The sequence below is a fragment of the Pecten maximus genome, chromosome 16, assembly GCF_902652985.1.
Source record: "Pecten maximus chromosome 16, xPecMax1.1, whole genome shotgun sequence".
In the NCBI taxonomy this organism is placed as follows: Eukaryota; Metazoa; Mollusca; class Bivalvia; order Pectinida; family Pectinidae; genus Pecten; species Pecten maximus.
This window is the reverse complement of record NC_047030.1, coordinates 35,821,757-35,965,935: the sequence shown is the minus strand read 5'-3', so window position 1 is coordinate 35,965,935 and position 144,179 is coordinate 35,821,757. Positions and strand designations below refer to the sequence as shown.

Below are 144,179 nucleotides of genomic sequence, written 5' to 3'. Positions count from 1 at the left end.
CGTTGATCTGTAAAGCATGAGCGCTTTCATCATCTATCATAATACGTGTATAATATCATTTTCATATATTACATCGGACACTAAACTTTTGATATAAAGTCTATATGTGTTATGTACAGCCATCACTAGGACATTGTTTACTTTTAATTATAGATATATACAGTTGTATATATAATTTGTCAAATAGTAATAACGACAATACATACAAGTAAACTGTCAAATTTTTCGAGGCAATCTGTGCCCTTTATCAAGATACAAGTAAATTATAAACGATCATATATAGACACAGAACATAAAACAGTTCCACAAACTTAGTAGATAAGCCACGAACAATATCGTAATGTTTATGAACATGATCCCCTCGGTCGATAAATAATTCGCAGAAGGCCTGATTGTGATTAATTAGAAAACGTCCTATATATAAATAAATATATAAACATTTCTGTCGGTAACTGGCTGTTTAATGTTCATTGTCAGGGATGCATTAATACATATATAAAACAATTACTTAGAAACACGAGTGGCGAAGGTATATTACATGTATATATATTTCTAATAAGAGAAACACTTTGTGCGCCATTTATATAAATCCCGGGGGCCTTTCCCCACCCCCAGGGACTTAGTTTCTTTGTTATAGTTTTGAAGCCTTTGAGATCCCCACCCCATAACCGTATATAGCACTGTTGGGCATAAAGAGATACACACAATCATGATGTAATAATAGGCTCTGGGGTCGTTCCTCACCCCAAGGGACTTAGTTTCATTAAACACAATATTATTAAAACAATCCCTGGCATCTTTTCACATCCCTAGGGAGTCAGGACTTTGTTGCTGGGCTTTATTATTCAATTGCCCTGCGTCCGTGGTCTGTCCGTTCCTCCATCCGTCCATAAACAATTCTTGTTCTCGCTATTTCTCAGAAAGTATTGAAGGAATCTTTCTCAAATTTCATATGTAGGTACCCTTGGTATGTAGTTATGCATATTGCATTTTGGGACCAATCAGAAAACATCATGGCCGACAGGCAGTCATCTTGGATTTTGACAATTGAAGTTTGTTATCGCTATTTTTGAGAAAGTACTGAAGAGATCCTTCTCAAATTTCATATGTAGGTTGCACTTGGTCCCTAGTTTTGCATATTGCATTTTGGGACCAATAAGAAAACAACATGGCTGACGGGCAGCCATCTTGAATTTTGACAATTGGAGTTTGTTATCACTATTTCTGATAAAGAACTAAAGGGATCCTTCTCAAATTTCATATGTAGGTTACCCTTTGTATTTAGTTATGCATATTGCATTTTGGGACCGATCAGAAAACAACTGACAGGCAGCCATCTTGGATTTTGACAATTGAAGTTTGTTATTGCTATTCCTCAGAAAGTGCTGAAGTGATCTCTGAAATTTCATATGTAGGTTGCCCTTGTTCCCTTGTTATGCATATTTTATTTTGGTACCAGTTGGATATCAGCATGGCCGACAGGCAGCCATCTTGGATTTTGACAACTGAAGTTTGTTATCGCTATTTCTCAGAAAAAAACTCAAGGGATTTTTTTTCAAATTTGATATATATATGTTACCCTTGGTCCCTAGTTATTCATATTGCTTTTCGGGACCAGTCGGATAACAACTTGGCCAACAGACAGCCATCTTGGATTTTGACAACTGTTATCACTATTTTACAGAAGGCACTGAAGGGATCTTAATCCAATTTCATATGTAAAGGTTCCCCATGGCCCGTCATAAACATTGTCGACAAACAGCCATTATAGCTAAATCTCAGATTTCATATATTAGTTTCCTTTGTTTGAAAAGTACTGGAGGGATGTTTCTCAATTTACATAGATTAGTAAGGTGAAGGGAAAAATAGAGAAAAGATCAATCTGACATGGAACCTATCAAAATCATTCAATGTTAGGCGCCAAGATCCCTCTGGGATATCTTGTTAGGTTACCTGAGACAAATGAAATTTTGCAGGAAGCTTCTATGGCCAAAAGTCAACCAAAATTGTGAATTATATGATCCCCACACCCCTGGGCAAATCTTCTCTACTCTCAGATATGGTTTGGAATCAAACACTCTTCATAGATGGAAGGGTCTTAAGGTGCTTTACCAAAATTGTGAATTTCATGACCCTTGGGTCTCATGTTTGCCCCTGGGGAGGAGGTAAACTTTACTGTAGTTTATATAGGGAAATCACATTTTTGTCTTTTATTTGTTGGATTTGTAATGGAATTCATTCTAATTTGGTTAACATTATCAGTATGAGATGACAGTTTGATAGCATGCACATGTTGGCCCTGAATGACCCCCAGGGGCTGATGGGTGGGGTTAAAAAGGGTCAAATTGACTGAAATTTCAAAAACCTTCTTCTCTACTCTCAGTTACGATGGAATCAAGTACTCTTCGTAGGTGGAAGGGTCTTAAGGTGCTTTACCAAAATTGTGAATTTGATGTTCCTGGGGTCTCGTGTTTGCCCCTGGGGAGGGGGTAAACTTTACAATAGTTTATATAGGGAAATCACAGTTTGACTATAATTTGTTTGATTTCTATTGAAGTTTTATTGAAGTTCATTTTAACTTGGTTAACATTATCAGCTTGTAATGGTAATTAAATTGAATTGAATAAATTAACTGAAATACATGTATTTAAAATCTCAGGTGACCATTATTACCGGCCCATGGGCCTCTTGTTAATTCGTACGTGAAGTGTCAAAAACTGTACAAATAATCTTTATGTATTTAACCGGTATTGTCAAACTTAGGGGCAGAATAGGAATGGTTGATTGGAAACGCGGAGGGGTGTGGGGATTGGGGGTAGAGATCAGGCAGTCATCCTGCAGACAGTTCTAGTTTACCAGATATTTAGAATCTAATTTGCTTTGGCTTCTATTTTCCAGAACCACTGTCACTATATCGCTGTAAACCAACTTTAGAATATGGCTGCCAAGTACCAGTCGACCAAGGAAACTGTTAACTTTGCCCGAATTTGTAGACTGATGATTGATGTCGTCCCAGATGTCTTCAGAGAATTACTCCACTCTCGTCTGCCACCCTCAGGACTTGGCCCTGTTCTTGGGAACCAGAAGGGACAGATCTTCTCTTTGTTGAATAACCAGCAGAAGAAGATCCTGTTCCCCCAAGGTGGAGTGTTTGCAGGGTCATTGCAAGATTTAGATATATCTCTTATCTATATCCTGCTTAGGAACCTTGGAAACATTCCACCTCACAAGAACGGTTGGGGGAGAGTTCCAGATTTGGCAGACAGATCACTTTCGGCCAACATTGACCGTCTGAGAATTCAGCGTAATGAAGCTTACGCTCATGCGAACACTGCCTCCATTTCTGATGGAGATTTCAAAATCAGATGGGCCGACATCAGGAAAAGTGTGGAAGACATAGAGAATACTGTATTGACAAGTATGGCATTTGTAGCAAAGGTGGACAGCATACTGTCCATGAGGATTGACCCACAGACAGAGCAAAATTTTATTGCTCTTGTGCAGAAACTTGAAGGTAAGCTGTGCATAGGGTTTACGATAACTGGGATAAGTATTGTGATTCAGAATCAACATATATTTAATAGGTATTAACTACAGAAGCCATTTGCTTATAATTAAACCCATTTTACAGAAGAACAAGAAGTGTAAAATCAGGGTTGAACGTCCTGATATGAAGAGTCGGGGTATATGACCAATAAAGGTAATCCAAAGAGGAATACTTGGACACTTATACAAAGTAATAAAGGACAAAATATCCAGAGGCCTTCTACGTGAAGATGTGTAATTTTATACCGTTGTTGATATGTTTATTTAAAGTTTAATACTGGATGACATCAGTGGTATTTTACCTGGTACATGTATGTACTTTATTACTCAGTCTGTGCAATCATTGTCTTTCCAGGGGAAATCGGTGACATCAAAGTCCAACAGGACACGATGAAGACGGATGTGGAGGGTGTAAAGGGTACGTACATATATACACAGTCGGAGATTTTTAGCCCACAGATGGTGGGCTATTCAAATCGCCCTGCATCCGCGGTCCGTCCGTCCGTCCGTCCGTCAGTAAACAATTCTTGTTATAGCTATTTCTGAGAAAGTACTGAAGGGATCTTTCTCAAATTTCATATATAGGTTTCCCTTGGTGCCTAGTTATGCATATCGCATTTTGAGACCTATCGGAAAACAACATGGCCGACAGGCAGCCATCTTGGATTTTGACAATTGAAGTTTGTTATCGCTATTTCACAGAAAGTACTGAAGGGATCTTTCTCAAATGTCATATGTAGGCTCCCCTTGGTGCCTAGTTATGCATATCGCATTTTGAAACCAATAGCAAAACAACATGGCCGACAGGCAGCCATCTTGGATTTTGACAATTGAAGTTTGTTATCGCTATTTCTGAGAAAGCAATGAAGGGATCTTTCTCAAATTTCATATGTAGGCTCCCCTTGGTGACTAGTTATGCATATCGCATTTTGAGACCTATCGGAAAACAACATGGCCGACAGGCAGCCATCTTGGATTTTGACAATTGAATTTTGTTATCGCTATTTCACAGAAAGTACTGAAGGGATCTTTCTCAAATTTCATATGTAGATTCCCTATGGTGCCTTGTTATGCATATCACATTTTGAGACCTTTCGGAAAACAACATGGCCGACAGGCAGCCATCTTGGATTTTGACAATTGAAGTTTATTATCGCTATTTCAAAGAAAGTACTGAAGGGATCTTTCTCAAATGTCATATGTAGGTTCCCCTCGATGCCTAGTTATGCATATTACATATTGAGACCAATAGCAAAACAACATGGCTGACAGGCAGCCATTTTGGATTTTGACAATTGTAGTTTGTTATCGCTATTTCTGAGAAAACAATAAAGGGATCTTTCTCAAATTTCATATGTTGGTTCCCTCGATGCCTAGTTATGCATATTACATATTGAGACCAATCGGAAAACAACATGGCCGACAGGCAGCCATCTTGGATTTTGACAATTGAAGTTTGTTATCGCTATTTCTCGGAAAGTACTGAAGGGATCTTTCTCAAACTTTTTTGTAAGTTCCCCTTGGTCTGTTGTTCTGTATGTTGCATCTTGGTACCAATATGAAAACAACATGGCCGACTGGCAGCCATCTTGGATTTTGACAATTGAAGTGTGTTATAGCGATTTCTAAGAAAGTGCTGAAGGGATCTTTCTGAAATTTCATTTGTAGGTTGCCCTCTGTGAGTAGTTATGCATATTGCATTTTGAGACCAGTCAGAAAACAACCTTGCTGACAGGCAGCCATCTTGGATTTTGACAATTGAAGTTTGTTATCGCTATTTTAAAGAAGGTACTGAAGGGATCTTTCTCAAATTTCATATGTAGGTTCCCCTTGGACCCTGGTGTTGCATTGTGGGACCAATCAGAAAACAATATGGCCGACAGACAGCCATTATCGCTAAATCTTAAATTTTATAAATACGTTTCCCTTGTTTGAAAAGTACTAAAAGGGCTGTTTCTGAATTTAAACAGATTAGTAAGACTTAGAGGAAGGGAAAAGTAGAGAAAAGATCAATCTGACATGGAACCTATAAAGATCATTCAATGGTGGGCGCCAAGATCCCTCTGGGATCTCTTGTTTATGTTTACATTGGAATCAGCAAAGCAAAATGGCCGACAGGTGGCCATTTTGGATTTTGAAATTGAAATTTGTTATCGCTATTTCTTGAAAAGTACTGGTGGAATATTTCTCGAACTTTACATGTAGGTTCCACTTCATGTTATCAGATTAGTAAGAGGTAAAAAAGAAAGAAAGGAAAAGTAGAGAAAAGATCAGTCTGATATAGATCCAATAAAGACCTTTCAATGGTGAGCACCAAGATCCCACTGTGATCTCTTATATTGAAAAATGTGTTGTGTAAACTACAGGAGGGCTGTGCTTAATAAAACCAGAAGAACGAGAAATGTAAAGTCAGGGTTGAAAGTCCTGATATAAAGAGTCATACTATTTGACCAGGAAAGGTAATCCAAGGAGGAATACTGAAGTTATTATGACTTGGACTCTATCCACAGATCTTCTATCAAATATGTGAAGATGAATAATTTTATACAGTTTTTTTAGACATGTAGTTATTTAAAGTTTAATACTGGATGACATCAATGGTATTTTACCTGATACATGTATGTACTTAATTACTCAGTCTATGCAATCATTGTCTTTCCAGGGGAAATCGGTGACATCAAAGTCCAACAGGACACGATGAAGACAGATGTGGAGGATGTGAAGGGTAAGAAATAAAAGGAGATCCATTACACAGTCAGAGATTTTTATGTTTTCAGTGGAATCAATAATTTCCAAGTTTTTACCTGAGAAGGTCCTTAGCTTACTCCCCTTAGGATAGGTAAGTTTATATTGTTGTGCTGCATCTATCCATCTTATTATTCAGTGTCAACATTTCATTTATAGGGTGTTGAGACTTTTGATCAGAAAAACAAAATGGCTCACAGGCAGCCATCTTGGATTTTGAGAATTGAAGATTGTTGTAGCTATTTCTCGAAAAGTACTTGAAGGGATATTCCTCAAGCTTCATGTGTAGGTTCCCCTTGGTCCCTTTTTGTGACATTTGAACTTAGATTTTTGATGTGACAAAATGGCCAGTTCTTTGACTCACCTGTCCCAATGTGTTACTATACAGTTCTTTGACTCACCTGTCCCAATGTGTTACCAGACAGTTTTTAGGTGCTGTGAAACAGCAACCTTATTTGGCTCACCTGTCCTACTGTGTTACCATTCAGTTCTTTGACTCACCCGTCCCAATGTGTTACCACTCAGTTCTTTGACTCACCTGTCCCAATGTTTTATCACTCAGTTCTTTGACTCACTTATCCCGATGTGTTCCTACTCAGTTCTCTGACTCACCTGTCCCAATGTGTTACCATACAGTTCTTTGACTCACCTGTTCCAATATGTTACCACTCAGTTCTTTGACTCGCCTGTCCCAATGTGTTACCATACAGTTCTTTGACTCACCTGTCCCAATGTGTTACCACTCAGTCTCGCCTGTTCCAATGTGTTACCAGTCAGTTCTTTGACTCACCTGTCACAATGTGTTACCACTCAGTTCTTTGACTCACCTGTCCCAATGAGTTACCACTCAGTTATTTGACTTACCTGTCCCAATGTGTTACCACTCAGTTCTTTGACTCACCCGTCCCAATGTGTTACCACTCAGTTCTTTGACTCACCTGTCCCAATGTGTTATCACTCAGTTCTTTGATTCACCTATCCCGATGTGTTACCATACAGTTCTTTGACTCACCTGTCCCGATGTGTTACCAGTCAGTTCTTTGACTCACCTGTCCCGATGTGTTACCACTCAGTTCTTTGACTCACCTGTCCCAATGTGTTACCACTCAGTCTCGCCTGTCCCAATGTGTTACCATGTATAGTTCTTTGACTCACCTGTCCCAATGTGATACCATACAGTTCTTTGACTCACATGTCCCAATGTGTTACTATGCAGTTCTTTGACTCACCTGTCCCAATGTATTACCATTCAGTTCGTTGACTCGCCTGTCCCAGTGTGTTACCATACAGTTCTTTGACTCACCTATCCCAATGTATTACCGGTCAGTTCGTTGACTCATCTGTCCCAATGTGTTACTATGCAGTTCTTTGACTCACCTGTCCCAATGTGTTACTATGCAGTTCGTTGACTCACCTGTCCCAATGTGTTACCACTCAGTTCTTTGACTCACCTGTCCCAATGTGTTACCATTCAGTTCTTTGACTCACCTGTCCCAATGTGTTACCATACAGTTCTTTGACTCACCTGTCCCAATGTGTTACCATTCAGTTCGTTGACTCACCTGTCCCAATGTGTTACTATGCAGTTCGTTGACTCACCTGTCCCAATGTGTTACCACTCAGTTCTTTGACTTACCTGTCCCAATGTGTTACCATTCAGTTCTTTGACTCGCCTGTCCCAATGTGTTACCATATAGTTCTTTGACTCTCCTGTCCCAATGTGTTACCACTCAGTTCTTTGACTCACCTGTCCCAATGTGTTACCATACAGTTCTTTGACTCACCTGTCCCAATGTGTTACCACTCAATTCTTTGACTCGCGTGTCCCAATGTGTTGGCCAAAATATTTATAAGACACCATTTCAAATAACCGAGAGGCCCTGAGATCTTGTATCTGGTCTCTGATACATTTGTTCTTAATTATGTTAATGTATGAAAAGGATCACTAGATAGTAAGTGAGCTATTCGGGCCCATTGGGCCTTGTTTGACTCACCTGCCCCAATGTGTTCCCACTCAGATCTTTTCCAACTGACTTGTCTGTCAATACAACGTCAATTTAGGGCGGAGTAAAGAAAATATCAAATTTGGAACTGAAAAATATTGTATTATAAAGGCACCCCGGATGTTGTGTATAGATATGAGTGTATCTATGATAGATATATGATGCTTCACATCATCAACTTCCATATTATCCGCAATGATATACAAGCATATTGTTTGTCTTTTCAGGGGCAGTCAGCGACGTCACAGCCCGACATAACACGACGGCAAGAGATGTGGATGAAATAAAAGGTATGATATAATTAAAAAAATAAAGGATCATGATATTTCCTTCCTCGCCCATCTGTAAATATGTCTATTTATAGCTCTTTCTTGAGAAGTATTCAAACGATATTTGGCATACTGTATGATAAGGTTCCTCTCAATAGCTTAAGTTCATTTAATTTTGAGTCTGACCCAGTGAGCAATATGGATAACATTCAGTCATTTTGGATTCTGACCATTGAAGTTTGTAGATTATCTTTATCTTTTGGGGTACCCGGGGGAAGACCCACATGTTGTTATTTTTCGGCCTCCTAAAAACTTTGACATGGCAGCCATGGAGGCCATTTTGTAACATGATTGTGCAATCATGGTTTTCCTGAACAATAACTATTTTAAACTTCTCAAATTCCTGTAGGATTCAGCTCTAACTTATAAGAAATGATCCTGAGATGGTCTTGATCAAGTGTTATTTTTCAGGTTGATCCAAATTCCAAGATGCCCACCATGGCCAACAGTGCTACTAAACCTACCACAGAGAATGCATACTACAATAGTATAAGGGTCTTTAATTTAGAGTCAGATGACCGTTAAGGCCCTTGGGCCTCTTGTAATAGATATATATGATGCTTTCACATCATCAACTTCCATATTATCTACAATGATATACATGTATATTGTTTGTCTTTGCAGGGGCAGTCAGTGATGTCACAGCCCGACATGACATGACAGCAAGAGATGTGGATGAAATAAAAGGTATGACATAATTAGTCATCATATTTCCTCCCTTATCCATCCGTAAATAACTCAATTGATAGCTCTTTCTTGAGAAGTATTAGAAAGTTATCTTATGCTTCTTAATAACGTTCCCCTAAATAGCTTATTTAATTTTGAGTCTGACCCAGGGAGCAAAATGGCTGACGTGCAGTCATTTTAGATTTTGACCTTTGAAGTGTATAGATTGTTATCACTATCTCTTGGAGTACCCTGGGAAAAACCCATTTGGTCAAGCAGCTTTATTCCAAGTACAGAATGGATATTTTTCAAACTTCATATACAGGTTCTGATTGGTCACTTGTTTTATGTCATTAAATTAAGAGTCTGAAATGGAAATGAAAATGCTGACAGGCGGCCATCTTGGGTTCTGAAGTTGAAAACTGTTATCGCCATTTCGTGAGAAGTACTTGAAGATAGTTCAAAATTTGATGTGTATAAGTTCCTGCCCATCCCAAGTTGTGCCTATTTAATTTCATGGGTGACCCGAAAATGAAATAGCTGATACAGGTGGCCACCATGGATTTTGAATTGAGTTGTAAATTTGTTATTTCTATTTCAAGAAGTTTTTAGGTCACCTGAAACAAAGTCTCAAGTGACCTATTGTGATCCCTTTTGTCCGTCGTGCGTCACAAACAATGTATATTTTTGACTTCTTCTCAAATAACCAAGAGACCCCGAGTCATGATAAAATGGGCCTGTAGTATGCTGGGATGAATGGCTACCAACTTTGTTCAAATGAATGACCTTGACATGCATTCAACGTCACAGTTGTCAAACAGGCTAAAATCTTTAAATGACATCTTCTCAATAACCAAAAGGCCCATGGAGTTGATATTGGGTCAGTAACATGTTGAGTTAAAGTGCTACCAAGATTGTTCAAAGGAATGACTTTGACCTTCAACGAAGGTCACAGGGGTCAAACAGACTGTAATCTTTAATTGACTTCTCAATAACCAAGAAGCCCATGGAGTTGATATTGGGTCAGTAGCATGCTGTGTTGAAAGGTTTCCAAGATTGTTCAAAGGAATGACCTTGACCTATATTGAAGGTCATAGGAGTCAAATAGGCTGAAATCTTGAAATGACTTCTTCTCAATAACCAAGAGGCCAATGGAATTGATATTGGGTCGGTGGCATGCTGGGTTGAAAGGCTCCCATGTTTGTTCAAAGGAATGACCTTGACTTCAAGGTCACATGGGTCAAATAGGCTAAAATCTTTAAACAACATCTTAATAATGAAGAAGCCATGGGTCGGATATCGGTCTGTAGCATGTTTGGGTGAAGGACTAGAAAATTTGTTTAAATGAATGACCTAGACCATGGTTTAATTTTGAAAAAGGTAAATTGGCCAAAATATTTATAAGACACCTTTTCAAATAACCGAGAGGCCTGAGATCTTATTACTGGTCTTTGATACACTTGTTTTAGTTTACATTAATGTATAAAGGGGATCACTGGACGGCAGGTGAGGGATTCGGGCCCATTGGGCCTTGTTTGACTCACCTGCCCCAATGTGTTCCCACTCAGATCTTTTCCAACTGACTTGTCTGTCAATACAACAGCATATTTAAGGCAGAGGACAGCAATGTCAAATTTTGAACTGTTGAAGATTGTATGATTGAAGGACCCCGGATGTTGTGTAAAGATATGAGTGTATTTATAATAGATCATCAACTTTCATGTTATCCACAATGATATACAAGCATATTGTTTGTCTTTTCAGGGGCAGTCAGTGATGTCACAGCCCGACATAACACGACGGCAAGAGATGTGGATGAAATAAAAGGTATGATATAATTAAGAAAATAAAGGATCATGATATTTCCTTCCTCGCCCATCTGTAAATATGTCTATTTATAGCTCTTTCTTGAGAAATATTTGAAGGTCATTTTTAGGCTTTATAATAAGGTTCCCCTCAATAGCTTATCTAAATTCACTCAGAATTTTTCCAATTGACTGGTCTGTCAATACAACAGCAATTTAGGGCAGAGGAAAGAAAATATCAAATTTGGAACTGATAAATATTGTATTATTGAAGGCACCCAGGATGTTGTGTATAGATATGAGTGTATATATAATAGATATATGATGCTTCACATCATCAACTTCCATATTATCCACAATGATATACATACATATTGTTTGTCTTTTCAGGGGCAGTCAGTGATGTCACAGCCCGACATGACACGACAGCAAGAGATGTGGATGAAATAAAAGGTATGATATAATTAAAAAAATAAAGGATCATGATATTTCCTTCCTCGCCCATCTGTAAATATGTCTATTTTTAGCTCTTTCTTGAGAAATATTCAAACGATATTTGGCATACTGTATGATAAGGTTCCCCTCAATAGCTTAAGTTCATTGAATTATGTTTGTATTTATAGCAGAAGTCAGTCTGTACAATGACATATGTTTGTATTTATAGCAGAAGTCAGTCTGTACAATGACATATGTTTGTATTTGTAGCAGAAGTCAGTCTGTACAATGACATATGTTTGTATTTATAGCGGAAGTCAGTCTGTACAATGACATATGTTTGTATTTATAGCGGAAGTCAGTCTGTACAATGACATATGTTTGTATTTATAGCAGAAGTCAGTCTGTACAATGACATGTTTGTATTTACAGCGGAAGTCAGTGATGTTAAGAACAGACAAGACACCATAGCAAAAGATGTGGATACCTTAAAGGGTAAGATATTTTTGATGTAGATAAAAAAATAATATAATTGGAGGGTCCAGCAAGTCCAGTAATTTGGAAAAGATATATTTGCTTGATGGTCATGAAAAGATAAATGCCAAAGATTATGTTTACTGGTAATTGGATCATCACATAGGAAATGGTAGAAATATGCTATATATAGATATAGTAAATAAATACACTGATAATTAAAATAGTAAGGCACCCACGAACACTAGCCCTGTAAAAATAAAGTCCAATAACTTTTTAGGCGGCCATCATGTGATATTGGGCTATTAAAATTGTCCTATATCTGTGGTACATCATCTATAAACAATCATCGTTATCACTATTTTTAGGTCCTCTGACCCAATGGCCTGGTCAGGATGACCTATAGTCATTGTAATATGTACATCATCCGCCATGCATAATCTTTTCACATTTCAAACTTCTTCTCAAGTTTCACCTTTGGGTCTGAGCTCTAACTTGCTTGAAATGATCCTGAGATGGTCTTTACCAAGTGTTGTTATTTTTCGGGTTGGTCCGAAATCCAAGATGCCGCCATAGCCGCCATTTCGAAAACACATTTTAAACTTCTTCTCACGTTCCACCAGTACTGTTGGGCTGAAACTTGCCTGAGATGATCCTGATATGATCCTGACCAAGTGTTGTTATTTTCTGGGTCGGTCCAAAATTCAAGATGGACACCATGGACAACAGTGCCACCATATTTCCTGAACAATACCTATTTCAAACTTCTACTCAAATTCCACCAGTGGGATTCAGCTCTAACTTGCCAGAAATGATCCTGAGATGGTCTTTACCAAGTGTTGTTATTTTCTTAGATCAGTCTAAAATCCAAAATGGCCGCACTGGCAGCCATCTTGAAAAAACACATTTTAAACTTCTACTCCAGTTACACTGGAACCATTGAACTGAAAATTATTTTTCGACCTCGTAAAATCTTTGACATGGCAGTCATTACGGTCATTTTGTTACATGATTGCGCAATCATCAATTTCTGAATAGCTATTTCAAACTTCTCAAGTTCCACCAGTGGGATTCAAATCAAACTTGGCTACAATGATCCTGAGATGATCCTGTACAAGTATTTGTTATTTTTCGGGTTGGTTTGAAATCTAATATGGCTGCTATGGCCAAGAGTGCAAGTGCAGTGCAATGGTCTTTAGAGTCATATGACCCATGGGCCTCTGGTTTGAAAAGTATATAGGAGGAATATGATGAAAGTCATATTAAACACAATATGATATTAATGAGTGTGATGTTTCGATGACTTAACTGTCACCTTTATCATACTAATGACCAATGTCCGAGACACTACATATGTCATTACCCACCTGGAGAAAATGTTCCAGAGTACATATATACAGGAAAGATATTTTTTCAAACTTCACAAAACAAAATGGCCTACAGATGGCCATCTTAGATTTTGTCAATTGAAGTTTGTTATCGTTATTTCTTAAAAGTACTGGATGGATATTTATCAAATTTTACAGGAAGTTCCCCTTGGTCCTTAGTTGTGCCCATTTTGATTTTGAGTCTGATTTTGGGGGAAATGGCCGCCATCTTGGATTTTGATGGTCTAAGTTTATTATTTCCGTATTTGTGAGAAAGTTCTTCATAGACCTTTCTTAGATTTCAGAGTAAAGTATTCGTTAACATCAGATTATTAAAAGGAAAACATGAAAAGAGGAAAAAGTTGAGAAAAGGTCTATCATACAACAAAGAAAATTTTAATGGACTAAATGTATTTGTTTCATCAATATTTCATTGCTCAATTCTAATTCATAGCCATTATTTGTGATATATTTAATCAGAGAGATCGTTTTATTTTACAGAAAGGAATTCTAAGCTGACGGCCATGATTGGTGAGTTTATTACATTTTTTTGGTCGAATGAAATAAAGTATTTCAAACTGCTGTATGATTTTAGTACCGATAACTTTTTAGCCCACTATCCTCGGATGATGGTGGGCTATTCAAATCACCCTACGCCTGTGGTCCTTGGTATGTGGTCCATCGTCTGTAAACAATCGTTGTAATCACTATTTCTTGAAAATGCTTGGTTGGATATTTCTCAAACTTAACATGTAGGTTTCACTCAGTCGCTTGTTGTACCAATTCAATTTTGAAACTGATCAGGGAAAAATGGCTAACAGGCCGCCATCTTGGAATTTGATGGCCAAAGTATTAAATTCATGAGTGATTCTGAAAAAGCTCTTAGATCTATATTTCAGAATTCATGTTAAGGTTATTGATGTCATTAGATCATAAAGAAGAAAAGAGAAAAGATGGGAAAAGTAGAGAAAAGATCTGTTTTACATAGAACCAATAGAGATCATTCAATTGTTGGTGTCAAGATCCTTCTAGGATTTCCTGTTTTATTAAGCAAATTTTTTCACAGACTACGTTTTTGTATTTCAAAAACATTTTCTAGTTCAGCTCTAATTAATATTCATTATTTGTGATATATTTAATCAAATATATCATCTTGTGTTACAGAAAGTAACTCTTATCTCAGTGCTTCGGATAGATTTCCTGTCACAAGGTTAAAGGTCAAGAACACTGTTACTACATGTAGAAAATCAGTTTGACTATGTTGAGTACTGTAATGCCATTTACAATGTTACACCCAGGTTAAGGTCGGGTTTAGAGGAACACATGTAGTGGGTATGAAAATGTCTACGAATGACAAAGTCGCTGGGTTTGTTCTTTAACATATTTTTGGATCGAAGAGATTAAAACATTCTGAACACGTACAATAAAAAATTTCTTAATAAAGTCTACATCTACATGTAAATCTCACACCACACACAACATGCTCTCCCTATAGACCCACCCTCATTTACACAAATGGATCAAACTGATCAAATCAAAATACCAAATGTAAACATGATATTTCCAGTAAAAATAAATATTGTGCATTAATGCAGGTATACTGTTACATCACCTTGAATAGAACAGAATATCAAAATTTATAACATATTCAACAAATTATTAAAACACAATAATCATAATTTGATCTTTAAATCATACTTACAAACCACACTGGGAAATTTTATTTTTGTAAATATTTGAATTAAATTAAAAATCAATCTAATTAAGAGGATGGACAAACGACAAGTTTTCTACAAAGGTCAATTAAAAATGGTCTGCCACACAAAGAAACATATTCTAAATACATACGAAAATAACTTTAACATCAAAGTCTGTTGTAAGAACTGTCACATGTCCAGTCTGTTGGTTACCACAACTTATACACACACATACATGTACATCACACAGACAAAGGAACATGCATGCTGATAAATTAATTGTTCGCACAGGTAAAAAGTAGTACAATAGTTTTACTCTATTATAATACCACGGACAGGTAAAACGTAGTACAATAGTTTTACTCTATTATAATACCACGGACAGGTAAAACGTAGTATGATAGTTTTACTCTATTGTAATATCACAGACAGGTACACTACCACGGACATTGATAGAAATGTTTAATCTTATTGTTCATTAATTTTTCCTTGTAGAAACAACAAAAATTAAGATAAAGAGAGATAGACTAAATTACCAGTTTATTGCCACCAAAAATTTCCATGAAGCTCAGAAAAAACTGAAGAACAGGATGGTTATAATCAAGGGAAACACAGGAGATGGGAAGTCGTCTATTGCCATTGAACTTCTCCGTTTCCTGTGCTGTGATGAGGAGGGCCAACAGAAACAGCCACTGGAACTACACGACATCAAGGACGTGGATTTGGTGGCACCAAAGTCTGGATTAGTTATCTATTTCGATGATATTTTTGGCAAGAATGTTGTGTGTAAAGGAGATGTAGATGAATGGGAGAAAAGAGAAGAATGTATTCTTTCAAAACTGTGTGAAAGTGAGAAATCTGAGGGCAATATCCTTGTCATGACCATCCGTAGTGAAATTTTAAATTCTTTAGATAGTTCTTTTTCGAAAAATATATTCACTGAAGAGAACATTGTTGATCTCAGTGAAAACAAAGATGAAGAAGAAAAACGGAAATTATTAAGGTTGTATATGCCATTAGTTAAATTTGATAAATGGACAGATGATGAAGAGAAAGAGATCTTCAAGTTATGTCCTGACATTGGGTTTCCCCAATGTTGTAGATTATTCAGGGACACACCTACTTTGCAAGCAGAAAGGATCAACTTCTTTAGAAGACCTTTTCATTTTGTGAAATCTTGTTTAGATAAATTAAAGGATGGAAAATTTTATGGGCTGCTGTATCTGTTCCTCAATGGAGGCAAAGTGATAGAAAATGATTTAGACCCTTCTAACGAAAATGTTGATAAAACATTGTTAGAAGCAGCATTTGCTGTTGATGTAGTCAAAGTTGATCCAACAAATGAACTTGTTTACAACAAGGGGAGGAAAGCTGAATTTGTGAAGGAGTCGTTAGAAAGTCTGTTGGGTTCTCTGGTAAAAAAAGAAGGCGGATTTTATCCTTGTTACAAATTCAACCACGACTCCATTGAGGAAACAGTGGCACTTCTGTATGGAGAGAAAACTCCCATTGGCTACATACAGAATTGTCCCAGCAAGTTATTCAGTTATATAACTACGACAAAAAACACCCCAAACAGGATAGTTATATCATCTGATGATCAAACCAATGCCATGTATAAACGTACCGTCAAAGAGATGAAAGAGTGTAAATCTGTTGATCCTAAAAGGTACAGGTGTTCTAGTGTGTGGAACTATTTAGTTAAATTAGATGTATGGACAGATTGCCAGTTTCTACAGGGATTTGTCACATACCTAAGTGATCAGAAAGTTGACAACAGTTTGTGCCACGAGATAAAACATGACTTGTTTAATCAGGCATGCTCTACTGGTTCAGCTGAATGTGCTTTGTTTCTCCTGTCTAAAGATGTTAAACCTGACAAGAAGACACCATTTCGTGTGGTGAAGGGTGGGAGTGTACAACTACTGACTGAACTACTTAAGTGTAAAGTCATCACTCCTACAGCGAGGGCAGACTGGTCACGATCATCAAATATACATTATAGTAGAGATATCAATGTCCTACACGAGGCGTGTTTGTTTGAGAGAGAAGATATGGTGCAAATATTGTGTGACACTTACCCAGACTTGGTACATGAGACTGATCAATATAGACAAAGCACGCTCCATTTTGTGGCACGGACAGGAAACTGTGGTATATTTCAGACAGTGGAGAGATTGATACTTAAATCATTGTATAGAGATAAAGTACAAGATAAGTGTGAGATAGAAGATGGTCATGTTGTACATAGGAGTTGTGTGTGTGGACAGTACATGTCACAGTTAGTGGACTGGGAAGGGTATACAATATTACATGTTAGTTGTAAGATGGGACACAGGGAGCTTAGTTTAGAGCTGTGTAAGTTATACCCAGCACTAACTACAGCTGTAGATAATTACGGGTATACAATATTACATCATAGTTGTGGTGAGGGACACAGGGAGCTTAGCTTAGAGCTGTGTAAGTTATACCCAGCACTAACTACAGCTGTAAATAACAACGGGTATACAATATTACATTATAGTTGTAGTGAGGGACGCAGGGAGCTTAGTTTAGAGCTGTGTAAGTTATACCCAGCACTAACTACAGCTGTAAATAACAACGGGTCTACAATATTACATCATAGTTGTAGTGAGGGACGCAGGGAGCTTAGTTTAGAGCTGTGTAAGTTATACCCAGCACTAACTACAGCTGTAAATAACAACGGGAGTACAATATTACATGTTAGTTGTATGATGGGATACAGGGAGCTTAGTTTAGAGCTGTGTAAGTTATACCCAGCACTAACTACAGCTGTAAATAAACGTGGGTATACAGTATTACATGATAGTTGTTATCATGGACACAGGGAGCTTAGTTTAGAGCTGTGTAAGTTATACCCAGCACTAACTACAGCTGTAAATAACTACGGGTCTACAATATTACATTTGAGTTGTCTGAAGGGACACAGGAAGCTTAGTTTAGAGCTGTGTAAGTTATACCCAGCACTAACTACAGCTGTAACTAACCAAGGGTGTACAATATTACATCATAGTTGTAGTGAGGGACACAGGGAGCTTAGTTTAGAGCTGTGTCGGTTATACCCAGCACTAACTACAGCTGTAGATAACGACGGGTATACAATATTACATTATAGTCGTATTGAGGCACACATAGAGCTTAGTTTAGAGCTGCGTAAGTTATACCCAGCACTAACTACAGCTGTAACTAACTACGGGTGTACAATATTACATCATGAGCTGTAGATAACCGTGGGTATAATTGTCTACATCACATAGCCATTGGGACATCAGATGTAGACATGTTCACTGAGTGTGAACGTCACGTAAAACAGTACGTAGAGACAACAGGAGGTAAGTATGACATCACGACCATACTTACTAATGACGGGAAATCTGTTTTAGACCTGGCAAAGGAACAGACAGAGAGGGAGAGAAAGTGGAGGAAGTTAGATAACAACCCTTTGTATGACCATCATAACATGATGTAGAACCAAACAAAGGGAAAGTTTAGGAAAACTTTGTATCCTCGTCGCTGTTAAAAAACAGTGTCACACTTTAGAAAATAGTGTCACAGTGACAGTTAAACAATGTCAGTTAGAATTATAATTGGATGAACACTTGAAATGTTGAACAAAAGCAAAGTGTTCTAAAGAAAATATAAACATATTATATCGATGTGATGATATGTGTTGGTAATGTCAAGGAATTGTCAGGTTGTAACTCGTACACAGAATGTATGAATGTTGTCAGAATGAATCTGTTTACAAAGGTCGGCAGTTATAGAAGTTTTCATCGTCATTGTTTACTGAATAAAGTACTAAATATTCACACTTCTGTACATTGACTTGTGTGGCATGATGTAGAGCCAAACAGAGATAAAATTGAGGAGACATTTTTACTCTCGTCACAATTTACAAAATGTAAAACAAAAGTCGGCAGTTGTAGAAAGTTTTCTTCGCCGATAGGGGGTGTCCTAGGAGAAATATTTCAGCAGTTATAAATAAGCTATCTCTTTTATTAGCCCACCATCATTAGATGGTGGGCTATTCAAATCGCCCTGCGTCCGTGGTCCGTCGTCCGTCCGTCCGTCCGTCCCTCCGTCCGTCCGTCCGTAAACAATTCTTGTTATCGCTATTTCTCAGAAAGCACTGAAGGGATCTTTCTCAAATTTCATATGTAGGTTCCCCTTGGTGCCTAGTTATGCATATTGCATTTTGAGACTAATTGGAAAACAACATGGCCGACAGGTAGCCATCTTGGATTTTGACAATTGAAGTTTGTTATCGCTAATTCTCATAATGCACTGAAGGGACCTTTCTCAAATTTCATATATAGGTTCCCCTTGGTGCCTAGTTATGCATATTGCATTTTGAGACCAATCGGAAAACAACATGGCCGACAGGCAGCCATCTTGGATTTTGACAATTGAAAATTGTTATCGCTATTTCCTAGAAAGCACTGAAGGGATCTTTCTCAAATTTCATATATAAGTTCCCCTTGGTGCCTAGTTATGCATATTGCATTTTGATATCAATTGGAAAACAACATGGCCGACAAGCAGCCATCTTGGATTTTGACAATTGAAGTTTATCGCTATTTATCAGAAATTGCTGAAAGGATCTTTCTGAAATTTCATTTGAAGGTTGCCCTCTGTGCCTAGTTATGCATATTGCATTTTGAGACCAATCGGAAAACAACATGGCCGACAGGAAGCCTTCTTGGATTTTGACTATTGAAGTTTGTTATCACTATTTCTCGGAAAGTAATGAAGGGATCTTTCTCAAATTTCATATTAAGGTTCCCCTTGGTGCCTAGTTATGCATATTGCATTTTGAGACCAATCGGAAAACAACATGGCCGACAGGAAGCCTTCTTGGATTTTGACAATTGAAGTTTGTTATCGCTATTTTACAGAAGGTACTGAAGGGATCTTTCTCAAATTTCATGTGTAGATTCCCTTGGGTCCGAAAACATCATGGCCAACAGACAGCCATTATCGCTAAATCTTAAATTTTATATATAGGTTCCCCTTGTTTGAAAATTACTAGAGGGCTCTTTCTGAATTTACACAGATTAGTAAGACTTAGAGGAAGGGAAAAGTAGAGAAAAGATCAATCTGACATGGAACCTATGAAGATCATTCAATGGTGGGCGCCAAGATCCCTCTGGGATCTCTTGTTTTTCATTTAAAATGCTGGACAATGGCTGATACCTGTATGACACGCCGTTTGGGTTTTTACCTATTTAATTCAGATATATGTCTTTGATTAGAGATCTCTTTTTTAATAGAAATACATTGTATCTTTATTTAAATACAGATATTATTTTTGTTTTAGATATCTTCATTTATTTAATAGATGTCTAATTAAATTCAGATATCTCCATCTCAAATACAAATGTCTTTGATTTAAATACAGATATCTTTATTTAATGGAGAATGGAGATAAATCTATTCAAAATACAGAAATCTCTCTCTATATATAGGATATATACCGGTACATGTACTGTAATTAGGATTTATAACATCAATACTGTGACCGGTACATGTTCTGTAATTAGGATATATAACATCAATACTGTGACCGGTACATGTACTGTAATTAGGATTTATATCATCAATACTGTGAACAGTGGAAGAGACAGAGTTTTTGCGGGAGTGTGATGATTGGCAGAAAACAGATATTTATTGATATATAAATACTGTGAACAGTGTTATCGATACAACATGTAAACAACTGTTTATGCTGTATGAGTACCAATGTACATACTTTGTATAAAACCATTATAATTAATGTGTTTGTAATGTGATGTACAGGGTCGTATAAAGCTGTGGTAAAAATGAATATTTACACCATGTTATGATCTATAGTATAAATATGTCATTATATAATTCATTTATATAAATCATGTATGTGGTTTAACTATGTTAAAGTCTGTGGTATAAGACATTTATTAACATGTATATGTACGTGGTATTACCATGTTAAAGTCTGTGGTATAAGACATTTATATACATGTATATGTACATTTGTAAGTGGTATTACCATGTTAAAGTCTGTGGTATAAGACATTTATATACATGTATATGTACGTAGTATTACCATGTTAAAGTCTGTGGTATAAGACATTTATATACATGTACGTGTACGTGGTATTACCATGTTAAAGTCTGTGGTATAAGACATTTATATACATGTACGTGTACGTGGTATTACCATGTTAAAGTCTGTGGTATAAGACATTTATATACATGTATATGTATGTGGTATTACCATGTTAAAGTCTGTGGTATAAGACATTTATATACATGTATATGTACGTGGTATTACCATGTTAAAGTCTGTGGTATAAGACATTTATATACATGTACATGTACGTGGTATTACCATGTTCAAGTCTGTGGTATAAGACATTTATATATATGTATATGTACGTAGTATTACCATGTTAAAGTCTGTGGTATAAGACATTTATATACATGTACGTGTACGTGGTATTATCATGTTAAAGTCTGTGGTATAAGACATTTATATACATGTACGTGGTATTACCATGTTAAAGTCTGTGGTATAAGACATTTATATACATGTATACATGTACGTGGTATTACCATGTTAAAGTCTGTGGTATAAGACATGTATATACATGTATATGTACGTGGTATTACTATGTTAAAGTCTGTGGTATAAGACATTTATATACATGTATATGTACGTGGTATTACCATGTTAAAGTCTGTGGTATAAGACATGTATATACATGTATATGTACGTGGTATTACCATGTAAAAGTCTGTGGTATAATACATTTATATACATGTATATGTACGTGGTATTACCATGTTAAAGTCTGTGGTATATGACATGTATATACATAAGGAGTTGATATTTAATACTCCACAGTGTTAACATAAGGAGTTGATATTTATTATTCCACAGTTTTAACATAATGAGTTGATATTTAATACTCCACAGTGTTAACATAAGGAGTTGATATTTAATCCTCCACAGTGTTAACATAAGGAGTTGATATTTAATACTCCACAGTGTTAACATAAGGAGTTGATATTTAATACTCCACAGTGTTAAAAGAAGGAGTTGATATTTAATACTTCAGTGTTAACACAAGGAGTTGATATTTAATACTCAACAGTGTTAACATAAGGAGTTGATATTTAACACTCCACAGTGTTAACATAAGGAGTTGATATTTAACACTCCACAGTGTTAACATAAGGAATGGATATTTAATATTCGACATTGTCAACAAATGGAGTTGATATTTAATACTCCACAGTGTTAACATAAGGAGTTGATATTTAATACTCCACGGTGTTAACATAAGGAGTTGATATTTGATACTCCACAGTGTTAACATAAGGAGTGGATATTAATACTCCACAGTGTTAACATAAGGAGTTGATATTTAATACTCCACAGTGTTAACATAAAGAGTTGATATTTAATATTCCACAGTGTTAACATAAGGAATTGATAGTCAATACTCCACAGTGTTAACATAAGGAGTGGATATTTAATACTCAACAGTGTTAACATAAGGAGTTGATATTGAATACTCCACAGTGTTAACATAAAGAGTTGATATTTAATATTCCACAGTGTTAACATAAGGAATTGATAGTCAATACTCCACAGTGTTAACATAAGGAGTTGATATTTAATACTCCACAGTGTTAACATAAGGAGTTGATATTTAATACTCCACAGTGTTACATAAGGAGTTGATATTTAATACTCCACAGTGTTAACATAAGGAGTTGATATTTAATACTCCACAGTGTTAACATAAGGAGTTGATATTAATACTCCACAGTGTTAACATAGGAGTTGATATTTAATACTCCACAGTGTTAACATAAGGAGTTGATATTTAATACTCCACAGTGTTAACATAAGGAGTTGATATTTAATACTCCACAGTGTTAACATAAGGAGTGGATATTTAATACTCCACAGTGTTAACATAAGGAGTTGATATTTAATACTCCACAGTGTTAACATAAGGAGTTGATATTAATACTCCACAGTGTTAACATAAGGAGTTGATATTTAATACTCCACAGTGTTAACATAAGGAGTTGATATTTAATACTCCACAGTGTTAACATAAGGAGTTGATATTTAATACTCAACAGTTTTAACATAAGGAGTTGATAAGTAATACTCCACAGTGTTAACATAAGGAGTTGATATTTAATACTCCACAGTGTTAACATAAAGAGTTGATGTTTAATACTCCACAGTGTTTACATAAGGAGTTGATATTTAATACTCCACAGTGTTAACATACGGAGTTGATATTTAATACTCAACAGTGTTAACATAAGGAGTTGATATTTAATACTCCACAGTGTTAACATAAGGAGTTGATGTTTAATACTCCACAGTGTTTACATAAGGAGTTGATATTTAATACTCCACAGTGTTAACATACGGAGTTGATATTTAATACTCAACAGTGTTAACATAAGGAGTTGATATTTAATACTCCACAGTGTTTACATAAGGAGTTGATATTTAATACTCCACAGTGTTAACATAAGGAGTTGATATTTAATACTCAACAGTGTTAACATAAGTAGTTGATATTTAATATTCCACAGTGTTAACATACAGAGTGGATATTAATACTCCACAGTGTTAACATAAGGAATTGGTATTTAATACTCCACAGTGTTAACATAAGGAGTTGATATTTAATACTCCACAGTGTTAACATAAGGAATTGATATTTAATACTCCACAGTGTTAACATAAGGAGTTGATATTTAATACTCCACAGTGTTAACATAAGGAGTTGATATTTAATACTCCACAGTGTTAACATAAGGAGTTGATATTTAATACTCCACAGTGTTAACATAAGGAGTTTATATATGAATTCAGTGAAGTTTAAAGTTCTGTTTTATTGCATGTCGACATTTCTTTTGTTCACATAAATTAACCATTCTTTATATTTAAAGAAGACTTGGCTTTATTATTTTGTAGGATCGACTGTTTACATCCCTTGTTTAGCTACGATCTGTGCATCCACAAACAAAAACAATGTTATTCCTTAACAAATACTGATAAGATATTTCTCACCAATAGTACCTTGGTCCTTAAAACAGCTTTCTCTAACCGCCTTTTGTCCGTCGTTGTGCATCGTCTGTTCGTAAACAATTTACATTTTTAGGTCATCTGACCCGAAGGGTCAGGATGACCTATAGTCATCATGTTTTGTCCGTCGTCGTGCGCCGTCCACCGTCCGCTGTGCGTAAACTTTTCACATTTCAAACTTATCAAGTTCCACCAGTGTGATTGAGCTGAAACTTGCCTGAAATGATGCTGGGTTGGTCCCAACCAAGTGTTGTTATTTGTTCGGGTCAATCTGAAATCAAAGATGGCCGCGACAGCCGCCATTTTGAAAACACATTTGAAACTTCTTCTCAAGTTCCACTGATGAGATTGAGCTGAAACTTGTCTGAAATGATCCTGAGATGGTCCTGACCAAGTGTTCGTTATTTTTCAGGTCTGTCAGATATTCAAGATGGCCGCCATGACAGCCATCTTGAAAAACACTTTTTAAACTTCTCCATTTCCATTGGTACCATTGAGTTGGAAGTTTGTGAGGATGTTAAGGAGGAGAGCCAACTAAGTGTATTTTTCGGCTTCGTAACAACTTTGACATGGCAGCCACGTCGGCCATTTTGTAACATGATTGCGCAATAATGGTTTTCCTGAACAACATCTATTTCAAACTTCTTCTCAAATTCCACCAGAAATGATCCTGAGATAGTCTTGATCAAGTGTTGTTATTTTTCGTGTTCATAATCTTCTTTAATTTGGAATCAGATGACCGTTAAGGCCCTTGGGCCTCTTGTTAGCTCACCTGGTCCAAAAGACCAAGGTGAACTTATGGACCAAGGTCAGCTTATTGACCAAGGTGAATTTATGGACCAAGGTGAGCTTATGGACCAAGGTGAGCTTATGGACCAAGGTGAGCTTATGGACCAAGGTGAACTTATGGACCAAGGTGAGCTTATGTTCAGCGTCTGGCGTCCATCTGTCCTTCAACAACTGACTTCTTCTTCATAACAGCTGATCGGAATTGGACAAAATTTGACTGGTAGCATCCATGGGTGGGGACTAGAAATGTACATATGGTGGGGCTGAAACCCCACCCCCACCCCTTTGGGCTGAGGGTTGGGGCCAAAAGGGGGCAATTTGACTTAGTTTATATCTTCTTCTCTGGAAATAAGCAATGGATATCACTCATATTTGTCTTGTAGCATCCTTATGGGGAAGGAATTCAAAATTGTTGAAAAATGATGGAGCTGACCCCCGGGGCCAGTGGGTGGGGCATTTTGGCTAAATTGATATAAAAATATACAAAGCAATGGATATCATTCATATTTGACTGGTAACATCCTTATTGGGTAGGGATACAAAATTGTACAAATGGTAGGGCTAACCCCCTGGGGCCAGAGGGTTGGGGCCAAAAGGAGTCGATTTTTGCTAAATTGATATTAACAACTTCTCTGAAACGCAGCAATGGATATCACTCATATTTGACTGGTAGCATCCTTATTGGGTAAAAATTCAAAATTGTACAAATGATGGAGCTGACCCCTGGGGGCTAGAGGGTGAGGCCAAACGGGGTCAATATTGCTTAATTGATATAAACAACTTCTTCTCTGGAACTAAGCAATGGGTATCTCTCATATTTGACTGGTAGCATCCTTATTTGGGTAGGGATATAAAATTGTACAAATGGTGGGGCTGACACCTTAGTTGGCTGAGGGGCGGGGCCAAAAGGGGTCAATTTGGTTAAATTGATATACACAACTTTTTCTCTGAAACTAAGGAATGTATATCACTCATTTGTATAGTAGCTTTGTTATGTGGTAGGGATTCAAAATTGTACATATGGTGAGGCTGATCCCACCGTAGGCTATCATTCATGTTTGACTGGCCTTGAGGGGGCTTAAGGGCAGGGTCAAAAAGCTGTCGATTAGGCTAAATTGCAAAAACAATATTTGACTGGAAGCATACCTAAGGAGTTGGGATTAAAAAAACTATAAATGGTCCAGCTGACATCTCTAAAACTAAGTTATGTACATCCCTCATAGGGGTACCCCCGGTCCATTTGGCAATATTGATGTTAATGATTTCTCTGGAACTAAACCATGTATGACATTGATATTTCAGTGGTAATATCCCTAGGAGGCTGGGATTCAAGTTTAAGCAAATAATAGGACTAATTTCAAGGTCACGGGAATCAAATCAAATCAAACCTCACGGGACTGTTATGGGCCTCTTTTTATTAGGTCACCTGAGACGAAGTCTCAAGTGACCTATTCTAATCGCCTTTTGTCCGTCGTCGTCCGTCGTGCGTCGTGCGTCCGTAAACTTTTTACATTTTCGACTTCTTCTCCAAAACCACTTATTAAAATTCAATGAAATTTGGCAGAAAGTTTCTATGGCTGAAGGTCAACCAAAATTGTGAATTAATGGTCCCCAACCCCCAGGGGCCTGAGCTGAAGGTCAATCAAAATTGTGAATTATATGGTCCCCAACCCCCAGGGGCCTGAGGGGTGGGGCCAAAAAGGGTCAAATTGACTAATATTTCAAAAATCTTCTCTACTCTAAGATATGGTAGAATCAAATACTCTTCATAGATGGAAGGGTCTTAAGATGCTTTACCAAAATTGTGAATTTCATGACCCTGGGGTCTCATGTTTGCCCCTGGGGAGGGGGTAAACTTTACTATAATTCATAAAGGGAAATCACATTTTTGACTATTATTTGTTGGATTTGTATTGGAATTCATTCTAACTTGTATCAAATTATCAGCATGGAGTGACACTTTGATGGTATGTACATGTTGGCCCTGGTTGACCCCCAGGGGTTAGTGGGCGGGGCCAAAAAGGGTCGAATTGAAATTTCAAAAATCTTCTTATCTACTATATGTTAGAATCAAATACTCTTCATAGACTGACCCTATTAGGACTGATGGGTGGGGCCAAAAAGGGTCAATTTAGTTGGCCGAAATATTTCAAATCTCAGGTGACCGTTAAGGCCCTTTGGGCCTCTTGTTTTCATGAATGACTACCAAGTTTGTTCAAATGAATTACCTTAAAAACCCAATACTCAACTTCTTAATATATAAGAGGCCCACTGTCATGATATTTAGCAAAAAGCATGCTTGGATGAAGGGCTACCAATTTTTAGATTACCCGAGACAAAGTCTCAGATGACCTATTGCGATTGCCTTTTGGCTGGAGTCGACCATTTTGAGTTACCGAATTTTTAAACAATAACCTTGACCTACATTCATGTCACGGGGTTAAGTGTTTTAAAATCTTAAAACAACTTTCTTTCAATTAAAAAGATAGGGCCCTGAAAAAGAAGCAGTAGCAAGCTTGGATGAAGGCTAATGACTTCTCAACAACCAACAGGCCCAGAATCATAATATTGGGCTAGATGCAGGCTTGGATGAAAGTTTACTGTTCGACTGAATGACTTCCCCCCCCCCCCCCCCCCCCCCCCCAAGATCTAACGGCTCAAGTGTTGAAACTTGAAACGACCTTGAAACGACCTCTCAATTACTAAGAAGCCTAGGGCAATTATGCTGGGCAAGTAGTATGCTGGGTTGTAGGGATAAAAAACTATTCAACTGAGTGACCTTGGCCTGCATTTAAGGTTACCTTAGGTTAAATATGTAAATATCTTAAAATAAATATTATATTTAAACATATTCTTCTCAATAAACAAGAAACCAGGAATCGTGAAACATGTATTGGGCCAGCACCATGCAGGGATGAAGGTCTACTGAAGGTTTTCAAATAAATTACTTTTACCTACATTCATAGTTACAGGAGTCAAATGTGTTAAAATCGTTAAACAACTACTCAATAACCGAGAAGTCTAGGGCCCCGATAATGAGGCAGTAGCATGCTTGGATGAAGGCTAGTAAAGTTGTTCAAATAAATGAGCTTTACCTACTTTCAAGGCCTCAGGGGTCAATTGGATCAAAATCTTTAAGCAGCTCCTCATTTACGAATTGGTCAAGGGGAATGACTTTGAGTAAGTAGCATGTTGGGATGAAAGGCTACTAAAGCTCTTTAAGTGGACGACCTTGACCTACTGTAAAGGCCATAGGGGTCAAATGTGTACATATCTTTAAATAAATTCTTAATTACCAAGAACCCTAGATCTAGAGTCATTTTATTGGGCGAATATATATATATATATATAGCATTCTGGGATAAAGGTCTACCAAAGTAATGACCTTGACATACATTCAAGGTCACAGGAGCCAAATGTGTTAAAAACTGTAAATCATCTCCGTTTTTGTTTGTAGATAAAAAAAATAGTTATCAAGAGAAACTATATAGTCTCCTGTGGGTTTATCTTCATTTAATTTCCTTCAATCAATTCTGCTCAGTTTAGGCAACAACTCATAAGTAAAATATGAAATAAACAGCCAAAAATAGAATGTGACCCAACCCTGGACACGCTGCGCTACATCCCCCGATGAGTTTGTTTATCAGAGAAGTTTCAATGCAAATTCATAGTGGCTTTTCACGTTTACTCGTCTTTTTGTCTAACAGACTCACGCCGTAAGTCGTGGGTGATGTTGTGATTTTTGCTTCTCTGTCTCCGCGGAAGCAACCACAGTCATGCAGTGATAGAGTTGACCAGGCTTGTTCAAATAAACGAATAAACTGACCTACTTTCAAGGTCATAAGGGTCAAATGTAATACAGCCTTTCAATGGTTTCTTCTTAATACAACGGTTTCTTCTTAATACCCAACTTCTTAATACAAAGGTTTCTTCTACATACCTAACTTCTTAATACAAAGGTTTCTTCTTAATACCTAACTTCTTAATACTCAAGAGGCCTAAGGTCATGAAATTGGGTCAGTAGCATACAGGAACGAGGGGATACCGTTTTTAAAAATGACTGACCTTATGAGTTCCTTCTTGTACTTAAAAACAAAACATGACTTTCTGTGTCGTTATCAGAACTCGGGTAACTTCAGGTCAATCGGCCTCTTGTTACATAAAGTATTGTGGAAGTTTTCGTGGTCCGTTGAGCTTGGTAATTTTGATAATGATTCGTTGAAGAAAATTGGCTATCAGATCAATTCTAGATTTTCCATAGAATACGTAGATTTCTGTAGATTATATCAGCATTGATATTTTCTCTGACTTTTAATATGATAATACAAAACGAAAAGAAAATCTGAAATTATGCAGAAATGTAATTTTGGGTTATGAGAGTAATATTTTGTTATAATTATTTCATAGGAAGTACTAATATGATCTTGATCACTGGTTATCTCCATTCTGCTAACCTCGATTTGATGTAGCTACGGAATCGGTCAAGATGTGACGAGTGTTGATATCCCATACCCCCTTCCCAATTGATATCGTTAGGGATTTCGTAATGGTGTCGTCCATCCGTCATTTTCTCCAATCAGACAGAAAATTCACATTAATTCCTTATCAAGAGTGCTTGTTTAGAATTCTTGTCTTCTTTAGTCAGAAGGTCAAAGGTCACTTACAATCAAGATAATATCTCATATTCAAGTGTACACATTAATTAACTTCAAACTCGCCCTCACATGGACCTTACTGTGGTGTCCCCTACACACTCGTCCTCACATGGACCTTACTGCGGTGTCCCCTACACACTCGTCCTCACATGGACCTTACTGTGGTGTCCCCTACACACTCGTCCTCACATGGACCTTACTGCGGTGTCCCCTACACACTCGTCCTCACATGGACCTTACTGTGGTGTCCCCTACACACTCGTCCTCACATGGACCTTACTGTGGTGTCCCCTACACACTCGTCCTCACATGGACCTTACTGTGGTGTCCCCTACACACTCGTCCTCACATGGACCTTACTGTGGTGTCCCCTACACACTCGTCCTCACATGGACCTAACTGTGGTGTCCCCTACACACTCGTCCTCACATGGACCTTACTGTGGTGTCCCCTACACACTCGTCCTCACATGGACCTACTGTGGTGTCCCCTACATACTCGTCCTCACAGGCACCTTACTGTGGTGTCTCCTACACACTCGTCCTCACATGAACCTTACTGTGGTGTCCCCTACACACTTGTCCTCACATGGACCTAACTGTGGTGTCCCCTACACACTCGTCCTCACATGTACCTTACTGTGGTGTCCCCTACACACTCGTCCTCACATGGACCTTACTGTGGTGTCCCCTACACACTCGTCCTCACATGGACCTTACTGTGGTGTCCCTTACACACTCGTCCTCACATGGACCTTACTGTGGTGTCCCATACACACTCGTTCCTCACATGGACCTTACTGTGGTGTCCCCTACACACTCGTCCTCACATGGACCTTACTGTGGTGTCCCCTACACACTCGTCCTCACATGGACCTTACTGTGGTGTCCCCTACACACTCGTCCTCACATGGACCTTACTGTGGTGTCCCCTACACACTCGTCCTCACATGGACCTTACTGTGGTGTCCCCTACACACTCGTCCTCACATGGACCTTACTGTGGTGTCCCCTACACACTCGTCCTCACATGGACCTTACTGTGGTGTCCCCTACACACTCGTCCTCACATGGACCTTACTGTGGTGTCCCCTACACACTCGTCCTCACATGGACCTTACTGTGGTGTCCCCTACACACTCGTCCTCACATGGACCTTACTGTGGTGTCCCCTACACACTCGTCCTCACATGGACCTTACTGTGGTGTCCCCTACACACTCGTCCTCACATGGACCTTACTGTGGTGTCCCCTACACACTCGTCCTCACATGGACCTTACTGTGGTGTCCCCTACACACTCGTCCTCACATGAACCTTACTGTGGTGTCCCCTACACACTCGTCCTCACATGGACCTAACTGTGGTGTCCCCTACACACTCGTCCTCACATGGACCTTACTGTGGTGTCCCCTACACACTCGTCCTCACATGGACCTAACTGTGGTGTCCCCTACATACTCGTCCTCACAGGCACCTTACTGTGGTGTCTCCTACACACTCGTCCTCACATGAACCTTACTGTGGTGTCCCCTACACACTCGTCCTCACATGGACCTTACAGCGGTGTCCCCTACACACTCGTCCTCACATGGACCTTACTGTGGTGTCCCCTACACACTCGTCCTCACATGGACCTTACTGTGGTGTCCCCTACACACTCGTCCTCACATGGACCTTACTGTGGTGTCCCCTACACACTCGTCCTCACATGGACTTCACTGTGGTGTCCCCTACACACTCGTCCTCACATGAACCTTACTGTGGTGTCCCCTACACACTCGTCCTCACATGGACCTTACTGTGGTGTCCCCTACACACTCGTCCTCACATGGACCTTACTGCGGTGTCCCCTACACACTCGTCCTCACATGGACCTTACTGTGGTGTCCCCTACACACTCGTCCTCACATGGACCTTACTGTGGTGTCCCCTACACACTCGTCCTCACATGGACCTTACTGTGGTGTCCCCTACACACTCGTCCTCACATGGACCTTACTGTGGTGTCCCCTACACACTCGTCCTCACATGGACCTTACTGTGGTGTCCCCTACACACTCGTCCTCACATGGACCTTACTGTGGTGTCCCCTACACACTCGTCCTCACATGAACCTTACTGTGGTGTCCCCTACACACTCGTCCTCACATGGACCTTACTGTGGTGTCCCCTACACACTCGTCCTCACATGGACCTTACTGTGGTGTCCCCTACACACTCGTCCTCACATGGACCTTACTGTGGTGTCCCCTACACACTCGTCCTCACATGGACCTTACTGTGGTGTCCCCTACACACTCGTCCTCACATGGACCTTACTGTGGTGTCCCCTACACACTCGTCCTCACATGGACCTTACTGTGGTGTCCCCTACACACTCGTCCTCACATGGACCTTACTGTGGTGTCCCCTACACACTCGTCCTCACATGGACCTTACTGTGGTGTCCCCTACACACTCGTCCTCACATGGACCTTACTGTGGTGTCCCCTACACACTCGTCCTCACATGGACCTTACTGTGGTGTCCCCTACACACTCGTCCTCACATGGACCTTACTGTGGTGTCCCCTACACACTCGTCCTCACATGGACCTTACTGTGGTGTCCCCTACACACTCGTCCTCACATGGACCTTACTGTGGTGTCCCCTACACACTCGTCCTCACATGGACCTTACTGTGGTGTCCCCTACACACTCGTCCTCACATGGACCTTACTGTGGTGTCCCCTACACACTCGTCCTCACATGGACCTTACTGTGGTGTCCCCTACACACTCGTCCTCACATGGACCTTACTGTGGTGTCCCCTACACACTCGTCTTCACATGGACCTTACTGTGGTGTCCCCTACACACTCGTCCTCACATGGACCTTACTGTGGTGTCCCCTACACACTCGTCCTCACATGGACCTTACTGTGGTGTCCCCTACACACTCGTCCTCACATGGACCTTACTGTGGTGTCCCCTACACACTCGTCCTCACATGGACCTTACTGTGGTGTCCCCTACACACTCGTCCTCACATGAACCTTACTGTGGTGTCCCCTACATACTCGTCCTCACATGGACCTTACTGTGTGTCCCCTACACACTCGTCCTCACATGGACCTTACTGTGGTGTCCCCTACACACTCGTCCTCACATGGACCTTACTGTGGTGTCCCCTACACACTCGTCCTCACATGGACCTTACTGTGGTGTCCCCTACACACTCGTCCTCACATGGACCTTACTGTGGTGTCCCCTACACACTCGTCCTCACATGGACCTTACTGTGGTGTCCTCTACACACTCGTCCTCACATGGACCTTACTGTGGTGTCCCCTACACACTCGTCCTCACATGACCTTACTGTGGTGTCCCCTTCACACTCGTCCTCACATGGACCTTACTGTGGTGTCCCCTACACACTCGTCCTCACATGGACCTTACTGTGGTGTCCCCTACACACTCGTCCTCACATGGACCTTCACTGTGGTGTCCCCTACACACTCGTCCTCACATGGACCTTACTGTGGTGTCCCCTACACACTCGTCCTCACATGGACCTTACTGTGGTGTCCCCTACACACTCGTTCTCACATGGACCATACTGTGGTGTCCCCTACACACTCGTCCTCACATGGACCTTACTGTGGTGTCCCCTGACACTTGTCCTCACATGGACCTAACTGTGGTGTCCCCTACACACTTGCCCTCACATGGACCTAACTGTGGTGTCCCCTACACACTCGTCCTCACATGGACCTTACTGTGGTGTCCCCTACACACTCGTCCTCACATGGACCTTACTGTGGTGTCCCCTACACACTCGTCCTCACATGGACCTTACTGTGGTGTCCCCTACACACTCGTCCTCACATGGACCTTACTGTGGTGTCCCCTACACACTCGTCCTCACATGGACCTAACTGTGGTGTCCCCTACACACTCGTCCTCACATGGACCTTACTGTGGTGTCCCCTACACACTCGTCCTCACATGGACCTTACTGTGGTTTCCCCTACACACTCGTCCTCACATGGACCTTACTGTGGTGTCCCCTACACACTCGTCCTCACATGGACCTTACTGCGGTGTCCCCTACACACTCGTCCTCACATGGACTTCACTGTGGTGTCCCCTACACACTCGTCCTCACATGGACCTTACTGTGGTGTCCCCTACACACTCGTCCTCACATGGACCTTACTGCTGGTGTCCCCTACACACTCATCCTCACATGGACTTCACTGTGGTGTCCCCTACACACTCGTCCCTCACATGGACCTTACTGTGGTGTCCCCTACACACTCGTCCTCACATGGACCTTACTGTGGTGTCCCCTACACACTCGTCCTCACATGGACCTTACTGTGGTGTCCCCTACACACTCGTCCTCACATGGACCTTACTGTGGTGTCCCCTACACACTCGTCCTCACATGGACCTTACTGTGGTGTCCCCTACACACTCGTCCTCACATGGACCTTACTGTGGGTGTCCCCTACACACTCGTCCTCACATGGACCTTACTGTGGTGTCCCCTACACACTCGTCCTCACATGGACCTTACTGCGGTGTCCCCTACACGCTCGTCCTCACATGGACTTCACTGTGGTGTCCCCTACACACTCGTCCTCACATGAACCTTACTGTGGTGTCCCCTACACACTCGTCCTCACATGGACCTTACATGTGGTGTCCCCTACACACTCGTCCTCACTATGGACCTTACTGTGGTGTCCCCTACACACTCGTCCTCACATGGACCTTACTGCGGTGTCCCCTACACACTCGTCCTCACATGGACCTTACTGTGGTGTCCCCTACACACTCGTCCTCACATGACCTTACTGTGGTGTCCCCTACACACTCGTCCTCACATGGACCTTACTGTGGTGTCCCCTACACACTCGTCCTCACATGGACCTTACTGTGGTGTCCCCTACACACTCGTCCTCACATGAACCTAACTGTGGTGTCCCCTACACACTCGTCCTCACATGGACCTTACTGTGGTGTCCCCTACACACTCGTCCTCACATGGACCTTACTGTGGTGTCCCCTACACACTCGTCCTCACATGGACCTTACTGTGGTGTCCCCTACACACTCGTCCTCACATGGACCTTACTGCTATGTCCCCTACACACTCGTCCTCACATGGACTTCACTGTGGTGTCCCCTACACACTCGTCCTCACATGGACCTTACTGTGGTGTCCCCTACACACTCGTCCTCACATGGACCTTACTGCGGTGTCCCCTACACACTCGTCCTCACATGGACCTTACTGTGGTGTCCCCTTCACACTCGTCCTCACATGGACCTTACTGCGGTGTCCCCTACACACTCGTCCTCACATGGACCTTACTGTTGTGTCCCTGGAGTACCGACACAGAGGTCAGCTGTGAGTGTGCGCAATCATAATCTCTACTAACTATATATACTCACGTGTAGGTACCTACTTTAAAACAGGGATAGGAATGATAATTTAACAAGAAATATCTTTAAAAACGATAAACAGCATTGAGTTTTAATGCTGGTGGTTTGCTGGTGAAATAAATTGACAAACTAATGCATTCTGGCTCGGATAATTATATCAGTTTGAATCATTTTTGGTGATAATAAGACTACATTTCAATCAGAAATATAATTCTATTAATGTGTCATTTGAAAAGATACATCCACATACTTCATCTTAACCCGTAACGCCACCTGTCGCGTCATATCCGAGGCCAAAAGAATATTATACGGCTTTGCCGAAAATTTTTATATTTAGGAGTCATATCACCCTGTTCAGATTTACCCTCTCATCAGCTTACTTATTCTTTAGACTATTAAAACGTGGGTCGGGCACCTACAAAATGTTTTTATTGCATAACAGCCAGGTATGGTAATTTGAAACTTTCAGAAAGGTGTCATCCTGTTTCTCCCAAAACTGAAAAATATATGTCCTGTTTCTCCCAAAAACTTATGTAAACAATATAGGGAAAGTGTTGTTTTAATAGTTAAGTCAGAGACATATATACAGAGAGATTAGTAACATCGCTATTTCCCCGTACACATAGTGGCTCCCTTTATTCGTGACCACTCAAGCATATCCCTTATCGAGAGCGGCCTGTCTCCTATCAAACACACGCGAGCGCAGGTAAATCGGGCTATGCGCATGTGTGTATCGTAGTATTGGAACTTATTCGACATGTTCTGGTTAATCCGCCATTACGTCAGACCAAAACATCGTCATTTTAAATACACACAGAAAGCACATCGTTTTATTTTGGCCACTACAAAAGTTACCACATTAACCAAAAACTATCAAACTTATGGGATATAGTCTTATTGATCATGCATATTATTGTCATTTATCCGTATTTTCAAAAATCCATTGGGTCCTATTCGACATGTCCAAGTTTGTAATTAAGCCGCCATTACGTCAGACCAAAACATCGTCAATTTTAAACGCACACAAAAAGCACATCGTTTTATTTAGGCCACTACAAAAGTTACCACATTAACCAAAAACTATCATACTTATGGAATGTGGTCTTGATTATCATGCACATTGTTGTCATTTATCCGTATTCTCGAAAACCACATAGGGACTTTTCAAAAATTGGAGATTCCCGCCGATCTTTCCTGCGTTGTGCTTGACTTTCATACTCAAAATACAAACACTTGGACAGCAAATTGTGATATATTTCATATTGATGACACTTCTGCACTTTGATATTAATAAAATTAAAGCACATAATTGGATCTTGGTGATGATTTCAAATAGAAATTATCGATAATTATGTGTCTGGTTTTCAAATTTTCTCCAATATGGCGTCTAGTGAAGACTGAACCGAGCGACCGCAAAGGATTGTGGGAAGGTCAGGGGCCACTATGTAAACACAAGGGCAAATAGAGAGCTGCCAATGTCTCTGGTTAAGTTAACTGCTACCTGTACAGGTAAACCAACGTTCCTGTTACCTGTACAGGTAAATTTAAAAATAAAACGTGTAATTTAATAAGAAATAGATAGATAAAAATAAAAAGTTATGCATGTATAATTTATGATAAATTTATAGAAGTGATTATAATTGTTTTATTTTTTTTTTAATTTTTCCATGTATTCATAAATGGAGAAACAGGATTAAACCATTTGAAAACAACATTGCCGTCCAATGTTTACATTGTGTAATGCCCGCGGGGATCTACCTGTGTTTTACCTTGAACTCGTATATATCTGTTAGATAATACAGACATCGCACACCTGTACAATCTGACATAATCGGCACACTTGAACACGTCCTTCCTAATATGACTCAGCGGGGAATTCCAGAGTTCTCGGTCATTATCTATATTCTCGTTAGCTATGCTGAGTACGAAGGTGTCCATGTCTGAATGAAAAGAGGGATTTCAACATCTAGCGCCTGTGATCCCCGGGACCAAAGATGTTTATGACCCCCGGGATATTAAGTACTATTGTTCTAGTACTAGGACTGTATGTAGGTAAGTATACTTGTTTACCTGTAAGCTATACAGGTGTGATATGCGAGTCCCTGATACACATACTGTATTGTTTACCTGTACATGTACAGGTGTGTAGAGGTGTGTTAAAACAAGGTGTCGCTCACTATATGTGTAATGCAAAATACGTATGCCAGAAATTTACATCTCGGTTTCCAGTGCAAAATTTTAATAAGGATATGTTCCAAACTCATCATACAAACCCTACAGAAACACTAAGTAATTATCATATATATACACACGAAATGTATGGGTGTACATGTCAATGTAGACAGATCGGTCTTACAGACAGGGGATTACATATACATCATTATCACCTTATGGCATCAAAGTTTATAACTTTTTATTCAGATTTTGGCTTTGGGTGAAAAGTGTATATTATAAATTAATATTGGGTCAGTAATATACTGACCAAGGTCCGGGGATGATATTGGGTCAGTAATATACTGACCAAGAGGTCCAGGATGATGATATTGGGTCAGTAATATACTGACCAAGAGGTCTGGGGTTATGATATTGGGTCAGTAACATACTGACCAAGAGGTCCGGGGTGATGATATTGGGTCAGTAATATACTGACCAAGAGGTCCGGGGTGATGATATTGGGTCAGTATACGTAGTGTACTGACCAAGAGGTCAGGGGTGATGATATTGGGCCAGTAGTATACTGACCAAGAGATCCGTGGTGATGATATTGGGTCAGTAATATACTGACCAAGAGGTCTGGGGTGATGATATTGGGTCAGTAATTATATATACTGACCAAGAGGTCCGGGGGGATGATAGTGGTCAGTAGTATACTGACCAAGAGGTCCGGGGTGATGATATTGGGTCAGTAATATACTGACCAAGAGGTCCGGGGTGATGATATTGGGTCAGTATACGTAGTGTACTGACCAAGAGGTCAGGGGTGATGATATTGGGCCAGTAGTATACTGACCAAGAGATCCGTGGTGATGATATTGGGTCAGTAATATACTGACCAAGAGGTCTGGGGTGATGATATTGGGTCAGTAATTATATATACTGACCAAGAGGTCCGGGGGGATGATAGTGGTCAGTAGTATACTGACCAAGAGGTCCGGGGTGATGATATTGGGTCAGTAATATACTGACCAAGAGGTCTGGGGGGATGATAGTGGTCAGTAATATACTGACCAAGAGGTCCGGGGTGATGATATTGGGTCAGTAGTATACTGACCAAGAGGTCCGGGGTGATGATATTGGGTCAGTAATATACTGACCAAGAGGTCTGGGTTGATGATATTGGGTCAGTAATATACTGACCAAGAGGTCCGGGGTGATGATATTGGGTCAGTAATATACTGACCAAGAGGTCCGGGGTGATGATATTGGGTCAGTAATATACTGACCAAGAGGTCCGGGGTGATGATAGTGTGGTCAGAGTATACTGACAAAGAGGTTCCGGGGTGATGAATATTGGGTCAGTAATATCCTGACCAAGAGGGTCCGGGTTGAGATATTGGGTCAGTATACGTAGTGTAACTGACCAAGAGGTCAGGGGTGCTGATATTGGGCCAGTAGTTACTGACCAAGAGATCCGTGGTGATGATATGGGTCAGTAATATACGGACCAAGAGGTTCGGGGTGTGATATTTGGTCAGTAATTTAATACTGACCAAGGGTCGGGGGGATGATATGTGTTCAGTAGTATACTGACCAAGAGGTCCGGGGTGATGATATTGGGTCAGTAATAACTGACCAAGAGGTCTGGGGGGATGATAGTGGTCAGTAATATACTGACCAAGAGGTCCGGGGTGATGAATTTGGGTCAGTTAGTGTTACTGACCAAGAGGTCCGGGGTGATGATATGGGTCAGTAATATAATGACCAAGAGGGGTCTGGGTTGATATTGGGTCAGTAATATACTGACCAAGAGGTCCGGGGTGATGATATTGGGTCAGTAATATACTGACCAAGACGTCCGGGGTGATGATATTGGGTCAGTAATATACTGACCAAGAGGTCCGGGGTGATGATATTGGGTCAGTAATATACTGACCAAGAGGTCAGGGGTGATGATATTGGGTCAGTAGTGTACTGACCAAGAGGTCTGGGTTGATGATATTGGGTCAGTAGTGTACTGACCAAGAGGTCCGGGGTGATGATATTGGGTCAGTAATATACTGACCAAGAGGTCCGGGGTGATGATATTGGGTCAGTAATATACTGACCAAGAGGTCCGGGTGATGATATTGGGTCAGTAATATACTGACCAAGAGGTCTGGGTGATGATATTGGGTCAGTAATATACTGACCAAGATGTCCGGGGTGATGATATTGGGTTAGTAGCATTATAGCCCCATTAGACCTGTCCTTAAGCATGCAGTAGTATATATGATAGGCTCATTCACTCTTCCTGTCGTCTGGATGTTGGTTGTTCAGCAACTGTCTTGCTAACCAGGATCAACTTTTCCATTTGAAAAACTTTTTCTCAATATTTGGCTTACAGATTTCTCGGATGAAAAAGTTTGTGAAAGAAATGACCTTGCCGTAATATTTTTCTGCTGCATCGAGATTGTGTGGGGTTGGACACTCCCCCTACATCTGTCTGTTTGTGGTTCTTGGGGAGCTTAGAAAGTGACCAGTCTGTGCTGTTGTGGTTGTGTCCTTTGATAAGACACTTTAACCCTAAATGCTCTGGATAGCATGTGAAGGGCCTCCTGTATGTTGTTCAGTGAGGTAGTCACCAACTACTACAAGGCGACCTCGCCTCAAAATGACCTTGGCTGTTCACCGGGAGACAAACCCAGCCAACAAACAAAAAGCATCCAGTTTTAAGATATCAAGTATCATACAAAATATATATTAAAAATAGGAACAAAAAAATCCAGTATCCAGTCATATTCCCAAACCTTTAATTCATCCTTCCATTTTGTAAGGCTTTAGAATTAATATCAATACTGTATTTTCAGTATTGTGATTATCAAATGACATGTTTTCTTAATATTTCAAAACCAAGCCCCTGTGGTCCAGGTAATCATTATCCAATTCAATGTTTGTAAAATTATTTACATTCTAGCTCGTTTGAAGTCATCTGAAGTATACCGATGTCCAGCTGGCTTGTCTGGTACAATGTACACACACAATAGCCATTGTTACCGGTATGTGGACACCACAGCAACCTGGGATGAGGCTAGTGCGGACTGTTCCTCTACCGATGGCGGCCATCTTGTGGTGATTTTGGATCAATCGACACAAAACTTCATTGCGTCATTACCTTTCTCTGCCAATACGTACCAGATCTGGATAGGGTTTTCAGATCGAAGTCAGGAGCAGCATTGGAAATGGGTCACAGGTAAAATAGTGGGAATATAATCTACTAATTAGGAAATTCAAATATTTAACCTTGGGATCAAAACACATCGTGTTGACGATTATAGATATATAACATGGTAACAAAATACACACATACAAAGAATGTATGACGAATGAAGACAATTGTATAATTCATACCATGATCAGGCCTCAAACTCATGTTCTACAACATCTTGCCAGAAATGCCTGCAGCTTACACCACTACACCAAGTCCATATGGTCTTGATATGTATAGACGATCAGTTTGCAAACATCTTTTGGCTAACTGTGGTAAAGAGAATCTTGAAATTGTTTCCATTTCATATAAAATTTATGAAACTCATCCCTACTTTTCAATCTAAACTCATTGTTTGGTGATACCAGGTATGTTGAATTACTAGACCGGCTTAAAAAAAATTGATATGAAATGAAAATAAGCATTAGATCCTGATCATTATTGTCTACGATCACATTAGTCGGACACTGTACATGTGTTTGGTGTGTTATGAAGGGGAAGAATGGAGTTATGACTTCTGGTATACTGGATATCCTAAATTATGTTACGGACCCAATGATGTCTGTCCAGAGGATTGTGCATACATGCGGAAATCGGACGGACGATGGCGAGAAGATCATTGTAATAATAATCACATCAGATATCAGTACATCTGTCAGTATGGTAAGTATACAATGTCTACTTTAACAATGATAACATCAGATATCAGTACATCTGTCAGTATGGTATACAATGTCTACTGTAACAATGATAACATCAGATATCAGTACATCTGTCAGTATGGTATACAATATCTACTGTAACAATGATAACATCAGATATCAGTACATCTGTCAGTATGGTATACAATGTCTACTGTAACAATGATAACATCAGATATCAGTACATCTGTCAGTATGGTAAGTATACAATGTCTACTGTAACAATGATAACATCAGATATCAGTACATCTGTCAGTACGGTATACAATGTCTACTGTAACAATGATAACATCAGATATCAGTACATCTGTCAGTACGGTATATAATGTCTACTGTAACAATGATAACATCAGATATCAGTACATCTGTCAGTATGGTATACAATGTCTACTGTAACAATGATAACATCAGATATCAGTACATCTGTCAGTATGGTATGTCTACTGTAACAATGATAACATCAGATATCAGTACATCTGTCGGTATGGTATACAATGTCTACTGTAACAATGATAACATCAGATATCAGTACATATGTCAGTATGGTATACAATGTCTACTGTAACAATGATAACATCAGATATCAGTACATCTGTCAGTATGGTATACAATGTCTACTGTAACAATGATAACATCAGATATCAGTACATCTGTCAGTATGGTATACAATGTCTACTGTAACAATGATAACATCAGATATCAGTACATCTGTCAGTATGGTAAGTATACAATGTCTACTGTAACAATGATAACATCAGGTATCAGTACATCTGTCAGTACGGTATACAATGTCTACTGTAACAATGATAACATCAGATATCAGTACATCTGTCAGTATGGTATACAATGTCTACTGTAACAATGATAACATCAGATATCAGTACATCTGTCAGTATGGTATACAATGTCTACTGTAACAATGATAACATCAGATATCAGTACATCTGTCAGTATGGTATACAATGTCTACTGTTACAATGATAACATCAGATATCAGTACATCTGTCAGTATGGTAAGTATACAATGTCTACTGTAACAATGATAACATCAGATATCAGTACATCTGTCAGTATGGTATACAATGTCTACTGTAACAATGATAACATCAGATATCAGTACATCTGTCAGTATGGTATACAATGTCTACTATAACAATGATAACATCAGATATCAGTACATCTGTCAGTATGGTATACAATGTCTACTGTAACAATGATAACATCAGATATCAGTACATCTGTCAGTATGGTATACAATGTCTACTGTTACAATGATAACATCAGATATCAGTACATCTGTCAGTATGGTATACAATATCTACTGTAACAATGTGTGTATATCAACATATTATGTGTGGTGATCAGTTCATGGTGAAACATGTGACGATTATTTCAGTCAATTCAAGGATTTCTCATGCTATCATATTGAAATAAAATTTGGGAAAGGGATTGATTTCAGAGCGAAAAGATGAAAAATGAAATTAATGATATAATTAAATGTCACTGTGGCTTTGCATGATTTTCCAAATACAGTCAAACCTGCTCTAAAGGCCACCTCTGTTAAGCGGTCAGTCTGTGGTCCGCCCGATGGAAAACACTATATAATAAACCTTAAATAAGCGGTCACCTGTCTAACGCGGCCAATGGCCACAAAAATCTGTCCCGAGTCATTGTATTGTCCTGTATTAAGCGGCCATTTTGTTCTGAAGTAGACATCCGCGAGGATCACATGGCCAGATATTTTTATCAAATTCATCAAAACTTTTATCTTTGTTGGTTTTCATTTCAAAATACCCTGTACATGGTACATTGTTATCAGTATCAATACATGCTTTATAATATGATCAATTCAATAAACTGTTGAAAAAAGAATTGGGCAACAGGCAGTTCCTGGCTAACCTGGTTTAAGCAGCCACCTGTCTTATGCAGCCGATATCTGTCGATCCCTGGGGTGGCCACTTAATACAGGTTTGACTGTAATATGGTCCATATATAAATATAGACCATCATTTAGAAAATTGTGCCAAGCCCCTGTGATTAAATGTGATGGATTTTGTTTCCTTTAATTAAAATCATTGTTATTGTCAGACATGGGACCACCGACTACAGCGACAACTAAACCAACGACAACTACTACCACAACAACCAAACCAACGACAACTACTACCATGACGACCAAACCAACGACAACTACTACAACATCTCATACAACAAGTAAAGATACAACAACAGTGTTACCGCTAACGACAGTTACCAGAACTACAACCAGTACGCCTGCCATAACTGTTACCATGACAACAGAACCATCTACAACTACTGAGCCAATGGTCGCTGGGATGGGTAAGGATAAGTTATACAACAGCTGAGTGCTTGGTTGTAGATGGTGGTGATTGTTGGGTGGGAGGGGGGTAAATTGTAGTGGATATCAAACTTGCCTTTTACCTAGGTCAAGTTAATGAACAATGCCCTGTTCTGCTGTGAAAAGGTATCCTGTGTTATCCTCAGCTGATATTAACTTGGATTTGTTTGTCCGTCTATCACGCTTCGTTTCCAATAGCTACAACAAATGTTTACTGATCTCCTTCAAACTTGGTTACACGATTTAGGCCCGATGGGCTCGTCTAAGTTTGATTGCCACATTTGCCAGACTTTTGATGAAGTAAGGGTCCCTTTATTAACTATATAATAATGTTTTTCTGTTGTTTCCGTGGAATAATTGGAACAGATTTTCTTCAAACCTGATAACAAATCGGTTCAGGGCTAGTAAGTGATGTTACATTAAAGTTCATTTTTTGGAATGTGTCTTATTTTGTTGGCTTGATTTCCAGGTGAGCGATACAGGCCCCATGGGCCTCTTGTTTGGAATGTGTCTTATTTTGTTGGCTTGATTTCCAGGTGAGAGGTCTAGGTAACACATTATCTCCTAGCACTAATAAACTGCTTTGTTATCTAATTCCCAGGTCAGTTACAAGATGGAGACAAATCTCTGTCGACTGGTAAGTAATGATCTTTTCATCATAAACATTGGATGGAAATTTTAATTCTTCCCCTTTTTTTCTCCATTATTTTGTGCCTGTCTGTCTGTAATTTCATTTTTACATGTATATCTGGTGTGGACAGGTAGGCATTTTTTGGGGTAATATTATTAATTTACATAATTTTATTACCAGATGTAATTTGTTACACTTGACATGTTTTTGTTGGACAGGGTCCATGTGGGGCAAGACTAAATCCCTGATGGTGTCGGGGGAGGGACTGTTTGGGGCAAGACTAAATCCCTGATAGTGTCAGGGGAGGGGGACTGTTTGGGGCAAGACTAAATCCCTGATGGTGTCAGGGAGGGACTGTTTGAGGCAAGACTAAATCCCTGATGGTGTCTTGGGAGGGACTGTTTGGGGCAAGACTAAATCCCTGATGGTGTCGGGGGAGGGACTGTTTGGGGCCAGACTAAATCCCTGATGGTGTCGGGGGAGGGACTGTTTGGGACAAGACTAAATCCCTGATGGTGTCGGGGGAGGGACTGTTTGGGGCAAGACTAAATCCCTGATGGTGTCAGCGGGGGAGGGACTGTTTGGGGCAAGACTAAATCCCTGATGGTGTCTTGGGAGGGACTGTTTGGGGCCAGACTAAATCCCTGATGGTGTCAGCGGGGGAGGGACTGTTTGGGACAAGACTAAATCCCTGATAGTGTCAGGGGAGGGACTGTTTGGGACAAGACTAAATCCCTGATGGTGTCGGGGGAGGGACTGTTTGGGGCAAGACTAAATCCCTGATAGTGTCAGGGGAGGGACTGTTTGGGGCAAGACTAAATCCCTGATGGTGTCGGGGGAGGGACTGTTTGGGGCAAGACTAAATCCCTAATGTTTGGGGGGAGGGACTGTTTGGGGCCAGACTAAATCCCTGATGGTTTCGGGGGAGGGACTGTTTTGGGCCAGACTTAATCCCTGATGGTGTCGGGGAGGGACTGATTGGGGCAAGACTAAATCCCTGGTGTGTCGGGGAGGGACTGTTTGGGGCAAGACTAAATCCCTGATGGTGTCGGGGGAGGGGGACGGTTTGGGGCAAGACTAAATACCTGATGGTGTCGGGGGAGAGACTGTTTGGGGCTAGACTAAATCCCTGATGGTGTCGGGGGAGAGACTGTTTGGGGCAAGACTAAATTCCTGAAGGGAAGGGACCATGTAGGGGTAGTCTGAATCCATGAAGGTGGGGCCAGATTAAATCCCTTTTGGTGTCAGTTAGGGACCATCTGATACAAGACTAAAGTCTTGGAAGGTGTCAGGAGGGACAGTGTGGGGCCACAAAAAATCCTTGGCAGTTTTAGTGAGGAGCTAGAGTAAATCCCTGACAGTGTAAGGAAACAATATGGGGCAAGTTAAGGAGAAACAATATGGGACCAGACAGTCTGGGAGAGACAATATGGGGCCAGACAGTCTGGGAGGGACAATATGGGGCCAGACAGTCAGGGAGGGACAATATGGGGCCAGACAGTCAGGGAGGGACAATATGGGGCCAGACAGTCAGGGAGAGACAATATGGGGCCAGACAGTAAAGGGAGAGACAATATGGGGCCAGACAGTCAAGGAGAGACAATATGGGGCCAGACAGTCAGGGAGAGACAATATGGGGCCAGACAGTCAGGGAGAGACAATATGGGGCCAGACAGTCAGGGAGAGACAATATGGGGCCAGACAGTCAGGGAGAGACAATATGGGGCCAGACAGTCAGGGAGAGACAATATGGGGCCAGACAGTCAGTGAGAGACAATATGGGGCCAGACAGTCAGGGAGGGACAATATGGAGCCAGACAGTCAGGGAGGGACAATATGGGGCCAGACAGTAAGGGAGAGACAATATGGGGCCAGACAGTCAGGGAGGGACAATATGGGGCCAGTCAAGGAGAGACAATATGGGGCCAGACAGTGAGGGAGGGACAATATGGGGCCAGACAGTCAGGGAGGGACAATGTGGGGCCAGATAGTCAGGGAGAGACAATATGGGGCCAGACAGTCAGGGAGGGACAATATGGGGCCAGACAGTCAGGGAGGGACAATATGGGGCCAGACAGTAAGGGAGAGACAATATGGGGCCAGACAGTCAGGGAGGGACAATATGGGGCCAGTCAAGGAGAGACAATATGGGGCCAGACAGTGAGGGAGGGACAATATGGGGCCAGACAGTCAGGGAGGGACAATGTGGGGCCAGATAGTCAGGGAGAGACAATATGGGGCCAGACAGTCAGGGAGGGACAATATGGGGCCAGACAGTAAGGGAGGGACAATATGGGGCCAGACAGTCAGGGAGAGACAATATGGGGCCAGACAGTCAGGGAGGGACAATATGGGGCCAGACAGTCAGAGAGAGACAATATGGGGCCAGACAGTCAGGGAGAGACAATATGGAGCCAGACAGTCAGAGAGAGACAATATGGGGCCAGACAGTCAGGGAGAGACAATATGGGGCCAGACAGTCAGGGAGGGACAATATGGGGCCAGTCAAGGAGAGACAATATGGAGCCAGACAGTCAGGGAGAGACAATATGGAGCCAGACAGTCAGAGAGAGACAATATGGGGCCAGACAGTCAGGGAGGGACAATATGGGGCCAGACAGTCAGGGAGAGACAATATGGGGCCAGACAGTCAGGGAAAGACAATATGGAGCCAGACAGTCAGAGAGAGACAATATGGGGCCAGACAGTCAGGGAGGGACAATATGGGGCCAGACAGTCAAGGAGGGACAATATGGGGCCAGTCAAGGAGAGACAATATGGAGCCAGACAGTCAGGGAGAGACAATATGGAGCCAGACAGTCAGAGAGAGACAATATGGGGCCAGACAGTCAGGGAGGGACAATATGGGGCCAGACAGTCAGGGAGAGACAATATGGGGCCAGACAGTCAGGGAGAGACAATATGGAGCCAGACAGTCAGAGAGAGACAATATGGGGCCAGACAGTCAGGGAGAGACAATATGGGGCCAGACAGTCAGGGAGGGACAATATGGGGCCAGTCAAGGAGAAACAATATAGGGCCAGACAGTCAGGGAGGGACAATATGGGGCCAGACAGTCAAGGAGGGACAATATGGGGCCAGTCAAGGAGAGACAATATGGAGCCAGACAGTCAGGGAGAGACAATATGGAGCCAGACAGTCAGAGAGAGACAATATGGGGCCAGACAGTCAGGGAGGGACAATATGGGGCCAGACAGTCAGGGAGAGACAATATGGGGCCAGACAGTCAGGGAGAGACAATATGGGGCCAGACAGTCAGGGAGGGACAATATGGGGCCAGACAGTAAAAGGAGGGACAATATGGGGCCAGACTAATTCCCTAAATTTTCTTACAGGTGGCCTTATTGGACTCCTTCTCATGTTGATCATCCTTATTCTGCTGATCCTGGTGGTCCTCCTGATAATAATCCGTCGGCGGTTAGTAATAAATACTCCATACCACAATTTACAGTAATTTCATGTCAAAATTTAAATCTTAATGTGAATTATACAGAATTTTATAGTAATACAGTATTATATAGAATATTATAGTAATACAATATTATATAGAATATTATAGTAATACAGTATTATATAGAATTTTATAGTAATACAGTATTATATAGAATTTTATAGTAATACAGTATTATATAGAATATTATAGTAATACAATATTATATGGAATATTATAGTAATACAGTATTATATAGAATTTTATAGTAATACAGTATTACATAGAATATTATAGTTATACAGTATTATATAGAATATTATAGTAATACAATATTATATAGAATATTATAGTAATACAGTATTATATAGAATATTATAGTAATACAGTATTATATAGAATTTTATAGTAATACAGTATTATATAGAATATTATAGTAATACAGTATTTTATAGAATATTATAGTAATACAGTATTATATAGAATATTATAGTAATACAGTATTATATAGAATATTATAGTAATACAGTATTATATAGAATTTTATAGTAATACAGTATTATATAGAATATTATAGTAATACAGTATTATATAGAATATTATAGTAATACAGTATTTTATAGAATTTTATAGTATTTAATAGACTAATATGGACTTATATAGAATTCTATTCAGAAGAATGAGGTCAATATTTTAGATTCTACCAGGTTGGTATAACACAATATTGACTGAACCAAAGATCCTTAATTTATAAATTTTGAAACTTGTTTCTAAAAGGGTGGTTAAGGGTTGTGCATTATAATTATCTTGACACTTTACACTGGGCTAATAAATGTGACGTCACAACAATTATGACGTCATAAACACAATACATTATATTTATCTTGAAACTTTACACTGGGCTAATAAATGTGATGTCACAACAATTATGACGTCATAAACACACTACATTATATTTATCTTGAAACTTTACACTGGGCTATATAAATGTGACGTTACAACAATTATGATGTCATAAACACAATACATTATATTTATCTTGATGAACTAAGTGTTGTGTCACAATGATTATAACGTCATAAACACAATACATTATATTTATCTAGATAACAGGAAAATGACACTGGGCTAAACTAAGTGTGACGTCACACCACGTCATAAACACAATACATCATATTGACTTGGTGTTTCCGGGTAAATATATGTATCGGACTTTTTGAATGTCATTATTGTTAAAAGAAAATATTGGAAATATAAAAATTAAGCTGTGATTTTGTTTTGAGTTGAGAAGTTTGTTCAGGTTTTGTGTTCATGCTATTTACCTCATGCTCCATTGGATTATCATTTAATAAAGTAAAGATAAAAATTTCATCGTCATCAATTATAGACAGATGGTCTTTATATACAGGCAGTCATTATATACAGGCAGTTGTTATTTAAGGTGGTCATTATACACAGGTGGTCGTTATATACAGATGGTTGTTATATACAGGTGGTTGTTATTTAAGGCAATCTTTATATACAGGCGGTCGTTATACATAGGTGGTCATTATATACAGGCAGTCGTTATATAGTTGCAGTCGTTATATACAGATGGTTGTTATATACAGGCAGTCGTTATATACAGGTGGTCGTTAGAGCAGGTTAGACTGTAAATGCAGTTTAATCACTATAATGGCAGAGAGTTTAAAATGAATAAATAGTTACTACTGTATTTTACCGGGATAGGCCCAGGGGGTTAGTGTACTGAAAATGGGCAAAAGTGGGGTGTGTAGGCTTATCCCTAGATAAGACCCTATGCAAGAGGGGTAAAAATTGGCCACCATCTTGGATTATTACACGAATCAATGGTGGGCTAATCCCCGGGCATGGCTTATACCAATAAAATACGGTATGCTAATCAATTGATGGAAATCTATTCTGAAGCTCTTATTTCAGAAACAGAAGGAAGCGATATGAAGCAGAGGACATTTCTGTGAGGTTCCAGAACCATACATATAACACAAATCAACCAAACAATTCATTTCTTGATGGACAGATCGGGACTAGTGTACATTCTGTTGGAAACATATACGAGACACCACAACTTAAACATTGTAACGAATCCCTCTACCACGACAAAAGTTACGAAACACCAGTCAACCGTGACACTTTATGTTGTAAGGGACAACACAGCCATTACGATTTAGTGAAGGAGTCTGACATGGTCGACCTACCCGAAGCCCTCTACCACGACAAAAGTTACGAAACACCAGTCAGCCGTGACACTTTATGTTATAAGGGGCAGGACAACCATTACGATTTAGTGAAGGAGTCTGACACGGTCGACTTACCCGACAAATATTCAAGCTATTCTGAGGTTGATTTTCAAAAACCTGGATGTGTTGATGTGCGGAGTTGTGGTGTGAGTAGCAGAGTTGATGATCCTACATATTCCAATGACCAGACAGAGGCCAGTGATCCAATCTTAGAAAATCGAAATAACGAGGAATTACTACGATACTTTGAGGAATACAACAAAGTTCCGACTGGATATGACAACAATTTATATGTTGATTATAAAAACAAGCCATTGTAATATGTTTACATTTCCGTCTGCCTTATCAGAGTTGTGAACACAGAGTTAAAAAACACGATGCCGTATTAGACCTTTTTAGACTACTTAATACACATTGTATGTTCCAGAAGCCATTTAATGGACAAGGATTTTTGATTCAATATATGTTGTAGTTTACATGGAATAAGCAATATATACTTGTATATCTAAATGTGATAAACCAGCATTGTTTCAATGCACTGTATTTTTGTACAATTAAAATCAACAAAAACAGAAAACTTGCTATCTAGTTAGGATATCAATTCATTAGAAAGACTATGATTCACCAATACCAGGACTTACGAACTTTGAATTCAAGAAAGTTTGTAGCCATTTAAATGCCGTAATACTGTAAATCACTTATATTTCGTGTGGGATTTATTTTCGCATTAATTTGCGAGGAGAGTCAAACGTGAATTCAAATCCCTCGCGAATATTTGTATAAAAATGACAAGAATACTAAGTGGCGTCCATTTTGAATCTACCTTAATCTTTAGTTTAGTTGGTGAGCAAACATCGCCGTTAAAATAATGATAGAATGATAGATGATATACTTATATCAGAGTGTGTTTTGATATCACAAAACACCAAAATTTCACACACACAAAAAAACCCACTGAACACTGATATTGTGGTTGAACTCGGACTTAATTAACTTCTAAACAATGTTTTAAATGTAGTGGTCACCCGGAATACGTCGTACTTTATTACCCACGCTGTTGTAAGTTACATTTATGTAAGGTTACATGTATACATAGCGCTTCCCATCGCTTGATTCTCGAAAAGATATTTACCATAACAAAGTTGAAATCAAACAAATTATTTATTTCATTCAAACATTCAGAGCAAATAATCCCCTGGAGTATAAATCATTCGCAATAGAGAACTGTTCATCGGTAAATACAATTCAGTATGGCCAGACACCGATATCACATGATTGAATCACATGACTTTTCTTGTACTGTCACATGACTCTCATAAAAAAAATGGTTACCAACATGGGAAAATCCCCGATCTGTTAGACAATCTAACGTCATTCGCAAATTTAAAGTCATTATGAGATCGGAATTCTCGAAATTATGTATTCGCGAAAAAGTCGAATTAGGTGAGTTCGTGAAATTAAGTACTCGCGAAATATAAGTGATTTACAGTAACCAGTGATCAGCTCATTCCAGTTCCACTACACCCCTCCCTCCGTGACCAGCCTATTCCATTTCCACTACACCCCTCCCTCCGCGACCAGCCTATTCCAGATACACTCCACACCTCCCTCCGCGACCAGCCTATTCCAGATACACTACACACCTCCCTCCATGACCAGCCTATTCCATTTCCACTACACCCCTCCCTCCACGACCAGCCTATTCCATTTCCACTACACACCTCCCTCCATGACCAGCCTATTCCATTTCCACTACACACCTCCCTCCGCGACCAGCCTATTCCAGATACACTCCACACCTCCCTCCACGACCAGCCTATTCCAGATACACTACACCCCTCCCTCCGCGACAAGCCTATTCCAGATACACTCCACACCTCCCTCCGCGACCAGCCTATTCCAGATACACTCCACACCTCCCTCCGCGACCAGCCTATTCCAGATACACTCCACCCCTCCCTCCACGACCAGCCTATTCCAGATACACTCCACCCCTCCCTCCACGACCAGCCTATTCCAGATACACTCCACACCTCCCTCCACGACCAGCCTATTCCAGATACACTACACCCCTCCCTCCACGACCAGCCTATTCCAGATACACTACACCCCTCCCTCCACGACCAGCCTATTCCAGATACACTACACACCCCTCCCTCCACGACCAGCCTATTCCAGATACACTACACCCCTCCCTCCACGACCAGCCTATTCCAGATACACTACACACACCTCCCTCCACGACCAGCCTATTCCAGATACACTACACACCCCTCCCTCCACGACCAGCCTATTCCAGATACACTACACCCCTCCCTCCACGACCACCCTATTCCAGATACACTACACCCCTCCCTCCACGACCAGCCTATTCCAGATACACTACACACACCTCCCTCCGCGACCAGCCTATTCCAGATACACTACACCCCTCCCTCCATGACCAGCCTATTCCAGATACACTACACACACCTCCCTCCGCGACCAGCCTATTCCAGATACACTACACCCCTCCCTCCACGACCAGCCTATTCCAGATACACTCCACACCTCCCTCCACGACCAGCCTATTCCAGATACACTACACCCCTCCCTCCACGACCAGCCTATTCCAGATACACTCCACACCTCCCTCCACGACCAGCCTATTCCAGATACACTCCACACCTCCCTCCGCGACCAGCCTATTCCAGATACACTACACACACCTCCCTCCGCGACCAGCCTATTCCAGATACACTACACCCCTCCCTCCACGACCAGCCTATTCCAGATACACTACACCCCTCCCTCCACGACCAGCCTATTCCAGATACACTCCACACCTCCCTCCGCGACAAGCCTATTCCAGATACACTACACACACCTCCCTCCGCGACCAGCCTATTCCAGATACACTACACCCCGACCTCCGCGACCAGCCTATTCCAGTTCCACTCCACCCCTCCCTCCGCGACCAGCCTTTTCCAGTTCCACTCCACACCTCCCTCCGCGTCCAGTCTATTCCTCCATTCTTCATCATCAAGCCTACCAGGGTAAGATGACAGAAGTAGTGTACCTGTTTTCATTATGACGAAACCATTAATCCAATGTGGTACCATCTTATCGAGAAATAATACTTGTATTTAGAACAAAACTTTCCACAGAACCAAGAGAAGTAGTTCGTCTCACCTGAAGGAAAAAGTTGGTACTTTTCCAGGATAGTTGATATAATATACTGGTAAGATTGTCGTCCCAACACCAATTTTGCTTTTTCAATCCATCTCAAAAGTGAAAAATACCAAGTGAAATCTATATAAGAAATTTGAGAAAGGGCTTAACAGTTCAAAATATTCTATAAATCTGACAAAATAACAACAAAAATGCAAAAAATCACACAATGTATATTTATTTCATTTAAGTAATGATCAACGTAAATGTTTTTACTTTTGTAAAGAAGCCATAATAATGGGAGTGTAACCCAAACGGAATGGTGAAGCGCTTTAATTTACAATACAGTTTTGGCGTTAACACTCTAAAACGTTAAAAAGTCTGATAAAATGTTGTTATAATTCATCTGTCAGCCATTAATAACACCCACAAATAAACCCCCCTTTTTCATGTTTTGCTCAATCATCAATCCTAATATATCACACTAAAAAAAACATTTACACTAGGGGTGAGGAGCTTATTTGAGGATAAATATGGTATGAAACTTTTACACAAGGACAAGGGGCTTATTTGAGTACATGTATAAAATATGATACAAAACTTTTACACAAGAGGAGGGGGCTTATTTGAGGATAAATATGGTATGAAACTTTTACACTTGGGGAAGGGGCTTATTTGAGGATAAATATGGTACGAAACTATTACACAAGAGGAGGGGGCTTATTTGAGGATAAGTATGGTACAAAACTTTTACACAAGAGGAGGGGGCTTATTTTAGGATAAATATGGTATAAAACTTTTACAAATATGGTATCAAATTTTTACACAAGGGAAGGGGCTTATTTGAGTATAAAATATGGTATGAAACTATTACACAAGGGGAGGGGGCTTACTTGAAGATAAATATGGTATCAAAGTTTTACACAAGGGGAGGGCCTTATTTAAGGATAAATATGGTATCAAAGTTTTACACAAGGAGAGGGGGCTTATTTGAGGATAAATATGGTGTATGGATATGACTGGAGATTTCGTACTTTTTTTAAGAACTCATCCTCTAAGACATTACTAAGTATCTTTAATGCCAATTAAGTTACAAACATTTTTTACTACATTATCGTTATGTTAAATGGTGATTTTCCTTTTGCCAACTGACATACTGGTTTCAAGCAAGATTGAAAAAATGTAGATACAAGAAATGTGTATTTCTTGAAATATGGTTTGATACATTATAACATAATGTCATTTTGGTTAAATGAAATAAAACAATATGAACTGCTTCAAGCAGGAATAAATTATGATGAATCAAGTATAAGTTAATATTATCCACATAGACAGATATACATCCCATTCTGTACAACTGAACAGCAATCTAATATCTCTCATAATGTAGTGTAATGAGAGATACGATTTTAATTAGATTTAACTCAACAGCTACATAGACTATGTTTTCTCAGCCACTGATCATAGTTTATGACTTTATGGTTAACCAGTTTTCTCAGCCACTGATCATAGTTGATGACTTTATGGTTAACCAGTTTTCTCAGCCACTGATCATAGTTGATGACTTTATGGTTAACCAGTTTTCTCCGCCACTGATCATAGTTGATGACTTTATGGTTAACCAGTTTTCTCAGCCACTGATCATAGTTTATGACTACTGGTTAACCAGTTTTCTCAGCCCCTGATCATAGTTTATGACTTTATGGTTAACCAGTTTTCTCAGCCCCTGATCATAGTTGATGACTTTATGGTTAACCAGTTTTTGAGCCACTGATCATAGTTTATGACTTTATGGTTAACCAGTTTTCTCAGCCCCTGATCATAGTTTATGACTACTGGTTAACCAGTTTTCTCAGCCCCTGATCATAGTTTATGACTACTGGTTAACCAGTTTTCTCAGCCCCTGATCATAGTTTATGACTTTATGGTTAACCAGTTTAACCAGCCACTGATCATAGTTTATGACTACTGGTTAACCAGTTTTCTCAGCCCCTGATCATAGTTTATGACTACTGGTTAACCAGTTTTCTCAGCCCCTGATCATAGTTTATGACTACTGGTTAACCAGTTTTCTCAGCCCCTGATCATAGTTTATGACTACTGGTTAACCAGTTTTCTCAGCCCCTGATCATAGTTTATGACTTTATGGTTAACCAGTTTAACCAGCCACTGATCATAGTTTATGACTACTGGTTAACCAGTTTTCTCAGCCACTGATCATAGTTGATGACTACTGGTTAACCAGTTTTCTCAGCCCCTGATCATAGTTTATGACTTGATGGTTAACCAGTTTTCTCAGCCCCTGATCATAGTTTATGACTACTGGTTAACCAGTTTTCTCAGCCCCTGATCATAGTTTATGACTACTGGTTAACCAGTTTTCTCAGCCCCTGATCATAGTTGATGACTACTGGTTAACCAGTTTTCTCAGCCACTGATCATAGTTGATGACTACTGGTTAACCAGTTTAACCAGCCACTGATCATAGTTGATGACTACTGGTTAACCAGTTTTCTCAGCCCCTGATCATAGTTTATGACTACTGGTTAACCAGTTTTCTCAGCCCCTGATCATAGTTTATGACTTTATGGTTAACCAGTTTTCTCAGCCCCTGATCATAGTTGATGACTACTGGTTAACCAGTTTTCTCAGCCCCTGATCATAGTTTATGACTACTGGTTAACCAGTTTTCTCAGCCCCTGATCATAGTTTATGACTACTGGTTAACCAGTTTTCTCAGCCCCTGATCATAGTTTATGACTACTGGTTAACCAGTTTTCTCAGCCCCTGATCATAGTTTATGACTACTGGTTAACCAGTTTTCTCAGCCCCTGATCATAGTTGATGACTACTGGTTAACCAGTTTTCTCAGCCCCTGATCATAGTTTATGACTACTGGTTAACCAGTTTTCTCAGCCCCTGATCATAGTTTATGACTACTGGTTAACCAGTTTTCTCAGCCCCTGATCATAGTTTATGAATTTATGGTTAACCAGTTTTCTCAGCCCCTGATCATAGTTTATGACTACTGGTTAACCAGTTTAACCAGCCACTGATCATAGTTTATGACTACTGGTTAACCAGTTTTCTCAGCCACTGATCATAGTTGATGACTACTGGTTAACCAGTTTTCTCAGCCCCTGATCATAGTTGATGACTACTGGTTAACCAGTTTAACCAGCCACTGATCATAGTTTATGACTACTGGTTAACCAGTTTTCTCAGCCCCTGATCATAGTTTATGACTTGATGGTTAACCAGTTTTCTCAGCCCCTGATCATAGTTTATGACTACTGGTTAACCAGTTTTCTCAGCCCCTGATCATAGTTTATGACTACTGGTTAACCAGTTTTCTCAGCCCCTGATCATAGTTGATGACTACTGGTTAACCAGTTTAACCAGCCCCTGATCATAGTTTATGACTACTGGTTAACCAGTTTTCTCAGCCCCTGATCATAGTTTATGACTACTGGTTAACCAGTTTAACCAGCCACTGATCATAGTTTATGACTACTGGTTAACCAGTTTTCTCAGCCCCTGATCATAGTTTATGACTTTATGGTTAACCAGTTTTCTCAGCCCCTGATCATAGTTTATGACTACTGGTTAACCAGTTTTCTCAGCCCCTGATCATAGTTTATGACTACTGGTTAACCAGTTTTCTCAGCCACTGATCATAGTTGATGACTACTGGTTAACCAGTTTTCTCAGCCCCTGATCATAGATTAAAATGGGAGACAACTCTGTACGGTATAGCTAAAATGGGAGACAACTCTGTGAATTGCGAGAACAAAATGATGGACATAAAATCACATGAAATAGAATAAAATAACTGCATTCCAGCCTTATGTACAAATAAACACAGCTTTACAGATCTTCAGAGATGATAAGACGTCTTAACTGGCTCATCTGAGTCGCCCACGATAGACTGTGTTTGATCGATTTGTCACCCTAGATAGACCTTTTTGATCAATTTGTCACCCTTGATAGACCTTTTTGATCAATTTGTCACCCTAGATAGACCTTTTTGATCAATTTGTCACCCTAGATAGACCTTTTTGATCAATTTGTCACCCTAGATAGACCTTTTTGATCAATTTGTCACCCTAGATAGACCTTTTTGATCAATTTGTCACCCTAGATAGACCTTTTTGATCAATTTCTCACCCTAGATAGACCTTTTTGATCAATTTCTCACCCTAGATAGACCTTTTTGATCAATTTCTCACCCTGGATAGACCTTTTTGATCAATTTGTCACCCTAGATAGACCTTGATTGATCAATTTGTCACCCTAGATAGACCTTTTTGATCAATTTCTCACCCTAGATAGACCTTTTTGATCAATTTGTCACCCTAGATAGACCTTTTTGATCAATTTGTCACCCTAGATAGACCTTTTTGATCAATTTGTCACCCTAGATAGACCTTTTTGAACAATTTGTCACCCTAGATAGACCTTGATTGGTCGATTTGTCACCCTAGATAGACCTTTTTGATCAATTTGTCACCCTAGATAGACCTTTTTGATCAATTTCTCACCCTAGATAGACCTTTTTGATCAATTTCTCACCCTAGATAGACCTTTTTGATCAATTTCTCACCCTAGATAGACCTTGATTGATCAATTTCTCACCCTAGATAGACCTTTTTGATCAATTTGTCACCCTAGATAGACCTTGTTTGATCAATTAGTCACCCTAGATAGACCTTTTTGATCAATTTCTCACCCTAGATAGACCTTTTTGATCAATTTCTCACCCTAGATAGACCTTGATTGATCAATTTCTCACCCTAGATAGACCTTTTTGATCAATTTGTCACCCTAGATAGACCTCGTTTGATCAATTAGTCACCCTAGATAGACCTTTTTGATCAATTTGTCACCCTAGATAGACCTTTTTGATCAATTTGTCACCCTAGATAGACCTTTTTGATCAATTTCTCACCCTAGATAGACCTTTTTGATCAATTTCTCACCCTAGATAGACCTTTTTGATCAATTTCTCACCCTAGATAGACCTTTTTGATCAATTTCTCACCCTGGATAGACCATTTTGATCAATTTGTCACCCTAGATAGACCTTGATTGATCAATTTGTCACCCTAGATAGACCTTTTTGATGAATTTGTCACCCTAGATAGACCTTTTTGATGAATTTGTCACCCTAGATAGACCTTTTTGATCAATTTGTCACCCTAGATAGACCTTTTTGATCAATTTGTCACCCTAGATAGACCTTTTTGAACAATTTGTCACCCTAGATAGACCTTGATTGGTCGATTTGTCACCCTAGATAGACCTTTTTGATCAATTTGTCACCCTAGATAGACCTTTTTGATCAATTTCTCACCCTAGATAGACCTTTTTGATCAATTTCTCACCCTAGATAGACCTTTTTGATCAATTTCTCACCCTAGATAGACCTTGATTGATCAATTTCTCACCCTAGATAGACCTTTTTGATCAATTTGTCACCCTAGATAGACCTTGTTTGATCAATAAGTCACCCTAGATAGACCTTTTTGATCAATTTCTCACCCTAGATAGACCTTTTTGATCAATTTCTCACCCTAGATAGACCTTGATTGATCAATTTCTCACCCTAGATAGACCTTTTTGATCAATTTGTCACCCTAGATAGACCTCGTTTGATCAATTAGTCACCCTAGATAGACCTTTTTGATCAATTTGTCACCCTAGATAGACCTTTTTGATCAATTTGTCACCCTAGATAGACCTTTTTGATCAATTTCTCACCCTAGATAGACCTTGATTGATCAATTTCTCACCCTAGACAGACCTTGATTGGTCGATTTGAATTAGAATATGTATGATTTCTTTGCTTTCATAATAACTGTTCAAAGTTACAATGGTCAAAAATTCACCGTATCTGCTCTGGGTTTTCCAGGGATTCAATAATCTTTGGTCATGTTTAAAGTAACACTGGTTGGAAAATTCTTTCTTCTTCGAATAATCTTTCATGGTCAAATCTACACAAGTCGGAAAATCATTGTGTCTCCCCTGAATTTTCTAAGGGATGAATAATCTTTGGTCATCGTCAAAGTTACACTGGTCAGGAAACTGCCGTCTGCTCTGAGTTTCCTGGGGATGAATGTTCATAGTCTCTGCTAAGTGTTACGTAGAGGGGTTGAAGAACCACTGTCTCGTTAGAGTATTAGAAGGTGCTGGCATCTGACCCTCTAAGGAGTTGGGGTCGTATTCCATGGAAACACGTCGGTTCACCTGACAAACAAAACAAAAGATACGTTAGTTAATGACGAGACTTTCCCAGGTTATATTAAACACTTATTTCCAAATTTAATTCACACAGTCCAAACTGTAGTGACAGATCTTTTGGAAATACCAATAAAGGGTCTCTTAACATAGGTGGTTGCTAAGTACAGAGTTCTAATTATACAGGTGTCATTTAACACAGGTGGTCTCTAAGTACAGTCTTGATTATACAGGTGTCATTTAACAAATATTGTCTCTAAGGACAGAGTTCTAATTAATTATACAGGTGTCATTTAACACAGGTGGTCTCTAAGTACAGAGTTTTAATTATACAGGTGTCATTCAACACAGGTGGTCTCTAAGTACAGAGTTCTAATTAATAATACAGGTGTCACTTAACACAGGTGGTCTCTAAGTACAGTCTTGATTATACAGCCTAACAGGTGTCATTTAACACAGGTGGTCTCTAAGTACAGAGTTCTAATAAATTATACAGGTGTCATTTAACACAGGTGGTCTCTAAGTACAGAGTTCTAATTAATTATACAGGTGTCATTTAACACAGGTAGTCTCTAAGTACAGAGTCTTAATTATACAGCCTAACAGGTGTCATTTAACACAGGTGGTCTCTAAGTACAGAGTTCTAATAAATTATACAGGTGTCATTCAACATAGGTGGTCTCTAAGTACAGAGTCTTAATTATAAAGGTGTCATTTAACACAGGTGGTCTCTAAGTACAGTCTTGATTATACAGGTGTCATTTAACAAAGGTTGTCTCTAAGGACAGAGTTCTAATTAATTATACAGGTGTCATTTAACACAGGTGGTCTCTAAGTACAGAGTTCAAATTATACAGGTGTCATTTAACACAGGTGGTCTCTAAGTACAGAGTTTTAATTATACAGGTGTCATTCAACACAGGTGGTCTCTAAGTACAGAGTTCTAATTAATAATACAGGTGTCATTTAACACAGGTGGTCTCTGAGTGCAGAATTCTAATTAATTCTATAGGTGTCATTTAACACAGGTGGTCTATAAATACAGAGTTCTAATTATACAGATGTCATTTAACACAGGTGGTCTCTAAGTACAGAGTTCAAATTAATAATACAGGTGTCATTTAACACAGGTGGTCTCTGAGTGCAGAATTCTAATTAATTCTATAGGTGTCATTTAACACAGGTGGTCTCTAAATACAGAGTTCTAATTAATTATACAGGTTTCATTTAACACAGGTGGTCTCTAAGTACAGTCTTAATTATACAGGTGTCATTCAACACAGGTGGTCTCTAAATACAGAGTTCTAATTAATTATACAGGTTTCATTTAACACAGGTGGTCTCTAAGTACAGAATTCTAATAAATTATACAGGTGTCATTTAACACAGGTGGTCTCTAAGTACAGTCTTGATTATACAGGTGTCATTTAACAAAGGTGGTCTCTAAGGACAGAGTTCTAATTAATTATACAGGTGTCATTTAACACAGGTGGTCTCTAAGTACAGTCTTGATTATACAGGTGTCATTTAACAAAGGTGGTCTCTAAGGACAGAGTTCTAATTAATTCTACAGGTGTCATTTAACACAGGTGGTCTCTAAGTACAGAGTTCTAATTAATTCTACAGGTGTCATTTAACAAAGGTGGTCTCTAAGGACAGAGTTCTAATTAATTATACAGGTGTCATTTAACACAGGTGGTCTCTAAGTACAGAGTTCTAATTAATAATACAGGTGTCATTTAACACAGGTGGTCTCTGAGTGCAGAATTCTAATTAATTCTACAGGTGTCATTTAACACAGGTGGTCTCTAAGGACAGAGTTCTAATTAATTATACAGGTTTCACTTAACACAGGTGGTCTCTAAGTACAGAGTTCTAATTAATTATACAGGTGTCATTTAACACAGGTGGTCTCTAAATACAGAGTTCTAATTAATTATACAGGTTTCACTTAACACAGGTGGTCTCTAAGTACAGAGTTCTTATTAATTCTACAGGTGTCATTTAACACAGGTGGTCTCTAAGTACAGAGTTCTAATTAATTATACAGGTGTCACTTAACACAGGTGGTCTCTTAGTACAGAGTCTTAATTATACAGGTGTCATTTAACACAGGTGGTCTCTAAGTACAGAGTTTTAATTATACAGGTGTCATTTAACACAGGTGGTATCTAAGTACAGTTCTAATTATACAGGTGTCATTTAACACAGGTGGTCTCTAAGTACAGAGTTCTAATTAATTCTACAGGTGTCATTTAACACAGGTGGTCTCTGAGTGCAGAATTCTAATTAATTCTACAGGTGTCATTTAACACAGGTGGTCTCTTAGTACAAAGTCTTAATTATACAGGTGTCATTTAACACAGGTGGTCTCTAAGTACAGAGTTTTAATTATACAGGTGTCATTTAACACAGGTGGTCTCTAAGTACAGAGTTCTAATTAATAATACAGGTGTCATTTAACACAGGTGGTCTCTGAGTGCAGAATTCTAATTAATTCTATAGGTGTCATTTAACACAGGTGGTCTCTAAGTGCAGTCTTAATTATACAGGTGTCATTTAACACAGGTGGTCTCTAAGTACAAAGTTCTAATTATACAGGTGTCATTTAACAAGGGTGGTCTCTAAGGACAGAGTTCTAATTAATTATACAGGTGACATTTAACACAGGTGGTCTTTTAGTGTTCTCTTAGATACAAGAATTCACTTAATACATATTGTCTCTATAGAATGGCAGCAAGTTTTTTAGGTCACCTGAGACGAAGTCTCAAGTGACATATTCTAATCGCCTTTTGTCCGTCATCGTGCGTCCGTAAACAATTTACATTTTCGACTTCTTCTCCAAAACCCCTAAACCAAATTTAATGAAATTTGGCTGAAAGTTACTATGGCCGAAGGTCAACCAAAATTGTGAATTATATGGTCCACACCCCCAGGGGCCTGAGTGGTGGGGCCAAAAAGGGTCAAATTGACTAAAACTTCAAAAATCGTCTTCTCTACTCTCAGATATGGTGGAGTCAAGCACTCTTCATAGATGGAAGGGTCTTGTGGTGCTTTACCAAAATTGTGAATTGCATGACCCTAGGGTCTCACGTTTGCCCCTGGGGAAGGGGTAAACTTTACTATAGTTTATATAGGGAAATCACATTTTTGACTATTATTTGTTGGATTTGTATTGGAATTCATTCTAACCTGGTTAACATTATCAGCATTGGATAACAGTTTGATGGTATGCATATGTTGGCCCTGACTGACCCCCAGGGGCTGATGGGCGGGGCTAAAAAGGGTCAAATTGACTGAAATTTCAAAAATCTTCTTCTCTACTCTCATATTTGGTAGAATCAAAAACGCTCCATAGATGGAAGGGTCTTACGGTGCTTTACCAAAATTGTGAATTTCATGACCCTGGGGTCTTATGTTTGCCCCTGGGAAGGGGGTAAACTTTAGTAAAGTTTATATAGGGAAATCACATTTATGGCTTTAATTTGGATTTGTATTGGAACTCATTCTAACCTGGTGCACATTATCAGCGTTGGATAACAGTTTGATGAAATGCACATGTTGGCCCTGACTGACCCCCAGGGGCTGAGGGGCGGGGCTAAAAAGGGTTAATACCTATATAAGATAGAATTAAATACTTTTCATAGAAGGAAGGGTTTCATGGTGTTTTAATCAAATTGTGAATTTTATTACCCTGGGATCTCACGTTTGCCCCTTGGGAGAGGGCAAACTTTGTTATAGCTTATATAGAGAAATCACATTTTTGACAATCATTTGTTTTATTTCTATTGGAATTCATTCTGACTTTCTTAAAATTATCAGCATTGGATGACAGCTTAATGATATGCACATGGTGGCCCTGACTGACCCCAAGGACTGATGGGTGGAGCCAAAATAGGTCAATTAAATTAACTGAAATATTTCAAATCTCAGGTGACCGTTAAGGCCCGTTGGGCCTCTTGTTTTTGTTTTCTTTAAATCTTCAAGATTCTGCAAGATTAAAATGGCTAAAACACAAACCTCTCTCATCATGATGTCGATTTCATTAATTGCTGCTTCTTCCTTGAACACTTCTACAAGTTTTTGAATAAACCAACTGCCATCCTGAGTATCTCGGTAGGAAACGTGTCCTGAAAAAAATACAAAGAAAAACGTCTTGATAAGTAAACGCGAAGACAGTTACATAACATGCAGGTGTAAAATGGACCCTTCTGGACTCTTCCATTATCTACATTAAACCACAAAAATATAAAAACAATGGTAACCTACCATATAAGCCCCAAAATGTTTAATCTCTAAGATACAAAAATGTTTGTAAAAATATTAAATTCATTATTAATTGATGGCATTCTTTGTGAAATATTATTGCAAAATAGGTAGCCATACTAATGCTTAGTCTGGTGTGAATTTTACTCTAGCCAAGTCATAGGATGACAGATTAGACCATTATGAATTTCACTTTAGCCAAGTCATGGGGTCACAGCTTAGACTATTGTGAATTTCCCTTTAGCCAAGTCATGGGGTCACAGCTTAGACCATTGTGACTTTCCCTTTAGTCAAGTCACAGGATGACAGCTTAGACCATTGTGAATTATTGAGGTACTATAAGGTACATTAATGAATCAAATCTGTTGAGGTGCCCAATAAATACATGGGTAACAGAAAAGGAGTAGTTTGCCTCCACCAGGGATCAAACCCGCGACCCACGGTCCGCCACTCTAAATATGTACCATCAGTTTGAAGTTAGAAGGGAACCATATCATTGTATACACAATTCACAACAAAAACCTGCCAGACATGATTTTGGCCATGATGGTAAAGGGTTGGACTACCTTAGTCAGGGTTGAAATTCTGGATAATCGGAAATTACACGTAATTAATAACTACCAACAACGTTGGATGGGAACAGACTCGGGCAAACGAAAGTTTTGCTAGTCGAGTTATAATTGGTTGGTTGAAAGGTCATCTGAACATGACCCCTGTACCGCCACCACCAGATCATATCCCACCGCTGCCACCAAATGTAACATGCACCAGGGTACAACAGAGCAGTCACCCGTCCAAGAACTGACCTCGCTCCATGTTGCTTAACTTCAGTACATAGACACAACACTCGACCACACGGCCACAAAAAGCTAGCTATTGGACTATACAGCTGAAATGTCGATACCCATGAACGATCACATTATTGTAGTGTGAAATGATGATGTGTATTTTAATCGAATTGGTTTCCTTGGATGATTATGATAAATATTCATAAAACCTGGGAAAGTTGAGTATGCAATGTAGAGATCCTTATACGACGGATTTCTTTCAGGTAGGCTCAAATGTGTCATAGGCCGAACATCTGTCGCATTGCGTGGAAGGCGATGGGTAATATCAGTTTGTGGATTGTCCCCAGTGGGGTTGGTAATTGTAGTGTAATTGAGATTGCCAACATCACGGGCCTCTGTGGAAATAAAAACAGACTCACAACACAACGGAGACATGAAATATAGATTTGCATGGAGACGCTTTAAAAAAGAAAAGAAAATGTTTGTAAGACATAAATGCCCTCGCTGCCACTTGACACCCCTAGACAGTTTGGTGATGATTACATCAATAGTTCCTGAGATAAGCTAGTTACATTGCATTGAGATAGGACAGGACGGGACGGGAAGGGAAGGGACGGGACGGGACGGGACGGGACGGGACGGGACGGGAAGGGACGGGAAGGGACGGGAAGGGACGGGAAGGACGGGAAGGGACGGGAAGGGACGGGAAGGGACGGGATGGAAAGGGACGGGAAGGGACGGGAAGGGACGGGATGCGAGGGGACGGGATGCGAGGGGACAGACACGGGTAACACTACATGCCTCTCCATTCCATGGCATCTGATATACAAATCTAGGTCACCAGATAGACATCTGATATACAAATCTAGGTCACCAGATAGACATCTGATATACAAATCTAGGTCAAATCTAGGTCACAAGATAGACATCTGATATACAAATCTAGGTCACCAGCTAGACATACGATATACAAATCTAGGTAACCAGCTAGATATCCAATATACAAATCTAGGTCACCAGATAGACATCCGATATACAAATCTAGGTCACAAGATAGACATCCGATATATAAATCTAGGTCACCAGATAGACATTCGATATACAAATCTAGGTCAAATCCAGGTCATCAGATAGACATCCAATACACAAATCTAGGTCACAAGCTAGACATCCAATATACTAATATAGGTCAAATCCAGGTCACCAGCTAAATATCCGTTACACAAATCTAGGTCAAATCAAGGTCACCCGTTAGACATCTGATATACAAATCTAGGTCACCAGATAGACATCTGATATACAAATCTAGGTCACCAGATAGACATCCGATATACAAATCTAGGTCACAAGATAGACATCTGATATACAAATCTAGGTCACCAGATAGACATCCGATATTCAAATCTAGGTCACCAGATAGACATCCGATATTCAAATCTAGGTCACCAGATAGACATCAAATATACTAATATAGGTCACAAGATAGACATCTGATATACAAATCTAGGTCACCAGATAGACATCCGATATTCAAATCTAGGTCACCAGATAGACATCCGATATTCAAATCTAGGTCACCAGATAGACATCAAATATACTAATATAGGTCAAATCCAGGTCACCAGCTAAATATCCGTTACACAAATCTAGGTCAAATCAAGGTCACCCGTTAGACATCTGATATACAAATCTAGGTCAAATACAGGACACCACCTAGATATCCAAAATATAAATCTAGGTCAAATCCAGGAAACCAGCTAGAAATCCAATATATAAATCTAGGTCAAATCCAGGACACCACCTCGATATCCAATATGTATTTTGGTCAAAGATAAAAGGACAGTGGTACAGACAAGGAGGTTTTTAAAGAACATGTTACTGCAAACATGGTTATTTTGAGGGGGGGTTTAATTTTCACGATTTTGATATATTAACTATACATGTGGGGTAATTTTACACAATGTTACGTACTGTTTCTATTTCTATTTGTAGTTCGAGATTACGCAAAATGATATCAAAATAATATGTGTGGAGGGAATTTTTATGATCGAAATGATGCCGCCTAATTATTTTCATGTTTACATTATGTTTTCTATTTGGCCCGATATTTATACAAAATTTTGATCTACTCTCCTGTTCCGTAAACTACACTTTTGATTCAGCAGAGTGAAATTAACGAGTTAGATCATGATTTGATTTCAATCAGATTTGATTCTTTATATACATTCGTTTGTACTTACCACCTCTACAGGAATTCAATACAAATAATTTTGGTTTTCCTATCAGGGCTGGACATGTTTGTGGACCAAATATCTTGAAGACATCAGTGAGGAGATTTACTGCCACACCGTCTGTTCCGTACATATTTTCATTATCTCCGTGACACAGGAGACATATCACAAGGGAGTCAACTCTGGTCAAACCATCATATTGAGTTAATTCTGCCAGCTGTCTTTTCATTTCCTGAAACAAAATTAAACATTATATTATATTGTTAAAAAGAATATTACATTGTACAAAAATGTTAATCTTTGTTAAAGCATAAAACTCACTTATCACAAAATTATTCCTAAAACCAAACAACCACAACAATCACTTATAAGTCAATAAAACAATTACAAGCCCATGGCTTTGTTATACTAGGTCATTGTTAAAGGTGAAATTGTTGTCACTTTTTTTTACACTATCTAATATCTTTACAACACATGACTTAAGTTTCATGGACTTAAAAAAATGATTTCATCAAGAACTGATTCAGAGGAATAATCATAGTTTTAAAAAAGATTAAATTTTTTTTGAAGATTTCTAAAAACAATACATTATCAATGATAGCTTAAAAGATGAAAAGATCATTTAAAGACATTTGAGCCGGTGTGTGAAGTCGTCATTTAAAGATATTCGGACTGGTGTGAGAAGTCGTCATTTAAAGACATTCGGACTGGTGTGAGAAGTAGTCATTTAAAGACATTCGGGCTGGTGTGAGAAGTCGTCATTTAAAGATATTCGGGTCATTAAGAGAAGTCGTCATTGAAAGACATTTGGGCCGGTAAGAGAAGTCATTGAAAGACATTTGGGCCGGTGAGAGAAGTCATTGAAAGATATTTGGGCCGGTGAGAGAAGTTGTCCTTGAAAGACATTTGGGCCGGTGAGAGAAGTTGTCCTTGAAAGACATTTGGGCCGGTGAGAGAAGTTGTCCTTGAAAGACATTTGGGCCGGTGAGAGAAGTCATCATTGAAAGACATTTGGGCTGGTGAGAGAAGTTGTCCTTGAAAGACATTTGGGCTGGTGAGAGAAGTCGTCCTTGAAAGACATTTGGGCTGGTGAGAGAAGTCGTCCTTGAAAGACATTTGGGCCGGTGAGAGAAGTCATCATTGAAAGACATTTGGGCTGGTGAGAGAAGTCGCCATTGAAAGACATTTGGGCCAGTGAGAGAAATCGCCATTGAAAGACATTTGGGCCGGTGAGAGAAGTCGTCATTGAAAGACATTTGGGCTGGTGAGAGAAGTTGTCATTGAAAGACATTTGGGCCGGTGAGAGAAGTCGCCATTGAAAGACATTTGGGCCGGTGAGAGAAGTCATCATTGAAAGACATTTGGGCTGGTGAGAGAAGTCATCATTGAAAGACATTTGGGCTGGTGAGAGAAGTTGTCCTTGAAAGACATTTGGGCCGGTGAGAGAAGTTAAATTGTCCCTGAAAGACATTTGGGCCGGTGAGAGAAGTTAAATTGTCCCTGAAAGACATTTGGGCCGGTGAGAGAAGTCATCATTGAAAGACATTTGGGCCGGTGAGAGAAGTCGCCATTGAAAGACATTTGGGCCGGTGAGAGAAGTCATCATTGAAAGACATTTGGGCTGGTGAGAGAAGTTGTCATTGAAAGACATTTGGGCCGGTGAGAGAAGTCGCCATTGAAAGACATTTGGGCCGGTGAGAGAAGTCATCATTGAAAGACATTTGGGCTGGTGAGAGAAGTTGTCATTGAAAGACATTTGGGCCGGTGAGAGAAGTCGCCATTGAAAGACATTTGGGCCGGTGAGAGAAGTCATCATTGAAAGACATTTGGGCTGGTGAGAGAAGTCATCATTGAAAGACATTTGGGCTGGTGAGAGAAGTTGTCCTTGAAAGACATTTGGGCCGGTGAGAGAAGTTAAATTGTCCCTGAAAGACATTTGGGCCGGTGAGAGAAGTTAAATTGTCCCTGAAAGACATTTGGGCCGGTGAGAGAAGTCATCATTGAAAGACATTTGGGCTGGTGAGAGAAGTTGTCCTTGAAAGACATTTGGGCCGGTGAGAGAAGTCGCCATTGAAAGACATTTGGGCCGGTGAGAGAAGTCGCCATTGAAAGACATTTGGGCCGGTGAGAGAAGTCATCATTGAAAGACATTTGGGCCGGTGAGAGAAGTCGCCATTGAAAGACATTTGGGCCGGTGAGAGAAGTCATCATTGAAAGACATTTGGGCTGGTGAGAGAAGTTGTCCTTGAAAGACATTTGGGCCGGTGAGAGAAGTTAAATTGTCCCTGAAAGACATTTGGGCCGGTGAGAGAAGTTAAATTGTCCCTGAAAGACATTTTGGCTGGTGAGAGAAATCGCCATTGAAAGACATTGCGGCCGGTGAGAGAAGTCGTCCTTGAAAGACATTTGGGCCGATAAGAAGTTAAATTGTCCCTGAAAGACATTTTGGCTGATGAGAGAAGTCGTCATTGAAAGACATTTGGGCCGGTGAGAGAAGTTGTCCTTGAAAGACATTTGGGTTTGTGAGAGAAGTCATTGAAAGATATTTGGGCCGGTGAGAGAAGTCGTCATTGAAAGACATTTTGGCTGATGAGAGAAGACGTCATTGAAAGACATTTGGGTTTGTGAGAGAAGTCATTGAAAGATATTTGGACCAGTGAGAGAAGTCGCCATTGGGCTAGTAAGATGAAAATAGGATTTCAATTTTTGTTATCGATACTCACCATTCCAGACAGATCATTCCGGATATCAACTCCAAAATTGAGATGTTGAAACAGGTCCATGAGTTGATCACGATTCACATCAGTCCCTGAACGATTCGACATTTGTGTATAATTCTTGTTGTTGATGATGAAACAAAGGCCCCTGGGGTTTGATTCCATCTTGTATCGCTAAATAATAACATTATCAAAGTACTGAAAGTACTGAGGGAGGCGTTAATAACATTTAAATCCTGCTGTTACAGTTGTATTCATTTATTATATTTTTTATATCAATTCAAACAAGTTATTGAATGTCTTCAGCTACAAATAGACATAGCCCAAGTTTTCTCTGGCCCTGACACTATGTCTGGTGTAGCCCGAGTTTTCTCTAGCCCTGTCACCATGTCTGGTGTAGCCCGAGTTTTCTCTGGCCCTGTCACCATATCTGGTGAAGCCCGAGTGTTCTCTGGCCCTGTCACCATGTCTGGTGTAGCCCGAGTTTTCTCTGGCCCTGTCACCATATCTGGTGAAGCCCGATTGTTCTCTGGCCCTGTCACCATGTCTGGTATAGCCAGAGTCTCCTCTGGCCCTGTCACCATGTCTGGTGTAGCCCGAGTTTTCTCTGGCCCTGTCACCATGTCTGGTGTAGCCCGAGTTTTCTCTGGCTGCCCGTCACTATATCTGGTGTAGCTAGAGTTTTCTCTGGCTGCCCGTCACTATGTCTGGTGTAGCCCGAGTTTCCTCTGGCCCTGTCACCATTTCTGGTGTAGCCCGAGTTTCCTCTGGCCCTGTCACAATGTCTGGTGTAGCCCAAGTTTTCTCTGGCCCTGTCACCATGTCTGGTGTAGCCAGAGTTTCCTCTGGCCCTGTCACCATGTCTGGTGTAGCCCGAGTTTCCTCTGGCCCTGTCACCATGTCTGGTTAAGCCCGAGTTTCCTCTGGCCCTGTCACCATGTCTGGTGTAGGTTGAGTTTTCTCTGGCCCTGTCACCATGTCTGGTGAAGCCTGAGTTTTCTCTGGCCCTGTCACCATGTCTGGTGTAGCCAGAGTTTCCTCTGGCCCTGTCACCATGTCTGGTGTAGCCCGAGTTTCCTCTGGCCCTGTCACCATGTCTGGTGTAGCCCGAGTTTCCTCTGGCCCTATAGCTATCACCATGTCTGATGTAGGAGGACGAAACACAATGCACATTGGCTATAAGTTATCCTGACCCTCAGTTGACCTAAAGTTAAATGTTTTACGTACCCTATCTACAGGTCAGTTGACCTATAAAGTTAAATGTTTTACGTACCCTATCTACAGGAACACTCTGATAACCACTCAGTACAGGATCTACAAATAAAAGCAAATTTATCATGAATTCAATCTCAATTAACGACAAATCAATTCAACCATAATATTACATTAACTAAATATTACTTTCAAAACAATATATATTTGTTCACTCAGCGGCATCGTAATAAAAGCTCTGCAGAGCTTACGTTGCTTGTTACCATGTATACGATGATAAATAAAGGTTATTTTCATTTTCAACTGGCAGTCCATGGCCACTGTACGACCTCATTGTAGAGATATATTTATATCTATTATTAAAAAAAATACCTTAAGTGACCTTGACATTTGACCCTATATATTGACCTTTGATTCCATATTTACCAGTAAAAGAGAAATAAATTTCACCTCGACTTTTGACTTGATGGCCTTGACATTTAGTCACATGGTTACATTCAAAAACATAAACAACTTTCCTGCAGAATGTCATCACAAAATATCTACTAGTAGAGAAACACAGAATTTGACACATTTGACCTTCACTATTGACGTTTCATACCAGACTTTCATAAAAAAAAATATCATCAAAATAGGTGTAAATCATTTAGTACAGTAGAGTTCATCCTCGATACTCCGGGGGTTATAATCACGTACACTCCATCCTCTATACTCCGGGGGTTATAATCACGTACACTCCATCCTCTATACTCCGGGGGTTATAATCACGTACACTCCATCCTCTATACTCCGGGGGTTATAATCACGTACACTCCATCCTCTATACTCTGGGGGTTATAATCACATACACTCCATCCTCTATACTCTGGGGGTTATAATCACGTACACTCCATCCTCTATACTCCAGGGGTTACAATCACATACACTCCATCCTATAATATTGTTAATGAAGAAAAAAGTGGTGAGGAAAAATCCCTATAAATAAACATAAGGCCAAAGGGGAATAACTGGCTATAAAAAACAGATATAAATGTGATGACTACGACAGCTATGTACGACAGAATTGTGTGTCTATAATCCTGTATAAGGGGCATACCAGGGGGTACCTATATAATAAAGATGTATTAGGTGAAAACCAAAAACAGGCACAGGTACACATTATCATCCACAGTATTAGGTACACAATATCATACACAGTGTTAGGTACACAATATCATCCACAGTGTTAGGTACACAATATCATCTAGTGTTAGGTACATAATATCATACACAGTGTTAGGTACACAATATCATACACAGTGTTAGGTACACAATATCATCTAGTGTTAGGTACACAATATCATCCACAGTGTTAGGTACACAATATCATCTAGTGTTAGGTACACAATATCATCTAGTGTTAGGTACACAATATCATACACAGTGTTAGGTACACAATATCATCTAGTGTTAGGTACACAATATCATCCACAGTGTTAGGTACACAATATCATCCACAGTGTTAGGTACACAATATCATCTAGTGTTAGGTACACAATATCATCTAGTGTTAGGTACATAATATCATCCACAGTGTTAGGTACACAATATCATCTAGTGTTAGGTACATAATATCATACACAGTGTTAGGTACACAATATCATACACAGTGTTAGGTACACAATATCATCTAGTGTTAGGTACACAATATCATCCACAGTGTTAGGTACACAATATCATCTAGTGTTAGGTACACAATATCATCTAGTGTTAGGTACACAATATCATCTAGTGTTAGGTACACAATATCATCCATAGTGTTAGGTACACAATATCATCTAGTGTTAGGTACATAATATCATCTAGTGTTAGGTACATAATATCATCTAGTGTTAGGTACATAATATCATCCACAGTGTTAGGTACACAATATCATACACAGTGTTAGGTACACAATATCATCTAGTGTTAGGTACACAATATCATACACGGTGTTAGGTACACAATATCATCTAGTGTTAGGTACACAATATCATCTAGTGTTAGGTACACAATATCATCCACAGTGTTAGGTACACAATATCATCCACAGTGTTAGGTACACAATATCATCTAGTGTTAGGTACACAATATCATCCACAGTGTTAGGTACACAATATCATCTAGTGTTAGGTACATAATATCATCTAGTGTTAGGTACACAATATCATCTAGTGTTAGGTACACAATATCATCCACAGTGTTAGGTACACAATATCATCTAGTGTTAGGTACACAATATCATACACAGTGTTAGGTACACAATATCATCTAGTGTTAGGTACACAATATCATCTAGTGTTAGGTACACAATATCATCTAGTGTTAGGTACACAATATCATACACAGTGTTAGGTACACAATATCATCTAGTGTTAGGTACACAATATCATCCACAGTGTTAGGTACACAATATCATCTAGTGTTAGGTACACAATATCATCCACAGTGTTAGGTACACAATATCATACACAGTGTTAGGTACACAATATCATCTAGTGTTAGGTACACAATATCATCTAGTGTTAGGTACACAATATCATACACAGTGTTAGGTACACAATATCATCTAGTGTTAGGTACACAATATCATCTAGTGTTAGGTACACAATATCATCTAGTGTTAGGTACACAATATCATACACAGTGTTAGGTACACAATATCATCTAGTGTTAGGTACACAATATCATCCATAGTGTTAGGTACACAATATCATCTAGCGTTAGGTACACAATATCATCAACAGTGTTTCAGTGATGAAAAAATTGTAGAGGTTCGTCTGGTATATACAGTCGTATCCCCCCCCCCAAGGGGCCAGAGTCCAAAGCCTGTATACCCCCCCCCCCCCCCAGGGGCTAGCCCAGATTCCCCCACCCCCAGGCCCCAGGGTCCAGTCTGTATACCCCAACCCCTAGGGGCTAGGGGCCAGGGGCCAGGGGCCAGGGGCCAGCCCGTATTCCCCAACCCCTAGGGGCCAGGGGCCAGCCTGTAGTCCCCAACCCCCAGGGGCCAGGTTGGCAGAATGGTTAAGGTGTCCCGATACTTTATCACTAACCCTCTGGGTTGCGAGGTTGAAACCTACATGGGACAGTTGCCAGGTACTGACTGTAGGCCGGGGTTTTTTCTCCAGGAACCTCGACTTTCTTATCTCCAAAACCTGGCACATTATTAAATGATCCTGACTGTTAATAGGACATTAAACAAAAACAAACCAAACCCCCACCATCACACTAATTCTAAGGGTAAACTGAATGTGTTAAGACTGATCATTATGATACTACATACACAACTTACCAGCTGGTAACTGGGGCGGAGGCTGTTCTACCTCCCCGTCAGTCACTTCTACATACACAACTTACCAGCTGGTAACTGGGGCGGAGGCTGTTCTACCTCCCCGTCAGTCACTTCTACATACACAACTTACCAGCTGGTAACTGGGGCGGAGGCTGTTCTACCTCCCCGTCAGTCATTTCTACATACACAACTTACCAGCTGGTAACTGGGGCGGAGGCTGTTCTACCTCCCCGTCAGTCACTTCCATCACATCCTCAGTTCTCTGACCACCAGTTTCTCGACCTGTAATCACATGACTAATTCCATGCACCGGATTGGCTACCTGTTGAGTGATACTCGCACCAGATGGCGTGAACATACTGCCACATGGATTGCTTTCCTCTGAAGGTTGACATTGTTGGGCTGAGTATTCTTGGGTTTGCATAAATGAAGATTGTGGAGGTTGAATCTCCGTGTGTACCGGGTTTGTAACTGGGCCATGCTCACGTGTATAAACAGTTGTGGTTGCCGACATCATTGCCGCTGACTGCCCTTCCTGATGGTCTGGCCTGAAGGGGACAGGCAGGCCTCTCAACTCGTACTCTTTGTCCTCCACTGCATTTGCCAAATCTCCATGTCCGGATTCCCGTAAACATTTCAGGAATGTTGTATAGGCTTTTGGTCCCCGTCTCACCAAGTCGTCCAAAAGTCTTCGAGCCTTATCTGTTCTTGTCTTCTCAGCCTGAAATATTCGCATTTTACAACAGAACGTCAATATTTGAGACAACTCAGCAAATTATTCTTCCACTGGATGTGGAACAATGTCAATAATGAATTGATGATAATTTTTTGCAGGAGCTCCGGGGAAATAATTCTACACCCTGATGTTCGACAGACCTGCCAAAAAAAATCTAAATGGCTTTAAGTGTGGTACAATGAAAACGAAATGTAGATATAAAGTAATAATATAACAAAAACAAACAATAACTTTTTACATACAACACCAATGGTAGTGATGGGAAGTCAGCAGCAAATTTTATGAAAACCGATTATGGGTTATAATCAGATAAGCCTTCAATAAATAAACAGATGATTGTTCACCCTAAGTTTCTAATAACTCATTCCGTACCACTGTCGATAGAAAAATGTGCTCCCTCTTCTCCACTACCAAATATATGTGACATAATTTCAAGCTCCCTCTTCCCCCTGTTGACTGTAGTCGACATGATTTCAAGCTCCCTCTTCCCCACTGTCGACTTTAGTCAACATGATTTCAAGCTCCCTCTTCCCTACCATCAACTGTAGTCAACATAATTTCAAGCTCCCTCTTCCCTACTGTCAACTGTAGTCAACATGATCTCAAGCTCTCTCTTCCCCACTGTCGACTGTAGTCAACATGATTTCAAGCTCCCTCTTCCCCACTGTCAACTGTAGTCAATGTGATTTCAAGCTCCCTCTTCCCCACTGTCAACTGTAGTCAATGTGATTTCAAGCTCCCTCTACCCCACTGTCGACTGTAGTCAACATGATTTCAAGCTCCCTCTTCCCCACTGTCGACTTTAGTCAACATGATTTCAAGCTCCCTCTTCCCTACCATCAACTGTAGTCAACATAATTTCAAGCTCCCTCTTCCCTACTGTCAACTGTAGTCAACATGATTTCAAGCTCCCTCTTCCCCATGGTCGACTGTAGTCAACATGATTTCAAGCTCCCTCTTCCCACTGTCAACTGTAGTCAACATGATTTCAAGCTCCCTCTTCCCCACTGTCAACTGTAGTCAATGTGATTTCAAGCTCCCTCTTCCCCATGGTCGACTGTAGTCAACATGATTTCAAGCTCCCTCTTCCCACTGTCAACTGTAGTCAACATGATTTCAAGCTCCCTCTTCCCTACTGTCAACTGTAGTCAACATGATTTCAAGCTCCCTCTTCCCCACTGTCAACTGTAGTCAATGTGATTTCAAGCTCCCTCTTCCCACTGTCAACTGTAGTCAACATGATTTCAAGCTCCCTCTTCCCAACTGTCAACTGTAGTCAACATAATTTCAAGCTCCCTCTTCCCCACTGTCGACTGTAGTCAACATGATTTCAAGCTCCCTCTTCCCCATGGTCGACTGTAGTCAACATGATTTCAAGCTCCCTCTTCCCCACTGTCGACTGTAGTCAACATGATTTCAAGCTCCCTCTTCCCCACTGTCGACTGTAGTCGACATAATTTCAAGCTCCCTCTTCCCCACTGTCGACTGTAGTCAACATAATTTCAAGCTCCCTCTTCCCCACTGTTGACTGTAGTCAACATGATTTCAAGCTCCCTCTTCCCCACTGTTGACTGTAGTCAACGTGATTTCAAGCTCCCTCTTCCCCACTGTCAACTGTAGTCAACATGATTTCAAGCTCCCTCCTCCCCACTGTCGACTGTAGTCAACATGATTTCAAGCTCCCTCTTCCCCACGGTCGACTGTAGTCAACGTGATTTCAAGCTTCCTCTTCCCCACGGTCGACTGTAGTCAACATGATTTCAAGCTCCCTCTTCCCCACTGTCAACTGTAGTCAACATGATTTCAAGCTTCCTCTACCCTACGGTCAACTGTAGTCAACATAATTTCAAGCTCCCTCTTCCCCACTGTCGACTGCAGTCAACGTGATTTCAAGCTCCCTCTTCCCACTGTCGACTGTAGTCAACATAATTTCAAGCTCCCTCTTCCCAACTGTCGACTGTAGTCAACATGATTTCAAGCTCCCTCTTCCCCACGGTCAACTGTAGTCAACATGATTTCAAGCTCCCTCTTCCCCACGGTCGACTGTAGTCAACGTGATTTCAAGCTTCCTCTTCCCCACTGTCGACTATAGTCAACATGATTTCAAGCTCCCTCTTCCCCACTGTCGACTGTAGTCAACATAATTTCAAGCTCCCTCTTCCCCACTGTCGACTGTAGTCAACATGATTTCAAGCTCCCTCTTCCCCACTGTCGACTGTAGTCAACATGATTTCAAGCTCCCTCTTCCCCACGGTCGACTGTAGTCAACATGATTTCAAGCTCCCTCTTCCCCACAGTCGACTGTAGTCAACATGATTTCAAGCTCCCTCTTCCCCACGGTCGACTGTAGTCAACATGATTTCAAGCTCCCTCTTCCCCACGGTCGACTGTAGTCAACATGATTTCAAGCTCCCTCTTCCCCACTGTCGACTGTAGTCAACATGATTTCAAGCTCCCTCTTCCCCACTGTCGACTGTAGTCAACATGATTTCAAGCTCCCTCTTCCCCACTGTCGACTGTAGTCAACATGATTTCAAGCTCTCTCTTCCCCACTGTCGACTATAGTCGACAGGCTACGCTGAATTTATTCGAGAAAGGTTAGAAACATGAAAAGTTTATGGACGGCACAAAGCGCCTGACAATTAACAGATGGAGCATGATGACTGTAGGTCATCCCGTCTTTCTAATCAAACCAAGACGTTACCTGTATATACTCGAGCATTATGGGAGTAAATATATGTTCGGACACCAACAAGTCTTGAAGTTCTGAACAGGGGTCAAGGTCACGGACAAGCCGAGTTCGTGTCTTCTGGAGGGCTTTCTTGTGGATAGCTTCCATCATGGATTGTTGATAACGTCTGAAACAAGGAACACAAGCATTTATCCTGCAATAAGTGCCGCGCTAAACAAGGATGGGTAGTATTGCAACAGCAATACAAAGTCCCCTGTCTGAGCTAGGACTGCACCTATTTATTTCCCATTTTTAAAAAACTACATGTTATACTGATCATGTATACCAAGTTTCGCTAAAATCAGAGAAGTACTTTAGGAAGAGTTGTCCGGACAAGGCTCAACCAATGAGAAACCAGCGGCCATTTTGAAAAATGTTTTTTTCAGAAGAAAGAAAATGTGGGATGCACAACTACACCTTATACTGATTATGTACACCAAGTTTCGTTAAAATCGGAGTAGTACTTTAGAAGGAGTTGTCCGGACAACTGTTGCATGACAGACAGACGGACGGACGGATGGACGGAGGGACGGACAGATGGACGCAGGGTAAACCTAAAGTCCCCCTGTTTTTCAAACGGCAGGGGACTAATAACATCCCCAGTCTAGCAGTTCAGTAAAATTGTTACAGAATGATATTTCTCAAATCATTTCAAGTTATGTTGAAATCTGATAACTTGAAAACCCTGCTTCACTTAATTTAAATATTCAGTTCCCATTGAAAAAAAGTTGTCTATAATACCTGGTATGTATATCTCGAAAACTCTTCATGATCAAATGTTTTTCATGATCCCTCTAACTTTGAAACAATGTATAAGTTTGCCTCCATGGGTTTATTACATAATAAATACGGTATGATATGGCAGATTTCAAGTCAAATGTCACTTTAAAATAAATCCTTGCTATAAAAAATTTGTGGAAATTAATTTGTAATCAATGTATGGGACAAATAAAGAATCTTATACAGTAGTGAATTTGTCACATGGATTTTATTCAACAAGTTCAATAATTTGACATGCTTCATCAATATCTGTAATCACCAAGATCTCTGGATATGGAATAAAAAAAGGAATGAATTATCACAGCAGAAACAAAGAGTGTTATTGAAGGTCGAATCAGCATAACCTAAGGTAGCTTGATAATGTTAGAAATCACATTCAATTCCAGACATCCAATGTCAGAAATGTTTTCAAACTTTAAGCTGACAATGCTTGTTTTAAAGATTTTTATTGATTATACCACATCTGAAATTAACGCTTTTTGGAGGGTGTAAAAACCAAGAATTTTCAAAACAAAAAATTGTTTAAAAACAAAGTTGTTTATTTAATAATTAGTATTAAAAAAAAAATAGTTACAATCATCAATCAACCTTCGATATATGGAGTTATGGCCCTTTGTTTATTTATTTGTTTGCTTCGTTTATTGCCTCATAATGTTTTTTGTTTGTTTGCTGGGTTTGTCTCCTTGTAAATATCTGGGGTCATTTTGAGGCGGGGTCTCCTTGTAGTAGTTGGTGACTACCTCATTCAACAACAAGTGGGAGTCCCGCTGCATGCCATCCAGAGCAATAAGGGTACAGATGTAAAGTGTCAGGCCACAACAGAAAAAAAAAAGGTCCTTTCTCAGCTTCCCAGGACAGCAGAGACTGGCCCAGTTCTCATGCTTCTAGACAAACACGAACCATATATCTCGGATCTTTACCCGAGGTTACCTGGCCAGTGCTCTAAATGACTAACCCCCCCCCCCCCCCCTTCTCTAGCTTTTCTGTGATGCTGATGAGTCCTGAGGAATACATGGGCTGTACGTATAGATCAACACAATACAATTTAAACTTCAACTACGACAGGAAATTCAAATCTTTTTCCTTCATATCAACAAATTAACACATAGTGCTTATGATAGGGTGCGATGAATCACAGAAACAGACTGCATCAGTTCTATTTCGGTCCGATTCGGTGGAACATACCATGCGTATATGTAACCAGAGGTCTATATTATATTAGTCGGTATATGATATCTGATGTAACTTTATACATGTCTCGTCACTTACTATTCATAATAAACATATATGTTATGTTTCTTCGTTTTTAATCGATCCGTTTCAGTTCCTTTTCGGTTCTGTTTCGGTCCGATTCGGTTCGTTTTGGTGATTCGTCATACTGCATATGATACATATTGTGCTAGGCCTAATAATTAGAGATATAACTCAGAAACACAAATGACGAAGAAAGACAATTTTATGAATCCTACCCTGACTGGGCCTTGGACTCAGATCTATGGCATCTAATGATAATCACCTAGCCAGAAATACCAGCATCTTATACCACTGTGCCACATCCATATTCTTGAAAGAAGTGTTTCAAAAGTGCAGTGATGGTAGACATTTCTTTGTATACCCCGACATGATGGTGACAAATCATCTATTAGATGAAATGAATATCAGGATCGCTATGTATCACATACCGTATTCTATTACATATATATGTGTACTGTATGTGTACTATATGACTGGACTGGGTCGATCATCGGTGACCAGGTAGTATAGCTCAATTGGTAGAGCATCCGGCTAGTGTTCGGAGGTCCCGTGTTCGAACCCCGGTCTGGTCACTACATTTTCTCCTCTCCTGTTACAAAATTGGCGCCCAAGTAAAATACCCACGGTGGTGGTATAAGGGTTTCGTGTGTCTTCGAGTGCGAAGACTTGGAAAAAAGGAGGGAGGTGTGTAGCGGGACTGGACTGGGTCGATCATCGGTGACCAGGTAGCTCAATTGGTAGAGCATCCGGCTAGTGTTCTGAGGTCCCGGTTCGAACCCCGGTCTGGCCGCTACATTTTCTCCTCTCCTGTTACATATGTATACATGTACATGCTAAGTTATATATACATATGTACATATGTACATATATATATGTATATATAACTTAGCAACACAAATATACATGGATGTGAATTGAACACATATAGATATTAAACACAGTGCAATTGCGACAGGAAATTCAAATCTTTACCTATGGATGAACAACATATAATTTGTAGTGCATATGATACATTGTGTCGATATACTTAGATATATAAGATTGTATCTGTCTATAAATAGTAACACAAATGACGAAGGAAACCAATAATTACTTACCTTTATATATATATATATTCATTCAAACAACATGAGATGTGTATTCTTCTTGTGTCATTTCAACTATTCAATGTGTTCTAGATCTATGTCCGTGGTGTCGACAACGACATATGACTTCATTTTATCAGAAGAGGAATTCTCCCAACATTAGCGACAGGTCTGCCTTTCAACGGAGGCAGGCCTACCAATAAATAGGCCAAGGCGATTGTAATATTGTATGAGTATTAAGAAATTCCGATAACTTGTAAAACAAATCGAAGATAACAGAGAGTGGAAATAAAAAATGTCATCATACAGAGAAAAATAAAGTTAGAATCGAATATAATAAGAACAAAAGACATATTAAATCACATTTTATACAAATGGTATCAACCACTTCGGCTAAATGAGAGCGATTGGATTTCCCGGAATTCGCCATCATTAAAACGCTTCTAATGTCACAACAAAAATATCGAAGAGAATTACAAACATTTTAGTGACGTTTACTTTCATTTTGATCAAGCCATGATGGTCTATGAAATCGTAACCGTAGCCTTGGTAAGTAAGAAATGAATCACATGATAATTTTAGAAGTAATTCTTAAACGTTTATAAATCACGTTTTCCTCCCTGCTTACCTGTGCCGTCAAACATAGGCTTTAGATTCATCTATGAAGCCCGATCTCTTGTCCTTAATCATGATTTATATGATTAGGAACAAATTGCATGTACTGAAAATTCTGTAATACAGGTACATTTAATGTAAATACTGTACATGCTATATAAGCTTCCTGAAACAGTTTGTCAGGTTGGGAATACCCTCAAAATCTCGAGATAGGCTGTATTTTCCAAAAGAAGCAAAAACGTTTTGGTGAGGAGTACATTTGTAAAGGGAGCGGCTTTCCACCTCAAACCAACACCTTAACATATCTATACCCAGGTTTGCTGATCTTGGGTCCGTCAGGTTCTTACATTCTGAGTCATGATTTGTGAGTGAAGTCTGGTAAATAAACACAAACTCAAGATATACAACTCTGTCAGACACTCTAATACACATACAATGACTACTCTACGGAAATATGACAGTTGTTTATTTATATGTAACAAAGTGCAGGATTAATTTATTTTAAATCACTGCCTCCGCTAGGGATCGAACCAGGAATCTCTGGCTTATATTACTAGTCTTACGCTCAACCGATCGAGCCAAAGAGAAATTAAGATCTCCCTAACCGAGTAGTATATTATTGCGGCTAGTATTTACCAGGGTTACATATATAATTAGTAAACTAGCGGCTACATGGTCCTACTCCTATAAAAAAGACGATGACATAATTCTAAATGCTACACGGCTGAGCTCCTATGGAAAAGACGGCGACTGATGCTCTATAGGCTACACGGCTTACTCTACTAACCTACGACCACGACTTGTAAAATATACTACTCTGTCCCTAACAGTATCATGTCTAAAATTACCCTACATAGCCTACCTACAACTATTCTTATAAGGGAGAGAGCCAAACCAGTCTTGTCAAGACTTTTATTCTGACTAACGAGTAAAGAAGAGAGAGTTGATCTGAGCTGTCCTGTCAGGACTTTCCTTATAAATGATGAACTACGCAGATGTACAGACTTAAATAGACAAGTGCGGCAATCTGCATGTGCAATATTCATCCAAATTACCTGCACTCCGAACACTTCCTCTGTTAGATGACTATGGAGTTGTGTATAAACCGCCGGTATTTATTGAACAATAGAGTATGATAAGCAGACAGTCACCTTTCCTCAACTTTTACACATTTAATAACAGAAAGTATGTAATTTATAGTTTTTCATTCTGTATTAATTAATTACTCTTTATCAGTGATCTAGCTTCTAAATTATTCAATATCTAAATGAAACTGCAGGGCTGTCTCCCCTTCCATATAGCAAGTTTGACACTTTTTCTGGTTCCTTTCGATTTCTCTGCTTTCCCTGGTCAATGATCTATTCACTGTAGCTTTATTTTTACAACTTTAGTCCGGCCTATATAAACATCACTGACATGTCCTAGAAAAGTGAAACAGCTTATGAAGCAGGTTTAACCCTTCACCCCTAAATAACTTTAATGGACTCTGCCATTCATTAATCATTTGAAGTCCAATATGGTCAGTAGGGGTAAAAGGTTTAATTCGTATCCTGAATAATATACTGAATAACTGTATATATATTTTATTAAGTTAATATTTAGAGAAAGATATATTTTTAGACTTTTGTATATTCATTTGTATGTTGATTATTGAAAGCTAGAGTGTCATTATCTCCCGGAAAACATCTTTGAATTCTTTAATCTAGCTATCCAAGCAGTTAACTTAGCTTTCCCAAAACCTATTCAATGCTTGATATAAGGATTTAACACTCCAGGGACTCTTGAATATGGTAAATTAAAAGAAGTTGTTAAAAAAATTTAAAAGCCCAATGAAATTGAATCCATATATATTTTGTTCAGTTTTTAAGAATGCATAGCTGACAGATGTAGAGTATGGAGAAGATTCATAAAGATGCTCTGCGGAAGACCCGGATCAGGCTGGTCAATGATCTCCATCCAGACGCAGAAATGTGGGACCTGTTGGTCACAGAGGGGATATTTACCCCTATAATGATGGAATACATACAGGTTCAGTATTTTTACGTCTGAAATCTCTTATTTGTCCCTGTGTCTGTCCTCCCATCTTTCTGTTCTTCCACACATTTTCCTGCATGGCTCTATTCTAGTCCTCACTGTCAATGGAACTTCATACATGGGACATGAGTTCACCTAGGGGAAGCAGTGTATCATATATCAAAAGTAGGTCACTCTGACCTATATTTTAACCTTTGACCTATATCCAGTGTGGAAATGGGATTCATCCTAGAAATTGCCTTGTTTTTTTGTATTTCATGATCTCGCTCCCTTTACTAGATCGGCTGTCGGCCCTCCTCCACCACTACACTGCTAACTTGATGTATTTTCCATAGACTATGATATTGTTTTAAACAGTATCATCTCATTCACTTTACTAGATCGGCTGTCAGCCATCCTCCCCCACTACGCTGCTAACTTGATGTATTTCCCATAGACTATATTGTTTTACACTGTATGATCTTGTGCAAAAAAGTAACGGTAATGTCATGACATAATTGATTTGATGATGTCACATATTTGCATATCATACATTATAATAGACTAAGACAAATGATGAAGGTAAAGAAAATATCGATGATTTTAAAACAACAGTGAAGAATTTGTGCTTTCTGAAATAAGAAAAGAATTTATCATGCGAAGCATTTAATCATTGAATATCCACTTTTACCACAGTAGCATCTTTTTAGCCCACCATCATCAGATGGTGGGCTATTCAAATCGCCCTGCGTCCGTGGTCCGTCGTCCGTCCGTCCGTCCGTCCGTAAACAATTCTTGTTATCGCTAATCCTCAGAAAGTGCTGAAGGGATCTTTCTCAAATTTCATATGTAGGTTCCCCTTGGTGTCTAGTTATGCATATTGCATTTTGAGACCAATCGGAAAACAACATGGCCGACGGGCAGCCATCTTGGATTTTGTCGATTGAAGTTTGTTATCGCTATTTCTCAGAAAGTAATGAAGGGATCTTTCTGAAATTTCATATGTATGTTTCCCTTGGTGCCTAGTTATGCATATTGCATTTTGAGACCAATCGGAAAACAACATGGCCGACAGGCAGCCATCTTGGATTTTGACAATTGAAGTTTGTTATCGCTATTTCTCAGAAAGTACTAAAGGGATCTTTCTTAAATTTCATATGTAGGTTCCCCTTGGTGCCTAGTTATGCATATTGCATTTTGAGACCAATCGGAAAACAACATGGCCGACAGGCAGCCATCTTGGATTTTGACAATTGAAGTTTGTTATCGCTATTTCTCAGAAAGTGATGAAGGGATCTTTCTGAAATTTCATATGTAGGTTCCCCTTGGTGCCTAGTTATGTATATTGCATTTCGAGACCAATCGGAAAACAACATGGCTGACAGGCAGCCATCTTGGATTTTGACAATTGAAGTTTGTTTTCGCTATTTCTCAGAAAGTACTAAAGGGATCTTTCTCAAATTTCATATATATGGTTCCCCTTAGTGCCTAGTTATGCATATTGTATTTTGAAACTAATCGGAAAACAACATGGCCGACAGGCAGCCATCTTGTATTTTGACAATTGAAGTTTGTTATCGCTATTTCTCAGAAAGTAATGAAGGGATCTTTCTGAATTTTCATATGTAGGTTCCTCTTGGTGCCTAGTTATGCATATTGCATTTTGAGACCAATCGGAAAACAACATGGCCGACGGGCAGCCATCTTGGATTTTGACAATTGAAGTTTGTTATCACTATTTCTCAGAAAGTAATGAAGGAATCTTTCTGAAATTTCATATGTAGGTTCGCCTCGCTGTCTAGTTATGCATATTGCATTTTGAGACTAATCGGAAAACAACATGGCCGACAGGCAGCCATCTTGGATTTTGACAATTGAAGTTTTTTATCGCTATTTCTCAGAAAGTAATATAGGGATCTTTCGGAAATTTCATATGTAGGTTCCCCTCGGTGCCTAGTTATGCATATTGCATTTTGAGACTAATCGGAAAACAAAATGGCCGACAGGCAGCCATCTTGGATTTTGACAATTGAAGTTTGTTATTAATCAGAAATTGCTGAAAGGATCTTTCTGAAATTTCATTTGTAGGTTGCCCTCTGTGCCTAGTTATCCATATTGGATTTTGAGACCAGTCAGAAAACAACCTGGCCGACAGGCAGCCATCTTGTATTTTGACAATTGAAGTTTGTTATCGCTATTTTTCAGAAAGTGCTTAAGGGATCTTTCTCCAATTTCATATGTAGGTTCCCTTTGGTCACTGGTATTGCATTTTGGGACCAATCCAAAAACAACATGGCCGACAGACAGCCATTATCGCTAAATCTTAAATTTTATATATAGGTTCCCCTTGTTTGAAAAGTACTAGAGGGCTGTTTCTGAATTTACACAGATTAGTAAGACTTAGAGGAAGGGAAAAGTAGAGAAAAGATCAATCTGACATGGAACCTATAAAGATCATTCAATGGTGGGCGCCAAGATCCCTCTGGGATCTCTTGTTCAATACTGAAGTTTAAGTTGCAGATAATCTACATTACGCTATTTAAGATTTTCTAATGAATGTATTAATTTTTCTGATGAATATTTTTCTGGTGAATATTTTTTTTTGATGAATATTTCAGGCTGAAAAAACAAGAGCAGATAAAGTTCGAAAACTTTTGGACGATTTAGTAAGACGAGGACCAAAAGCTTATAAGAAATTTTTGAGATGTTTGCGAGATTCTGGACATGAAGATTTAGCAAACACAGTGGAGGATAATGAACATATATTGAGGGGCCTTCCTGTCCCCTTCAGGCAGGGTCAAGAAGATCTGAATAGAAATACACAAAGACCACCTGAACCACCCAGGCCATCATCTGTCACGAGCCAGCACTTCATCAATATAGAGCCAATTCCCGCACAGGTAAAATAGGTCTCCTGTACCACTATATATGGAGTTATGGCCCTTGTTTGACCATACATCAGTTAGTTGCATTAGGGGTGTATCATCTTTAATTTGTCTCAATAGACAACAACTCCAAAATTCATTGGAGCATCTCTCCTGTACCACTATATATGGAGTTATGGCCCTTGTTTGACCATACATCAGTTAGTTGCATTAGGGGTGTATCGTCTTTAATTTGTCTCAATAGACAACAACTCCAAAATTCATAGGAGCATCTCTCCTGTACCACTATATATGGAGTTATGGCCCTTGTTCTCACCCTGACATATTTGTGACATATGATTTATTTGAAATATACATATTTTTTTTCACCATTTGTCAATTTATGTAACTTAATTAGCTGCATAATTTCCACGGTTTGTGTAATTCAAAGTACATTCCTCAGGGTCCACAATTTAAAACATTTTGTAGACTGTATGATTGAAAACATTCTGTGGGCTGATTGATTTGAAAAGTTCTGTGGGCTGTATGAGTTAAATCGTTCTCCAGGCTGTTTGATGAAGCTGGCTTATTCTACAATTTTTTTCCAAAGACCAACTACAAGCTTTACAAATCCATGGTAATTCAATCTCTGCTGTAGACAAAACAGGATGTTAGATCAATTTCAATATCAAGCATTTACATTTAAACTTGTCTCTCACCACCTGTATCTAAAAAAGCAGATTTTTTTTTTTTTTACAATTGAATTGAATAGCCAAAGCTGATCACCTCTTGATTACCATTATATTCTTCAGTATAGCTTACAACACCAAACTTAAGTCTGCAGTACAACTAAACAGTCCTTCCCTTTGAGAGAACTTTCCCTGTGCTCATTAAAGCTTACCCGGTAAACCATTTCCGAGTCGACCTCGATGGATTCACTCAATCTTTCTTCTCAAAAGTCACTTTGTGGCAGGTAACCCATAGTACAGGATCGGGCTAACTTTGTGGCAGGTAACCCATAGTACAGGATTGGGCTAACTTTGTGGCAGGTAACCCACAGTACAAGATCGGGCTAACTTTGTGGCAGGTAACCCACAGTACAGGATCGGGCTAACTTTGTGGCAGGTAACCCACAGTACAGGATCGGGCTATCTTTGTGGCAGGTAACCCACAGTACAGGATCGGGCTATCTTTGTGGCAGGTAACCCACAGTACAGGATTGGGCTATCTTTGTGGCAGGCAACCCACAGTACAGGATCGGGCTATCTTTGTGGCAGGTAACCCACAGTACAGGATCGGGCTATCTTTGTGGCAGGTAACCCACAGTACAGGATCGGGCTATCTTTGTGGCAGGTAACCCACAGTACAGGATCGGGCTATCTTTGTGGCAGGTAACCCACAGTACAGGATCGGGCTATCTTTGTGGCAGGTAACCCACAGTACAGGATCGGGCTATCTTTGTGGCAGGTAACCCACAGTACAGGATCGGGCTAACTTTGTGGCAGGTAACCCACAGTACAGGATCGGGCTAACTTTGTGGCAGGTAACCCACAGTACAGGATCGGGCTATCTTTGTGGCAGGTAACCCACAGTACAGGATCGGGCTATCTTTGTGGCAGGTAACCCACAGTACAGGATCGGGCTAACTTTGTGGCAGGTAACCCACAGTACAGGATCGGGCTAACTTTGTGGCAGGTAACCCACAGTACAGGATCGGGCTATCTTTGTGGCAGGTAACCCACAGTACAGGATCGGGCTATCTTTGTGGCAGGTAACCCACAGTACAGGATCAGGCTATCTTTGTGGCAGGTAACCCACAGTACAGGATCGGGCTATCTTTGTGGCAGGTAACCCACAGTACAGGATCGGGCTATCTTTGTGGCAGGTAACCCACAGTACAGGATCGGGCTAACTTTGTGGCAGGTAACCCACAGTACAGGATCGGGCTATCTTTGTGGCAGGTAACCCACAGTACAGGATTGGGCTATCTTTGTGGCAGGTAACCCACAGTACAGGATCGGGCTAACTTTGTGGCAGGTAACCCGCAGTACAGGATCGGGCTATCTTTGTGGCAGGTAACCCACAGTACAGGATCGGGCTATCTTTGTGGCAGGTAACCCACAGTACAGGATCGGGCTATCTTTGTGGCAGGTAACCCACAGTACAGGATCGGGCTAACTTTGTGGCAGGTAACCCACAGTACAGGATCGGGCTATCTGCAAACCATAATTCATAAAGAATCATTTTGACTTTCAGGCATTCTAACCAAGTTGGCAATACATGTACAGTGGAACTTCGTTAACTCGAACTCGGATAACTCGAATACCCCGCTTAACTCGAAGTACCTCGCCGGTCCCGGCCGAATCTCTCTTTATCTTAGTAAAAAAAACTCGGAAAATTCGAATTCGGATAACTCGAAAAACTCGGATAATACGAAGTAAAAATTTGGTCCCAACAATAAAAATCCTACTTGAAATGTTCGAATAACTCGAAGTATAATTTTCGTCGATCGGTGGCAAATGCCGACATTTTTTAAGAGCTAACGTTAAATTCCGTTTGTAATACTGAACATATCGGCACTACTAAACTACATGTTATTATAAGTGTTTCATAAATTCATAAAAGAAATTGTCGGCTGAATCTTATAACAACAAGTCTTGGTGATAAAAATTACTGCTTTACTTACATCAGGTAATTTCCCAAGGCGGTCGCCGATATCAGTACACACGATAGTCAACAACTCATCTACCCGTTCGCTCAAGCGGACACACCGGTAGATCTACCCGGCTGATATTTTTTACAGGTGTAGAAATGACACAGTCACCGGCGCCTATTAAATCTTTAAACTGCTGAAACAATAGCGTAATTACTGCCGAGGTGTTCAGAGTACAACTGTAACGGTCAGTGCTGTCTATTAAATCGGATAAAACGCCAACTCAGTTACAGTAACATTTTATACGCACATGCGCAGCCCAACTTCCGGTGCTAATACACATGGAAATGGCGTGGTTATCAATAAAAAGTAAGTAGGTCGATCAAACAGTATTTTATACATGTGCAATAAAAGGTAATGGTTTTGTTACGTTTTGTATGCAATCTGTGTTAAACTTAAACGGTTATTTGTTTTGACATTAATAACTTGTTATTTGTCGAATTCCGTTTTATCGTTTACCTTTTGCAAACATGACTTGCACATCAGATCGTTATTGAAGTGACTAAGTGAAAGAAACTTTATCGTGACTGTATATCGGCAAAACTACACCAAATTACAAGTGACATAACGAAACATTACATATATATTTACATGTATTGACCAGTCTTCACACTAAACTGATGAGCGACAGAGCGAAGTTATAATGATTATATAATGTTGACAATATTGACCAAACTTTTCACCAAAAACGATAACTCGCTTAATTCGAACACTCGGATAACTCGAAGTTTTTTCGTGGTCCCGTCGACTTCGAGTTAACGAAGTTCCACTGTATATAAGAAATTATGGCATGTATGACATTACAGCATGTCTGACATTATGGTATCATGGCATAACAACATGTATGACATGTATGGCATTATGGTATGGTATAATGACATTACAACATGTATGAAATTATGTTATTATGACATTACGACATGATGGTATCATGACATTATGGTATCATGACATTATGGTATCATGGCATTATGGTATCATGACATTATGGTATCATGGCATAACAACATGTATGACATTATGGTATCATGACATTACAACATTATTACGTTTCGGTATGTATGACATTATGATATCATGAAATTGCGACGTGTATGACATCATGACATTACAGTATTATGACATTATAACATTACATTATTTATGACATTATAGTATTAGGGTATGTCAGGGGTCGACATTAACTTTTTTCTGCACTTGTCCATTTGGACATTAGTAACATTTATGTTCACTTGTCTGAATGGAATTATCACTTGTCCCACTTGAAAAATTTTCAATTAAGTTTAATGATGTTTTTTCAATGTCTGTGTCATGCAGTAAAATGATAACATTGCAATGTATATTACTGATATTTAGTGGTGTTTTGTCAAAGTTACATAATGAAAAAAAAAAAAACCGATACTGACTGCCTATTTTCAATTTATAGAAACTAAACTAGTCTTGTAAGAATAGAAATAAACCGATTAAAACATGAACATTAAGTTGTAGAAATGCAATAGTGCATAAAAATGTGAAATACTTTATTTGCTAAATCTTGCAGTAAATAACGAGTCGGATAGAATCAGTATCTGTTGCCACTTTAGTGGGACCGATTGAATATTTTTAAAAAACACAGAAAGCTTCGATATCATCTGCATAGTGTTCCAAATTAAACTATTTTCGTTATGAACAAGTGACTTACAATGTACACTATCCATGTTTTTGTTTCTTTTTTATCATAGGTATAAGGTGAAGTCTTGTGAATGTTGATTTAAATAAACAACATGAAGACAATATTGGTTACTTGTCCCGTCGGACAAGTGTTTTGATACATTCACTTTTCCGACAGCAATTTAGTCTGGTACCGGACAAGCGGACAAGCCTTAATGTCGACCCCTGTATGTATGTCATTATGGTATATATGACATTACGGTATGCATGACATTAGGGTATGTATTACATGATATTTATGACATTACATCATATATGACATTACAGTATATATGACCTTATGCCTAAATTAGGTATGGGTAGATCTTTACAGTACTGTGGAGAACTGAAATCAAGCAAAATGTGGTCTCTTTTATAGAGTTGTTGCCCTTTGCTCTTTGAGATGAAAGTTTTGTACTGGCTTTGAGATTACTTGTTGCTTTATATCCAGACTGTTGTAGTTTTCAGAGGAGAGTAGTGCCACTCATTACCAGCCATCGGCTGAGTGGCAGACTGGACCAGCAAGTCTGCCCTGTAGTTTGATGACCCCCTCAGGAGCTAGGATACTGCCAACAGCAAAAATCCCAGGGAATTCCTCTTCACAACCAGGGAGCCACATAGCAACAACCTCACAACCAGGGAGCTACATAGCAACAACCTCACAACCAGGGAGCTACATAGCAACAACCTCACAACCAGGGAGCCACATAGCAACAACCTCTCAACCAGGGATTTCCATTCCAAATAAGTCGCAAACAGAGGGGCATATTGCCACGACCTCACAACCAGAACACATAGCCACGACCTCACAACCAGAACATATTGCCACGACCTCACAACCAGAACATATTGCCACGACCTCACAATCAGGGGGCCACATAGCAACAGGGAACACAGCTGGTCAGAGTGGAGATGATGATGTCGTCATGGAAACAGCAGATGCCCCAGCGCCAGGAAATGGTATGTACATTATGTATACGTTTGTATACCTTTTATGTAAATTATGGGTCTATTACACAGGCAATATTCCTTCACGTGAATTTAACTTTTTTGCCCTTTTCACGTGAAGGAATATTGCCTGTGTATGGCACCATATTTATACTCAATAAGCCATCTTCCCCTAGTGCTCAGTTTTTGGAGGGTTTTTCTTTGTGAACCACTTTATCTGACTATTTCAAAATTCTGTAAAAAAAAGAAAGTGATTCTCAGAAGTCAGGGAATTATTTGTGAATAAATATGATATTCGATAAGTGTATCGATCACAACAGCAGTAGAAGTGGTAACTTTCCAAACTTTTATTACATCGTCGACCGGTTTCGCCTTATGTCGGCTTCATCAGGACAATTTTTACAACATTTTTGGAACCCTATTGTACATAAAATGCGGCTCCCATAAATTTCTAAATATAGTATGTGATTATGACGTAATGATCTTATGACGCTATTCCCATTGTGCGGGTGATAATTCATATAACACTATACAAAGTACATCTCAAATATGATATTGTGGTAGACTTGTCCTACAGAGTCACTGAACATAACTTTATCATTCTTTATATTTACTAAGCATTCCATAAAAGTCCACTCATGGTCCAGTCATTACAGAGTTACGGCCCTTTATTTGTCTTCTTGCCCGTCAATAATTTTGACAGTTCTTCAGAAAACTGTGAATGCACAGATATTAGATTGTATAAAAATGTACCTACCTGAGGTTTTCAGTAAATGTACAGGTATTGTATAAAAATGTACCTACCTGAGATTTTCAGTAAATATACAGGTATTGTATAAAAATGTACCTATCTGAGATTTTCAGTAAATGTACAGGTATTGTATAAAAATGTACCTACCTGAGATTTTCAGTAAATATACAGGTATTGTATAAAAATGTACCTACCTGAGGTTTTCAGTAAATGTACAGGTATTGTATAAAAATGTACCTACCTGAGGTTTTCAGTAAATGTACAGGTATTGTATTAAAAATGTATCCTACCTGAGATTTTCAGTTAATGTACAGGAACTGTATTAAAAATATACCTACTTATTGTTTCCAAACAGAACATGTTTATTTGTTTGGTAACCTCATTTTTGTGGAGTTTGATTTCAAAAATCTACAATATTTTCATAAACAATATAAATATTTTGTTTTATAGAAGTTGGGACGGCCTACCAGCGAGCTTCAGCAGAAAGACCAGTAAGTTAAAACAACTGTATAATTATAACTGTAATGCTATAGGTTTAAACTGCGTGAAACAGAACCATTTCTATGACTAACAAATTGTATACATATGTATACAATGAAAAAAAGCTTGCTGTTTGTAGCATCATTTTTTATTGGCCTGGATAAAAATTAAGCATTGTGATTTCTCACAGTAAAGATTTTGCTAAAGTAAAAAAAAAAGACAAATAATAATCTTAAGAGTGTAATTCATGCTTTTCAAGTTGTTCAGTACAGATTATGCCTTGGTGCATTGTCAATCATCTATCCCCTCCACCTCTGGATTGCGAGTTCGAAACCTACGTAGGGCAGTTGCACATGGTAAACTTATAATTAGGAATGAGTTGACTGGTAGTACACAGTAAAGGATTGTGTCGACTGGTAGTACATGGTAAAGGGATGTGTTGACTGGAAGTACATGGTACAGAATGTGTCGACTGGTAGTACATGGTAAAGGAATGTGTTGACTGGTAGTACATGGTACAGAATGTGTCGACTGGTAGTACATGGTACAGAATGTGTTGACTGGTAGTACATGTTACAGAATGTGTTGACTGGCAGTACATGGTACAGAATGTGTCGACTGGTAGTACATGGTAAAGGAATGTGTTGACTGGAAGTACATGGTACAGAATGTGTTGACTGGTAGTACATGGTACAGAATGTGTTGACTGGTAGTACATGGTACAGAATGTGTTGACTGGTAGTACATGTTACAGAATGTGTTGACTGGCAGTACATGGTACAGAATGTGTCGACTGGTAGTACATGGTAAAGGAATGTGTTGACTGGAAGTACATGGTACAGAATGTGTTGACTGGTAGTACATGGTACAGAATGTGTTGACTGGTAGTACATGGTACAGAATGTGTTGACTGGTAGTACATGGTAAAGGAATGTGTTGACTGGCAGAACATGGTATTGTGTAGCAGATCCCAAACTGGGAAAAGTATGTTATATATTAGTTGAGTGTTTTGCTATATAATAACCAAAATATTCAGGATAGTGATACAGGCCCCATTGGCCTTTTTCAGTTCATTTGACTTGAATTGACCTATAGCCATTATCTGTGACTGATTTGCTCTGTCAATAAAATGTTTACATTTCAAACTTCTTCTCAAGTTCCAGGAGTGAGATTCAGCTCAAACTTAACTGAAATGATCCTAAGAAGTATTAACAAAGTGTTGCTATTTTTTGTCAGTATGAAATTCAAGATGGCTGCCATCTTGAAAAATACACTTCAAAATTCTCCTCAAGTTCTACCAGTGAGGTTCTGCTTAATCTTGCCTCCAATAATACCAAGATAGTCCTGAACGTGTTGTCACTTTTCGAGTCTTGCTGAAACCCAAGATGGCTGCCATCTTGAAAAACACTTTTCAAACTTCTTCTCAAGTTCCAGAGGGATTTGGCTCTAACTTTCCTGAAATGGTCCAGAGATGATGCTGACAAAATGTCGTTATTTTTAGGGTCAGTTCCATTTCCAAGATGGCTGTCATGATTAATATCTAGAACATTCTGCCACAGGAAATTTTATCATCATCAACTGTCAGATCTTTCGGATTTTCTCTTGATCATCACAGGAGAAACCAACTACTGTAGATAATCCATTGTTATTCTGGTCTTCGTAAAATATTTAGACATTTTAATACAAATACTAAATTTACATTGTATACATTTAAATCAAATTTGAATAATCAGAATGATATTTGAATTGTTAATGATGTCATATAAAATCATGTACAAAAAATTGTCTTTGATTGTATTGAACTGACAGCAAAGGACCATGAAGTCCAAAAGTCAGAATAAAATCTGTCTATCTCCATGTATCCATCCCTACAAATCTACCCTACAAGAGGACTCAGGGTTGTTAATACAGAAACTACCCACAGAAATGATTTTATAAAACAATATAATATGTAACTTTTCCTTACAATATAATATCTCACGTTTCCTTACAATATAATATGTCACGTTTCCTTACAATATAATATTTCACGTTTCCTCACAATATAATATCTCACGTTTCCTTACAATATAATATCTCACGTTTCCTTACAATATAATATGTCACGTTTTCTTACAATATAATATTTCACATTTCCTTACAATATAATATGTCACGTTTCCTTACGATTTAATATTTCACATTTCCTCACAATATAATATCTCACATTTCCTTTCAATATAATATGTCACGTTTCCTTACGATATAATATTTCACATTTCCTTACAATATAATATTTCACGTTTCCTCACAATATAATATGTCATGTTACCTTACAATATAATATCTCACGTTTCCTTACAATATAATATGTCATGTTACCTTACAATATAATATCTCACGTTTCCTTACAATATAATATCTCACGTTTCCTTACAATATAATATTTCACGTTTCCTCACAATATAATATCTCACGTTTCTTTACAATATAATATGTCACTTTTCCTTACGATATAATATTTCACATTTCCTTACAATGTAATATGTCACGTTTCCTTACAATATAATATCCCACGTTTCCTTACAATATAATATGTCATGTTACCTTACAATATAATATGTCATGTTTCCTTACAATATAATATGTCACATTTCCTTACAATATAATATGTCACGTTTCCTTACAATATAATATGTCATGTTACCTTACAATATAATATGTCATGTTACCTTACAATATAATATGTCATGTTTCCTTACAATATAATATGTCATGTTACCTTACAATATAATATGTCATGTTTCCTTACAATATAATATGTCACGTTTCCTTACAATATAATATCTCACGTTTCCTTACAATATGATATGTCACGTTTCCTTACAATATAATATTTCACGTTTCCTTACAATATAATATTTCACATTTCCTTACAATATAATATCTCACATTTCCTTACAATATAATATGTCACGTTTTCTTACAATATAATATGTCATGTTACCTTACAATATAATATGTTACATTTCCTTACAATATAATATTTCACGTTTCCTCACAATATAATATCTCACGTTTCCTCACAATATAATATCTCACGTTTCCTTACAATATAATATGTCACGTTTCCTTACAATATAATATCTCACGTTTCCTTCTACACACATACAATGTCTTTATTTTTTGGTCCTATACTGCCGGACAAATATTTTACTCAAATCTCTCAAAGATGCCATTTGTAATTACAGACTTATCGAATGGAGTCGAAGCCGAGAGGTTACTGCCTCATTATCAACAATAAGGACTACACCCTGGACTCTCTGATGGATCCAAGAGTCGGTACGAATGTGAACAGGGAAGAACTACAGAGTCTCTTCACTGATCTGGGGTTCCAAGTCGATGCCAAAGATAACTTGACAGGAGAGGTATGTTAAATTTGTGTTCTGGGAAATATCATTATCCTCTTGTGACTTGGAGAGATATAGGGATGTGTTTGTTCATCGGACATCACCTCCAACATCTTTCTACCAACCAACCATAGTCGTTACTATTGGTGACACAGGGGGTGGGGGTGGGGGTGGGGGGGGGCTATATGTTTCCTCCCCGTACGACTGTCTGTCTACCTGTCTGTACATCTGTCTGTCTGTCTGTCTACCTGTCTGTCCACCCGGCCAGCCAACCGGCACTCATTTTTCTGCACTTTTCTCGGCCATGCTTCAAGGTATGTGTGTTAAAGTTGGTATGTAACTTCAGTTTGAGTAGCTACAGATTAAGTTCAAAGGATTTTGGATCAAGGTCATGTAAGGTCACTGTTGTCGCCAATTTCAGTGGGGGCTGGTTTAGCAATACCCTGACCCAGCATGCTTGTTCATATCTACATTGTGGTATAAATAAGGTATGAATTTAAACCAGAAAGATATAGTTTTGTAATTTTCTTTCCTGCAGGCTATGAAGAACACTTTGAAAGAATTTGCTGCGTATCAAGGGTTGCCCGCAGTAGACTCTCTGATTGTTGCTTTCCTTTGTCATGGTAACAGTGAGAAAATGTACGGCGTGGACGGAAAGCCAATCTACGTACAAAATGATGTATTGAAGGTGTTCAGCCCTCGAGAGTGTCCTGTAATGACGGGGAAGCCTAAGTTGTTTTTGATGAATTCTTGCAGAGGAGGTAACTACACAATTTGACCTATTCATATAATTACCAAGTATGTATGGTTAAATTTGGTATAGTCCGACCAGAATAACATGTGGTGTTGAACTTTGATTAGCATATTGATTACAGACGAGTCTATAGTTATTTCGGAGAAATATGTGCTTTGTATAATATAGATGTATATCTGTTAGTTGTTTATGATGTAATTAACCTTATCATCAGCTGCATCGTTTGTATTTATACTGGTCTAGATTTAGCGACAAAACTGTTAATATGAGAATGATTGATTACATAGTTACTTGAATATGTGTAAACCATGCATCGAAAATAAATGATACAATCCCTGTGTTGTCAATATAAAATGACAAAAACGAATGGTCCAACACAGCACCCTGCTGGACACAGTAGTATTCCTGATCTACAATGTATATATTTTGCTAACACGCCTGTGCACAAATGGAACTACCCACTTTAGATATTCAAGGTCAACGTGACAGGTCATTCTGGTTTGACTTAAGCATGTCAATTGTACAAAGTGTCTGTTTTATGTGTCGATTGTACAAAGTGTCTGTTTTATGTGTCATTTGTACAAAGTGTCTGTTTTGTGTGTCATTTGTACAAAGTGTCTGTTTGATGTGTAGTTTGTACAAAGTGTCTGTTTTATGTGTAGTTTGTACAAAGTGTCTGTTTTATGTGTCATTTGTACAAAGTGTCTGTTTATGTGTCATTTGTACAAAGTGTCTATTTTATGTGCCATTTGTACAAAGTGTCTGTTTTGTGTCATTTGTACAAAGTGTCTGTTTCGTGTCATTTGTACAAAGTGTCTGTTTAATGTGTAGTTTGTACAATGTGTCTGTTTAATGTGTAGTTTGTACAAAGTGTCTGTTTGATATGTAGTTTGTACAAAGTGTCTGTTTCATGTGTCATTTGTACAAAGTGTCTGTTTTATGTGTCATTTGTACAAAGTGTCTGTTTTGTTTTTGATTTGTACAAAGGGTCTGTTTTATGTGTGTCATTTGTACAAAGTGTCTGTTTTATGTGTCATTTGTACAAAGTGTCTGTTTTTTGTGTCATTTGTACAAAGTGTCTGTTTCGTGTCATTTGTACAAAGTGTCTGTTTTATATGTCATTTGTACAAAGTGTCTGTTTTATGTGTAGTTTGTACAAAGTGTCTGTTTTTTGTGTCATTTGTACAAAGTGTCTGTTTAATGTGTAGTTTGTACAAAGTGTCTGTTTCGTGTCATTTGTACAAAGTGTCTGTTTTATATGTCATTTGTACAAAGTGTCTGTTTTATGTGTAGTTTGTACAAAGTGTCTGTTTTGTGTGTCATTTGTTCAAAGTGTCTGTTTTGTGTGTCATTTGTACAAAGTGTCTGTTTTATGTGTCATTTGTACAAAGTGTCTGTTTTGTGTCATTTGTAAAAAGTGTCTGTTTTATGTGTCATTTGTAAAAAGTGTTTGTTTTATGTGTCATTTGTAAAAAGTGTCTGTTTTATGTGTCATTTGTACAAAGTGTCTGTTTTGTGTGTATTATTTGTACAAAGTGTCTGTTTTATGTGTAGTTTGTACAAAGTGTTTGTTTTATGTGTAGTTTGTACAAAGTGTCTGTTTTATGTGTAGTTTGTACAAAGTGTTTGTTTTATGTGTAGTTTGTACAAAGTGTCTGTTTTTTGTGACATTTGTACAAAATGTCTGTTTGATGTGTCATTTGTACAAAGTGTCTATTTTATGTGCCATTTGTACAAAGTGTCTGTTTTGTGTCATTTGTACAAAGTGTCTGTTTCGTGTCATTTGTACAAAGTGTCTGTTTAATGTGTAGTTTGTACAAAGTGTCTGTTTAATGTGTAGTTTGTACAAAGTGTCTGTTTCGTGTCATTTGTACAAAGTGTCTGTTTTATATGTCATTTGTAAAAAGTGTTTGTTTTATGTGTCATTTGTAAAAAGTGTCTGTTTTATGTGTCATTTGTACAAAGTGTCTGTTTTGTGTGTATTATTTGTACAAAGTGTCTGTTTTATGTGTAGTTTGTACAAAGTGTTTGTTTTATGTGTAGTTTGTACAAAGTGTCTGTTTTATGTGTAGTTTGTACAAAGTGTCTGTTTTATATGTAGTTTGTACAAAGTGTCTGTTTTATGTGTCATTTGTACAAAGTGTTTGTTTTATGTGTCATTTGTACAAAGTGTCTGTTTTGTGTGTCATTTGTACAAAGTGTCTGTTTTATGTGTAGTTTGTACAAAGTGTCTGTTTTGTGTGTCATTTGTACAAAGTGTCTGTTTTGTGTCATTTGTAAAAAGTGTCTGTTTTGTGTGTCATTTGTAAAAAGTGTCTGTTTGATGTGTCATTTGTACAAAGTGTCTGTTTTATGTGTCATTTGTCTCTTGTTTGCGTAACCTTTTTCAGTTTTGAATTATGTCATTTGTATGAATCCAACATTAAAATGCTGGTGGAGTTGGTTGATACCATTCAGTCATGTGCTAATTATGCCTCCATTATTTTTTTATCTTACATAGATATGAGAGATGTTGGATATCCCGCCAATAGTACAGTTGGTGGAACTGTACCATTTGATGCTGCTCAAACTGATACTAAGCCATTATCTGCACGCCCTCCAAATGACTTACAACTAACCCCAAACTTTCAGGACCTGTACCTTGCCTATTCTACTTTCCATGGTAAAAGCTTCTTTCAGTAATTTTAAATTATTGTTATAAGTTAATATAACGTGTTTTGCGATTGTTGTAAAATCAATAAAGTTTATATAGGTCTGTGCTGTTTTAAAATATAAGGACATGTCACCAAAGAAATACTTTCCTGCCCATTCATTCAAAAGGTGATTACATTAATCACTTGGCTTGTGAAAATATCATTTTGTCCTTTAAATTACTTCAAAGTCTATTTCTAGTAACAGTTCAATTCTATAGCTTTTGTTTCATGTAATACAAGCAATAAAGACACAGACACTGAACATGTTTTTATTTCTGAACTTTTACATATTTCTAAATGTGAGAAAGTCCTATAAATAAAAAAGAAATTAGCCTAATCTTATTTTTTTTTAAAAAATTGAATGAGAATCTTGTAATTAATTTGTTATGGCCTTATATAACCTTACGTATGGCAATTTATTTTGTTTAAAACATATATGTAGTCATATCAAGGATTTATTTTGTTTAAAACATATATGTAGTCATATCAAGGATTTATTTTGCCTAATTGATAAAATGCACACACAAAATTACCAGAATATATTATTAGATTCTTGGTCCATGACGAAGATAGCACAAAGTCAAACACTCTATATTGGACATGAACATACTTCTGATGTTTTATTTAAACATTATAACTGAGAATCGAACATGTTGCAGGCCACGTTTCCTACCGGAACAGGGAAGAGGGAAGTTGGTACATCCAAAAATTTGTGGAGGTGTTCCGTGAGCAAGCAGCGTTTTGTGACATTAATGCCATAATGACACAGGTCAGTTAACACCCTGGTTTCGTCAGTGTGCCTTAACTTAACAGTGCCGACAAAGAATAAGTGTGTTCCTTTATAAACAAGAGTAGACTGTTGTATAAATTTATACGATACCGAAATGTATTAGCTAAGCACATGTACAACCCTCAAAAATCCAAGCTTTTCTTTCTGTTAAATTTTGAGTGAATAACAAATTAATTATTTACCGAAGAAATTCTGTTGTTCTCCCTATCTTTAATTTCTTTTAAGATATTTTATTGTCAACACAACATGTATAAAAACAAGGTACAAAAATGTATTTTTACATAGAATATCATCAAGATTTGGTGTTGGCAAAAGGGATTGGACTACAGGCTCAGCCTATATTAGTCCTTTCCTTACTCCGCACCTTTATAATCTGATGTATAATTTTTAGTCCTACAAACCCCTAAAGTCCCCGATTTGTATCACATGTAAACGAATGATACAGTATTCGTTTGTGAGTGTATCATCATGAATTTGAAAATAAAAGCGATGCTTAAAGGACTTCATACAGTTGTTTTGTCCTTCTAGGACTCGTCAGTGATGTTAGGGATATCATACCGCTATTTCGTCCTTATTCGACTCGTCAGTAATGTTAGGGACATCATACATCTGTTTTGTCATTCTAGGACTCGTCAGTGATGTTAGGGATATCATACCGCTATTTCGTCCTTATTCGACTCGTCAGTGATGTTAGGGACATCATACATCTGTTTTGTCATTCTAGGACTCGTCAGTGATGTTAGGGATATCATACCGCTATTTCGTCCTTATTCGACTCGTCAGTAATGTTAGGGACATCATACATCTGTTTTGTCATTCTAGGACTCGTCAGTGATGTTAGGGATATCATACCGCTATTTCGTCCTTATTCGACTCGTCAGTAATGTTAGGGACATCATACATCTGTTTTGTCATTCTAGGACTCGTCAGTGATGTTAGGGATATCATACCGCTATTTCGTCCTTATTCGACTCGTCAGTAATGTTAGGGACATCATACATCTGTTTTGTCATTCTAGGACTCGTCAGTATTGTTAGGGATATCAGACAGTTGTTTTGTCACTCCAAGGACTCGTCAGTTATGTTAGAGTCCAGAAGTGTGAAAAGCCAGAAGAAAATCATATCTGTTAGCATCTAGAAAGGGATAGTGTTGGACAAAAGCTTTAAATAGAAACATTTAAACAAATTCAAAATCCAAGGGTTTCGTTCTAGATCAGTTATCTTGTCTTAACATTGTATGTGAGGAGGTCAGAACGAGAGGAATTATGAGGATGTATATGAGTAAACATGTAGGATTAATAGAATCTTTCACCCCTTTTGGGGTGGGATAGGGGGATTTCAACCCGAGGGGGAGATTGTTAAATTCCCAGACACGAGGCTTGCCGGGTGTTTGGGAACTTAACAATCTCCTCCGAGGCTTGAGATCCCCCTATCTCACCCCAAAAAGGGGTGAATGATTATTTTTCCCTTACCCTGTTTACCCTCTTAAGTATCTAATATTGACGTTACATCAATGCAAGGAAATGTTGACGTGACATGATTGATTTGTCGTCGTGACATCGTGGTACTGTTGCCATGACGTCATGGTATTGTTGACGTGACAAAAGTGCAATTGTTGAGAACGTGTAAAAGAGCATGTGTAGCTTGTCTTTTCCCTAGGGTTAGATAAGAAATTCTCAACACAGTAAAACTGCGGATATCCCTGTCCAGGGTAACAGAAAATGTTGTCCTAATACTAGGCATGGCTTTATTCTTCTGTTTTTCAGGTGAATCGTCGAGTGGCCAGTATGTATGATCCGCAATCTTTGGAGGTTCAGGTGCCTGCTCCGTGTAATACGCTGACAAAGGATTGGTATTTTAATCCTCCGACAAACTTTTGAAATGTAATTTATATTTTTACCAGTAAATTACCATCAAACTTTGTGATAATGATTGACAGGTGTGTATTACTTAACAGACACAGATTTGAAATGGATTATTCAACCCTCCACAAGTCTATGAACTGTAATAATTACTTTCACTTGTGAATTATCTACTGATACTAGTTTTAATTGACAGTTACTTTTAGCATGACATTTCACCTTGATGCGATAGACATGGTTCAACTCGAAATGGATTCTAAAGAAATATACTGCATACTTGAAATGGATTCTAACAAAAAATTCATCTGCAAACTTGAAATGGATTCTGATGAAATGTTTATCTGCAGTCAAGAAATGGATTATGATGAAAAATTCATTTGCAGACTTGAAATGGATTCTTACGAAATGTTTATCTGCAGACTTAAAATGGATTTTAACGAAAAATTCATCTGCAGATTTGAAATGGATACTTCTGCAGATTTGAAATTGATTCTGATGAAATGTTTGTCTGCGGACTTGAAATGGATTCTTAAAAATATTCATCTGCAGATATGAAATCAATTCTGTGAAGCCCATGTGCCGACAAATTGTGGGAAGCCCCTTTGCTGACATAGTGTATGAAGCCCCTGTGCTGACATATTATGTGTGAAGCCCCTGTGCGGACATATTGCGCGTGAAGCCCCTGTGCTGACATACTATGTGTGAAGCCCCTGTGCTGACATACTATGTGTGAAGCCCCTGTGCTGACATATTATGTGTGAAGCCCCTGTGCTGACATATTATGTGTGAAGCCCCTGTGCTGTCATATTATGTGTGAAGCCCCTGTGCTGTCATATTATGTGTGAAGCCCCTGTGCTGACATATTGTGCGTGAAGCCCCTGTGCTGACATTTTATCTGTGAAGCCCCTGTGCTGACATATTGTGCGTGAAGCCCCTGTGCTGACATATTATGTGTGAAGCCCCTGTGCCGACATATTATGTGTGAAGCCCATTTGCTGACATATTGTGTGAAGCCCCCGTGCTGACATATTGTGTGTGAAGCCCCTGTGCTGACATATTTTAAATTCATAATTTATTTGGCTGTACAAATATTGTTGTATATTAGGGATGATTAAATTATCAGCATTGGTTTTAAAAAAGAACTAAACAAGAGGCCCATGGGCCTTAACAGTCATCTGATAAACACTTACAACAGGGACACACCCCTCAATCCAGCATCATTACCATAAATCATTTATATGCAGGCGGTTATGTTTCAGATAAAATCTGGTTTTGATCCTTTTTGGCTGAAAGAAAGAGCAGCATCTGAAAGCAAAATTTCAGCCAAGTTCCCATTTTTGGGGCATGTCCCTCTGTCCCAATGGGTTGGAAAAGCCTCATTAATATCAATTAGGGATTTACCTTCCCCAATGGTGTTTCATACTAAATATTGTTGTAATCAATTAAGGCATTAAAGAGGAGTAGCATTTTAAAGCAATATATAACCTAAATGCTCCTTTTGGGCGCCCCATCCTTCTTTCCCCCGGTGGCCGAGTGGTTAAGGTGTCCCGACACTTTAACACTAGCCCTCCACCTCTGTGTTGTGAGTTCGAAACCCACGTGGGGCAGTTGCCAGGTACTGACTGTAGGCCGGTGGTTTTTCTCCAGGTACTTCGGCTTTCCTCCACCTCCAAAACCTGGCATGTCCTTAAATGATTCTGGCTGTTAATAGGACGTTAAACAAAAACAAACCAAATCTTTCCCCAGGGCTCAGACCTGTCTCATTTATATAAAGTATGATTGCTGTTCCCTTAAAATGTTTCAAACCAAATTTGGTTGAAATCAATAAAGGCATTAAGAAGGAGTTCAATTTCAAAGCAAAATTTGTGTTAAGTTCTCCTTTTGGGGCCTCGTCCTTCTGTCCCTGGGGGCCCCATAAGCATCACTTGTAAAAAAATATGATTGCCATCCTCTTATAATACTTCAAACCAAATTTGGATGTAATCCAACCAAGGGTTTAAGAAGAATAGGGTTTTAAAGCAATAATTTACCAGAGTTCTCCTTTCGGGGCTCCGCCACTGTTGCCCCAGGGGTCACACCAGCCTCATTTACATAAAATATGTCTGCCCTCCTCCAATGATGTTTCACATCAAATTTAGTTGTAATCAACCAAAGGGTAAAAGAGGAGTAGGATTTTGTAGGATTTTATAGCAAATTTACCAAAGTTCCCCTTTTGGGGCCCCAGGGGTCAGACCAGCCTCATTTATATTAAATATGATTTCCCTCCCCCAATGAAGCTTCAAACCAAATTTGGAAGTAATCCATTCAAGGGTTAATGAGGAGTAGCGTTTTGAAAGAAAAAGTCTTACGCACGGTGGATGCCACAGGACGACAGACGGAACACGATGGCTATAGGTCATCCTGACCCTTTTGGCCAGATGACCTAAAAAAGTGGAAATAAAAAATCTTAAGAAAGATAAGAATTATGATTTTCAATTGTTGTACTCTTTCACAACCAAAAATCCACTTTCAGACTTACAATATGGCAGGAGAAGGGATCTTTTATAAATAGCAATACATGTAGTAAACTTTGTGAGGATAAAATACATGTTTAGACAGAAGCTATCTTCCCTGTCGTCCTCTTGTTAGTAAAATGTTACAATCACAATAAACTAGTAAATGATATTGAGGTCATTAGCTCACCTTCCCAAAGGTCCAATACCATCAAACTGCCATAACATACTGATGATTCCAGTGTAGTAGGAGAGGATTTCAGGGACTGATTAAAACTAAGCATCGTAAAAACAACGTACAGTATTAGATATTATATTATTTTGTTACCAGTCAGCTCGACGACGATCGAGGGGATTGTGACGTCGCCAGGTCATGTCTGGCTGAACCTGTTATTGTCGCTTATCCAGTTGTAGCCGTTTATAAATAGATTCGCACGAGCATGCCTGGGGCGCAATCTCGGGTATATATTCGGGTGTCTGGCTCGCTCAGTGGGCAGTCGAACGAATTTGTTTCCGGAGGTGTGCCACATTCCAACAGGCCTTCGCTTAGCTGGATAGTTATAGTAGCAGCAGAGGGGTACGTAAGCTTAGGCATAGGGTCATAATGTTAGGTGGCGCGGGAGTCAAGCTCCTGTAAGATCATGACCAAGGGAGGGGTCCGTGGGCTGATATAATGTATATAGTTATTTGTGTGTGAGCGTATTTTCATCTGTACATAATTCATCGACCCTTATTAAATATCCTTAACTTTAAAATGATGTAGTTTGTTATCTCTTCAATATCCGACAAGTGTTAGAACCTAACCGAACCTGGGTTGATAACACTAGGCGATGCGGGACTTCGGGACATACTAATATTTCCTATGCCAATTAAATAAATGATGCTCAGAAGGGTGATTTCCTTGTACTGTGTAGACCCCTCCATCTATGAAGAGTATTTGATTCTAGCACGCCTGGATATTGAGAAGATTTTCGAAATTTCAGTCAATTTGACCTCTTTTTGACCCTCCATAGCTAAGGCCTAGTGAGGTGGGGAACCATAACATTCACAGGCTTGGTAAATTGTTAATGGACGACAACAAACAGACAAAAGTCGATTAGAGTAAGGCACTTGAGACTTCATCTCGATGTGACCTATATTTTGGCAAGGCAAAGGAGGACAAAAGTAGTTCGCCACTTTTGTCTTTCTGTCCGAGACCAACATTCTGCTGTTGAACAGTAACTGTCAAAGGAGGTGGTGAAATGGCGGCCCACGGCCGAATCTTATTTTATGCATGATATTATGATAGACTTTTACCAAATACATGTCATTTTAGACACTAAAAGGAAAATTGGCAAATGCTGTATACGCAGCGCCACCTAACATGATTTCTGTAAAAAATGTGTACCCTCCCTTTTAAATTCAATATATTTCTTGTACAAAAGTACTTGATAAATTTCATATTGCATTGATAGTCTCATGTGATGTTATATTTTATAAAAACATGTGTGTTTAGTATGAATTTGTATAATAGAAAGTGTAATTACAGCTTTTTAGCCCACCATCATCAGATGGTGGGCTATTCAAATCGCCCTGCGTCCGTGGTCCGTCGTCCGTCCGTCCCTCCGTCCGTCCGTCCGTCCCTCCGTCCGTCCGTCCCTCCGTCCGTAAACAATTCTTGTTATCGCTAATCCTCAGAAAGTACTGAAGGGATCTTTCTCAAATTTCATATGTAGGTTCCCCTTGGTGCCTAGTTATGCATATTGCATTTTGGGACCGATCGGAAAACAACATGGCCGACAGGCAGCCATCTTGGATTTTGACCATTGAAGTTTGTTATCGCTATTTCTGAGAAAGTACTGAAGGGATCTTTCTCAAATTTCATATGTAGGTTCCCCTTGGTGCCTAGTTATGCATATTGCATTTTGAGACCGATCGGAAAACAACATGGCCGACAGGCAGCCATCTTGGATTTTGACAATTGAAGTTTGTTATCTCTATTTCTGAGAAAGTACTGAAGGGATCTTCCTGAAATTTCATATCTAGGTTCCCCTTGGTGCCTAGTTATGCATATTGCATTTTGGGACCGATCGGAAAACAACATGGCCGACAGGCAGCCATCTTGGATTTTGACTGTTGAAGTTTGTTATCGCTATTTCTGTGAAAGTACTGGAGGGATCTTTCTCAAATTTCATATGTAGGTTCCCCTTGGTGCCCAGTTATGCATATTGCATTTTGGGACCGATCGGAAAACAACATGGCCGACAGGCAGCCATCTTGGATTTTGACAGTTGAAGTTTGTTATCGCTATTTCTGAGAAAGTACTGAAGGGATCTTTCTCAAATTTCATATGAAGGTTCCCCTTGGTGCCTAGTTATGCATATTGCATTTTGAGACCAATCGGATAACAACATGGCAGACAGGCAGCCATCTTGGATTTTGACAATTGAAGTTTGTTATCACTATTTCTGGGAAAGCACTGAAGGGATCTTTCTCAAATTTCATATGGAGGTTCCCCCTTGGTGCCTAGTTATGCATATTGCATTTTGAGACCAATCTGAAAACAACATGGCCGACAGGCAGCCATCTTGGATTTTGACAATTGAAGTTTGTTATCGCTATTTCTGAGAAAGTACTGGAGGGATCTTTCTCAAATTTCATATGTAGGTTCCCCTTGGTGCCCAGTTATGCATATTGCATTTTGGGACCGATCGGAAAACAACATGGCCGACAGGCAGCCATCTTGGAATTTGACAGTTGAAGTTTGTTATCGCTATTTCTGAGAAAGTACTGAAGGGATCTTTCTCAAATTTCATAAGTAGGTTCCCCTTGGTCCCTTGTATTGCATTTTTGGACCAGTCTGTCCTGAAAACAACTTGACAAACAAACAGCCATTATCGTTAAATCTCAAATTTTTTATATAGCTAGGATTCCCTTGTTTGAAAAGTACTGGAGGGATGTCTCAATTTGCACAGATTAGTAAAATGAAGGGAAAAGTAGAGAAAAGATCAATCTGACATGGAACCTATGAAGATCATTCAATGGTGGGCGCCAAGATCCCTCTGGGATCTCTTGTGACAATTGAAGTTTGTTATCGCTATTTCTGAGAAGGTACTGAAGGGATCTTTCTCAAATTTCATATGTAGGATTCCCTTGGTGCCTAGTTATGCATATTGCATTTTGAGACCTATCGGAAAACAACATGGCCGACAGGCAGCCATCTTGGATTTTGACAATTGAAGTTTGTTATCGCTATTTCTGAGAAAGTACTGAAGGAATCTTTCTCAAATTTCATATATAGGTTCCCCTTGGTGCCTAGTTATGCATATTACATTTTGAGACCTATCAGAAAACAACATGGCCGACAGGCAGCCATCTTAGATTTTGACAATTGAAGTTGGTTATCGCTATTTCTCAGAAAGTAATGAAGGGATCTTTCTCAAATTTTCATATTTAGGTTCCCCTCGGCGCATAGTTATGCATTTTGCATTTTGAGACTAATCGTAAAACAACATGGCCGACAGGCAGCCTTCTTGGATTTTGACAATTGAAACTTATTATCGCTATTTCTAAGAAAGTGCTGAAGGGATCTTTCTCAAATTTCATATGTAGGTTCCCCTCGGTGCCTAGTTATGCATATTGCATTTTGAGACCAATCGGAAAACAACATGGCCGACAGGCAGCCATCTTGGATTTTGACAATTGAAGTTTGTTATCGCTATTTATCAGAAATTGCTGAAGGGATCTTTCTGAAATTTCATTTGTAGGTTGCCCTCTGTGCCTAGTTATGCATATTGGATTTTGAGACCAGTCAGAAAACAACCTGCCCAACAGGCAGCCATCTTGTATTTTGACAATTGAAGTTTGTTATCGCTATTTTACAGAAGGTACTGAAGGGATCTTCCCCTTGGTCCCTGGTGTTGCATTTTGGGACCAATCCGAAAACAACAGACAGCCATTATCGCTAAATCTTAAATTTTATATATAGGTTCCCCTTGTTTGAAAATTACTAGAGGGCTGTTTCTGAATTTACACAGATTAGTAAGACTTAGAGGAAGGGAAAAGTAGAGAAAAGATCAATCTGACATGGAACCTATAAAGATCATTCAATGGTGGGCGCCAAGATCCCTCTGGGATCTCTTGTTTAATAAAATTATCAGTTAAAAATGTACCTTCTTGAAATTTTCTTTTATTTGTTAAGTAGATAAAATGTAATAATCGTTGGAGTACTATCAAATTTTGCTTTTAAAAAACATGTTTGCATATTAATCTTAATACACAACCAAAAAAATCATCAAAAAATACTGGATAACAAAAGATTTTTGCATAATAAAATCTTGGAATATCCAGTAATTCACCAAATAAATTTGCTTCATTAAATGTTTATGAATATCCATAGATTATTTCTAACCGAAAATTTTGATAGTACTCCATGAATAACTGTGGTATTAGACTTTAAATGAACAGTTAAAAACAATGATTTTCACAAAGAAGACATCAAATTAGGCTGAAATTTAATTTTAGTGTCACCGAGCGTGATGACTCATATACAAAATTAAACCTTAAACAAATGGGGTGAATTTGTTTCACAAATAGGAAATAAAAATGTGTTCTATAATAATTAGTGGTCAAAACATTAGCTTCTTATGCAGTTTGACGGGGAAATAATGAAATCACCAAAAAAAGAATATATACATTGAGGATTGGAAATTAATTCCTCCCACATAATCGGGGATATTATGCTTTTGACGAAAATATGTTTCCAGGGAAAAAAATCGCTGTGGGCCGATTTAGCCCTCCTATGCACCACCTCCTTTACAGTTGAAATATTTACATGAATTCTTTGACATATGCAATTTTTATTTGCTTTGGTCAAGTGAATGCCCCAAGTCATACACTTTTGTGGAGAAAATGTATATAGAACTATAAAATACTAAAAGGAATTGAATTACGAGCAAGAAGAGACATTCTCAACAGGCAGGTGGTAGGTCTTCTTGCTTTAATTAGCCGAGTGGGTAAAACTGGTAAACCAACTACCTAATAAAAACTAGAGTCTGCCTCCTGTCTGTTGGGATTCTCTCTTCATAGTTTATATCCTACCTATTCAATCCTCTGCATACCCCAGAGCCTCACTCGATTTGCACTCTTCTCGGAAGAGAAGCCTTCTAAGAAGATCGCATTCCGTTATATTTAAATCGAGTAAACCGGAAGACTATAACCCTAAACAAACAAGTTTTTACGTTTTCTCAAACGCTATGACACAAACATGTATATGTTTGTGTCATAATTATATATAAATCCTTCTCTAGTGAACTCATCACTCGCACACTTAAACATGGTCACCGCCATCTTGGAAGATAAAAATCTTTCAGCTTCGAGACGGAAGAGGTAGAAGATCTTCCAGAAACAGAAGAGCTTCAAACTGAGTGACTGGAAGATATATTCTAGAAGGAGAAGAGTGCAAATCAAGTGGGGCTCTGGGTATCAAGGGGGAATGCGAACGACCTATTAATTCACAATTCAAAACGACAGCACATTGGCTCTATTTCATATATATTTATAACAAGAATTAAATTAGATGCAATTCTGGCACAATACATTGGATTAGCACTTTAATTTCTGTTACTTGGATGTCTTTTTAGAACATTCAAAATTCATATTAAAACTTTCCAGTTGTTTTAACCATTCTTCGTCCCTTTGTTTTTTAATGTTCGGTGATATATGAACATTTCCCGTCAGATAGTCGCGTTCATCTTCTGTAGAATTATTTCTGCTATTTCTCCAAAAATTACCATCGTCTGAATTTTTCCACATCCTGTCTTTTTTCTCCTGTAAAGCTAAACGACTGAACTCGGACCTGGATTTGCCACTCCTCCCGAATTCATTTTTATTTGTAAAATGATCAATTCTGAGGTCTTTTCTATCAGAATATTTGTCTTCTCCACGAAATATGTCTGTATCTCTTGTTTTCTCCTGGAAAGTCTGTGTCTTTTCACTACGAGAATGATCACTTCTTCGTTTTGTGTATATGTCAAAAGTTTTTGTCCTTTTTTCTTTCTTTCGTTTCTTTTCCTTTCCAATCTCGTGCACAGATGGGAATGTTTCTTCAGAACTCCACAACTCCCGCAAACTTAGCTGTTTTTTCTGTAAAATAAGGGAAAGTCAGTTAAATGCTTGTTTGCTAGGGATATCGCCTCATGAACAACCAGGATAATTTTGAGGCAGAATCTTGTTGTAGTAGTTAGTGACTATCTCATTGAACAACATATTGGAGGCCTGTCGCATGCCATCCAGAGCAATTAGGGTAAAGTGTCATCCTCAAGGACATGACGACAACACAGACCGACCCGTTTATAAGCTTCCAAAGAAATACAAAACAGAACGGGTAGGGAGCGTCGAACCACACACCTCAGATCTTCACATGAGGTTATGTAGAAAAGCACTCTAACGACTGAGCTAACATGGCCCCTCAAACACGGCCCCTCAATGTTTACGTCTGAGGTTACGTAGCCAGCACTCTTAACGACTGAGCTAACACGGCCCCTCAAACACGGCCCCTCAATGTTTACGTCTGAGGTTACGTAGCCAGCACTCTTAACGACTGAACTAACACGGCCCCTCAAACACGGCCCCTCAATGTTTACGTCTGAGGTTACGTAGCCAGCACTCTAAAGACTGAGCTAACACGACCCCTCAATGTTTACGTCTGAGGTTACGTAGCCGGCACTCTAACGACTGAGCTAACACGGCCCCTCAATGTTTACGTCTGAGGTTACGTAGCCAGCACTCTAACGACCGAGCTAACACGACCCCTCAATGTTTACGTCTGAGGTTACGTAGCCGGCACTCTAACGACCGAGCTAACACGGCCCCTCAATGTTTACGTCTGAGGTTACGTAGCCGGCACTCTAACGACCGAGCTAACACGGCCCCTCAATGTTTACGTCTGAGGTTACGTAGCCGGCACTCTAACGACCGAGCTAACACGGCCCCTCAATGTTTACGTCTGAGGTTACGTAGCCGGCACTCTAACGACCGAGCTAACACGGCCCCTCAATGTTTACGTCTGAGGTTACGTAGCCGGCACTCTAACGACTGAGCTAACATGGCCCCCTCAATGTTTACATCTGAGGTTACGTAGCCAGCACTCTAACGACTGAGCTAACACGACCCCTCAATGTTTACGTCTGAGGTTACGTAGCCAGCACTCTAACGACTGAGCTAACACGGCCTCCTCAATGTTTACGTCCGAGGTTACATAGCCAGCACTCTAACGACTGAGCTAACACGACCCCCTCAATGTTTACGTCTGAGGTTACGTAGCCAGCACTCTAACGACTGAGCTTACACGGCCCCTCAATGTTTACGTCTGAGGTTACGTAGCCAGCACTCTAACGACTGAGCTAACACGGCCCCTCAATGTTTACGTCTGAGGTTACCTAGCCAGCACTCTAACGACTGAGCTAACACGACCCCTCAATATTTACGTCTGAGTTTACGTAGCCAGCACTCTAACGACTGAGCTAACATGGCCCCTCAATGTTTACGTCTGAGGTTACGTAGCCAGCACTCTAACGACTGAGCCAACACGACCCCCTCAATGTTTACGTCTGAGGTTACCTAGCCAGCACTCTAACGACTGAGCTAACACTACCCCCTCAATGTTTACGTCTGAGGTTACATAGCCAGCACTCTAACGACTGAGCTAACACGGCCCCTCAATGTTTACGTCTGAGGTTACGTAGCCAGCACTCTAACGACTGAGCTAACACGGCCTACTCAATGTTTACGTCTGAGGTTACATAGCCAGCACTCTAACGACTGAGCTAACACAGCCCCTCAATGTTTACGTCTGAGGTTACGTAGCCAGCACTCTAACGACTGAGCTAACATGGCCCCCTCAATGTTTACATCTGAGGTTACGTAGCCAGCACTCTAACGACTGAGCTAACACGACCCCTCAATGTTTACGTCTGAGGTTACGTAGCCAGCACTCTAACGACTGAGCTAACACGGCCCCTCTATGTTTACGTCTGAGGTTACGTAGCCAGCACTCTAACGACTGAGCTAACACGACCCCTCAATGTTTACGTCTGAGGTTACGCAGCCAGCACTCTAACGACTGAGCTAACACGACCCCTCAATGTTTACGTCTGAGGTTACGTAGCCAGCACTCTAACGACTGAGCTAACACGGCCCCTCAATGTTTACGTCTGAGGTTACGTAGCCAGCACTCTAACTACCGAGCTAACACGGCCCCTCAATGTTTACGTCTGAGGTTACGTAGCCAGCACTCTAACGACTGAGCTAACACGACCCCTCAATGTTTACGTCTGAGGTTACGTAGCCAGCACTCTAACGACTGAGCTAGCACGGCCCCTCAATGTTTACGTCTGAGGTTACGTAGCCAGCACTCTAACGACTGAGCTAACACGACCCCTCAATGTTTACGTCTGAGGTTACGTAGCCAGCACTCTAACGACTGAGCTAACACGGCCCCTCAATGTTTACGTCTGAGGTTACGTAGCCAGCACTCTAAAGACTGAGCTAACACGACCCCCTCAATGTTTACGTCTGAGGTTACGTAGCCAGCACTCTAACGACTGAGCTAACATGGCCCCTCAATGTTTACGTCTGAGGTTACGTAGCCAGCAATCTAACGACTGAGCTAACACGACCCCTCAATGTTTACGTCTGAGGTTACGTAGCCAGCACTCTAAAGACTGAGCTAACACGACCCCCTCAATGTTTACGTCTGAGGTTACGTAGCCAGCACTCTAACGACTGAGCTAACACGACCCCCTCAATGTTTACGTCTGAGGTTACGTAGCCAGCACTCTAACGACTGAGCTAACACGACCCCTCAATGTTTACGTCTGAGGTTACGTAGCCAGCACTCTAACGACTGAGCTAACACGACCCCTCAATGTTTACGTCTGAGGTTACGTAGCCAGCACTCTAACGACTGAGCTAACACGGCCCCTCAATGTTTACGTCTGAGGTTACGTAGCCGGCACTCTAACGACTGAGCTAACACGACCCCCTCAATGTTTACGTCTGAGGTTACGTAGCCAGCACTCTAACGACTGAGCTAACACGGCCCCTCTATGTTTACGTCTGAGGTTACGTAGCCAGCACTCTAACGACTGAGCTAACATGGCCCCTCAATGTTTACGTCTGAGGTTACGTAGCCAGCACTCTAACGACTGAGCTAACACGACCCCTCAATGTTTACGTCTGAGGTTACGTAGCCAGCACTCTAACGACTGAGCTAACACGACCCCCTCAATGTTTACGTCTGAGGTTACTTAGCCAGCACTCTAACGACTGAGCTAACACGACCCCTCAATGTTTATGTTTGAGGTTACGCAGGCAGCACTCTAACGACTGAGCTAACACGGCCCCTTAATGTTTACGTCTGAGGCTACGTAGCCAGCACTCTAACGACTGAGCTAACACGACCCCTCAATGTTTATGTTTGAGGTTACGCAGGCAGCACTCTAACGACTGAGCTAACACGGCCCCTCAATGTTTACGTCTGAGGTTACCTAGCCAGCACTCTAACGACTGAGCTAACACGGCCCCTCAATGTTTACGTCTGAGGTTACGTAGCCAGCACTCTAACGACTGAGCTAACATGGCCCCTCAATGTTTACGTCTGAGGTTACGTAGCCAGCACTCTAACGACTGAGCTAACACGGCCCCTCTATGTTTACGTCTGAGGTTACGTAGCCAGCACTCTAACAACTGAGCTAACTCGGCCCTTCAATGTTTACGTCTGAGGTTACCTAGCCAGCACTCTAACGACTGAGCTAACACGACCCCTCAATGTTTACGTCTGAGGTTACGTAGCCAGCACTCTAACGACTGAGCTAACACGGCCCCTCTATGTTTACGTCTGAGGTTACGTAGCCAGCACTCTAACGACTGAGCTAACACGGCCCCTCAATGTTTACGTCTGAGGTTACCTAGCCAGCACTCTAACGAGTGAGCTAACACGGCCCCTCAATGTTTATGTCATCCACTATTTCCTAAAGTACAAGTGGACTAAGACTAGGTTTTCCAGAAGAGCGAGCATATTCTGTTTCCTTGATGACACATGCCTTGTTTATCTAGGTCAAACCCAGATATCTGGTTACGTCATACGACTACAAACATACCTTCTGTTTGTATTCCGTGTCTGTATCCAACACATCGTGACACTGTTGCATGTCATTTTTCCAAGCTTGAGCAGATAAATGCACTTGTCTGCCTGAAAATTTAAATGAAACTTAAATGACAACAAACTAAACTTACCAGACCACAATAGATGCAGACTCGATAAATATCAATTAGAACCTGAGTAACTGTAAATTTAACGTTACAACACATCACTGGACCAGGAATGAACACTTAAAAGTGTTGTAGTTATCCTCAAATAAGCCCCCTTTTCTAGTGTAAACGTTTAGTATGGTATGTACACACTTAAATAAGCCCCCTTCTCTAGTGTAAACCCTAAGTATCGGATGTACACACTTAAATAAGCTCCCTTCTCTAGTGTAAACATTCAGTATGGTATGTACACACTCAAATAAGCTCCCTTCTTTAGTGTAAATGTTTAGTATGGTATGTACACACTCAAATAAGCCCCCTTCTCTAGTGTAAACGTTTAGTATGGTATGTACACACTCAAATAAGCTCCCTTCTCTAGTGTAAATGTTTAGTATGGTATGTACACACTCAAATAAGCTCCCTTCTCTAGTGTAAATGTTCAGTATCGTATGTACACACTCAAATAAGCTCCCTTCAATTCCCTGGTGTAATTTTTACAGCATTGAATGAAGTTTGCGGAATGCTTATTTTTCAACTTCTTTCACAAGTATCTTACTACTTTTGAATCAATATTGGGTATTATTTAAATGTGGACAGGGCTTATTTCAAAATAAATATGGTATGTTGGGCAAATTGACAGGAGCTGCCATGCATGTTACCAAGTCGAGATGTCAATGTCATCTGGATATACATGTTAGGTAGTACGTAACATGATGATAACGTAATAACATGTGTGTCACTGTTGGAACTGGACTGGAATGAGCGCCGCTGTGGCCTCGGAACTGGACTGGGATGAGTGCCGCTGTGGCCTCGGAACTTGACTGGGATGAGTGCCGCTGTGGCCTCGGAAATGGACTGGGATGAGCGCCACCATGGCCTCGGAACTGGACTGGGATGAGTGCCGCTGTGGCCTCGGAACTTGACTGGGATGAGTGCCGCTGTGGCCTCGGAAATGGACTGGGATGAGCGCCGCTGTGACCTCGGAACTGGATTCGAATGAGCGCCGCTGTGACCTCAGAACTGGACTGGGATGAGCGACGCTGTGACCTCGGAACTGGACTGGGATGAGCGCCGCTGTGACCTCAGAACTGGACTGGGATGAGCGACGCTGTGACCTCGGAACTGGACTGGGATAAGCGCCGCTGTGGCCTCAGAACTGGACTGGGGGGAGCACCGCTGTGGCCTCAGAACTGGACTGGGATGAGCGCCGCTGTGACCTCGGAACTGGACTGGGATGAGCGCCAGTGGCCAGCTGTTAACTCGAACGGTAAGAGTGTCTGTTTAAAGTTTCAAGGTCCCAGGTTCGAATCCCTATCTCAACTAAAAATTATAAATACCAATGGAGCAATCTGGCTACCGGCATTCAGCCCAGTCAGGTTCATAATTACGTTTGACATGAAAAAAGTTTACCCCATGTTTACCTGCTTTGGATCCGTTTTTTTTCTGGTTCTGGTTAGTATTAAGGACTCGCACAACTAAATCAGCCAATCAGCTTGTGTTTCATGTAAACCAAGTCCCTGAGGAGAATGTGTTTCTTAGGTTTGAAGCTGTTTTCATGAGTAATTAATATATGAAATGGGTACTTTCTATATACGAGAATAAAGCATAGGGTTTTGAGGTTTGGAAAATCAAAAATATACACTCCTACTGAAAATAGAATGGCGCAGGACTTGAGGTGTAAAAAGGCGGGAATTCCCCAAGTAGGGGTTCCCCAGTGTACTGTTAATGTCAGGGTTACTGTCTTCCGAGTACCTGTGTGCTCTTATATGCCATTAAACCTATAACAACATTTATCCGATAGAAAAAACTTCAAACTTTAATTTGATATAAATTTCACATCATTTGAACTTCAAACGAGCGAATAAAGCGATTGGGTCACTAGTAATAACATATAGTAAATTATTTAGTTGTGTGAGTCCTTAATAAAAAAAAATAGCCCTTAATACTCAATCAACATCGATATAGTAGGAGCAGAGACCTACAATGTATATATACTAAATTAATATAGGTCTCTGGTAGGAGTAGGACACTAGGGGCTATTATTTTTTCTATTGATAATAACCAGAAGTAGACGCCTGCGCCACAGTCTAGTCTAATATCAATTTTTTTTTAAATACAGTAAGACTAGACATGTCTCTGTCAGTCTGTGTCTGTAAATATCGAACCAAAGTGCTTAACGTGTAACAGTATGTGTATTGAGAGTATGGTTACTTACGTTGGATTGTGCCGATTGTTTCAAAGTGAATCTGCCTAAAACCCTGATATACCAAATTTGAAAAACTTCTGAAATGTAAAAATTTAGACATGTTATAAGGCTGACGTGTACCAAACATCAAAACACACCCACGAGGTTTACTTTCCTTCTCGGTGGTTAATACTGAAAATCACGGTAAATTTAGAAAGATTCCGAAAGAGTTTTGATCATGGGTATTACTGTGTTTATCGAAGTAGGCATTACAGTATTGATAAAGCGCTGTATTGACATCGATCAAAATATGCTGCAATCATAACAAGAAATGAGTCAAAAGTTCAGTATATATTTGAGGTTCGAGTGCTGATTCTTCATACAATCTGTTTGTCGGCTACGTATTTGCATTACAGGTAAGTGTATGTGATGTTGAAAAAGAAGAATGTACTTTTTTCAACACAATAATTCTGAATGAAATATGTAAGAATTTGTCTACTGATTCCCTGTGTAAACAAACTTTCGATGGTTTAGTCTTGAGCGACCCAGTCTTGAGTCCGGAAGCTCTCTTTAGTTCTCTGAAGTAGACTATAAACGAACGGTAGTATATGTCTATGTTACTAGACCTTCATCTTCCTGGTGTAGTGCAGTAGGGCCTATTCTGACTGGAATGTTGTCGCACAGATTGCGTATAGCGCGAGGAGGTAAAAACTATCCACGGTAACCCGTATGTACCACAGGTAGTTGGGGTAAAAAATTATATATTGTATACTATATAGCCTCGCATTATATATATATATATATATATATATTACCGTATAAAAGACTCCATTTTATATAGTAATACGAGGCTATATAATAGTATATATATACAATACAATATATCGGTCAAGCTGGGTGTTGATGCTAGTTGGACCACAGGGCCACGTCACTATCGTATCGTTTTGTAAACACTTAATATGTCTACCCTAAGACTCACACAGGTTATGAGTCGTAGGGTATGCATATTAAGTGTTTACAAAACGATACCATAGTGATGTGGCCCTGTGGTCGGACATTAACTTGCTGATGTGATGGCGGAAGGCAGGAAGGCAGTCTTAAATCATTGATTTTACACCAGGAAGATGAATGTCTAGGTGGTATTGCCTTGAAAATTGGGTGACTAAAATATCCCATAGGTACGCTTATAGTGTTATTTGCATGCCATAGCAAAAAGTAACCAATATATACACGAAACAACATTTTCATTTTCATTGATAAATATACCTAGGCCTCTTTTACAGGTTCTGATAATTTAAATAAAGTTATATTTAAAAAAAAAAAAGTGTACCTTTGTAAGAAAATCATGTCTTATTTGCATAGCTAGCATACTTGCCAACTTTTTAAAATTCTCATGGGAGAGAAGGTGCGTGAATGACATTTTTGACCGGACAACACATTTCATGCATGACATTTTTAGCAAACAAAAAATAAGGGGAGATAATTCGCTATTGGAAAATAACTTCCTTGCATGAACACTTCCCTCCCTCTTATATATAAAACAAACAAACAAACAAAAACAAAGAGGAAAACAATTATACAAAGTTTGGAGAGATAATTATATGAGCAACAAGTTACAAAAAATAGATGCAAAATTACATTATTTTTATTCATTTCTGGAAATTATTTATCATAACTTACTACTGACTCTAAAAAATATTTACTGAGAAATGTTATGAAAAGTTTGTTGTAAGATAGATGTCAGTCAATGAATGCTAATTATGACAATAAGCTGAAAGCACTTTAGTCTTTACACTAAAATGTATGCCATACGTGTTTATGTACGCCATAGCAAAATGCAAGAGTTATTTTCTGCATGTGTATCAAACATTATATAGTAAAGTTTCATTAAATAAAAATGCGTAGTTTGTAAGAAATTGATAATATTCTGTCTATCGCGATTTCAGGTCAATTTCAAGGGAATTAACTCTTACAAAATGAGCAAACCAGATTAGACGGACACTATTTATTTATGAAACCAACTAATAAATGACTTCCACTTTGATCATGTCAGGGTATCTGGCCGATCATCACTGGTAGCACCTGTATCAAATATAAATATTCATCATAGTACAACTACGACAAGAAATTCAAATCTAACCTTCGGATCCCAACACATACTTTCTTCAAATTCTGGCCCTGAAACCAGACCTGAACATTCCAACAGATCTGGTACAATTTTCTGTAGATGGAGCTAATACACTGTATGCTATCATTTTTGTTAATATAAATACATGTATACCTATTGTTCTTTCTGCAACAGGTAGCTATAGCACCTGCATCACCAAGCTATTGTGCTGCTGATCAGGATATATGTTATCAGATCCTGTGGTATGGATTTATTAGGCCTATACATGTACAGGGCTATAAGAACTTTATTTCTGAAACTAAGACAGGTTTTCAAAATAATACGAATAAATACAATCAAAACTAGGTACACATTTTTATAAATAAATATTGATGGACATGTGACTGTGATATATACTAGCAACATTTTTATAGCAATCTGATATCAAGAAAAGACAATATCAACATATATATTTTTATAGCAAGATTTTATCTATTCAGTATGTTGGGCAACTGGAATTTTAAACCATTAGCCCGGCTGGAGAATCTACTTGTCTGAGATCTAGACTTTCCGGCTGCCCGTATGTTCTAGCACTGAATTGTAATTGATCATAATGACTTTTTTTTTTTTAACAGATAATCATTGTCAACACTTAAGAAACTTGCAAAGGAGAAAATTAAAACTTCATAATACTGAACAACTATGGAAATAATCAGCGTGATTATATTTTGTGTGATCGTGTACGTACTGTGGACTTGTTGTGGAAGCAGCGGTAAAAAGACATCCTCCTCTGCTTCAAGGTCAAGGTCATCTAAAGAACAAACTGGCAGCACAAGTTCCCAAAGTAACTTGTACCCTGACCTTAGCCAGCTTCAGAACAATAGTATATTTAACATGTTTGGTGGTAGTAGTTACGACACTATCCTAGACAAGTTCAGTACCTTGGATGAGGTCCAGACCGCTATCAGGAAGGCCGGACTAGAATCATGCAATCTCATATTTGGTAATTATACAAAGCTAGACAATTCATTATAATACATCTATTACTTTATGACAAACTATAACTGTTATATTCATTGGGAAGGTTAAATGCTTCAGATATGTATAAATCAGACGTGTAGAAACCAAACATGTTTTTGTTTGATCTACCATATTTATTTTGATAGCTTCCTTGGTCATTTATACTGTAAACATTACATGCAAGATCAGATCTCGGAATTGAAGGCCTTATTTAATTTTGTGAACCTTTTTCAGATTATCACCAATGATTCTTTTTTTAAATTGATAATTATGCCAAATTAATGGGGCTTATTTAATTTGTGGGCATGAGCTTATTTGCAGATAATTATCATGAGCTTATTATTTGTAGGTAGTTATATATGAGCTTATTTTCAGTTAGATATATATCACGGTAATATAATTACCTGCTTATTTAAATTTATATCAAGTTATAAGCATGTTTTAATTGAACTGTTAATGGTATTTCTTAATGACTAATCTGGTTTGTAGGTGTTGATTACACTGCCAGTAATTTGCAGCAAGGCATACAATCTTTTGGCGGCCGTTCTTTGCATGACACCCGCTCAGGAACACCAAATCCCTATCAAAGAGTACGCCAACTATGCATGTACTTGTATAGTGTATGCATGCTTCACTTACACTAAACTTTTAACAGCCAGGCTGCTAGTATAGTACAGGCGAGATTGAAGTCAACGAAAATTTCATTTTTTCAGCATAATATTTTCAAAACAAAAAAATTCAGTTCCCTGGCTGTTATATATCTATTGCTTTGCACGTTTGTTTATCTAAGTCATATTTAAAGGATTACATTACTAGAAATTTTGAAAGCATTTAAAACTTCTATCAGCAATTGCAGATTTACATTACACTGGTCATGATTCATATTCAAAAATTAATACCAATATTGAAATATATACATATCAAAAATGTACAATGCTATATATAGCTATGCATGTTCTTTGTACTTTAGCCAGCTATCCGGGTTTGTCATACAAATTTAAAATGTATCTTATATACGTACATGCAGAAGATTTTCACTGTCTAAGTTCTGGATCATAGAGCCTATACACTGGTAACCCTAAAACCTTGAATTTACTCGCGCGAGTTTGAATTTTTCAGTGAAAGTGAGCGTTTTCAACGTGGCGTGAGTATTTTAAGTGTAATTGAGTATTCTCAGTGTGCCGTTTTTAAATTCAGTATGCCGTTTTTAAATTCAGAGTGCCGTGGATCGTTACGCATCAGCGCACTCGACAAGTAGTATAGGATTACCTGTACCGATCGATCGATGAAACGTCCAACACCGCGCGCGACCTCGTGTATCGTACGGTAGAAATACGTGTTCTTGCAAACGGGAAATATTACTGGAAGCAACATTTATTGCTCTCGGATTTGGACATTATTCTTTACCCCAGATCAATCGTTATCTATTGTCATTACGCCTGTAATTAATCACAACCCACCTATTCCGTTTACTTGCTCCGAGATCGACTGATATTGTCGTGATATTTGACGTACTTGTTTTCGGTAATACGGCGGTGGTGTTGTCAAAAAAATACCCATGTTATGATTTACCCCGTATAATGTGAAGTGTTCATATGAGAAAGTGTATTGAAGCAATAAACCGGTTACGTTGACTACTGTACATCGTATTTTGTTATTTATTTATAATACTTGACCCGGGCGGGATCCATATGTAATCACTGTGTATTAACTGTGTCAATCTTCCTGTTTCAGATATCCATAACTGAGAAGTATCGCCGTTGCTGTATTACCTGTTCAAGAAACCGTCAACACATGTGATGATTGATAAACATGTTTAATGATACAATTAAATTGGTATATCGCCAGTATATTGCATTTTGTTATTTATACTTACCCCGGGACGTATCGGAGATGACGTACAGTAGCAAGTAAAGTATTCAACGTTTATATTAACTGTTTCAATCTTCTTTTTCAGGTATTCCATGACCCAGGTAGAATGACGTTGTTCATCATATTTTCAAGTGGGTTCGAGGATAGAAACCTACATCTCATTTATCAATAAAATAGTCATCAGCAGTATATCTATATGCAGTTATATTCATTAGCTTACCTGGAGCAGATCGACGATCCTATCCATTAACGGGTGTCTTCAGGTAAGATATATCCTATCACGACACACTGCGTTTAACAGCTATTAAAGCAAAACCCTTTCATTTGTTGTATATGTTATCAAACAATATATTTGCTATCAGTAATCCCATGTGTGCACGTTGTTTTGTTTTTTTTTGTAAAAAAAAATGTACAAGGGGTCCGCGCGTTAAAAATGACGAATTCACAACTTTAAAACTAGTTTGATATATTAATTATTTCTTAGACCCTTTTATGTCCGATAAAAATATAGCCTGTCAAATTGTATTGCAGTATTTCAAAGTAAGAGCCTGTAAACTAATTATGTGTCATGACACGAGATCCGTATTAAATAATAAAAAAAAGGTCGATTAATATTTACTGAAATAAATGGTGATAATTCGTGTCGTTTGTAAATGCAGGGACCGTGATACCATACTCCTACATTTGTGTAACCACGGACAGAGCAATTAAAAATCTTAAGTTCCTGATATCTAACATAAAAAGGCCGCTGATTTTATTTTGTATCCGACCTTATTGAACTGATACCAGTGTGATTAGAACCATCTTCTTGGGATCTAGATAAACTCTACCCTACCGCATTGTTCCGACAGTAAACGACCAATACCTCTCAAAACGGCCCTTTTCAGGGCCGACTTCTTTTCACGAAATGCAAAAAAAAAAAAAAAATGAAAATGAAAATGCACAACTCAAATCTATAGAACTAATATTTCAAAAAGCAAATCGTACGTATTACGTAGTTTCACTCGGGCAACAAACGGTCATTTTTGTACACGTGTTGTTGCAGCAGTACAAGATGGAGAATATAACATTTGGTATTAAATTTACTTTATTTTTTATGTTTCTGATAGCAACAGGATATTTTATATTAGAATAGAAATAAGCAAACTGATGATGTGGGACAAACAGCACGACACTTAATTTGCTAGTTACGTGACTCCGCCTATTGACAGATTTCGTCACCTGTCACCGTCTTCCAATGAACACAAGTAGGCGGAGACGCGGGTTAGTTGACAGGTAGACAGGCGCCAAAGTTATATAAACTAATCCAATTAGACAACACCGCAGGTGGGCGGAGTCACGGATAGATGATCTGTCATGTCAGATGATCACTTGTCTCAATGATTGTTACATTCAATTTTAATGCATTAATTGATCACTTAGAAATTGTATGTATGTATTCATGGTTATGATGAATAATGAGTGTTTGTAAGTATTTTTTTTTCAGGTTTCAGATTTGAAATTCTGTAATTAACATATCCCACGGACAGTGAAGTGATCTCCAAGGCTGGATTCAGTATCAAAATACATCGATATACAATCGTCCGATTGCAATAAAATGTTGCACGATGTTAGATATAAGTACAATTTGTATGTTGCAGAAAAAAACCCACATATTAATGAACGAATTCCTTGGCGTGTAAAAGTAACTGGGCACCGATATAGTATTTAATTCTATACAATTTTTCATTAAAAGGACGTCAATTTCATTTGAATAATTTTTGTAAGATGGGTACGACTTCGCCTATTTCTCTCGGTACGAGTCCGCCAAATTTAGGTACGATTCCGCCAATTTAGGGTACGAGCTTCTATGAAACATACATATACATTTACTAGCACCGTGCCAGAAGTGTAATTTTCTTTTTTTATGCATTTTCCACCTTTCATTTAGTGTAAACTTTTATTCTTTCATACAGACAAGACAAAATACAACAAATATCGCTTCAAGACTGAACAGGATATGGACTGTACCTTTACTGAGGAACGATAACGTTTCAGAAAATATATCAAGTACAATGAATATAACTCTTGTTGCATCAATAATTTATTCTATTGCGCGATAGTTTGAAAATATGGACGATGTATACCATTTCACTGCCTAAATCTTCTGCTGGATTTTATATACAAAATGAACAAATGTACTTTGTATCTATTGTGATTGTTACCATGCCGCTAACGATTGCTCTTTCTCAATGTTAATAAAATGAAAATATAAATTTTCAAATCAATCATATAGCAATTAAAAAAAAAGATAAAAACTTTCCGCGAATACAGCATCCAGATGTGAAAAAATTAGAGGATATTGTTTACACTGACTCTATCTTTGTCTATATGTTCAATAATTAAAAGCTATTGACGCTATTAGTTGTATCTAATAATTAAGAAATGATTAACGATGATTCGTGTATTGTTGCAAGATATACAACAAGGACGAAGATATTTTGCAATTAAATTAATAACTCTGCAGAGGATATTTTGCAATTAAACTAACAACTCTGCTTATAACATTAATGTATTACAATGGCCTTACAGACATACGGGCGTGATATTCTGCAAAGGTAAGTGTGTTTACTCGTGTAACATACAGGTTACGGTATAGGGTACAGGTGACCGCTCCAGCGTCTGACCGGGTCCACCCAGCCAAACTCGGTCAGTCGTCACTGATGTGTGTTTGTGTCCGTGTTTCTGGTAACATATAGGTTATGGTACATGCATTTTACAGGTCTTCTAGAAGAACTCGCGCAGTGGGAAGTTCGGTTAGGGGATACACTTCACTGTTTAAAATGATAATCTCAAAGAAAACAGTAACCACATGTGTCCATGTAATTAACAATGGGTGACTGGACAGGTGTGAAAGAAGACTGGCACTTTCGGAGTGAAACGGAGAAAAGTAACTCTTAATGATGATAATTGCTGTATATCTAAGGAAATCCAAAGGAAGAACGCTGTTATTTTTTTTTATATAGTTTGTATTGTTATCGTATTTTCTTTCTCTGTATACCACTTTTGGTAAAGGTGTTGAGATGAGATGAATCGGGATAAGGACAAACTCACACATATGTTATCCCCATATAAAAGTGCTACCGAAACCAGGGACATATAATTTTCTATTATAACAGGCCATATATCACATGTAACATCTTACTATTTTGTTTATTATAACGAGCCGTATACAACATGTAACATCTTACTAATTTTCTTTTATAACGGGCCAAATTCAACGTGTATCCTCTTGCTAATTTTCTATGATTACGGGTCATTAACATTAAAAATTGAATAATTTTCTATTTCAACGGGTCGTTGTAACACTTGATCATGAAAAATTAGTAATCCCAGACAGGATTCATAGAGTAAATTTTCAACATCGTGGTTATGTGAATGAGCCAAATTTGGTTAATTATTCTATAGGCAAACCTTTGAGATACGAATTTGTTTTGCTTGTAGGAAAAACGAAACTCACTGAATTCCAAAAATATATCTTCGGAACTTTTATGAAGTGCATGGAAACCTAACGTGTGAACTCACAAGTAATTATCGGCATGTGCCGATTAGAACCTGAACGCCAGAAATCACAGACACCTGCGGTGCAGTGACAGGTGTTATAAGCTTGTGGACCGTAATTTCTCACCTGGTAATTGTTTAGCGGTATACTAACCAACCCAAACTTGAGGATTCGTAATTCTCCGAACATGCTGGTATATTTTTTCTAATTCCTGTTTTAAAAGACATGACTTGCGACACACGAATGGAAAGTAAAACACAAGGATCTCAATCACTTCACGTTAATTACACAATTACTAAAAGAAAAGAAAGATAAATAAATGAAAAAAAAACGAAATAAAAGAAAAAAATACACTTTACCCATTGCGAGTTTAATAATTTTAGTATTAATTATGATTAGTCACGATGAACTAAATTGTATGTTTTTTATCACATAAAAAAACGGAACTAAAATTATGGTTTTAATAAGTCTCTGTGATATGTACCTGTAAGTATCGACCAATACTATTATAATTGTTGCTAAGCACTTTTATATAATTTCACTTTCAACGATCGTATATAAATTATATCTTTCTCAAGCATTTAATCGTCGGTAATCCCTGGGACCATGACATGTAACATAAGGGATAAGATCTGTATGATTATAAGCAAGTTGTAGGCTCAAACACTGGTTTTCATACGGAAGAGATACTAGTCTATTGTAGATCATGATGAATCTATATAAAATATAACTTTCTGAATTAAGTGACCTTCATGACTAAAAGCGGGTTTTGCATAGATTATAATGCATAAGTTTACAGTATGTGTGTATCGTCTCACAAACCAGAATATCCAGAACTGTTGTATTTTAAAATGACACATTATTTTATTTAAATAGCTCAAATTGATATTGTTGGATTCCAACTTCTTGTCAGCAATATTCACCAAATTCATCAACCCTAAACCTCGTATCCAGATCATATGTGAAAAGAGAATAAATGAAGTTGAATTTGAATCTTCAGACTGGTCTGTGTTGCTACTGTCCACACTGTCGTCTATACTGCAGGCCACCATTTCAGTTACTCCGTTAAACCTGTACATCAATCAATCAAACAAAGACCGATGGTCTATTATAATCTGAAATTCTAAAATCTGAAAGCAGCGCACACGATGTTTTGTCAGTGAACATATTAAATAAAACAGTCAATTGGTCATATATCTATAAGCCTGATCGTCAGAAGAATTGATCTCGTAGCATTACAGCAGTGCTGCTACTGAAACATGTGCACAACATGTGTGTAGGCTACCTCACGAAAAGTGGGTCGACACACCAAAAGTTAACTGACCCCGTCAGGCACAAGCTTTTCACCGAAGACCTCATCCCCGGGGCATTAATTAGAATATAATTAGCGGCAGTATACCGAACTCAGTGAATTTCGTAAATACCTGTTTACCTGGGAAGTGTCCAGTTGACCTGCTGACCTAGCGGTGTCCTGGGGCGTTGATTAATTAGTCGTTGTCATGCCTGACTTGCCTATGATTTGTGCATTGGCCAGTTTACCTGGGTATCTCACCTGTGCACAATATTATCGGTTTCATGAATAAAACAGATCACATGACACTTCAGTCTCTCTGTACAGACATTATGCAGACGAATCTGTATTGGTTTACTTGAGTAATTAATAGCCGTGGATATCGATATTATAAAAACATGTCAAAGTTATTATCAAAATACATGTCACCAAAGTTAAGTTCTTTATTACTTTAAGCCTTTCGGCTCATCCGTAGACATGTGAATATACATAATATAACAAAAGCATTGATTACTTTCGCACCACACCCACACCGACAAAAGACCTGTCCAAGTACCGGGCAGTCTTCATCCAGGCCGGAGAGAATGATGTAATGGACAGTACATCGGCTGAAATCAAAACAACCACCATTCGAATCTATGACGTTTTGATTGCCCAGAGAGTTAACCAAGTATGTTTCCACGTCATGATCGGACCTACAACAAACGGGTTATCACTCATTAACTGAGTTTTGAAGAAAATGCACCACGATATGATCTGGGTGCACGGACCAAACTTGCTTCCACAGACTCGGTTCAGCGCAAGGATGGCACACACCTGACTCTATAAGATGGAATTTGCCTTCTCCAACAGCGGATACTGCAGTAACAATGGAAGGAAGATAGAAGTCAGTCGCTTTGATTCGTCTATAGCTACACTATAATGACGGCCCTTTTCAGGACCACCAAAAACACTCGAAAAACATCCAGCACTCGAATTTATGCAATAAAAACAACTATTATATATTTATTGCAAATGTTTATATATATAAAAACAATATCTCAATTACCGAGTCGGTATCTATAATTTGGATAATTACGTCCACACATTACAGTTTCTGTAATGGCCGCCTTCCATAACATGATGAGCAGGGATTCGAAATTCTATCAATACTCAAGGTTCATATTTGAAATTTCTTAAAACGTATGAGTTTTCTTCTGCTTGGGGATATAATGAAATATATGAGATATGTTCAGTGGCAAATGTTGTTGGGAACGTGAATTTTGGCGACTCTGAAAATTGACATAAATTCCACACATAGTTTCTGTAATGGCCGCCTTCCATAACATGATGCGCGGGGGTTCGAAATTCTATCAATACTCGAGGTTCATATTTGAAATATGTTTAAACGTCTGAATTTTCTTCTGCTTGAGAGTATAATGAAAATCAAGTATGTAACTGTTCTATTTGTACTTATATTTGGGAAGGTTATTTCAACACTGAAGCTCGTACTTTGGAACGACTTCCTAAAAACAGGTTGTTGTGTCAAATTCGAATAATTCAAAGTTGTGATAAACGTTGTCCCGAATCCCTTTTGCCAACACCAAATCTTGATATTCTATATAAAAAGTGTTGCGTTGACAATTAAATACAAGTCCCCATGGGGTTTACACAGGTCGACAAAGAGACACGACCGCCCATCTTACAAATTCCATGGTACGATTAAATACATTGGATACAAAATATCCGGGTTAGTAGTTGGACACTTATTTCTTTGTATATATATTGTTTGATAACATATACAACAAATGGAAGGGTTTTGCTTTAATAGCTGTTAAACGCAGTGTGTCGTGATAGGATATATCTTACCTGAAGACACCCGTTAATGGATAGGATCGTCGATCTGCTCCAGGTAAGCTAATGAATATAACTGCATATAGATATACTGCTGATAACTATTTTATTGATTAATGAGATGTACGTTTCTATTCTCGAACCCACTTGAAAATATGATGAACAACGTCATTCTACCTGGGTCATGGAATACCTGAAAAAGAAGATTGAAACAGTTAATATAAACGTTGAATACTTTACTTGCTACTGTACGTCATCTCCGATACGTCCCGGGTAAGTATAAATAACAAAATGCAATATACTGGCGATATAACAATTTAATTGTATCATTAAACATGTTTATCAATCATCACATGTGTTGACGGTTTCTTGAACACGTAACAGCAACGGCGATACTTCTCAGTTATGGATATCTGAAACAGGAAGATTGACACAGTTAATACACAGTGATTACATATGGATCCCGCCCGGGTCAAGTATTATAAATAAATAACAAAATACGATGTACAGTAGTCAAACGTAACCGGTTTATTGCTTCAATACACTTTCTCATATGAAAACTTCACATTATACGGGGTAAATCATAACATGGGTATTTTTTTGACAACACCACCGCCGTATTACCGAAAACAAGTACATCAAATATCACGACAATATCAGTCGATCTCGGAGCAAGTAAACGGAATAGGTGGGTTGTGATTAATTACAGGCGTAATGACAATAGATAACGATTGATCTGGGGTAAAGAATAATGTCCAAATCCGAGAGCAATAAATGTTGCTTCCAGTAATATTTCCCGTTTGCAAGAACACGTATTTCTACCGTACGATACACGAGGTCGCGCGCGGTGTTGGACGTTTCATCGATCGATCGGTACAGGTAATCCTATACTACTTGTCGAGTGCGCTGATGCGTAACGATCCACGGCACTCTGAATTTAAAAACGGCATACTGAATTTAAAAACGGCACACTGAGAATACTCAATTACACTTAAAATACTCATGCCACGTTGAAAACGCTCACTTTCACTGAAAAATTCAAACTCGCGCGAGTAAATTCAAGGTTTTAGGGTTACCAGTGATATATACAGTACCTGCTAATTGCTATATACAGTATTTTTTTAAATTTTGTTTTTTATCTATATAGCGTTACAGCTAGATATCTAGTAATGAAATCCTTGAGTGTTATATAACACTATTCTGGTAATGGCTGGAGCTGCTGTCAACTATCATTCTGATTTAATCTGTTTAACAACCAGATCAAGTGACCTCAATGTTGTTGTTGAACCTGATCGAGTGGCCTCAATGTTATTAGGTAACCTGATCGAGTGGCCTCAATGTTGTTATAGTGAACTTGATCAATTAGTGTCCTCAATGTTACTAGGGGAACCTGATCAAGTGGCCTCAGTGTTGTTATAGTGAACCTGATCGAGTGGCCTCAGTGTTGTTAGTGAATTTGATCAATTAGTGTCCTCAATGTTACTAGGGGAACCTGATCGAGTGGCCTCAGTGTTGTTATAGTGAACCTGATCGAGTGGCCTCAGTGTTGTTAGCTTGATAGACTCTTATTCATGCATGGTTCAAGCTGCCTGACATGGTTGATCAGATACCGATAGCAATAAAGAGGTTAGATTGTTTAAAACAGTCGATAGTGTAATACTTGTAAAATAAATAAAGCATGAACGTGTGATTCAACAAACTTCGGGGACAGATAATGTAGGCCCATTCATCAGCAACAAATAATAAATTTCCGAGACAAGTTTCTTCTAACAAAAGTTATCAATCAAAGATCAAATATCTAATCTTGATACAGATCAATTAATACATGGAGAAAAAAGCAGTGGAATGCATGTATGCACTTTAATACAATATAATATTATAATTTGGAACAAAATATACCAGGACAGTAATTCACAGGAATCTTATACGTAGGAAAATGTAATGCGATTTATCAAGAAATATGACGGACATCATAAGATTAATCAATCTAAGAATTAAACCTAATTATAGTGTACGCCAATTGAAGGGAGTTTTAAAAAAAAAATTCTGCATCTTTCAGGAGAATGTAAACACAAACACAGCCGTTTTAAAATAAATAAAATTTCTTAATATGGCATAGTATAATCGTCGGTATAACATCCAGGAATTCACTTAAAAAACAACAAAAATGTCGTCTTTGCCCCGCCATTTTATATCTATATACTACTTGCTTTCCTCCTTTATCCCTCTCATGCACAGCATCGGTGAGTGGCCATGACACTTTGATATATTCATTAATGTCTCCTTGCTGAGCAAATTTCTAAAGAAATTAGATTACAACCAGATTATGCAGTGCCTGCAGTATTCCGCCCGCCGCATCAAACATTTAGATTAATGTTTATAAATTTGACAAATAAATATGACCTTGTCTCTTTGACCTTCACAGGCATAGACTACACCGTCAGTAATATGCACTCAGGTCAAAGGTCATTTGGTGGTAAAAATCTACATGCAATAGGACCAATGTTCATGAACCCCTACCAACAGGTAAGAAAAGTTAATAATTAATATTTACCTGTTCAGTCGCCCTTTATGTTTCCATGAATAAGATATAATCATTTAAAAATTTCTTGTCAAACTTTCATGCCATTTCAATTTAACATTCGAAGCACAGGGGCTTGACCTGTTCTTACTATGATCCAGAATATTATATTTAACCCTTGATTATGTTCATTCTGGGTCAGAAATGTGTCAAGTCCCTGTGATAGTGTAAGGAGGTCATTTCTACTACAGAATCTATCCATAATTTAACTGTGTGTGTGATAAATCGGTGTGATCTAATGCTAATTCCTGTGATAGTGTAAGGAGGTCATTTCTACTACAGAATTTATCCATAATTTAACTGTGTGTCTGATATATCGGTGTGATCTAATGCTAATTTTCATATTTACCTAAAAAATAATAAATAGTAAAACATTTTTGTGCCAATTATTGAATATCATTTTCCTAGTAATATCTAACAGGTTTGATAATTGTTGGGTGGTTGTTCAACAGGCCGTCTAACTCTAAATTAATAAGTTTGCATATACTGCACTTTTCTTCAGATATAGTTCCTTTTCTTACAATTTAAAAGAAAACAAACTTTGTTACCATCTCATGATCAGATCATCATTAAATCCAGCATAAATGTTCATTTCATACAATATACATATATATGCTGTATATGTATAGCTATACATGTATTTTTATCCTCAAATCATAAGATACACTGACTATTTGATTCCTTGTTTAAATAACAGGAATCTAGATCTGGCCACTTCAGAAAACCTTACATTATTCTGTTATACATAACAATTGTATAACTTTATTCAGGTGAGCGATACAGGCCCTCTGGGCCTCTTGCTCAGGTTTGCATTGGGTATCATTACTTTACATATTCCTTAGAAAATATGAATTGTTGCCAGTTCCTGTAGGAAATATTAAACATGAAAACACAAAGTTTAATGCTGATTGAGCTTTGGTTTGATTTAGTATGGTTTAATGTCCATACAACAGCTATGGTCATTTAAAGGATGACCTCCTCTATGTATTGTTTAACATCCTATCAACAGCTATGGTCATTTAAGGATGACCTCCTCTATGTATTATTTATTGTCCTATCAGCAGCTATGGTCATTTAAGGATGGCCTCCCCTGTGTAGGTTTTGTTTTGTTTTGTTTAACATCCAAACAACAGCTGTATGGTTAAGGATTACCTCCCCTGTTTGTGAGATGCATGCGTGTGTTGTGTGACATTGGAGGCTGTGGTATGTTCGTGATTTGTTTCTTGTGATAGCGCGGAACTGATGCCAACTTTCAATGATATATACTGCCCATATGACACCAAGCAGGACACCGGTACCCTACCCAGTCACATTGTACCGACAATGGGTGAACCAGTTGTCCCACTCCCAAAATACTGAGCGCTAAGCAGGAATAGTAACATAAAGACTGGTATATATGTCTCCACTAGGGGACAGAACCCAAAGCCTTCCTCACAGGGGCAAACACTTAACCAAAGGTCAAAAGTAAGGTGAAGTCAAGGGAGACAGGAAAAAACAAGTTTATCAAAAAAAAGAAAAGATAAGATCCCAAATTTAGTCGCATCCTGTGATCATGCAATGGGGGCAGCAGGTACAGTTGTTAAGCTCAATACCTGCAGGGCTGGTGATTGGTCATGAGCTGGTAATAAGTCTGATGACCAATAGAAGATAATACACAAATGACTATATATATAAATAAAATCAGAAGAGAAAATTCTCCCTAAGGAGAAATACTCCAAGAACCAAGTCGTCCTGCAGAGTTCAAAAATATGCTTTGTTATTGATGACGTCATAAAGTCTTGTTATTATCACATGACCTCTATTGTCTCCACTTACCACTACCTGTACATCATGTAACACTGTACTATGTAAGCTGTGCCCTGAGGATGGCCTACCTTAGGCCGAAACATGTCAGCAACCAGCATTCCTTTTCAATACAACATTAACATACCTGGATTCAGGAGTTGGCTCTCTTCTTTTTATTTTGTTATATATAAATGTTATATCAGATTAGTTAAGCAAGTTCTGTGATTGAATATGAAGGCAAGTGGCACATAAAATTATATAATGAGTTCAATAAATTCCATATGACATAACCACTAGTGTAAGATTCTGTTTATCACATAAATCTATGAGAATATTTGTGGAAATTAACAAATTAGTTTCTATGTATGACGGGCAAATTTTAACTTGGATGTATACCGGTATCTTTCTCGTAAGGGACAATTGTGCCATGTTTTATTGCGAAGGCATCAATTATTTATGACGTCACAATAGTGTTAATCTATTACACGTCTCGTGATATTTATGACATAAACTCTTAAAACGTATGACATGTGATAAAGATACACAATTTTGTTAATCTGTTACATGACTCGTGATATTTATGACATAAACGTATGACATGTGATAAAGATACACAATTTTGTTAATCTATTATACGACTCGTGATATTTATGACATAAACGTATGACATGTGATAAAGATACACAATTTTGTTAATCTATTATACGACTCGTGATATTTATGACATAAAACGTATGACATGTGATAAAGATACACAATTTTGTTAATCTATTACACGCCTCATGATATTTATGACATAAACGTATGACATGTGATAAAGATACACAATTTTTATGTATAGTAATTCATATCTTTATACTTTCTTCAAATCTATACAGCACTTATTTCCTCTTACTAAACGCACTTGTGAATTAATAGTGCCATATATCTGACTATACAGAACTTTGTACTGGAATTTAGATATCTTTATAAAGAAAACTACATATAATTTTTATGTACATATTTACATACTTGTTATTCAAGTCATGATTTGACTTTAACTCACTTGATTTATGATGTATCTGCGACTTTTCATAAAGAAACAATATCAATGCATGGTAATTTTATTAAATGATCAATTTACAAATATTTATTTGATGTTGTTCAAAGTGAAATTTACAGTTACATATATTCTTTTCATTTCAAAATATTTCATTATCAAGTAATACATGTATATACAATTACATAAAGATCTATAAATAAATGGATTAGACAACAGGTTAAGCCTATACTGGTCCTTTCCAATGATATATTATATTCTTATTCCTACATATTTATGTAACTATGGTTACAGTGATCAGCTCGTCAACCATTTAAACAGACACTTATATGTAACAGGTCATCTGTATCCTCGGAGAAACGCTCGAACCATTTGATGACGATGGCATCATCCCTGCGTTTGGATTTGGTGATGTTTCGACCAGAGGTCATGGAGTGTTTCCTTTTCGAACAGAAGTAGGTAACATAGCTGTGTTTACTTTTCTACCAGAATATATATACGCTTTGATATTCCACTCTCAAGCCATTGTATAAATGTGCCGACTGTTGGATATATAGAGGTTACACAACGAGTGGTTGTTGGATATGGAATTTATTTCACACGAGTAAGTTATTTTTCAAAAGTTACAAAAGACACGAGCTTTAGCGAGTGTTTTTTGCAACTTTTAAAAAATAACTTACGAGTGTGAAATAAATTCCATATCCAACAATTTCGAGTCGTGTGACCTGTTTCTACCACAATAATATCGGCTGAAATCAAAGGGAAACGTGGCCAAGTATAATTTCGCGTATGCAAATAAAGTGTACCGGTGACGTCAGGGACCCGGTGATGTGACGTCATTAGATTATTGATGACGTCAATAACAATTGCAGCTTGGGTCAAAGTTCACTGTGTTAGCCAATCAAAATGCGGACAGAGTTTATACCACGTGTGGTTTAAACAGATTGTTAATCAACAGCTGTAATGATTAACTGATGGTCTGAGAGTTGAATAGCACAGGGTATAGTGGTATATGATCATGACCTTCAGGTCTTTTGCTTGGTCAAGAATTCGAACTTTGACCCAAGTTGCAATTGTTATTGACGTCATCAATAATCGAATGACGTCACATCACCAGGTCCCGGACGTCAACGGTACACCTTATTTGCATATGCGAAATAACACTTGGCCATGTTTTCCTTCGATTAAAGCCGATATCTTTGTGGTAGAAACAGGTCACATGACTCGTGATTTTGGGATATGGAATTTATTTCACACGATCGAGTAAGTTATTTTTTAAAAGTTGCAAAAGACACTCGCTTTAAGCGTGTGTCTTTTGTAACTTTTAAATAATAACTTACTTGTGTGAAATACATTCCATACCCAACAACCACTTGTTGTGTAACATTGTTGTGTAACATTGTTGTGTACATAAGTATACTGTATGGAGATCATCATTGTGAATGGATCCCCGGATGTATGGACAATCATTTGCGTAATTATATTAATTAGTTCATACAAATTGTTAACTGGTAATTATATTTATAATTTGAATTAAGATTTCCCTGCAAAAAAATGCCAGTACTGGATGTATATATCAGGTTTGAACAGTTTTTATCTTGATAAATATATATCTTTCTTAAAAACCTTAAGATAAACCTATTATATTAATTAGTTCATGCAAATTGTTAACTGGTAATTATATTTATAATTTGAATTAAGATTTCCCTGCAAAAAAATGCCAGTACTGGATGTATACATCAGGTTTGAACAGTTTTTATCTTAATAAATATATATCTTAAACACCATTAAAATAAATCTGTTATTAAAATTCTTGATTTAAGAGAATGAAAGGGTTGATTCAAATAAGTCACAAATATATAATGTATACATTTTGTAATAATCAATTTTTCTTTGTTTTCATGGTAAATACTCAAATGCGATTGGTCGAAAAATTCTTTTCATTCTTCTATGAAAGAAATTCCGAGAATGGCGCGAAAAATGTGATGTCACAATACGACAATTGACGTTGCGTATTGATTTGAGAAAAAGAATCCCAATTAAAAAAAACCAGTAAAATTGTACATAAAACATGTTACATATTAGAAAATCATTTTCAAAAATTAATTATAAGCGTTGATGTCAATTTTTTTTTAGTTTCATACCACGACTGAAACTAAAAAAAAATGACATCAACGCTTAACTGACTTTTCAACAACAAAAATATAACCAATCTGATTGTAGTAAGAGATAATAATTAAGAAACAAAACAATTCCTGGACCAAAACCAAAATCTTAAATAAATGAATAAATGAATAAATAAATAAATAAATAGATAAATATATAAATAAATAAATAAATGAAAAAATGTAACTTAACTAAAATGTCCTACAAGAAAAATAATCTAACAAAATGCAATTTTACAAGTCATGACATGTGCAGAAATAATCAAGTATTGTTTAACTTGTTATAGAATATGTATTAGAACATATCTCTAGATTCATTTGAACTTAACATGACCTCAATTGACCTTTGACCTTTTTTTTATTATTAGGGATATTGCCATGGTTTCCATGATGTACTTGAAGCTTACAACCAAATAACGCCAAACGTCCGAATGAGTGGTCCGACAAACTTTGCTCCCCTGATACGACAAGCGATTGACATTGTAAAGAAAACAAAGTCGGTAAGTACAGTGTGACTCAAGGTCATACCTGACACCAAGGTCATATCTGACACCAAGGTCATACCTGACACCCCAAGGTCATACCTGACACCAAGGTCATACCTGACACCCCAAGGTCATACCTGACCCCAAGGTCATACCTGACACCTCTCAAAGTAGGGAGGTGGGCTTAGGTAATAAAGGATATTGAACTAGTAACATTTCTACAAAAGCCTGGTTGGGTCTCTGATGAAAATAGTACCATTCTTGTTCACAGATAAGTCCCTGCCCACAAATAATAATCCTCTTCATTTTTGCAGAATCATCAATTTTGAAATACTGTATACCTGGTATTTTTCGCCCCAGGTTAATTTTGCCCTTGAGCCAAACAAAAGATATTCGCCCCATTTTAAATTTGCCCTAAATTACTTATAAGAAATGTCTTTTCCTCGTTTACAATCGGAAAATTCCATTCAGAATTCTCGATACAGTTGCACTCAGAACACTCAAAATTTATCGAGTTCCCCCATTTTCTTTTCATCGCATATCCCGCTGAGGTGTGAAATGTAATTAGGTGTTGAATATACAACTTTTACCTGTGTTCAGATATACTTATGTGATATAGTAATGTAATAAGTAAAATTGATGAATATATTATCTGCCTGACCCTTGGGTGTAACCCATGTGTTTACTTGGCCAAAGCTATTGATTAACTTATGTAATAACCGGTCCTTTGGATCTGTGTGACCCTTGTGTTACCTAGCAAATGTATATTGATTGATTTACTTATATAGTTACCTATTGACCTTCCTATGTACCTTTAATCCATTGGCCAGCTTATTTCGTATAAGACCATGTAATAGTTTTATGTGATAGTTAAAGGTCAAGAATTGTGAACAACTGGCCTATTCTTGTGCATATGGTGTTCCTTTTAGCCTATATACAGTCCGGACGGAAATGCACGGCAACGGATTTCCGTAACGTTATTTGTACTCACCAGTCCGGAAATTCGGATTTATTGTTAAAAAGTCTGACAATTAGACGTGTTTATGAAACGTCCCGGATTGTATATAATCAAGGGAGATAACTCTTACACGACAATTTTTTTGACCTAGTAGACGAAATTCGGCAGTCCGGAAAACTCGTAATCCGGACGGTTTGGATTGGGAACGAAGGTGTTCGGATTATCGAGGGTCCACTGTATATTGATACTAAACCTTTTCACTGGGGGAGGTGCCTATTTGAGGATAGATAGGTATTGTCTAGTAATAATGAATGTTGTTCTAATGAATAAACAATATTGTAACGACTCAACTAAATTGTCGTAATGAATTGGTAATTTCATGAACTAGCCATAATATTGTCTGAACCAGTCGTAATTTCATCTGAAATAACTGTTCATGAATAAGCTATCTTTTAATAACGACTAAATGTTTTTTATTGATGAACCTAAATGCAGGCTTTTGTAGATTTCGGCTGAATAACAATAAACATATGCTGGTTTATTTTGGAGACATAATCATATTGCCGAATAAACACACTTTCTGGGATTGTTTTGGGGCCAATAAAGAGGGGTTTTCCACTTAATAAATCCAATACCATATTTTAGCCAAATTCTTAAAATTTTCAATTTATTTCTGAAAATTTCCTTTCTAATTCAACAGTATTCTACCCCAAATGAGTCAAAAAGGAGGTAGCAGTAACGTTTTATTGGGTATAAAGGGGAGACAACTTTCAAAAATGGAGGATTATATTTTAATGTTCCTTTATCTCCCTTACAGTATCACATTCTAGTAATCGTCGCTGACGGTCAGGTCACCAACGAACAGGACACAATCAACGCCATTGTTGAAGCTTCAAGATGGCCGCTTTCCATTGTAATGGTCGGAGTTGGTGATGGACCATGGGAAGTCATGAGAGAGTTTGATGATAAAATTCCACACAGAAAGTTTGATAACTTCCAATTTGTTGACTTTAACGGTGTGATGTCCTCGTCCAGGAATCCTCAGGCTGCATTTGCACTTCACGCTTTGATGGAAATACCAGACCAGTACAAACTGATACAAAAACATGGCCTGCTTAAGTTTTAACTTGTGATGTTATTTCTGTTATACAGTACAAACTGATACAAAAACATGGCCTGCTTAAGTTTTAACTTGTGATATTATTTCTGTTATACGATTGTATATTTGTCTTATGACTGACATTGTAATATTTTTATACCAGTAAATCATCTCCATATGCTGACATCAATTACTCATCATTTGTTATCCAATCAAAATGTTTGAATTTGTGGAAGGAAATAAAACAGGTACAGCAATTGATTCTGTATATGTGTATTGATGGAGACCTATAGTAATTTAATGTTGGACTTTACTGTTGACCCTTCAGTACCCCATCTTGGCTAAATTTTCACTTCTGTTTCATTTCTTTTGGAACAACATTAAAATTTTATGATTATACATTTTAAAAAGTTGTACGGGGTGTATGCATGTTTTGAAAAGTCCTTCATTTTACTGTCTGGCCTTGAAAAGTTCTTTGATTTTGCTGTGTGGTCTGAGAAAATCTGCAGTTTGCTTTCAGCCATGAAGCATTGAATATGACATGCAGTGTTTCAAACATAGCACTTCTATAGAAAGATGGTTTGTACTTTCAAACTAAATTGGAAGAGAGAATTGTGTGAAGTTTGTGTCTGTCAATCCAAAGGTTACAGTTGAATGGTGAAATACTTTTATTGTCTCAAGCTGAGAAAATTAATTAAATAATAACAAAAATATTTAAAGAATATTATATCGGGTAAAATAGCTGTAAAATATTATGTGAAAACTTCATTAAAATCTTAAATGAAGGTTTCGAAAATGTCTAGAACTTTGAATCAGATCTGTATTCAACTATAAACCATCATGTAAAATCTAGGTCAGTTAAACATGCTTTGTAGAGATAATTTTAAAAAAATAGGTGTTCTTCCAAGACTGTTTATTCCTGAAGTCTGGCTAAACTCAGTAAAAATACTGCTGTATATGAAAACAAAAATAATGCTTTTAAAAAAAAAATAAAAATAATGCTGTATATATAAAGAAAAATGTTGTTTATAAAAACTCAAATATTATTTGGTTTCACTAAACTCATCAAGTTCACTTTTCAAATGTAAATCCTGGTATCCATTTCATAAAATCTTGTAATATAAATTATAAAAATGTATTTATATATTTGTACATGTATACAGTTTCTAAAAAAAAGACCACAAAAAGACAAAAGTTTGGGTATTCCTTGCCAAGCATACTCCCAATGCTTTAAACAAGGATTGGCAAGTCCACCAAATATGTAACGCGAGAAGGAGAAAATGTAGCAGCCAGACCAGGGTTTGAACCCAGGACCCTCTGAAATCTAGACCGACACTCTACCACTAAACTATCTGGTCGCCAATGATTGACCCAGTCCAGTTCTGCTACAGTTCCGTGAGATTGCCTATATGCAGTACTGTACATATCTACCGAAAAAAAATGTGTTTAATATGCGCACCAGTGTAATTAGCGCAGGTACTTTTTGGGGCTGAAAATGCTGAAAAAACTTCTATCCGTATATTTTGCGCGTGAAAATTTTTGACCAAAAACGATGTCCAGAAGGTCCCGAAAACGATGTATGAAAATGACACTTAACACAGATTAGTACAAAACTTTGCTTAAAATCATTTTACTAAATACTTGATGATTAAGATAATCTGATTATTTTGAATTTGTAATGAAGAAATAGTAAAATTGCGTCTTGTTTATTTTCTTTAAATCGACCTTAAGAGGAAAACAACTACGATAACATTTATCAGCTCAAACTTACACACACTTTCAAAGAAATGTAAAATTAAGAAATCACTTTTGCATATATCGCCACAAGTATGTCTAATTAATCTAAAAAATTATTTATAACTTATCCCAATAAAGCTTAATGCGGTAATTGACGACAGAAATAATGTCCGCTTGTATGTGGATGTTCCCTCAGAATCTCTGCTGTAGCTGTTGGTACCTATGTACGATTGTTTGTTTATTTTTGTTTAACGTCCTATTAACAGCCAGGGTCATTTAAGGACGTGCCAGGTTTGGAGGTGGAGGAAAGCCGGAGTACCCGGAGAAAAACCACCGGCCTTCGATCAGTACCTGGCAACTGCCCCAAGTAGGTTTCGAACTTGCAACCCAGAGGTGGAAGGCTAGCGTTAAAGTGTCGGGACACCTTAACCACTCGGCCACCGCGGCCCCTATGTACAGGTAGTGTAACTGACCTTGTGGCTGGTATACTAATTATGTCATCATTGGTTGGTACTGGTTGTGTTGCTATTATCTAAGCGCTCCCAATTTACAAGTCTCTCCCAAATAAAACAGCGTAATATATATGGTAAAGCAGCGTAATATATATGGTAAAGCAGCGTAATATATATGGTAAAGCAGCATAATATATATGGTAAAGCAGCGTAATATATATGGTAAAACAGCGTAATATATATGGTAAAACAGCGTAATATATATGGAAAAACAGAGTAATATATATGGTAAAACAGCCTAACATATATGGTAAAGCAGCGTAACATATATGGTAAAACAGCGTAATATGGTAAAGCAGGGTAATATATATGATAAAGCATCGTAATATGGTAAAACAGCGTAATATATATGGTAAAACAGCGTTATATGGTAAAGCAGCGTAATATATATGGTAAAGCAACGTAATATATATGGTAAAACAGCGCAATATATATGGTAAAGCAGCGTAATATATATGGTAAAACCGCGTAATATATATGGTAAAACAGCGTAATATATATGGTAAAGCAGCGTAATATATATGGTAAAGCAGCGTAATATATATGGTAAAACAGCGTAATATATATGGTAAAACAGCGTTATATATATGGTAAAACAACGTAATATATATGGTAAAGCAGCGTAATATATATGATAAAGCATCGTAATATGGTAAAGCAGCGTAATATATATGGTAAATCAGCGTAATATATATGGTAAAACAGCGTAATATATATGGTAAAGCAGCGTTATATGGTAAAGCAGCGTAATATATATGGTAAATCAGCGTAATATATATGGTAAAGCAGCGTAATATATATGGTAAAGCAACGTAATATATATGGTAAAACAGCGCAATATATATGGTAAAACAGCGTAATATATATGGTAAAGCAGCGTAATATATATGGTAAAACAGCGTAATGTATATGGTAAAGCAGCGTAATATATATGGTAAAGCAGCGTAATATATATGGTAAAACAGCGTAATATATATGGTAAAACAGCGTAATATATATGGTAAAACAGCGTAATGTATATGGTAAAACAGCGTAATAAGGTAAAACAGCGTAATATATATGGTAAAACCGCGTAATATATATGGTAAAACAGCGTAATATATATGGTAAAACAGCGTAATATATATGGTAAAGCAGCGTAATATATATGGTAAAGCAGCGTAATATATATGGTAAAACAGCGTAATATATATGGTAAAACAACGTAATATATATGGTAAAGCAGGGTAATATATATGGTAAAACAGCGTAATATGGTTAAGCAGCGTAATATATATGGTAAAACAGCGTAATATGGTAAAACAGGGTAATATATATGGTAAAACCGGGTAATATATATGGTAAAACAGCGTAATATATATGGTAAAGCAGCGTAATATATATGGTAAAGCAGCGTAATATATATGGTAAAACAGCGTAATATATATGGTAAAACAGCGTAATATATATGGTAAATCAGCGTAATGTATATGGTAAAACAGCGTAATATGGTTAAGCAGCGTAATATATATGGTAAAACCGCGTAATATATATGGTAAAGCAGCGTAATATATATGGTAAAACCGCGTAATATATATGGTAAAACAGCGTAATATGGTTAAGCAGCGTAATATATATGGTAAAACAGCGTAATATATATGGTAAAGCAGCGTAATATATATGGTAAAACCGCGTATTATATATGGTAAAACAGCGTAATATATATGGTAAAGCAGCGTAATATATATGGTAAAGCAGCGTAATATATATGGTAAAACAGCGTAATATATATGGTAAAACAGCGTAATATATATGGTAAAGCAGCGTAATATATATGGTAAAGCAGCGTAATATATATGGTAAAACCGCGTAATATATATGGTAAAACAGCGTAATATGGTTACGCAGCGTAATATATATGGTAAAACAGCGTAATATACATGGTAAAGCAGCGTAATATATATGGTAAAGCAGCGTAATATATATGGTAAAACAGCGTAATATATATGGTAAAGCAGCGTAATATATATGGTAAAGCAGCGTAATATATATGGTAAAACAGCGTAATATATATGGTAAAGCAGCGTAATATATATGGTAAAGCAGCGTAATATATATGGTAAAACAGCGTAATATATATGGTAAAGCAGCGTAATATATATGGTAAAACAGCGTAATATATATGGTAAAGCAGCGTAATATATATGGTAAAACAGCGTAATATATATGGTAAAACAACGTAATATATATGGTAAAGCAAGGTAATATATATGGTAAAACAGCGTAATATGGTTAAGCAGCGTAATATATATGGTAAAGCAGCGTAATATATATGGTAAAACAGTGTAATATGGTAAAACAGGGTAATATATATGGTAAAACCGCGTAATATATATGGTAAAACAGCGTAATATATATGGTAAAGCAGCGTAATATATATGGTAAAGCAGCGTAATATATATGGTAAAGCAGCGTAATATGGTAAAACAGCGTAATATATATGATAAAGCAGCATGATATATATGGTAAAGCAGCGTAATATATATGGTAAAGCAGCATAATATGTATGGTAAAGCAGCGTAATATATATGGTAAAACAGCGTAATATATATGGTAAAGCAGCGTAATACAGTGTATGGTAAAACAGCGTAATATATAAGGTAAAACCAGTTTCATTGTCAAATAATCTTAAAATAAAATACTGTTTTAGTCTCTAATTTTCCGATTGGTAATCGATTAGTGAAATCTCCGATTGTTTCTGCTTTTGATGCTTAAAATGAAAGTAGAATACTTCTGATTGGTTCTGACGTCATTTCCAAGAAATAGCCTGCAAAAATGGCCGTGCTGGTTATGAGGCGAGCCTAACGTTAGCTTGTTTCCGTAATAGATTCCGATAGCAATAGAGATTGCATGGTTTAATCAGTTGGGAGTGGAATGCCTGTACAATGTATATAACATGAACGTGCGATTTAACAAGTCACCGGAAAGTCTAAGTTAAGTAGGCCCCATCATCAATAACAATACATTTCCGAGACAAGTTTCTTCTAAAGAAAGATGTCAAACAAATATCTTATCATGATACAGATCAATTAATATATATAGAGAGAAAAAAAAAGTAAATTGAGTATAATTTAAAAAAAAAACACTTACGAACCAAAATATAAAATATAAATAAGTAATTCACATGAATCTTATATACTGTACATGTACGTAAGGAAATTGGTTTGTTTTTGTTTAACGTGCGTCCTATTAACAGCCAGGGTCATTTAAGGACGTGCC

General features: G+C 38.6%; 7 protein-coding genes across 17 annotated transcripts in view; 5 read left to right on the top strand and 2 right to left on the bottom strand.

Moving 5' to 3' along the window:
• The window catches only part of LOC117314740, a gene marked incomplete in the record, with an annotated part of 896,274 nt that extends 877,112 nt beyond the window's left edge, over positions 1-19,162 (top strand). The window contains 7 exon segments of the mRNA XM_033868831.1: positions 9,248-9,310; positions 11,054-11,116; positions 11,485-11,547; positions 11,962-12,024; positions 13,872-13,901; positions 15,563-17,458; positions 18,313-19,162. Coding sequence (XP_033724722.1) covers positions 9,248-9,310; positions 11,054-11,116; positions 11,485-11,547; positions 11,962-12,024; positions 13,872-13,901; positions 15,563-17,458; positions 18,313-18,557 — 2,423 coding nt within the window.
• A 17,769-nt stretch (positions 19,163-36,931) lies between these two features.
• Positions 36,932-50,450, top strand: LOC117314747 (vacuolar membrane protein CAGL0J10076g-like). 4 transcript variants are annotated; one of them, XM_033868841.1, is made up of 9 exons: positions 36,990-37,117; positions 39,609-39,673; positions 39,806-39,838; positions 40,179-40,454; positions 40,965-41,132; positions 43,259-43,510; positions 44,131-44,166; positions 47,517-47,598; positions 49,550-50,450. In XM_033868841.1, exons 4-9 carry the CDS (start codon positions 40,232-40,234, stop codon positions 50,187-50,189), a joined length of 1,401 nt encoding a protein of 466 aa, XP_033724732.1. In that variant the 5' UTR covers positions 36,990-37,117; positions 39,609-39,673; positions 39,806-39,838; positions 40,179-40,231; the 3' UTR covers positions 50,190-50,450. The 4 variants fall into 4 exon arrangements, with proteins under 4 accessions (XP_033724733.1, XP_033724731.1, XP_033724730.1 ...); XM_033868842.1 differs by lacking the exons at positions 39,609-39,673; positions 39,806-39,838 and having other exon boundaries at positions 36,932-37,117; positions 49,550-49,735; positions 49,853-50,450; XM_033868840.1 differs by lacking the exons at positions 39,609-39,673; positions 39,806-39,838 and having other exon boundaries at positions 36,932-37,117; positions 49,556-50,450.
• A 755-nt stretch (positions 50,451-51,205) lies between these two features.
• LOC117344809 (extensin-3-like) lies at positions 51,206-52,908 on the top strand. Its single transcript, XM_033907634.1, has 2 exons — positions 51,206-51,224; positions 51,383-52,908. The coding sequence occupies exons 1-2, from the start codon at positions 51,206-51,208 to the stop codon at positions 52,906-52,908; spliced, it is 1,545 nt and encodes a 514-aa protein (XP_033763525.1).
• Positions 52,909-55,034: 2,126 nt separating this feature from the next.
• LOC117314749 (caspase-3-like) lies at positions 55,035-80,579 on the bottom strand. 3 transcript variants are annotated; one of them, XR_004529581.1, is made up of 10 exons: positions 80,382-80,578; positions 77,224-77,377; positions 73,979-74,504; positions 70,532-70,572; positions 69,265-69,432; positions 66,551-66,773; positions 64,520-64,705; positions 63,277-63,386; positions 58,541-59,265; positions 55,035-58,258 (listed from the first exon to the last, which is right to left on the bottom strand). XR_004529581.1 is itself a non-coding variant. In XM_033868843.1 (9 exons), exons 2-9 carry the CDS (start codon positions 77,359-77,361, stop codon positions 59,158-59,160), a joined length of 1,500 nt encoding a protein of 499 aa, XP_033724734.1. In that variant the 5' UTR covers positions 77,362-77,377; positions 80,382-80,578; the 3' UTR covers positions 55,035-59,157. The 3 variants fall into 3 exon arrangements, 2 of the variants coding, with proteins under 2 accessions (XP_033724734.1, XP_033724736.1); XM_033868843.1 differs by having other exon boundaries at positions 55,035-59,265; XM_033868845.1 differs by lacking the exon at positions 64,520-64,705 and having other exon boundaries at positions 55,035-59,265; positions 80,382-80,579.
• A 225-nt stretch (positions 80,580-80,804) lies between these two features.
• On the top strand, positions 80,805-102,459 carry LOC117314744 (cell death protein 3-like). 2 transcript variants are annotated; one of them, XM_033868836.1, is made up of 11 exons: positions 80,805-80,918; positions 82,845-83,012; positions 85,616-85,897; positions 90,725-90,880; positions 90,911-91,223; positions 92,413-92,453; positions 95,673-95,849; positions 96,370-96,592; positions 99,086-99,247; positions 99,938-100,047; positions 101,834-102,459. In XM_033868836.1, exons 2-11 carry the CDS (start codon positions 82,878-82,880, stop codon positions 101,945-101,947), a joined length of 1,713 nt encoding a protein of 570 aa, XP_033724727.1. In that variant the 5' UTR covers positions 80,805-80,918; positions 82,845-82,877; the 3' UTR covers positions 101,948-102,459. The 2 variants fall into 2 exon arrangements, with proteins under 2 accessions (XP_033724727.1, XP_033724726.1); XM_033868835.1 differs by having other exon boundaries at positions 90,725-91,223.
• Positions 102,460-109,247: 6,788 nt separating this feature from the next.
• LOC117314761 lies at positions 109,248-117,626 on the bottom strand. Of its 3 annotated transcripts, none has more exons than XM_033868867.1 (4): positions 117,417-117,626; positions 116,927-116,994; positions 114,561-114,652; positions 109,248-110,544 (listed from the first exon to the last, which is right to left on the bottom strand). In XM_033868867.1, exons 3-4 carry the CDS (start codon positions 114,609-114,611, stop codon positions 110,023-110,025), a joined length of 573 nt encoding a protein of 190 aa, XP_033724758.1. In that variant the 5' UTR covers positions 114,612-114,652; positions 116,927-116,994; positions 117,417-117,626; the 3' UTR covers positions 109,248-110,022. The 3 variants fall into 3 exon arrangements, with proteins under 3 accessions (XP_033724758.1, XP_033724756.1, XP_033724755.1); XM_033868865.1 differs by having other exon boundaries at positions 117,523-117,625; XM_033868864.1 differs by lacking the exon at positions 117,417-117,626 and having other exon boundaries at positions 116,927-117,153.
• LOC117314754 (E3 ubiquitin-protein ligase RGLG4-like) lies at positions 117,200-138,933 on the top strand. Of its 3 annotated transcripts, none has more exons than XM_033868851.1 (6): positions 117,200-117,312; positions 119,639-120,006; positions 130,986-131,086; positions 134,304-134,420; positions 136,499-136,630; positions 138,391-138,933. In XM_033868851.1, exons 2-6 carry the CDS (start codon positions 119,706-119,708, stop codon positions 138,697-138,699), a joined length of 960 nt encoding a protein of 319 aa, XP_033724742.1. In that variant the 5' UTR covers positions 117,200-117,312; positions 119,639-119,705; the 3' UTR covers positions 138,700-138,933. The 3 variants fall into 3 exon arrangements, with proteins under 3 accessions (XP_033724742.1, XP_033724744.1, XP_033724743.1); XM_033868853.1 differs by lacking the exon at positions 130,986-131,086 and adding an exon at positions 120,513-120,613; XM_033868852.1 differs by lacking the exon at positions 117,200-117,312 and adding an exon at positions 117,871-118,074.
• Positions 138,934-144,179: the final 5,246 nt, after the last annotated feature.

Excerpts from the sequence above, each read along its gene's own strand:
- LOC117314747 (XM_033868839.1), top strand. The coding sequence starts at position 37,060 with ATGTTTATGACCCCCGGGATATTAAGTACTATTGTTCTAGTACTAGGA. Across the intron at positions 44,167-47,516 it reads AGACAAATCTCTGTCGACTG|GTGGCCTTATTGGACTCCTT; the intron begins GTAAGTAATGAT and ends ATTTTCTTACAG. Across the intron at positions 47,599-49,549 it reads CTGATAATAATCCGTCGGCG|AAACAGAAGGAAGCGATATG; the intron begins GTTAGTAATAAA and ends CTCTTATTTCAG.
- LOC117314749 (XM_033868843.1), bottom strand. The coding sequence starts at position 77,361 with ATGATGGAAGCTATCCACAAGAAAGCCCTCCAGAAGACACGAACTCGG. Across the intron at positions 69,433-70,531 it reads AGAGTGTTCCTGTAGATAGG|CGATACAAGATGGAATCAAA; the intron begins GTACGTAAAACA and ends GTTATTATTTAG. Across the intron at positions 59,266-63,276 it reads TCGACATCATGATGAGAGAG|GTGAACCGACGTGTTTCCAT; the intron begins GTTTGTGTTTTA and ends TTTGTTTGTCAG.
- LOC117314744 (XM_033868835.1), top strand. The coding sequence starts at position 82,878 with ATGGAGAAGATTCATAAAGATGCTCTGCGGAAGACCCGGATCAGGCTG. Across the intron at positions 85,898-90,724 it reads TAGAGCCAATTCCCGCACAG|TTTTCAGAGGAGAGTAGTGC; the intron begins GTAAAATAGGTC and ends AGACTGTTGTAG. Across the intron at positions 91,224-92,412 it reads TGCCCCAGCGCCAGGAAATG|AAGTTGGGACGGCCTACCAG; the intron begins GTATGTACATTA and ends TTTGTTTTATAG.
- LOC117314761 (XM_033868864.1), bottom strand. The coding sequence starts at position 117,044 with ATGTTTGGTACACGTCAGCCTTATAACATGTCTAAATTTTTACATTTC. Across the intron at positions 114,653-116,926 it reads AACAATCGGCACAATCCAAC|GCAGACAAGTGCATTTATCT; the intron begins GTAAGTAACCAT and ends TTAAATTTTCAG. Across the intron at positions 110,545-114,560 it reads ACACGGAATACAAACAGAAG|AAAAAACAGCTAAGTTTGCG; the intron begins GTATGTTTGTAG and ends CTTATTTTACAG.
- LOC117314754 (XM_033868851.1), top strand. The coding sequence starts at position 119,706 with ATGGAAATAATCAGCGTGATTATATTTTGTGTGATCGTGTACGTACTG. Across the intron at positions 120,007-130,985 it reads ATCATGCAATCTCATATTTG|GCATAGACTACACCGTCAGT; the intron begins GTAATTATACAA and ends TGACCTTCACAG. Across the intron at positions 136,631-138,390 it reads TTGTAAAGAAAACAAAGTCG|TATCACATTCTAGTAATCGT; the intron begins GTAAGTACAGTG and ends TCTCCCTTACAG.